General features: G+C 39.3%; 1 protein-coding gene across 4 annotated transcripts; it reads right to left on the bottom strand.

Annotated features, from left to right (window-relative positions):
- Window positions 1-78524: 78524 nt before the first annotated feature.
- SREK1 (splicing regulatory glutamic acid and lysine rich protein 1) lies at window positions 78525-131520 on the bottom strand. Of its 4 annotated transcripts, none has more exons than XM_060092973.1 (12): window positions 131220-131520; window positions 123205-123338; window positions 117361-117476; window positions 105953-106117; window positions 105630-105808; window positions 104319-104449; window positions 103331-103445; window positions 97649-97768; window positions 96898-97278; window positions 92945-93040; window positions 80310-80454; window positions 78525-79219 (listed from the first exon to the last, which is right to left on the bottom strand). In XM_060092973.1, the coding sequence occupies exons 1-12, from the start codon at window positions 131375-131377 to the stop codon at window positions 79070-79072; spliced, it is 1890 nt and encodes a 629-aa protein (XP_059948956.1). In that variant the 5' UTR covers window positions 131378-131520; the 3' UTR covers window positions 78525-79069. The 4 variants fall into 4 exon arrangements, with proteins under 4 accessions (XP_059948956.1, XP_059948957.1, XP_059948958.1 ...); XM_060092974.1 differs by having other exon boundaries at window positions 80310-80451; XM_060092975.1 differs by lacking the exon at window positions 105953-106117.
- Window positions 131521-144179: the final 12659 nt, after the last annotated feature.

Genomic DNA, 144179 nt, shown 5'->3' with positions numbered 1-144179 from the left:
CAATCCCTATCAAGCTGGCATTTTTCACAGAACTAGAACAAAAAATTTCAAAATTTGTTTGGAAAAACAAAAGACTCCGAATAGCCAAAGCAATCTTGAGAACGAAAAATGGAGCTGGAGGAATCAGGCTCCCTGACTTCAGACTATACTACAAAGCTACAGTAGTCAAGACAGTGTGGTACTGGCACAAAAACAGAAAGATAGATCAATGGAACAGGATAGAAAGCCCAGAGATAAACCCACGCACATATGGTCAACTTATCTTTGATAAAGGAGGCAGGAATGTACAGTGGAGAAAGGACAGCCTCTTCAATAAATGGTGCTGGGAAAACTGGACAGGGACATGTAAAAGTATGAGATTAGATCATTCCCTAACACCATACACAAAAATAAGCTCAAAATGGATTAAAGACCTAAATGTAAGGCCAGAAACTATCAAACTCTTAGAGGAAAACATAGGCAGAACACTCTATGACATAAATCACAGCAAGATCCTTTTGGACCCACCTCCTAGAGAAATGGAAATAAAAACAAAGATAAACAAATGGGACCTAATGAAACTTCAAAGCTTTTGCACAGCAAAGGAAACCATAAAGAAGACCAAAAGACAACCCTCAGAATGGGAGAAAATATTTGTAAATGAAGCAACTGACAAAGGATTAATCTCCAAAATTTATAAACAGCTCAGGCAGCTCAATAGCAAAAAAACAAACAACCCAATCCAAAAATGGGCAGAAGACTTAAATAGGCATTTCTCCAAAGAATATATACAGACTGCCAACAAACACATGAAAGAATGCTCAACATCATTAATCATTAGAGAAATGCAAATCAAAACTACAATGAGATATCATCTCACACAAGTCAGAATGGCCATCATCAAGGAATCTAGAAACAATAAATGCTGGAGAGGGTGTGGAGAAAAGGGAACACTCTTGCACTGCTGGTGGGAATGTGAATTGGTACAGCCACTATGGAGAACAGTATGGAGGTTCCTTAAAAAACTAAAAATAGAACTACCATATGATCCAGCAATCCCACTACTAGGCATATACCCTGAGAAAACCATAATTCAAAAAGAGACATGCACCAAAATGTTCATTGCAGCTCTATTCACAATAGCCCGGAGCTGGAAACAACCTAAGTGTCCATCATCGGATGAATGGATAAAGAAGATGTGGCACATATATACAATGGAATATTACTCAGCCATAAAAAGAAACGAAACTGAGCTATTTGTAATGAGGTGGATAGACCTAGAGTCTGTCATACAGAGTGAAGTAAGTCAGAAAGAGAAAGACAAATACCGTATGCTAACACATATATATGGAATTTAAAAAAAAAGGTCATGAAGAACCTAGGGGTAAAACGGGAATAAAGACACAGACCTACTTGAGAATGGACTTGAGGATATGGGGAGGGGGAAGGGTAAGCTGTGACAAAGCGAAAGACAGGCATGGACATATATACACTACCAAACGTAAGGTAGATAGATAGTGGGAAGCAGCCGCAGAGCACAGGGAGATCAGCTCGGTGCTTTGTGACCGCCTGGAGGGGTGGGATAGGGAGGGTGGGAGGGAGGGAGATGCATGAGGGAAGGGATGTGGGAACAGATGTATATGTATGACTGATTCACTTTGTTATAAAGCAGAAACTAATAAAAAAAAAGAAAGCAAAACAAAAAGAAAGTAATAATTTCAATTTTAAGAATTGAACTTTGAAAATTAATTTTGTTTTCAAACACTAATAAAAATCAGTGTTTATTAAAAAGTAGCTATATATGGAAAAAATGAATACTTTGTTAATAAAGTTTAAATTATTGTAAAAAAATTTTTTTTAAATTTTAAAAAAATAAAAATGTAAATGAATTTTAAAAAAAAGAAAAAAGATTGAAAAGAAATGGAGACAGCCTAACAGACCTCTGGAACAACATTAAACGGAACATCATTCACATTATAAGGGTCCCAGAAGGAGAAGAGAGAGAGGAAAGACCCAAGAAAAAATTTGAAGAGATTATAGTCGAAAACTTCCCTAACATGGGAAAGGAAATAACCACCCAAGTCCAGAAAGCACAGAGAGTCCCAGGCAGGATAAACCCAAGGAGAAACATGCCGAGACACATAGTAATCAAACTGGCAAAAATTAAAGACAAAGAAAAATTAGTGAAATCAACAAGGGAAAAACGAAAAATAACACACAAGGGAATCCCCATAAGATTAACAGCTGATTTCTCAGCAGAAACTCTACAAGCCAGAAGGGAGTATCATGACATACTTAAAGTTGTTAGAGGAAAAAAACTACAACCAAGATTACCCTACCCAGCAAGGATCTCACTCAGATTTGACGGAGAAATCAAAAGCTTTACAGACAAGCAAAAGGTAAGAGAATTCAGCACCACCAAACCAGCACTACGACAAATGCTAAAGGAACTTCTCTAAGTGGGAAACACAAGAGAAGAAAAGAACCTACAAAAACAAACCTATAACAATTAAGAAAATGGTAATAGGAACATACATATTGATAATTACCATAAACATAAATGGATTAAATGCTCCAACCAAAACACACAGGCTCACTGAATGGATACAAAAACAAGACCCATATATATGCTGCCTACAAGAGACCCCCTTCAGACCTAGGGACACATACAGACTGAAAGTGAGGGGATGGAAAAAGATATTCCATGCAAATGGAAATCAAAACAAAGCTGGAGTAGCAATACTCATATCAGATAAAATAGACTTTAAAATAAAGAATGTTACAAGAGAAAAGGAAGGACACTACATAATGATCAAGGCATCAATCCAAGAAGAAGATATAACAATTATAAATATATATGCACCCAACATAGGAGCACCTCAATACATAAGGCAACTGCTAACAGCTATAAAAGAGGAAATCGACAGTAACACAATAATAGTGGGGGACTTTAACACCTCACTTACACCAATGGACAGATCATCCAAACAGAAAATTAATAAGGAAACACAAGCTTTAAATGACACAATAGACCAGAGAGATTTAATTGATATTTATAGGACATTCCATCCAAAAACAGCAGATTACACTGTCTTCTCAAGTGAACATGGAACATTCTCCAATACATCACATCTTGGGTCACAAATCAAGCCCCAGTAAATTTAAGAAAATTGAAATCATATCAAGCATCTTTTCTGACCACAACACTATGAGATTAGAGATCAATTACAGGGAAAAAAACACAAACACATGGTGGAGGCTAAACAATATATTACTAAATAACCAAGAATTCACTGAAGAAATCAAAGAGGAAATCAAAAAATACCTAGAAACAAATGACAATGAATACACAATGACCCAAGACCTATGGGATGCAGCAAAAGCAGTTCTAAGAGGGAAGTTTATAGCAATACAATCCTACCTCAGGAAACATGAAAAATCTCAAATAAACAATCTAACCTGACACCTAAAGGCACTACAGAAAGAACAAACAAAACCCAAAGTTAGCAGAAGGAAAGAAATCATAAAGATCAGAGCAGAAGTAAATGAAATAGAATCAAAGAAAACAAGAGCAAAGATCAATAAAACTAAAAGCTGATTCTTTGAGAAGATAAACAAAATTGATAAACCATTAGCCAGACTCATCAAGAAAATGAGGGAGAGGACTCATCAATAAAATTAGAAATGAAAAAGGAGAAGTTACAACAGACACCGCAGAAATACAAAGTATTCTAAGAGACTACTACAAGCAACTCTGTCCCCAAAAATGGACAGCCTGAAGGAATGGACAAATTCTTAGAAAGGTATAACCTTCCAAGACTGAACCAGGAAGAAATAGAAAATATGATCAGACCAATCACAAGTAATGAAATTGAAACTGTGATTAAAATTCTTCCAACAAACAAAAGTCCAGGACCAAATGGCTTCACAGGTGAGTTCTATCAAACATTTAGAGAAGAGCTAACATCCATCCTTCTCAAACTTTTCCAAAAAATTGCAGAGGAAGGAACACTCCCAAACTCACTCTATGAGGTCAACATCACCCTGATACCAAAACCAGACAAAGATACTACAAAAAAAGAAAATTACAGACCAATATCACTCATGTATATAAATGCAAAAATTCTCAACAAAATACTAGCAGACAGAATCCAACAGCACTTTAAAAGGATCATACACAATGATCAAGTGGGATTTAACCCAGGGATGCAAGGATTCTTCAATATAGGCAAATCAATCAATGTGATACACCATATTAACAAATTGAAGAATAAAAACCATATGATCATCTCAATAGATGCAGAAAAAGCTTTTGACAAAATTCAACACCCATTTATGATAAAAACTCCCCAGAAAGTAGGCATAGAGGGAACCTAATAAACATAATAAAGGCCATATATGACAAACCTAGAGCAAACATTCTCAATGGTGAAAAACTGAAAGCATTTCCTCTAAGATCAGGAACAAGACAAGGATGTCCGCTCTCGCCACTATTATTCAACATAGTTTTGGAAGTCCTAGCCATGACAATCAGAGAAGGAAAAGAAATAAAAGGAATACAAACTGGAAAAGAAGAAGTAAAACTGTCACTGTTTGCAGATTACATGATACTATACATAGAGAATCCTAAAGATGCTACCAGAAAACTACTAGTGCTAATCAATGAATTTGGTAAAGTTGCAGGATACAAAATTAATGCACAGAAATCTCTTGCATTCCTATACACTAATGATGAAAAATCTGAAAGAGAAATTAAGGAAACACTCCTGTCTACCATTGCAACAAAAAGAATAAAATATCTAGGAATAAACCTACCTAAGGAGACAAAAGACCTGTATGCAGAAAACTATAAGACACTGATGAAAGAAATTAAAGATGATACCAACAGATGGAGAGATATACCATGTTCTTGGATTGGAAGAATCAATATTGTGAAAATGACTCTACTACCCAAAGCAATCTACAGATTCAGTGCAATCCCTATCAAATTACCAATGGCAATTTTTACAGAACTAGAACAAAAAAATCTTAAAATTTGTATGGAGACAAAAAAGACCCTGAATAGCCAAAGGAATCTTGAGGGAAGAAAACGGAGCTGAAGGAATCAGACTCCCTGACTTCAGACTATACTACAAAGCTACAGTAATCAAGACAGTATGGTACCGGCACAAAAACAGAAACATAGATCAATGGAACAGGATAGAAACCCCAGAGATAAACCCATGTACCTATGGTCAACTAATCTATGACAAAAGAGGCAAGGATATACAATGGAGAAAAGAAAGGCTCTTCAATAAGTGGTGCTGGGAAAACTGGACAGCTACATGTAAAAGAATGAAATTAGATCACTCCCTAAAACCGTACACAAAAATAAACTCAAAATGGATTAGAGACCTAAATGTAAGACTGGACACTCTAAAACTCTTAGAGGAAAACATAGGAAGAACACTCTTTGACATAAATCACAGCAAGATCTTTTTTGATCCACACCCTAGAGTAATGGAAATAAAAACAAAAATAAACAAATGGGACCTAATGAAACTTCAAAGCTTTTGCAGAGCAAAGGAAACCATAAACAAGATGAAAAGACAACCCTCAGAATGGGAGAAAATATTTACAAATGAATCAATGGACAAAGGATTAATCTCCAAAATATATAAACTGCTCATGCAGCTCAATATTAAAAAAACAAACAACCCAATCCAAAAATGGGCAGAAGACCTAAATAGACATTTCTCCAAAGAAGACATACAGATGGCCAAGAAGCAGATGAAAAGCTGCTCAACATCACTAATTATTAGAGAAATGCAAATCAAAGCTACAATGAGGTTATCACCTCACACCATTTAGAATGGGCATCATCAGAAAATCTACAAACAACAAATGCTGGAGAGGGTGTGGAGAAAAGGGAACCCTCTTGCACTGCTTGTGGGAATGTAAATTGATACAGCCACTATGGAGAACAGTATGCAGGTTCCTTAAAAAACTAAAAATAGAATTACCATATGACCCAGCAATCCCACTACTGGGCATATACCCAGAGAAAACCATAATTCAAAAAGACACATGCACCCCAATGTTCACTGCAGCACTATTTACAACAGTCAATTCATGGAAGCAACCTAAATGCCCATTGACAGACGAATGGATAAAGAAGAAGTGGTACATATATATAATGGAATATTACTCAATCATTAAAAGGAACCAAATTGGGTCATTTGTAGAGACGTGGATGGATCTAGAGACTGTCATACAGAGTGAAGTAAGTCAGAAAGAGAAAAACAAATATCGTATATTAATGCATATATGTGGAACCAGAAAAACGGTATAGATGAACCAGTTTGCAAGGCAGAAATAGAGAGACCAATGTAGAGAACAAATGTATGGACACCAAGGGGGGAACATGGTGGGGGTGGGGGGCTGGTGTGATGAATTGGGAGATTGGGATTGATATATATACACTAATATGTATAAAATTGATAACTAATAAGAACCTGCTGGGCTTCCCTGGTGGCGCAGTGGTTGAGAGTCCGCCTGCCGATGCAGGGGACACGGGTTCATGCCCCGGACCGGGAAGATCCTGCATGCCACGGAGCAGCTAGGCCTGTGAGCCATGGCTGCTGAGCCTGCGCGTCCGGAGCCTGTGCTCCGCAACGGGAGAGGCTACAACAGTGAGAGGCCTGCGTACTGCAAAAAAAAAAAAAAAAAAAAGAACCTGCTGTATAGAAAAATAAATAAAATTCAAAAAAGAAAATTGGTAAGGGAGGCACCTGTGAAAAAGTACATACTCCTCTGGCCTCAAAGAGGGGGACCCAAAAAGTGTAACTGATCATTTTCAAATTATATAGGACTCAAGTTCTTGTATTGAGAGGACAAGTGGTGGTAAGATATGCAATATTGCTTGACTCTTTTTTTCAGGCAGTCTGCTTTGGAAACAAATCTAAAGCTTGAGTAGTTTTCCTAGTCCAACTCCACCTGCCTCATAACTGTCAGTCCCTCCCAGATTCTGTTACTGGGTCGTCTACTTTGGGGTGGCAATATGAATGGTCATCTCATGCTGGATCTTTGTGGATATTTTAGTAAGAAATAAACCAGAATTCTCTTTAACTATTCATACACCTCGCCCCAACCTCTGTGCCTGAAAGGTTGTAGGGCTGTCTTCCTCTCAATATCAAGATCCAAGGCTTTTCACACACACTCACACATGCACGCACATGCACACACACATCATGGCTGCCAGGCTATTTAAGATTCCCTTCCATCTAATTTTGATGTCAATGATGCAAAAAATCTCTGGAAATCAATCAAAGAAGCTCCTGCCAAAAAAAAACCCAACTCTGGAAGTCACTCAAAGACGTATCTGCCATCCAGTGCTTAAATTTACTCCTATTTCACAGCCGTCATCCATATGTTGGGAAGTTCACAGAGTGATGCCTAACTTTTGAACTCAGTCTATAGGCCAAGGAAGTAAAACTGCTGAAGCTTGTCTTCTATGTATCACTCTGCTCCTTCCCTCTGCACAGGAAATGGATGTTGGCAGATGTCTTTCCCACAGGCCAAGTCATGGTCTTGGTGTATTAAAAACTCATCCCTTCTCCCCCCTTGAGGATAGTAGGCTGCCATCAGATGCTGTGTGCTCCAGAACACGACACCATATGATTGCCACCATAGCAGAGGCGGCTTAGTAAATGTTGCTAAAACGCAGACAGTTGAAAGAGATGCCTCTGCTTGCTGCTGAGGGCTTCGTTTTGCCAAAAATCACTACCTCCCCTAGGAAGCCCAGAGAAAGATGGCAAATCCGGCGGGGGAGTACAGCATCTGCCCTATCGATAGCCGAGGGAAAGGGTGATCTGAGGAGCCATCAGAGTCAAACCCCACCTAAGCCATAGGCTGTAGAGATTCAAATTACCCTGAGGTCCACGAAGGCTCAGTGGGGGGAAGGGGAAAGCACAGGAAAAATCCAATTGAAAGCCCCAGAGCCAGCTAACCTCAGCATCCTCCCAGTAACTTACCTAAGGTCTCCTGAGCCCTTCACTCAGGGGTGTGTGGTCAGTGGCCAAGGCTCATGGACAGCATCTCCTCTGCAGTTCTTCTCTGGGCCCACATTCCCCTGCCTTCCCCTCAAGCAGCAGGCAGTAACTCAGCCTGGACCAGTGTTTTAGACAGCCTCTGTCACAGACTCGACTAATTTTCTCATCCGTTCTTCCCTCCTTCCTTCCACTCTCCCCTTCCTTCTTTTCCGTTATTTTATTTAATTTGGGGGATGGGGAAGGGAAAGAGATGTCAAGCTGTTTGGCCAACTGAGCAATCTGAGTTGTGGCAGATTTTTAAATACTGCTAATAAAACAGAATCCAAAGAATTATAGCCTCTGTTATGACAGGTATGATTAAACTGCCTGGGCATGATTCATCTCTATTATATTAGAGCATGAGAAAAAAAGATTAAACCATGATCTTTATCACCATTGGGGGAAAAAAAGCCTTTCCCTGCATACTGAAGACTGCACCTCTGCTCAGAGAGAATTTTTTTTTAATTGGGTTATAGTTGCTTTACAATGTTGTGTTAGTTTCTGCTGTATGGCAAAAAGACAACCCTCAGATTGGGAGAAAATATTTGCAAATGAAGCAACTGACAAGGGATTAATCACCAAAATATACAAACAACTCAAGCAGCCCAATATCAAAAAAACAAACAACCCAATCAAAAAATGGGTGGAAGATCTAAATAGACATTTCTCCAAAGAAGACATACAGATGACCAAGAGGCATATGAAAAGATGCTTAACATCATTAATTATTAGAGAAATGCAAATCAAAAGTACAATGAGGTATCACCTCACACCGGTTAGAATGGCCATCATCAAAAAATCTACAAACAGGGCTTCCCTGGTGGCGCAGTGGTTGAGAGTCCGCCTGCCGATGCAGGGGACACGGGTTCGTGCCCCGATCCCGGAAGATCCCACATGCCGCGGAGCGGCTGGGCCCGCGAGCCATGGCCGCGGAGCCTGTGTGTCCAGAGCCTGTGCTCCGCAACGGGAGAGGCCACAGCAGTGAGAGGCCCGCTTACAGCAAAAAAAAAAAAAAAAAAAAAATCTACAAACAATAAATACTGGAGAAGGTGTGGAGAAAAGAGGACCCTCTTGCACTGTTGGTGGGAATGTAAATTGATACAGCCACTGTGGAGAACAGTATGGAGTTTTTTTTTCCTTAAAAAACTAAAGATAGAACTACGATATGATCCAGAAATCCCATTCCTGGGCATATATCTGGAGAAAACCATAATTTGAAAAGATACATGCACCCCAGTGTTCATTGCAACACTATTTACAATAGCCAGGATGCAGAAGCAACCTAAACGTTCATTGACAGATGAATGGATAAAGAAGATGTGGCACATATATACAATGGAATACTACTCAGCCATAAAAAGGAATGAAATTGGGTCATTTGTAGAGACATGGATGGACCTAGAGACTGTCATACAGAGTGAAGTAAGTCAGAAAGAGAAAAACAAATATCATATATTAATGCATATATGTGGAATCTAAAAAAATGGTACAAATAAACTTATTTGTAGAGAGAAATTTAAAATCCATTCATGGTTATGAACAATCAATGAGCTGGCCATGTTCAGAGCATTTGGAAAGGAGCTGTTATTTGTGTGTGAAAAGATGATCATTTACATTAATGTGGACAAGGAACTAGAAATCTCTACCACCTATCAAAACAGCTAAAATGAAACATGGAGCTGGGATAAAAGATCCTTCTGAGGACAAGCAGCCCACAGCAGGGCTCATGGGTTTGGTGTCAGTGCTGAGTGTTGTAGGGGAGGGGATATGAGTAGTGCTATGGAAACACTGTCTTCTTTCATCTTAGTTTACATAGGGCGTTAGTGTCTGCAGGCTTTTTGAAAGAGTGCTCCAGGGCATGGTGGTTCTTGCAGTGAAGTCCAGCACCCTATGGCTTCATACTCAGTTCTTGGGGGTGTTGCAATCCTCCCTACCAATATGCTTTCTTGAATCAGGGAGAAGGCGGCAGCAGAGCTGATACTCCAGACATTTTAAATATTCTGGGTTCTCCCTAGGGAGGATGCCCCCATCATCCATTACAAGTTAGGAAGAAAACTGACTTGCTAATTTGGAAGTTCTCACTATTCTTTCTCTCCCTTCCCCCACCCCACTCCCCGGAAACAAGTGACTTACCCTCTCCCCACTTCCTCTCACTCTCTCTGCCTCCTTCCCTCTTTTACTTTGTCTTCAGGTATATATGATATCAAACATACTCAGAGTGTGTGACATTTTATATAAAACGACTTAGAACACTTGGAATGTAGAGAGTATTTTGGTTTGAGTTGGCTGATAAGTTGTTTTAATCAATCTGATTTTATTAGTAATTTATTTCTAACTCCTTAGCCATCCATGGAATACAGCTTTAAGAAGACATAACAACTGTACATCAACAACTCCATAAAAATTGAAACTAAGCCCGCTTTCTTAGTGTAGCAGAAAAAGCCTTGTACTAGAAGCCAGAGACCTAGTTTCTACTCCTGGTTCTGCCACTACATAGTTACATGATCCTGGATGAGTCATTTTGACATCTTGGCCATTGTTTTTCTTATCAGTGATACCTATTTAACCTTTGGGGTCATGGACTCTTCTGAGAATTTGATGAAGATATAGACCCTCTTCCCAGGGAAGTGCATATGAACACAGAGCTTTGAACAGAATTTCAAGGTTTTTGGGCTCTCCACAATAGCCCACCTAGGACTTCACCTGTGTAAGTGAACCCCAGGTCAGGAACTGGTGGATGGGAGAATAGCTACAACCTCTTCCAGTTCTAATGGGCTCAACTTTGTGAATCTGTGAGCAGGAGACATTGCTCAGGAACTTATTTGAGAAAAAAAGAGGAAGAAGGAAGAAGCGGAGCAAAAGGAAAGGAAAATAGAAAAAGGAGGAAAAAGAGAAGTTCTATTTCTAGTAACTCAAAAAATATTTTAAAATCCAGTTCTTAGATGAACACTTACATGAATTAAATGCAATATAATTAAATTTCATGTTATAAAGGAAAATGTAATGTAACATGTTAACTCATTTTAAAGTTATAACCTCTTGGGAACAATAAAATAACTCATAGTGAATAAAATAAAGAAAGGAAAATGGAAGCAAAAAGCATTTACCATAACTAAATGATTACCTCAAAATGTGATTAAATACTTCGAATTCTATGATAACTGAAATTATCTTTACATTTTTGTTAACTATCTAGTTTCTGTGACTTGACTCGTAAATCTTTTGGGAAAATAAACCTAAACTACAGGTTTTTAGTTCTATAAGAACACATCACTAACCCCATTTTTTAAAATGCAATTTTAGCAACTCAGCGTAGGTATTCAATCTAAGAGATTTAATTAACTTTAGATGAATGTCTTGAGCCAATGCCCAAGCAGAATACGGTCTCTTACAAACATTACATCAACACTAAGCCAGAGAAGCCATGGGCTCAGGAGAGGAAGTGCTACACTGCAGTCCTGGAGATGGGGCTCTAGGCGAGTCCCTTGCTCTATCTGGTGCTCAGATGTTCCCTCTGCAAAGGGAACATGTTCCCTCTCCTGTGCTACTTTTACAATGAGTCTCTCTTCATCACAACACCCAAGGTACTATCATAAATCAACCAAGGGACTAAAACCAGTTTCCTTCCTAATATAGGTAGCTGTACATTTGTGGCTATAAATATATAAAAGTCCAAACTGAGCAGGGAAAGTAAACATAAAGTAAAATCTAACCTTATGACAATTCCCCAACATGCTTTCTAACTGCTATAGGTTTTCCCAGAAAGTAGAGAAACAAGGAGAGGGAAGAGGGTCTATGTTTGTATACTTGAATATTATCAACTAGTAATTATTAACTACTAATTTGCCCTGAACATCCTGCTAGAAGGAAAAAGTTAATTTGTTTCCTATCTCTAAGAACTTGTAACCTAATGTGGCCAACAAACTAAGCAAACATGAATGTACTTATTTTACCAAGATTTATAGCAGAGATTGCACACCTAGAGGGGCCAGGCTGGTGATGTAAAACTGCGAAGCAAGTTGTTTCTGATGCAATAGGGAGCAGTGGGAACTGTGAAAAACTGAAATATTGTGTTAACCAAAATCAGTGTGTCTGCAGGTGAAACTGATGCACTGGACATATCTAGCTTGAAATTTGGACTGAAGGCTAAAAGAAGTGCCTCTTGAGGTCATCCAGCTAGTTAAAGGCAGAACAGGAATTCAAAATTAGGCCTTTTAATTTTCAGACCAGTGTTTTCTCCACTTACACCAAAACTTCCTTTTGTCAAAGGTCAGAGCAAATTCCCTTCATAATAGATGTTGGCATCATTCTCTTCCATCACTTCCACTGCTGTCCCTCGGACGATGCTCCATACTCACCATCATCAGACTCTTCCTCCAAAATACCACTTTTATAATGTCCCTTCTCTGCTCAAGAAGCAACCAGGCCCCACCTGTCTCTTCATGCCACCAAGGACCTCTCTAATCAGGCCGTGCTTAACCCAAATCAAGGTGACTTAGACCAGGGTAGGTAGACTCTTGGTGCTTACTTAGCCTCATCATTCATACCTTGACCCTTTATTCACCACATTTCCCCCTTATGGAAAGTTCTCCCCACTCATTAACCAAATTCTTTGCAAACAAATAATGAATAAGTCTCAGTTCTTCACTCTAAGATGATGGACACACAAAGGGGCTCCCTCAAATCCTTCCCACTTTCTCTTCTTGACCTGAGACGATGCTAACTTTGAGGAGACTCTTCCTTTCAGAAGCCAGTAGTTCTTACATTTGCCTAAAGGGCTCAGTGACAGAATAACCAGGGAATCCACAAGAGGGGTAGGTGCTCAGCTGCCGAGACATGTTGTTCACAAACAGGGAGAGATTGCCCCTGTAGGGCATGAACCCATTTTTCTGACTTATATCAATGTTCTCTGGAGGATAGTGATATCAGCCACATATCATTTCCAGAGAAAGAAAAAGCAAGTAACTTGGTTGATGGATGGAGCACCCTCCCACCATCCAAATCTGGCAATTTTTTGTGTGTACAGAGAGAATGGACTGGAAGAGAATCCAAGGATGTTGAAAGAGAAGTGGCATTTGAGGGTCATTGTTTTCAAAACCACTGAAGCACACTGGACATCATGCTTCGTGCTTTAACATGCAGAAGGTCACATAACTGTTAACTCTCAAGGTTTATTCTCCTTTTTACTACTTATATTTTATGGTATTTCACTTCTCTAATTTTAAGGCTGACTCCAGTGCAATAATGAAATTCTAGGTCAGGGATAATTTTTACACATGATTAACAAGCTAAAATAACAGTGCCTTTCCAAAAAATGAATTGTTCACCTGAGGTAATTAGCCGGTGGTTCCTAGTTTCTAAATATTCTCATTATAACCTATCTCTTCCTGCCAAAATAGGACTTGCTGTGGAATTTGGACCTTCACGCGGGCACCATTCCCGTTTGTGGGTTTTGGAATGAGCAGAGGTGCTGATGCCTTTCATCTGCCATGAATGACACTCAGTCATCGGACTGAGGCTTTAATCAGCCAGCCCTGCTGGAAACCTTTCTGTGTAAGCAGCAGCCTGCCAGACATTCATATCAAAAATCCAGAGGCTTTATTTAACTCTCCCTGGAAGGAGGTATAAAGGTTACAAATAATGAGGAAGAGCTCTGTTGAGCAGGAACCCAAGAGTCAAAACCTCTTTGTTAAAACTGACAAAAGAGGTGGGAGATAAACTCTATGAGGAACAGAACCTGGGCTATTTAACCCGCCACAGGGGAAGCTGGAAGGGAACAAAATCGCAGGATTCATGCATATAAAGGGATATTATAATAGGGGATACTGAGCAGCTGTTCCTGATTCCCCTGAGGACAGGTAAGAAATGGGCTTTAATAGCAGCAAAAGGCTTTGCAAGTATTTAAGCATATTAGAAAGAATATATATGAAGACAGAAAACCTGAGTTCTAAACCATTTCTCCCTTAGGCAGTTAACTAGCTTCGGTACCTCTGCTTTCTAGGAAATTAGAATGGGGTAGCCACCTCCCCACCTAGAGCTAGAGGGTTATTGTGAGAATAAAAAGAAATGATGAGCATTTAAATGCACAAAATTGCACTTTAAAAGTGAAGAGTGTAAGCAAAATCTAAGGAATTGTTATCTCAGCTTCAGCAAAAAAGAGGTGAGGGGTTTGATGTTATTTTACCAGTCCTGCACTCACTTACCTGGTAACCTTATCAGGTAGAATATAGTCAGCCCTGTATGTACGTTTATTTCTCAAGAGCAAAACAGATGGAGTATGTATGTATGTGAGTGTGTACATATGTGTGTTTGTAGACACAAAGGGTCCTGATAATGTCACTTTTTAAATTCTCTTTTAGAGGCTGATTTAGGCCTAAAATCAAAGTAACATCATAAGAAATACTGAGGTATATGAGAAAACAACTTGGTTTATGGGTCTTATTACTGAATACTGATGTCCAGGACTTTGTTATCATGTGGCTTTTGCAGGTTTTGCTAAAACCACCAAAATACAATATCCCAGGAGCTGATATTATTTTATATCTAGAAAACTCACAAGAACCCATGGAAAAACTACTACAGATAATAATAAAATAGCAGGTTATACAATTAATGTACAAAAATTAATAGGTTGTTATATGTACAAACAAAAACCAGTTTGAATGGAATAGAATGTCCCATTTGTGACATCAAAACATGAAATAAAATTTCTAGGTGCAAACTTAATAAGATATGCCGAAAATCTATATGAGAAAAACTACAAAGCACTTTTTTAAGTCCCAAAATTAGACTTGAAAGAAAAAATAGATATACCATGTTCTGACATATCAGTTATCATGAAGATAATATACAAACTTAATACAATCCCAATATAAAATTTCATCAGAATTTTTTTTCTGGCACAAAGCAAGTTTACTACAAAGTTCATCTGAAGAACAAATAAGCAATAATAGCCAGGAAAAAAAATCTTAAAAAAAGAAAAACAATATGGGGAGTATAGGGAACTAGCTTATATAAAATAAAATCTCTACAATTAAAAACACTGCGGCATTGGCACATGACTAGAGAACCAATGAAACAGAATAGGAAATTCAGAAATAGACCTAATGGCACATGGAAATTAGTATACAGTAAAGGAGGCTTCTCAAATTGGTAAGAAAAGATAATAAGTGCTGAGAGTATAACTGGCTAGCTATATGAAAAAAATAAAATTAGATCCATTTCTCATACCATACACTATATTAAAATCCAAATGGATTAGAGATTTAAATGTAAAACATAAAGCTCTACAAATACCATATGAAAATATAGATAAATTGCTCTAGAATTAGAGAGAGGGAAAATTTTTGTCAGTATGACTCAAAACCCAGAAGAAAGAGAAAATATTAATAAATTTGATAACAATCAAAAACATTTGAATAAGTCAAAGTACCATGAACAAAGTAAAATACCAAATGATGAACTGGGCAAAACTATTTGCAGCTAATCACAAAGTGTTAATATCTCTGATATGTAAAGAACTTCTAAGAATGCAAGAATAGGGACTTTCCTGCTGGCACAGTGGTTAAGAATCTGCCTGCCAATGCAGGGGACACGGGTTCGAGCCCTGGTCCGGGAAGATCTCACATGCCGCGGAGCAACTAAGCCTGTGTGCCACAACTACTGAGCCTGCTCTCTAGAGCCCACAAGCCACAACTACTGAAGCCCGTGTGCCACAACTACTGAAGCCCACACACCTAGAGCCCATGCTCCACAACAAAGAGAAGCCACCACAATGAGGAGCCCATGAACTGCAATGAAAAGTAGCCCCCATTCGCCACGACTAGAGAAAGCCCGTGCACAGCAATGAAGACCCAATGCAGCCAAAAATAAAAAAATTTTTTAAAAAAAGAATGCAAGAATAAAAGTCCAAGACCCCTGTAAGAAAAATAGGCAAGGTGATGTCAGTAAAAAGGTCGGAGTAAGAAACTGCAGAAGTCCACCCCTCCATAAAAGCAACTAAAACTCTGGCAAAAACTCAGAATCAAACTTTTTTAGAACACTAGAGACAAACCAAAAGCTTGTTGAAACTTTGGGAGCACTGAATCAGCAAAAAGGGCTGAATCTCAGTAAGAACAGTGAGCTTTGTGGCATTTTAGCCCCATCACCTGTTGCTCAGCTTAACAGTAGCCTTGAAAGAAACAGCCCACATTCCAAGTACTGTTACTGATACCCGAGGGAGCAGAACAGACCTCATCTGGAAAGTGTTGTCCTTAATTGATCTGTCCAGTGACTCCATGGAAGACTAGCTCAAAAGGTATGTTTTATCTCACCTACCTGGAACTTAGCCAGCACTATGACCACTACTCAAGGGCCATTTGTCAAAAATATTTACAGGCAAATGTTTTAATTGATGCTGTATGCAGCAATGGGTAACAGTTGGAAAAAACAATAGATTAACTAAAAATCTTGGAGGAAAGGCTAGGAAATGATACACACTGGCAAATAAGAGCTTTGAAAGGCTCCAACATATTCCTGACAATCTAGAAGGCCTTACACATAAACAGGACTGTGCACATGTTCAGGAAAGACCTTAGAAGGTCTTACCTTCTCAGTTCTGACTGACCTTGACTCTCTGCACAAACAGGAAATGAAGGCTAGGGCAGAGTTGTAAACTGCCTGGCTTATTACTGAAAGTGTGCCCCAACATAAGAGAGCCCATGTGCAAAAACAGGGAGTTATTTTGTTTCTAAACATTCAAGGAAATCTGTATCCAACCATTAACTGACCACTAGGCTAATAGAACAGAAACTTCAGTGGTCACAAATGACAAAAAGACACACTTTAAAAAACTGGTTCAGAAAAGTCACTAAAAAACCAACAACTAAAACAAGTAGAAACAACAAACCCTAAGGAGGATGGGGAATCTTATTTCTAGAGTCACCACATTATAGTATTCAAAATGCTCAGTTTTCATTTAAAAATTATGAGACATGGAAAGAAACAATAAAATATGGTCCATACACAGGGTTAAAGAAACAATCAATAGAAACTGTCCCTGAGGTAACCCAGACATTGGAGTTATTAGAAAAAGATTTTGAATCAGCTATTTTAAATATGTTCAAAGATCTAAAGGAAATCATGCCTAAAGAACTAAAAGAAATAATGAGAATAATCTCCTACCAAACAGAGAATATCAATAAAGAGAGAAATTATTAAAAGGAACCAGATAGAAAATCTGGAGTTGAAAAGTACAATAAGTGAAATTAAAATTTTACTACAGGAGCTCAACAGCAAATTATTGCAGACAAAAGAAAGAATCAGCAACCCTAAAGATAGGTCAGTTGAGATTATCCAATCAGAGAAACAGAAAGAAAAAGAAAGAATGAAGGAAAATGAAAGAATCTAAGAAACCTGTTGGGCTCCAATCACACCAACATACACGTAATGGGAGTCTCAAAAGGAAGAAAGAAATGGAAAGGAAAAGAAAGACTATTCGAAGAAATAATGGCAAAAAATAATTGGCAAAGCCCTCCAAAATCTCTTAGTATCAAGCAAAATATTTTCATTAAATGCCCTATGTTACTTAAAAAGATTGACTGTAACTATTTCCTCACAATCAGGAAAGGTATGGTTAGGAAGAAGTCAACAAAGACTTATTACTTTGCAAAACCACATTGGAACCTGAGCCTTTTCTTCTAGAGATAAGTATAGAATCACTGTCAATAGCTCATTAAGCTGCTTCTTTTTGGAATCATCTTCTGTTCTTGCTGACAGAAAAACTCCAGTCATGCCCCAAACTGGTGTGGAAAAATATCACCAGGCGAATTCAGCTCTCAGAGTGAGTGGTCTTAGCTGATCACCAAAGCAGAAAATCCACAGAAAGACAGAGATGAAACCATGGGCTGTTTCTACATGACAACAAAATGAATGGCTGAAATACATCAGTCTAAGGACTTCTCTCAATGTCATGAAACCTAGGGGAATTTGCACTATATTGATTTCTTTTTCTTCTCTGAACTGATAGAGCTGATGACGGATTTGGTATCATGTGGCTATAGCCAGAGTGTGCATTTATTAAGCATCTCAAACAGTTGGTCATATAATTCAGGTTCAAATGCTTTCTTTCAGTTCTTAAAAATTCACCTCAAGGAGACCTGGCATCGATTCACATTCAAAGAGCTGCCAGAGTTAGCACAATGGTGGAAGGTGAAATTCAGCAGATACCACAGTGTGAAGAACAGCTTTGCTGGTTCCAGTCTCTCCTTTCTGTGTCTGCAGAAGTCCTTCCAGATGTAAGGAAACTGGCTCCATATGTCCTGTCTTTTCTATTTTAAATAGGTTTCCTGAGACTTCTGCAATCACAAATCTTTCTGATCCTTTCTAATTCATCACTGGGGAGATCAGTTCTCCAAAAACAGGGTTGAGTTTTGCCAGAAGCACTGAAGACATACGTAAATTAAAAATCACGCTAACCCTAAAACTGAACTTTTTTCTGTTTAGGATGAACACTTCTTTGTTTTATTGTTACTATGTTCCTCTTAGTTTCTCTTAAAAAACGTTTTTAAAACTTTATGATGCCTGGAAAATCCTAGAATTAGGTGGGTGTGCAAGTATGTAACCAGGTTAGGTTTCAATCACACCTGAGTCCTTAGTGTACTCCCTGCACATGGGGCTTCCCTGCATCACTGGGTTACTACATGAAACGCTAATTGTCTATTTACCTGTCTAGCTGTGTGAACATGAGCAACTAAACCTCTCCATGTCTTTATTTTCTCACCTGTAAAGTAGGAAGGAATAAAAATATTTACCTCATGATATTGAGGAATGGCACACACTAAGCATTCAGTAAGTATTTTCTGCTATTATTATTACTATTATTATTATCATTATTATTAGACTGTGAGCACCTTGAACAGGAGCATTTGGTCTAATTGTCCATGCCATGGTGCCTGGCACATACTAGGTGCTCAATAAGTATTGGGTGCGTGATTGAATGAATGAATAAATGGACAACTATTTAAATGAGCAAGCAGCTGTGAGAACAAGAAGGCAATGCACAGCCCCACTGAATTTGGGTTTGGGACTTGCTAGATCTTTCTGACAAGATATCCATTGGTGTTTCTATGTCCAATGGAAAAGGAGTGTGTGAATAGAACTGGGGGTGATGCTGGGACTCCATGCTTTATTTGTTGATGTAGTTATTAAAAGAATGTGCTCATTTGTATATTTGATACTGAAAGAGTGATGATGGCTGCCCAGCCAGAGAGACCTAGCACCTGGAGCCACAGGAGGTATCCCAAGAACCTGAAGAGGATTCTGGAAGCGATAGCTATTGAGAGCTGCAGGTTCTGTAACGGAAGCTACTACTGATCATGTTGCCATGAGGGGGTTTCCTCAGAAAGATGTCGAAAACCAGTGGGGACCAGGGAAGAAACTGTGCTGGGACATGCTTTCATTGGGAGAGCCTTGCCAAGAGACACTGTGGGTTCCACATTGGGAACCACACAACCAGAGACAGGAGACCACTGTGCTTCTGGTTCCAGGCCTCTCTGCCTTGCAACCCTTGACTTTCTGGTAGTGGGTGAAGATTATGAGTGTTTCAGTGTCTTCCTCCTAGAAGAGAGAATGGTGTGGATCTGGGCCATCCAATCACAGAGAGCTCAGATGCTTGGTGAGGGATATGGGTCCCTGCCCCCCTTTTGTACTCCATTGTAGGTGAGGGAAATTTCCTAATTACCAATCACTACTTAATCGCTTACTTGTTTGTTTATTTTTCTCCTTAAGGATTCAAATGATGGTAATATTTTAAAGCACAAATCATGAAAGTTCATCATAAGATATTTATTCATTTTTTGCTAGAAGCTTACTCAGTAAGCCTGGTCAAGTTATTGAACTTGGTCTTCTTCCAATGTGGTTTTCCCATCTATGAACTCAGACTCCCTTTCCATTAAATATGGATAGTGTTAATCTCTACCTGCTGACTCTCCCCTTTGGGCTGGTGTTTTATATTCATGGAAGCTCAGCAAGGAACAAAGTATAGAATTCAGTGTAGAGCTTCTGTCCATTGGGTTTTCATTCAAAATTCCACAGGTAGACAGAACTCCCTGCATAAGAAAAGGATGAGGTGACTCAGGGAAGGCAAGTAATGATGCTTAAATGTGGGTTGCCAGAGCTCTGAGGGCTAAAGAATGATCTTTTCAAAGAAAGTGAGTCTGGAGATGTGAACAGTGTTTGTCAAGGTCACGCTGAGTGAGTTTTGCAACCCCCAAAGTCAGCAGAGTTTTAGCTATGCAAACACAATAAACTCCCATTTGCCTGGAATCAGACTTGTATTTTTGTGCTCATTTTTATGAGACGGGGACAGATGGGTATTATACAAACCGTATATGGGTAATTTATCCAAAACACAACTAACCCAACAGCGTAATATCTACTACCTTATGTGTGAAGATGATGCTAATAACGTCAGAAACTGCAAACAAAGGTTACTAAGCAAGCTCACTGCCCTCACAGAACTGACCATATTGTTGGCGAAACAGATCAGCTAAAAACAAAAGACAAAATTGAGCGGTAGTATAAGATAGATTTTAAGGACTAGTCTCAACTAAAAAGATTGAAGGATTTAAGGAAAGGAAGATGTGATTTGTACTTGGAAGGTTTTGTAGCATGTTGGAGTTTTGGCTGGACCTGGAAGATTGGGTTGGATTTGGGTCAGTGGAGAGGAAAAGGATAAGCAGTGGCCTGCAGGAGACAGCTCCCACTGTCTCGTGAGAAGTGGTTGTTACATTTTTTAGGAATGATGTTTGCCAGTTGCTAAAAGCAGCCATTATTAAAAATTAAATTACAAAAACATAGTTAAATCAATTATATTTTATTTATAAATTAATTTTTATGTATAATATATAATTTAGTATTATACAGTATTATCTAAATAAATACTCAGAACTCATTAGTTCCTAATTATTTTACTGCATTTTACTGTTATCTATGCTCTTGTGGTTATTTACACTATTGTATGTGTAAGGTAGCAATGTTGTATAATAATGTGCTCCTGAGCACCCCTTCCTAACTCCTTGCTGGGAGCACTTACAAAGCAGAAGTCTGCAAATGCTACAAATCAGGGCTTGATCTATTGTTTTATTGGTTGTTTAGACTTAAGATAATAATAGAAGGGCTTCCCTGGTGGCGCAGTGCTTGGGAGTCCGCCTGCCGATGTGGGGGACGCGGGTTCATGCCCCGGTCCGGGAGGATCCCACATGCCGTGGAGCGGCTGGGCCCATGAGCCATGGCCGCTGAGCCTGCGCGTCCGGAGCCTGTGTTCCGCAACAGGAGAGGCCACAACAGTGAGAGGCCCGCATACCGCAAAAAAAATAAAAATTATAAATAAATAAATAAATAAATAAAAAGAAAAGAATAGAAAAATATTAATAGTGCAGATTAAACTTTTTTAAATAAAAAAAAAATTTTTTTTTGGCTGCCTTGGGTCTTCGTTCCTGTGCGCCGGCTTTCTCTAGTTGCGGCGAGCAGGGGCTACTCTTCATTGCAGTGCGCAGGCTTCTCATTGCAGTGGCTTCTCTCGTTGCGGAGCACAGGCTCTAGGCACGCAGGCTTCAGTAGCTGTGGCACGTGGACTCAGTAGTTGTGGCTCGCAGGCTCTAGAGTGCAGGCTCAGTAGTTGTGGCACACGGGCTTAGTTGCTCCGCAGCATGTGGGATTTTCCCGGACCAGGGCTCGAACCTGCGTCCCCTGCGTTGGCAGGCAGATTCTTAACCACAGCGCCACAAGGGAAGTCCCTAAACTTTAAAATATATCATGTTGGTATATGTTATATTGTGAATGAAACCATAAAAATTGAAGAAATCTTCCAGCACTGGAAAATTATTATCTGATTGAGAAAAGAAGTCCCTCACATCATTGATGAACAGTGAAGTTCCAACATGCTTATTCATGTAAATAAAAATATCACCCACCATTCATGAAAGAACTACAATGAGAAAGCTGGTTATTAAACATTTACCAGTGCACCACTGGAGGAAGACCACGTCATAAAGAAATAACAGCATGTGCAAAATGGCAGAAGCTGAAATGCTCATAGTGAAGGGGATAGTGTGGTGGGAATAATGTGGGCTGTAGTCATGGGTTCACACCCCAGTTCTGCTATTTATTAGCTGTGCAAACTTTAGAGAGGCACATAATGTTACTGACCCCAAGTTTCCTCATATGTAACATAGACAACAAAGTCAATCATACAGTGTTCTTAGAAGAACTAGAAAGAATATAGTGTTCAGTGCCTCAAACAGTGCTTGATGATGTCACACACCCAGTACTGATACTAATTATTATAGTCAAATATTCTAAAATCTATATAAAATCGTTTGACTGAGCAGTGGGTTTATTTAAGGGGTGGGTGGAAGTACTGGGTTTTGAATTTCAGGTAAGAAGAAATGTGGAATTTATTGTGTAAGAATTGGTGGGTCCCTAAGGGTTTCTGAACAGGACACTAATGTGAGTGAAATGTGTCCTAGGGATGTGGTGATGGCATGAGTCTGTGGTCCAACCCCTTCTTCTACATGTGGACATCTAGTATAGTGCTGAACAATAAACTTAATGTCCTAGAGACACTGGCAGATCCTTAATTGCCTTCCAAATGAAAGAAAGATTAAGTCATGTTTAATATAATTTTGGTGTAAAGTATACCTCAGAACATTCTAAATCTTTAGAAATGTATAATGTACCCCTGGTAGCTATAATAATGTGCAATTAAGCAAGAACTCCAGACTCATCCTCAATATTTTTCCTACCCATCACTCTCACTGAACTGATCACCAAGACCTGTGGTTCTACCTCCTTAATATCTCTTGCCCTACCTGCCATTGACCATACACAGTGCCTTGCCTTAGTTACTGGTTAACAACCTTGACTTCACATTGGAATCACTTGGGGATTTTAATAAAAATGTGCCAGTGTCTGTGTCCTACCTCCAGAGATTGTAGCTGAATTGGTCTGAGGTGGGGCTTGAGCATGGGTATTTTTCAAACTTCAGGATGTTCTACTATTCATCCAAGCCTTAGATCATGCTCACATTGCTGCTCACCTGAATCACTGCATGAGTCATCTGCCTGGGCCAGTTTTGATTTCTTCAAATCCCTTCTTCATCCTGCTTCCAGATCAATCTTTTAGAAACACTAATCTTACCACACCACTCTTGCCTTACAACTCTTCAGCACCTCCTCAGTAACCGTCTAATAAAACCCAAGCTCATTGACACCAACCTTCTTTAACACACACACACACACACACACACACACACAACTTTAATAAAAGGGTTATGACAAATCCAAGAGGTAAAAATTGAACCAAAGAGTGACCTAGCCTTGGAAATATGCTGCAAATTCAGACGTTTAAAGACAGTGTTAAATCATCTGTCGATGGACACTGAGGTTGCTTCTACACCCTGACTATTGTAAATAGTGCTGCAATGAACATTGGGATGCATATGATTTTTGAATTATGGTTTTCTCAGGGTATATGCCCAGTAGTGGGATTGCTGGACCATATGGTAGTTCTATTTTTAGTTTTTTAAGGAACCTCCATACTGTTCTCCACAGTGGCTGTAACAATTTACACTCCCACCAACAGTGCAAGAGGGTTCCCTTTTCTCTACACCCTCTCCAGCATTTATTGTTTGTAGACTTTTTTTGTGGTACATATATATAGTGGAATATTACTCAGCCATAAAAAAATGAAATTGGGTCATTTGTAGAGATGTGGTTGAACCTAGAGTCTGTCATACAGAGTGAAGTAAGTCAGAAAGAGAAAAACAAATATTGTGTATTAACACATATATGTGGAATCCAGAAAAATGGTACAGATGAACCTAGTTGCAGGGCAGGAATAGAAATGCAGACATAGAGAATGGACATGTGGACACAGAAGGTAAGGGGAGGGTGGAACGAATTGGGAGATTAGGATATATACACTACCATGTGTAAAACAGATAGCTAGTGGGAACCTGCTGCATAGCACAGGGAGCTCAGCACAGTGCTCTGTGATGACCTAGATGGGTGGGATGGGGCAGGGAGGGAGTTCTAAGAGGAGGGGTGATATGTATACATATAGCTGATTCACGTCATTGTACAGCAGAAACTAACACAACATTGTAGAGCAATTATACTCCAATAAAAAAATAAAATAGGTAAACAAGGTCCTACTGTGTAGCACAGGGAACTATATTCAATAACCTGTAATAAACCATAATGGAAAAGAATATGAAAAAGAATATATATATGTATGTATAACTGAATCACTTTTTTGTATACCAGAAACTAACACAACTTTGTAAATCAACTATCTTCAATAAAAAAAAATTTTTTAAGTATAAAAAAAAAAAGATAGTGTTGAAATATACACCCCCAAGTAACTTCTGTGCAATGCTGAATGCAATTGAGAGCTTTGGGAGGGAAACAAGTCTAAGAGGAGGAAGCAGCTCTCAGCCCCTGTGGCCCAGTGCAAAGTGTGAGGAGATAGGGAGAAATGATAGCCTAGCAGCACCCAGTAGAGACTGCTCAGTTCAGCTTCCGACTCCCAACACATTCTCTGATTTCCCTCCTGTTATGGGTTGAATTGTGCCCCCCAAAATGCGTATGTTGAAGCCTTAACCCCTAGGACCTCAGAATATAACCTTATTTTTGAGATAGGGTCTCTACCTATGAAATCATCAGGTTAAAATAAGGTCATTACGTTGAGTGCCAATCTAATATGACAACTGACTTTATGAAAAGGAGAAATTTGGAGATAGGCACACACACAGGAGAATGCCATGTAAAAATGGAGACAGAGACTGGGGTGATGATTCTACAAGTCAAGGAATGCCAAGACATTGCAGGCAACTACTCTGTACTAGGAAAGAGTCACGTATCAGATGTTTTCTCATCCCTTGGAAGGTACCAATCCTGCCCATACCTCAATCTTGGACTTCTAGCCTCCAGAGCTCTGAAACAATAAAATTCTGTTGTTCAAGCCACCCAGTTTGTGACTTTTATTGTGGCAGCCCTAGCAAACTAATACACCTCCCAAGTCAGCTTCTTGATCTGACCCCTGCCTACCTCTTTAGCCACATCCCTCCTCCCCCGCCCCAGGTTTTACAATCCAGCCATATCCATCTACTTCAAATTCCCCAAATGTGCTATGTTCCTTCATGCCTCTGGGCTTGTGCCCAGGCCGCTCTGTCTACCTGGAATACCTACTCCCCTGCCCACTTCCACCTGGAGGTACCAGTGAGCCCTAGAAGATTCAGCTCAACCCTCCCTTCTTCTGTTTCCCTACGCCCTTCTCCCTCCCAACCAAACTTCCACAGAATCAACCATTTCTCCTTAGATATACCTCAACTGTTGTTTGTCTCAGTCCTGTCACTTACTCAGCCACTGCCCCAGCAACTAGTCCCAGGCCCACTGCAACCAGCTTTGTACACGTGTGACATGACAGCCCCTCTCCTCAGCCCACGCTGCTTGCCTCTCACTTCCTAGCCCAAGTCTTCTCTGATGCCAAGATTGGAACATCCACAGAAACCCAATGGACACATGCATTGGCCAACCCAAAGACATGCAGGGAATGTAACCCCTCTGGGGCCACTCATGGATAAAGTTTCCCCTTTTGTCCCCTGTGCAGACAGTTGTGACTCACATTTCCTAAAGCTCCTCAGAAGTTCCAGCGGATTGACCACCGGTCATTTGGGCAGTGGCCAACTCCAAAAGCATCCCATGTGTTGTTCTTTCCTCCTTCCCCGTTTCACTCCCCTAGTCCCTCCCTGACTTCTGATCCCTGGAATCATTTCCAGATAAATACATACAGGTGTTTGTCTCAAGTTCCATTTTCAGGGAAAGTCAAGTAAGACATTGTGTTTATTTTGTATTGGATTGGATTAAACTACGTGAAATTGCCAACATTTGACCATCCTTGACCTACAAAAATGCCAATGTCATATGATCTGACTAATGATTATTTGTTTGCATTTAGCTCTTTCCAACAGAATGTAAGCTTCTTTTTTCCCCCCTTTTATTTATTTATTTTTTAAATTGAAGTATAGTTGATAGACTGTAAGCTTCTTGAGGTCAGGAGCAGTATCATTCATTTCTCATCCCCGGCATCAACTACTAAGGCTGGTACTTAGCAGTCCTTAGCAGTCCCTCAATAAATGGTGAATGAGTATAGGGTGATCTTCTCAGGGTAGGTAAGGAAAAGGGTAAGGGAAGAATTCTTCGGTAAATATTAGGACAATAAACTGAGATCCCTATCTTACACTCTACACAAAAATAAAGTCAATATGAATTAAAGATTTAAATATAACAAAGAAATAATTTTTTAAAGTACTAAGAAAATAGTTTATAGCCTACTGTGGAGGGAGTTATACTAACCATATTTCCAATGCAGAGTGGAAAGGGCTCCACTAGCAGAAGTGTGGGTGTTAGAGAAGCATCCAAGGCAGGCCTGGGGGCTCCTGGGGACGTGACCTCTAAGCTAAGTTCTGAGAGACAAGTAGAAATTAGGCAGGAGAAGTGTTAGTGAGAGTGTGTTCTGGGCAGAGGGAAGAGCCTGTGCAAAGGCACGGAGGTGAGAGAGTTAACTGGAGGAAATGAAAGCAATTGTCTTGAAGCTCTCCATGTAGATACTAACTAATCCATGGGGATTAAAATACCCTGGCTTTGGGGAAGGCATGTCAAGTCTCACACAGACGGCAGCTGTGTTTTGGGGCAGGAGCTCAGAGTTAGATTTGGAGTCCATGCTGTCTTCTTGGGGGTGAACTGGGATCTCTGTGTAGGGCCAAATTGTTGCTGAATCCCTGGGGTAATTGCAGCTTTAGTCTGCATGCTGGCACCAGCTTTGACAAGTATATATGAAAATCAACCTGGCCCACTTGTTCACATAAATGTATATTTGTTGGATTCTGCAACAAATATACATTTATAAACACTATCCATTCTCTTTTAAAGCTTGTGAGAAAGGACCCTAGTAAGTCACCCCACTATGGCCCTGGAGCTGTTTGAATCGCCATCACCCAGCGTGGCTGAGAACCAGAATCCAACAGAGGGCCAGAGAACAGGGCATAAAGTAGGCTGGCTCTTTATTTTTCAGTCTAGACTTAATTGGAGACTATGGGTGCTACATTTCATGGTCTGTAACAATCAAAATCTTTTCCCCTACACAAAGTCCCATGCTTATATCACGCTTCCCCTAAGGAATTGCTCTACACAATAAGAAGATGGTTCTTTGCAGTTCAAATTGATAACTTAAGGTAACTTTTAAAATTGTCCTGTTCCAAGAATTGGGCAAATTGAACCAACATACTTCATTTTACAGTAACCATGCAATACTTCACAAAGTGTCTTTAAATCCACTTAAAGTAGTAAGGTATGTGTTTTGCCTTGAAATCCTTTAAAACAAGAGAGTGAAGTAACAAAACACCATGATATTCCAGTATATTCCATGCCCCTTCAAGAGCAGTGGTGACTGAACACGGGTCCTAATAAGGGCTTTTATGGTAGGCTCATCGTTTGTCATTTATAATCATGAAGAAAAGTCACGTGGCTTCAAAAACTTGGTCTGTCAGTAGAGGGTAGGCATAAAAAATTCTAACATTTTAAAAATAATCTATTTTAAAACACCTGTCTTCAGCCACTTATCTACTTTTTTCAGACATCTGATAGGATAAATTGGAAACTGATCAAATAATATCATGGGTAATATACCCAAAGAATTTCTATAGTCATATATTTCCCAAGTTACAACTGTGTGTTATTTATGACTCATGTCAAAAATGCCTTAGGGCTTCTGCTCCTCAATTCCATAACAGTTTATTTCCCCAAAACTGTGCCCATGTTTTACAGCAAGGTCCACAGCAATAAAGCAAGAAAGCAGAAAAGTCAGCATTTGATATCCACAGTTTAGCATTTTCTGCTACCTGGGACAATCCAGAGGAGATCACAGAATGGGTCTTGGTGACCTTGCAGCAGCTGCAAATCACTGTGATCTGAATTATAATAGGGTCCTCTTCAATAATACATTACAGACTCAGTAAACTTAGGCATCCTCGGGATTTCTCAGTAGGAACCAAAATTATTACAGCACACACCACATTTTTCTTATCACACAGCTTCCATCAATACGTTTATGATCTCTTTAAAGCACACAATAGAGGGCACACCTATGCATCGTGACTACATTTATCCACAAGTGCTCAGATAGACACATAAGTCAATAAATTCTAAATAAAATAACTAACTAAAATTCTTATCCAAGGGGCGAAAGCATGGCTGCTCACGTTCAAGATTTTTCCTAATAGAAACTGTGTTAGAAACCAGACAAAAGCAAGCCAGTGGAGGTCAGCTGGGAAGGTCAAGGAGATGAAGGGGCTGCCATACCAGGCAGCGTCAAAAGAAGACGGAGCAAGACCCTTGGCATTAGCTGAGAATGAGTCCCCAGACTGTCGGGTGTCCCCATATTCAAGCAAGTCTGTATAGGATAGGATTCCACAATAAAAAGCAACAAAATACAAATAGAAATGCAATGTCTCTTCAGACCCAAGTAAAGAACAACAAAGCCACACTGAAATGTCAATGCCCATTGCTGGGAGTCCAGGTGGGGACCCAGCCAGACCCCAGTGCTCCCGTCCTATCCAGCAAACACATGCCTCCTCCTGTCAGCTTCCTCATGAGCTTAGTGATTCACACACAACAGGAACAATTCAAGTTTGTCCCTCTGTATGATGACAAATTACTGGATGCCATGATTATAAAAATAGCTAATATGTATGGAGAGTCAACTGGATAACAGACACTATGCTAAATGCTGTCTATCTATGACCTCATAAAATATTCATCTCAACTGAATGAGGCAAATATTATTACAATCCCTCATTTAATACATGAGAATCTTCAGTTTAGTGAATTAGACATCTCAGCAAGGGTCTGTCCAGTTCACAATCATTTTTCCCATCTCTTTGATCTCCCCTATCTTCATCCCACAATCCAGAGAGGTGGTTCCCCAGGATACATGTCTGTACCACCTGATTCTATAGGTTGAGCCATTCAAAATCCCAAATTTGAATGGAGAGCAAGAGAGACTGGAAGTTGGTTGATGAGTCTTAGCAGCAGAACTGAAAAGAGGAGCTGTGAATTCCAGCTGCTGATATCCAGGCAGCCCTTGGGACCCATGAGAGACCCTCCAGCAAGCGCCCTTTTTCCTAAGCTAGATTGAGTTCTTTCTGTTCCTTGCTGTGGCTGCCATGCCTCTGATGGCAGGAGAAAAGAGGGACCCCCCCCCGCCCCACTGGAGGAACGGAGAGGGGGCTCCACACCTCAGGAAGACCTTATTCTCCCCAGTCTTGGCACTTCCATTAGCAGGAGTCAAGAGGGAGCCCCAGAACTCTCATGGCCTGGCAAGACCCCCTGCCCTCCCTCCCTCCACTACTCACATCTTGGCCACCACTGTCTGCCTTGTGGCCACCAGCTCTTTTATTCCTACTACATCAGCCACCGCAAGAAGCCCAGGGCTCCAAAGCATCTGGACGTCTCCTTTTCAGACCCTTGTCTTCTGCCATCATCCAACCCCAGCTCCTGAACCTGCAGGATCTACTGTACCTGCAGGATCCCACAACCAATCCTCAGCAAAATCTCTGCTACCCTCAGCCTCCCCTGGGATCATGCCCTTCGCCTCTTGCTGTAACTGAATCTGAGGATACCGCTTCTCTGGCAGCCCTTTCAAATGGTGGTCATTTTCCCCTTAAACAACTGGACTGGAGATGGGATAACTGTCCTCTCCTCCTCAGTGCCTTTTCTAGACCTTTCTTCATCCCAAACCCCCACCCCAGAGCTCTGTATCTTATGTCATCATGCTGTCCCCCCACTACCCCTCCTCATCACAATCATCCCCACTGAGGCCCCAGTGTTAACATCACTACCCTCATTCCTCCAAGATCTTTGCTATTGGCTCACCGCTACTCCCTCTAACAGTATCCTTATCAAAATTCTTGGTGATTTTAATATCCACCTGGATGATATTGCCAATATTCTGTTGTTTCAGGTCCTAAAGATCTTGCCTTCCACCCTACCTCAGCCACCCACTCCCATGGTCACACCCTGGACTTTGTCATTTATCAATAATGGCCATTACAAGGATTTCACTCCTATATCCAACTGCCTATTTAATATCCCCATTGTCTTGTGGCCATCTCAGACTCAGAACATCCAAAACCAAACTCCTGATGGTCCCCCCAGACCTGCTCCAACTGCTGTTTGCCCATCTCAGTTAAGATCCTTAACTGAGCCCCATCCTTCCAAGCCGGTGGACCAACAACTTTAATTTTTCTCACAGCCTATAGGATAGGATTTGAATCTACTTTCAAAATATTTCCAGAATCCAACCACGTCTCACCAACTCACTACAACCACCCTGATCTGAACCACCATCATCTCTTACTTGGATTATTGCAGTAGCCTCCTAAATGGTGCCACTACTGCTACCCTTGGTCACTCTCCCACCTCCAGGCTCTTCCCAATCCAGTACCCAAAGCGGACCATCTAAAACATAAATCAAGTCATGTCCTTCAGTGTTTGCAAGCTCTCCATTGGCTTTCCACCACATCAAAAGTAAAAGCCAAACTTTATTATAACTTATAAGACCTTAGATGTGCTAATCCCAGCACCTCTTGGACCTCCTCTCCTGCTGCATCACTTTGTTTATTCTGCTCCAGTCCCTCTGGCCCTCTTGCCATTCCTTCAACATGCTAGATGTGCTTCTGCCTTAGGGCCTTGCTCTTTCTCTTACCTCAGCCTGGAGCGTTCTTTCTTGCAGACTTTTTCTACCTTACTCTCTTCCCTCCTTCTGGTCTTTACTCAGATATTACCTTCCCATTGAGGGCTCCCCTGACCACCCAACCTGAAACTGCAGCCTCTCTATACTCTTTCTTCCTGTGCTGAAACTTCCTGTCCCCCTTTCTTGCTTTATTTTTCTTCATGACACTTAATTGTCATCTTCACGCTGTAAACATTTACTTCTTTTCTTAGTGTCTGCCTCCACCTGGTGGAATGCCAACTCCACCAGGGCAGGGGTTTTTGTGTTTTGTTCACAGCTACATCCTCAACAAATAGAGCAGTGCCTGGCACATAGTAGGCACTCAATAAATATTTTTGAATGCATGAATGAATAAATTAGAATGCATAGATTTAAGAAGATTAAGAAATTTCTCAAAGACCACAGAGCTAGTGAGTGGTACAAACAGGACTCCAGCACACAGTTATCTGAGGCCATACTGTGCCTTCCACTCACAGACTTCCCTGCTTCACGTGACCATGTATGCTTGGGCTAGCTCACAAATAGACACAATCGGAAATGTTAACTTCTCAAGTGATGAATTTGTTATACCCTTATTTGAAAGATGAAGGATAAAAAAGAGTCTGCGTGGAAGTGTTTAAATCAGGGCAAATTCTGTAAAAGGCCAGTTGGTCAATAGTTTATGCTTTGCAGGCTGTTTGGTCTCTGTATCAACTACTTAACTCTGCTATTATAGCACAAAAGCAGCCGTAGACAATATGGAAACAAATAGGCATGGCTATGCTCCAATAAAACTGTATGTACAAAAAACAGATGATGGACTAGATTCGACCCACAGGCCATAATTTTCTAACTCCTGGTTTAAATCTGTAACATTGCAGTTAGGAGGACTGTGTTCTTATGTTTCCATTTTTAGGCAATTATAGGGAGCAGTAAGATAAAATGAAAAGAGCATCGACTTGGACTGGAAACAGTTCTGGGTTCAAATTCCAGCCCTACCATGTGCTAGCTGTGACATTACTTAGGAAAATTACCCAGCCCTTTGAAATTCAGTTTGCTCATTCGTCAAAAGGGATAAATAATCCTTGTTTGGCAGGGCTGTTCTGAGGCATAAATGAGATGGTGTGTGTACAGCAGCTGCTGAATTGTACATAACAGTTTCTCTGGTCTGATGATGGTGACAATGATGATGATGTTGATGCTATAGTATTATTAGGTGGCTCTGATGAGACCCCACTAGACTATGAATTCCTTGGGTCCAGATCTCTCTCTTTTTTTCATTCTGAGGTCCCCTTAGCAGGTTCTGGCCTGGAGATTTGGGTACCAAGCATTTTGTAAAAGACAAGTGAAAGGACACATCACTTTACATAATGCCTGCTAAACTACTGAACCCAAGATGTAACATAGACTTAAAAAAAAAAAAAAGAGTTCTAGAAGAGTTCAAGCCCATGAGGATTAAGGACATGGTAGCCGTGAATTATGATGATAGCAGCATCAGGGGAAATATTAAACCAACGCAGTTTCACCCTTGCGTTATCTAGTCCTCAGCTGTTCTGTGCTAGACGTTGCAGATTGTCTCAGGCATTTCCATTCCACCCCCTCCCCGTAGCCTTGCCACACACACTAGAGTCAGGAAAACAAGACTGCACTTCCGTGATGCCTTTAAATCTCAGGCTCCTCTGTCACCTGGCTTCCACCAAGCAGACACCCCCCCAGGAGATCTGGAAATCCTCAGTGAGGTGGCTTTTCCACTGGTGGAACACCCAGCACATATTTTGCTGGCTTGGATGCTGGCTGAGGCTGAGTAGCCCTGCTGTGGAGACAGAGGTTTCCCTTGCTGATTTCCCAGCAGAGGTAGCAGCCTCCTTGGTGGGCTAATCCTGCAGCGTTGTCCTGAGGGTCACTCCTGGGAGCTCAGCCCAGAGCCGCCTCCCCTAGCCTGTCCAACAAAACGTTTTCAATCTGTTTGTATTAAAACTAACTAGTGACTGCTGCCAGCTGGAGCTGAACCCAGACTGATACTGCTCCTTTTTTAAGAGCCCAGCTGGCCAATTCAGATTGTCAAGTTTCTTTTGTAGTGTAGAATTCACTCAAGATATGACCTCAGACTGGTTCCTTAAACAGGAAGAAGGAGAGACAGACCTGCCCTTTCTCACCCAGTGGGGTGTGGGGAGAAGGACAGAGAGAGAAGACGCAGGCAGTGAGGCACATGCATCTAACCTCTCTTCTCTGGGGCAACATCCAGAGGGAGAAGGTGTATCAAGCAGAGTGCAGCCAGCCAAAGCCAAAGGGGCTTCATGCCCTGCTCCCCACTGGGAGCACACCATGGGCAGAGCCCTGGCAGGGTACCCGCACATCAGCACGGGGTGATCACACAGCTGGCTCCCCTATGGCCTTGAGGTTTTAGAAATTTCCACATACCTGTGGAAGAGGGTGAGCTGCAATGAACAAATTGGAAAACAATGTGCAAGACACTATAATTTTTGTTTTTAAAAATGGGCTCTCGGGGCTTCCCTGGTGGCGCAGTGGTTGAGAGTCCGCCTGCCGATGCAGGAGACGGGTTCGTGCCCCAGTCCGGGAAGATCCCACATGCCGCGGAGCGGCTAGGCCCGTGCGCCATGGCCGCTGAGCCTGCGCGTCCGGAGCCTGTGCTCCACAACGGGAGAGGCCACAACAGTGAGAGGCCCGCATACCGCAAAATAAAATAAAATAAAATAAAATAAAATAAAATAAAAATGGGCTCTCTACAGTGTATTTGTGTACAAACATTTTGCCAAAACAATCTGATGTTCTGTGTTAAATTGTGAGCCATGGATACTTCCCACAGAAAGTGGGAAAGAGTCAGGGGGAGGGGAGAATCTTCACTTTTTCCGTTATAATGGTCAATATTGTGTGAATTTTTTAAGTTAATGTGGAAAATGGAAACAGCCAGGTGTGCGAAGCTATGTCAGGAGCTGTTAAACATGATCTGCTCGAGGAAATTTCTATTCAGACTTGGCTGTTAACACAGACATTCATATTCTAAAAGTTCCCCCTCTGTCATTTTTGAGAAAATGTAAATTGATGACATCAAAATGGTAGTGGGTCTGTACCCTAGACCCGTGGTTCTCAAACTTGAGTTTCTGTTTCAGTGCATCTGGGTTGAGCCCAAGAATCTGCATTTCCAGCCTGTTCCCAGGGGTGCTGTTGCTGCTGTTGGGTGGACCACACTTGGAGGCTCTCTGATCTAGACCCCCACTGCCCTAACTGTAGTCCCAGACCAGCAGCTGGAGCATCACCCGGGAGCTTATTAAACATGCAGAATGTTGGGCCTGAGCCCAGGCCTCCTGAAGCAGAAGCTGCATTCTAGCAAGGCCCCCAGGGGGTTCACAGGCATGTGGCAGCTGGAGACCTGCTCTAGACATCCAGAGCCCTTAGCCCCACACTTTGAGATGCTTCCACTAAGCAAAATAGCCGTCCATGAGCTCTCCCTCCATGTCCTGGCCCTGTGGTGCTGAGGCAGGACAGTGCCCCCTCAGTGGCCTTGGGGACAGGGGATAGGAGGAAGGAGATCCCATCCACGTTAGGAGAGACCTCAGCCACAGCCTCCAAGTGTCATGTAGCAGGGATGCTCCTTCTCTCCTTGGGCACATTTCTACTGCCCAGATGGAGCTGTCTTTTCAATAGTGCTGCTTGGTTACATCCTCCTGAGCTCACAGAGAGGCAGAGGCTAGACCCCATTCTGGACAGAGCTTCCCAGCAGCACCAGCTGGAGACACCATCCAAGGTCCTCCACCTCAGTCAGGCCGTCTCAGAAATGTGCAGTCTGCAAAGCTACCACTCAAACAGAATACAACCCAGACAAACCAAAGGCCCTCTGGACATTTCAGAGACAAAACAAGCATGATTTCCACCACTTAATTCATCCTGGAGCCCCCATGATGAGACGGATTATGCAGGCCACATGCCAAACCCAGTTTCACTACCATATGGTGGTCAAGCTGGCTACGTCTAGATCTTTAATACCGTCTGATTAGGCCAACCAGCCTCCTGACATATACACTTTGTTCCTACAGCCCAGGGGGACTCAGAGGAGAGTACCTGCTGCCCGCCCCCTTCCTGCCAGACTTGCCTCTGACCCCTTCCTGCTTCAGGGATTATCCACATATAGGATCCCATGCAACCCCACAGGAGACAATCACATCAAGTCAGAGCTCTCTCCCTAGAAGCCGAACCAGGAGGAAAATAGAAATTGTGAACAAACAAACAAAAAGCCTTTCAGATGATTACATAGGCTGTTTTTCTCTATTCATCCACAAAGATGTGTTTCTCCATAACTCACTGCAAAGTCCCAATGCCTCCCACAGAGGAACAGAGTTGTGATGACTGGTCTCCAAACCACAGGGTCAAGGATTGGATGGTGTGCTGAATATCTGAACAAAAAATCAACTTTAAAATTGGAGGAATTAAGTAAAACAATAATTCCCACATGAATAAACAGGTATAAGTTGTTCCATAAATTGTTCTAGTTGTGGTTTAAAAAAAAAAATCCTAACCCTTCTCAACACTACTACTTGAGGTTTACTGAAGGCTGGCACCAATACTAGACCTTTCAGGATTACCTTACTTATTTTCACAACAATTCTCTGTGGTGGAAGGAGCTGTCTTTACTCACAGCACCTCAGACACCAAATGTGTGGGCTTTTTTTCACACCAACAACCAGTTCTTCAAACCTCCAACATCATCTGGGTGTCCTACAATTCAACTCATGTCTGATACTAATGACCTGGAGTTAGCGTCAGACCCCACAGGTTAAAGGGCTCAGTCCCACAACGCTGCCCTCACTGCAGAGGGCAGTTGCAAGCACTGGGTTCCCAGGGGACCCACACTTCTGTCTGACTTGGCTACAAAGTCAGGGGTTCCCACAACCCCCCTTTCAGCTTTGATAATTTGCTAAGTGGTTCACAGAACTCAGGAAGACACTTCACTTAGTATCACCAGTTTATTATAGAGGATACAAGTGAAGAGCTAGATGAAGAGGTACATAGGGAAAGGTCCAGAAGGATCCAAAGCACAGGATCTTCTGTCCCTGTAGCACTGGGTTTCACCACCATCCCAGCACGTAGATGTGTTCACCAACTCCAAAGCTCTCTGAACCCCATTGTTTAGAGTTTGAATGGATGTTTGATTACATAGGCATAATTAAATCCTATGTATGACCATGGATGACTGAACTCAACCTGCAGCCCCTCTCCCCTTCCTAGAGGCTGAGGCGTGAGGATGAGATTTCCAAGCCTCTAATCAAGCCTTGGTCTTTCTGGAGACTGGTCCCCATCCTGAAGCTATCAGGGAACCCATTAAGAATTACCTCCTTAAAATAAAAGACACTCCAGTGCCCTCATCCCTCAGGAAGTTGCAAGGGTTTTTAAAGCTCTGGGCCAGGAAACTTGGTCAAAGATCAAATAGCTTCCTATGAGAGCCAAGTGGGTACTGTTCTCTCTTTTTACAGGTGGGAACACTGAAAGTTAAAGAGGCTAATTAACTTGCACAGGGTCATAGAGCTAGGAACCTGGATAGGCTGATTAGAGCCTCTATGCTTCATCATTAGACTATATTGCCTTCCAATCTTACGGTCTAAAGGGGAAACTCCCTTAAGAAAAAAATAAACACAATAATAAAAGGAACATCCAAACACTTCGGGAAATATTGGAGGGGCCAACCTGGCTTTGTGTCAAGGTAACCCCTGAGTAACATCATTACATATGTCTATGATGTGGCACGTTTGGGGGTATGTTTAGGAGGCCCAGATGGCTCATGTACTCTTTTGATAAACGGGGAGCAGTCACTCCCATCATTGGCAGGGAAAGCAAAATTATGCCTCCCCTCCAGGCGGGCTCATCACGGTACCAGCTGCAGAAACACTTCATCTGGGCATGACCCAAGCATTAGTGCTGACTGCTTTGACGCGCACAGAGGCCCCGGGTCAGCAGCCCAGATTGACAGCACAAGGAGACTTCCTGCTCCTCAGTCCTCCTGTCTATGAGCCTCATTCCTCATTGCCAGGATGACAGATTGCCTTGTGTCACGCTGGGGGAAAACACACACACGAGCACACACACAAACCGGTGATGCCTGAAGGGAGTTCAGCATCACTAGCTAAGCATGAGGTAACAGAAATTAAAGAACTCTGCCTACGTTCGTTGCAAATGGAAACAGGCAGTTGGTTTTTATTATTAAACCAAAGGATGATTTAACACGCTTAGGAGAGCTGGCTACTTCCTCATAGCCTCATAGGAATCATCTTTGTGTAAATGCTAGCCTCATAAGTCAGACATAATTCAAGGTGGGGAGGGCAATGCCATTCATCTATAAAGTGCATCAAACACCTAAACTCATAAGCATAAAAGAGAAATAGAAGGCGAGGGCAAATGGGAGTGTTATGGAAAGAAAAGCCAGGTCGGTGTTTGAAACTTGCTGCACAGCAAATAATATATAGCACAGTAAATCACTCAAATTGACTCAAATGTCTTGTTGAGACAAAATAGAGCTAAGGAAACTGGAATTATGAGCTGATTTATAGTGGTCATAATGATAAATACCAGTTATTGAGGATCTCCTATGTATCAAACAACATAGATATTATTCTCATTTTACAGATGGGGAAAGTAATGCTTAAAGGGGTTAAATAACCTACAGCAGATGCCACAAATGATAAAAAGCAGAGCCTGGATCCAAATCAAGGTTGAGCTGAATCCAAAGCCCAAATTTTTTTAGAATACATGGGAAATGGCTATGAATTTTTTTAAGACTACGTATTAGAAAATGGCATCCAATTTGAGATGTGCCTAGAAGGGCCTAGGGTGACCACCAAAGGTGACCTGTCCACCATCCTTTCCCCCTTTCTTCTTTTTTGTCCAAACCTCAGTTATGCTGTATAATCGTCCAATTTCCAACTCCCAAAGGAGAGTCCTGATTGAACTAAGAGAATCCGTGACTGGCATTCTCCTAGTCACTGTTATTGATCTAGTGGTGGGCACATGACCTTAATGGCAGTTACACTAAAGAGAGGAACACTTATTCAAAACTTGGAAGATACTCTTGTCTTTCCTCTGGATAGAACAAGGAAGCATGTTACCCTTTGGCTAGTTGGCAGCCATATTGTGACCAGGAGGAGAACCATGTGAAGACAAAGCCAACACCCCAACAGTGGCATTGTGGCAAGATGGAAAAAAAACAGGTCTGTAAGAAAAAAACCCACTGAGCTGCTCACTTAACCAATTTTTGAAACTGTCATACTTCTGAATTTCTTGTTTTGGAAAATAAAATGTATATTTTTAACTAGTTTGAGGCAGAGTTTGTCACTGATATATAAAAGCAACCTAATTTATATGTGTTCCCTGCCCAAATTATCTCCTTTAATAGTCTAATAAGTCCCCATGTTCTACAATTAGATTTAGTCCTTTTAATATTTGTGTTCTCTAAAAGGTAATAGGTAAATAATTACATAAACTTAGAGAGGGGACAATTTTTCTTAGTATTGCACAAAAGGAAATGATTTATAAAGGAAAATATTAATACATTTAACTACATAAAAAGTCAAAACTTTTTAATGTAGAAATACCATTAATAAACTTTAAAGGTAAACAATAAACTGGAGAACAATTTTTCTGCATACAATACCAAGAGTTAATAATCACTTCTGTATAAAAAGCTCTGAAAATAGATGAATACCTTAAGAGAAAAATATGCAAAGAATACAAACAAGCAGTGGCCATTAAATATATTTTTTAATGTTTACTTTTACTACTAATCAAAGAAATACAAGTTAAAATATAAATAATATGTTCATCTACCACATTTGAATTGGTTAATTTTTCCTTAAAGGAATAAAGACTACCTTATTAAAGAAAGGACTGCCTTATTAACTCAGCTACAACTGAGGTTCCTCAACCCTCCCATTCTTCATCAGACCAGCCCAGGCTTGCTTTCACGACAGAGGCAGGGGTTACAAGAGAGAGGGTGAAAACACACAGGCCTCTTGAGGCCTGGGCTCAAAACTGGCAAACCATCACGTCCACTGCATTCTAATAGCCAAAACATGTCACAAGACCAGCATAGACTGAGGGGAAATGGACTCTGCCTCTCGATGGGGGGATTTGCAAAATCATATTGCAAAGTTTCTGAATCAAGGAAGAGGTGGAGAATTGGGTCCATTTTCAAGCCATCTGTCACAAGAATGTACTCCATTATTCCAATTATACTTTAAAAAATCATGTGTATCTATCTAAAATATATATGCATAAATATATGTGGTATGTGGATAGATAGAACATCCATAGAAATCTACTCTCAGCTGAGCAGGCTCTACACAGAAGAGAACACCCAAATAGCCAATGAGTCTATGCAAAGATGTTCAATAGCGTTAGTCACTATGGAAATGCAAATTAAAGCTATAATGAGACACCATTGCCTACCACCAGAAAGGCTAAATGTAAAACAAACAAATTTTTTAAAACTGACAACACCACATATTGGTGAGATAGGGAGTTACTGGAACTCAGATACTGCTGGTGGGAATGCAAATTGGTAGAACCATTATGAAACTTGTCTGTATCTACTCAGTTGAACATATGTACACTCTATCACCCAGCAATTCCATTCCTAGGTATATACCCAAAAGAAATTCACATACGTGCATAAAAAGACATGATTAAGAATATTCATAGATGTATATTCATGATAGCCAAAATCAACCAAAATGTTTGTCAACAATAGAATGGATAAAATGTGAGATTTTTCTCAAAGTGGAATACTACACAGCAATGAAAAAGAACAAATACTGCTACTAGCAACAACGTTGGTAACTCTAACAGACCCGATGTTGAGCAAACAAAACCAGAGCCCAAAAAAGTATATACATCCACTGCATGCTATTAGCCATTGCACATGCGTAAAACTAACTTGTGATCGTAGAAATCAGAATAGCAGTTACCTTTGACGACAGAGTGGTCCAGGCATGGCACAAGAACCCATCACAGAGCTCCCCAGAAGAGGGACTGGCTGGGGCAGGCTGAGGGACAGGTAAGAGCCTGCAGGACTGTCCAGTGGGAGAGGCTTAGCCTCCATGGGGGCGTGGAGGGGGAGGGGACTCTGAAGGCACTCAGCAAATGACAATAAGCCCCACTACTTGACAGTGACTGCAGAGGACCCCAGCGCATATGTGTGCAAACAGCAGGCCCTGGCTTACAGCAAAACCAGCCTCGGTGCCCATGGCTCTGGCAGCTCTTTGTTACCAGCTCCTTCCTGCCTTGCTCCCACCGCCCCGCCCCACTCCCCCAGCCCCGCGCTCTCGTTGAGCGCCGTGTTCTGCTCCATTCTGTGTCCTTCCTGACCCTTTAAATCATCAGCACACAGCACAGCAAAATCCAGAATGCCTGCTTTAATGAGTGTGGAGAAGCAACAGCGAGTTTGAAGGGACCCAGATGTCCCCAGCTGAAAGAGCTCTTTCTCACGGCTCACTTCCATTTCCCTCTCCTCTTCAACTTCAATTTTCTCCATCTAATCCCTCACTGTCAACACGTTTAGGATTTTCTCATTGATAAAAATGAGATCTGTGTTCCCGAGGTTTGGGGCTGCCTAACGGATGTTCGGGACAGGCTGCCAGGAAGGATAAGTAAAAGGACAGAGCTCACTCAGGAGCACTCTGCAAACAGATGACCATCTCAAGAGGAACGCATGCAAAGAATAGGAACAAGCAATGACCATTAAATATATTTTTAAGGCTCAATTTTACTAGTAATCAAAGAAATACAAGTTAGAAGATAATACTGTATCTACCAAATTTGGTTATTTTTTCCTTTAAGGAGTAAAGACTACGTTATTAAGGAAAGGGCTGCCTTATTAAGTCGCTACCAGCTGAGGTTCCTCAGCCCTCCTTGTTCTTCATCAGACCCGCCTGGGCTTGTTATCGTGGTCGGGGTGAGAGGGGAGGGAGAGGAAGAACACAGGCCTGTTGAGGCCTGGGCTCAGACCTGGCGAACCATCACGCCCGCTGCATTCTATTAGCCAGAACAAGTCACAAGGCCGGCATACATTAGGGGTAATGGACTCTGCCTCTTGATGGGAGGATTTGCAAAATCATATTGTAAAGGTTCTAAATACAGGGAGACGTGGAGAATTGGGGCCCATTTTCAATCAATCTGTCACAAGCATATACTACATTATCCCAATTATACTTTTAAAACTTGTGTGTATCTATCTAAAATATATAATACATAAATATAAAAATATATTTTATATACAAGTATTATATTTTATATAAATATATACTATACACACATATATGTGATATGTGAATAGATAGACCAGACAGATAGATGGATTAGGCAGATTATTAATACAAATCGTGGCATTTCCATAACAGCTAGGGACATTTATGATGCTGTTTATCGAGATGTTGTTCAAGAATTTTAAAATGTGCCACCGTTTTGCCCCATAGGGGTTTTAAAATACATATGAATTTAACCAGGGTAATGTTTGAGCGTGTCTGGCCTCTACCAAGACAGGTCAATAACAAATCTGACTTACTAAATACAGCACTGTTGTCTGCAAAAATCACTTACAATAATCAAATGAACACAGAGAGAAAATGATGGGAAACAGTCATTTTCAAGGTGGAAAATCAAATACTGTACCTTTTCTGGACAGATGCAACCCGCTGCAGAAGCACAACTTTGCTTTTCAACCACAGGGACCCATTCTTCCTTACAGCCGTACATAACAAAGTCCTAGGATAATGTAAATAAAAACATAAACCTTTTGCAAGTAGAATCTTGGGAGATGATTTTGACCTCGTTGCATCCCACACCATGTAAGCCAACCAGTGCCCCAGCTAAACCCTAACCCAAATAGACAGGGATTGCACACATTTTTTACAGGCCAAACTCACAGTAGCTTCCAAGTACCCTGCTAGCTGGCCTGCCTGCCTCCTGAACAACACCATGACTACCCACATAACAAAGGAAAGACCATTGTTAAGAGGTCCTGCTACCCTCAACTATAATCCTCTTGAGAGATCTGACGTTCCAAACAGCATGATCAACCTCTTTAGCGCCCAGCTGACCTCAAAGATACTAAACTCTAGCTTTTATATACCAGTTAAAGGAAAACATATATTCTTCTTCTGTCCAACTATAGCTATGTTTACCAAGGGCTGTAACTCGGCCTGAGTCTAAACTGAGCAGGTTTATTTACTGGAGATATTCTATGCAACAACTGGACATGAAAAGAAAACAGGAAAGAAACAGAAAAGCCAGAATGCAGATGTCTGAGGAATCCAATCCTATTTAATTTTCATAAGATTATTAAGTCCCAATAGTACATAGCAGTTACAAACCCTTCATTCATTTACCAAATCAATGTGCCCTGATCATCAGCTGTGAGCTAGAAACTGTGCCGGGGCTTGGGGTTTGGGGGGACAGGGGGAGGAGCAGTGATTATTAATAAGATATAATCCCTCGCTTTGAGAAGCTCAGTTTAGAGGGAGGACCTGTGTGAGGTCGTTATGAGCCAGCGTGCAAGTACTCCGAGAGAGACTGATCACTGTGCTAGAACACACATCTCCCATGGCCTCTAACAAGCATAGTAGGCTGCTTAATGGCCACCCAAAGATATCAGGTCCTAATCCCTGGAACCTGTTACCTTATAAAGAAAAAGGATCTTTGCAGATATGATTAAGGATCTTGACATCGGGAAATTATTCTGGATTACACTAGTGGGCCTGGCTAATCTGATCACAAGCATCCTTAAAAGAGAAAGACAGAGAGAGACGTGACACAGACACACAGAAGAGGAGGTGATGTGAAGACAGAGGCAGAGACTGGAGTGATGCAGCCACAAGCCGAGGAATACCAGAAGCCACCAGAAGCAGGGGAAGGTCAAGGAACATATTCTCCCACAGAACCTCTGGAAATGCAGCCCTGACGACCCCTTGATTCGGACCCTTGATTCCAGAATTGTGAGAGAATAAGCCTTTGCGGCTTTGAGCTACCAGGTTTATGGCAATTTGTTCAGCATGCGCAGGAAAATAGCCTACTACGAATTGGAAAAGACTTTCAAGAAACAAAAGAATGCATGAGCTGAGTGTAGAAAGGGTGTGGGGATGGAAGGCGAGAAGTCAACGCTGATTATGGCTCGTGTGTAAAATGCAAAAGGGTGAGAGATGAAACTAGCCATGAGAGCCCAGTATGTTTTTGTTAAAGCTGTATTTCACTTGACGTTTTTTCATAGTGAATGAGGGAGAGCTAGGGTTTAAGTCATTTACATCTTAGAAGCTTCTCTCTATCCGCACTGTGGAACCTTTCTCTCACCACCCATCCCCAGATCCAGTCTGTCAGAAATTCCTATTGGTTCTATATTCCAAGTGCATCTAAATTCTTACTTCCAGCAGTTCCCTGGCGGTTCAGGGGTTAGGACTCCAGGCTTTCACTGCCATGGGCCCTGGTTCGATGCCTGGTGGAGGGAGCTAAGATACCTCAAGCTATGTGGCACAGCCAAAAAAAAAAAAAAAAATTCTTACTTCCCTTCCTATAACCACCGCTACCATTCTGATCCAAGCCACCACCATCTAGATTTGAAATAGTCTCCCACCCAGTCCTCTGCTTTTCTTCTTGCCAGCCTACACCTACTCTCCACATGGTGGTCAGCACAGCCCTTATAAAACTTCAGTCAGATCATGACTCCTCCTCTTCCCGTTCACTCCTGTTCTTCATTGTAGTCCTGCCTCACACCCCCGCCCACCCTGCTGCAGCCATTGTGGCCTCCTTGCCTTCAACACACCAACCTTCAACACAGCCTTCGACACACCAACACAGGCCTGCCTCAGGGCTCCTCCCGGCCATTCCCTCTGTCTGCAGTGATCCGTCCCCCAGACATCCTTACCTCCTTCTTTGCCTAATTGTCTCGCTCTCCATGAGGCTTATACCCTGACCACTGTGTTTCAAATGGCAACCCTCCCAAGGCACTTCCTATTCCTCTTTCTTTTTAATTAACTTTCATTGAAGTATAGTTACTTTACAATGTTGTCTTAGTTTCTTTTTTTTTTTTTAATTTATTTGGCTGCATTGGGTCTTAGTTGCGGCACGCGGGATCTTCACTGCAGCATGAGGGATCTTTCCTTGCAGCGTGTGGGCTCTTCGTTGTGGCGCACAGGCTTCTCTCTAGTTGTGGCACTTGGATTGCAGAGCTCGCGGGCTCGGTAGTTGCAGCGCACAGGCTTAGTTGCCACGTGGCATGTGGGATCTTAGTTCCCTAACCAGGGATCAACCCTGCGTCCCCTGCATTGGAGGGCGGATTCTTAACCACTGGACCACCAGGGAAGTCCCAGTGTTGTGTTAGTTTCTACTGTACAGCAAAATGAATCAGCTATACATATACATATATCCGCTGTTTTTTGGATTTCCTTCCCATTTAGGTCACCACAGTGCATTAAGTAGAGTTCCCTGTGCTATACAGTATGTTCTCTTCCTACTCCTCTCACCCTGCTTTTCTTTGTCTTTTTTCCATATCTTCTAACATAGCTATAATTTATTATTGTGTTTATTGTTTAATGTCTATCTCCCCCACTAAATATAAGATCCATGGGGAAAGAAATCTTTGTTTTGTTCTTTGCCATAACCCAAACATTAGCACACAGTAGATTTTGACACATAGTAGGTGCTGGATAAATATCTGATGAATGACTAAGTGAACAAATGAATGGGGAAAGGACTGGAGCAGAAGTCAACCTGAGTCTGAGAAGCCAGATGAACTCAGAACACTGAAGAATAGTCTTGACTCTGAAATGATGTGTCATAAAATTATGAGATCAATGACAAGACTTTGAAAGATGACTTAGAAGGATTGGCAAAAGAAATCTATTGGTCTGAAAGTAAACTAACCCAAGTAGGATTTGCTAATGCAGAACCAAATTGTGTCAAAGTTCAAATAAATTTTGGTAAATATTCTGAGAATTGGGCTTAGAAGTCATTCAACAAATATTTATCAGGTTATTATGGTGTTCAAGGGCATTCAAACATTAAATCTCAAAACTTTATAATTTGATAAGGGAAATAAGATGTCTAACAGGTTGTAACATAGCCTAGAAGGTTTTTTTTACAGTAGGCTGTTACAAGAATATTCATAAGAATACAGTAACTACAAACAAACAATGCAAAGAAAGCCATTCTCATATACTGATTGCTTGAGTATAAATTAAACCAAGATTTCTGTAAAGCTTTTTGGTAGTACATACCAATTGCCTTAAAAAATATTCATTCCCTGATCTAAACTAAAGAGAAAAAATGCGTAGGAAAAAGAAAAAACACACCAAAATGTTAACAAGGATTATTTCTGAAGAATAAATCACCAAATTTCAGTGTCTTAACCTAACAGCGTATCCTATCCATGTAAGACTATAACCCAGTGTTCCTAGTCCACAGGTGGCTCTCCTCCATGCAGTGATTAAGGGATCCAGACTCTTTCCATCCTGTGGTTCTTCATATCCCTTAGGGCCTCATGAACAGTTGCATCCTTTCAGCAAAAGGGGAAAAGATATGAAGAAAGCACACCTACTTCTTCAGTCTTGGCCCAAAAGTGAGATATATATATATATATTTGCAAAAGGAAGAAAGTTAATAATCTTTGACCCAGTCACCCCATCTACAAATCTATAGTAAAGAAATAGAGTTGTGGGAAAAATTATGCTAGATAGATGATTAATAGTTATATAGACAGATACATAGATAGATGCATAGATACCTACAGAGATATATGGCAGTAGATAGAAAAAGATAGAGGCATAGATTGTGGCAGAATTATGAAAAAAAAACAACAAAAGAGTTCCACCAATAAAGGAGTGCTCCATCCACATTGTGAAGTATTATTCAATCATAAAATATTTTCAGCAGTATACATAAAATAGTAATTAAATGGAATTTTTACTGGCCTGTGTTAATCTATCCAATTAGAATTTATATTTTAAATGATGACATCTAATTTGGCCTAAGTGCAGGGTTACGTTAACAGTCTAAATAGGTAATCATTTTCAAAGGCAATTGGGAATAAGTATAAAATGTCTTTGTCCCAGCAATTGTATGCTAGGATTTATCATAAGAATAAAAGTACAGGGATTCCCTGGTGGCGCAGTGGTTGAGAGTCCGCCTGCCGGTGCAGGGGACACGGGTTCGTGCCCCGGTCCGGGAAGACCCCACATGCTGCGGAGCGGCTGGGCCCGTGAGCCATGGCCGCTGAGCCTGTGCGTCCAGAACCTGTGCTCTGCAACGGGAGAGGCCGCGGCAGTGAGGGGCCTGCGTACCGCAAAAAAAAAAAAAAGAATAAAAGTACAGATGTACAAAAAAAGTCACTTCTATGAATGCTAAAAATGTTGATTAAATTTTCCCTGCAAGAAGAAAAATTATGAGCAACTTAAATTTACAACAATTTCTGATTCTTTAAATATATTCTGATATATTCTGGTACATTCATGTGATTGATTACAATGTAGCCTTTTTAAATGTGCTGTAGAAGATTATTAAATAGTATAGAAAATATTCCAATGTGTCAAGTTAAAAAAACAAGTTTCAAAATAGTATGCACAGGGCTTCCCTGGTGGCGCAGTGGTTGAGAGTCCGCCTACCGATGCAGGGGACGCGGGTTCGTGCCCTGGTCCCGGAAGATCCCACATGCCGCGGAGCGGCTGGGCCTGTGAGCCATGGCCGCTGAGCCTGCGCGTCCAGAGCCTGTGCTTTGCAACGAGAGAGGCCACAGCAGTGAGAGGCCCGCGTACTGCAAAAAAAAAAAAAAAAAAAACTAGTATGCACAGTAATTTATATGCATAAAATATTTAGAAGACTGGAAATGTATACATCAAAATGTTGAGTTATTTCTGAGTGGTGGGACTACACATCCTTTTTGTTTTATTGCTTATGATTTCTCTCCCTTTTTCAACATTTCAACAATAAACATATAACACTTTAAAATCAGGTTTTAAATATTGTACTTGTATTTTAATAATATTGGGGGAAATTCTCATAATGATACTGAACAAAGTAAACTGCCAAACTGTACACAGGGTGTGATTCCAGTTATATGTGTTCCCAAAACATATATACTGGAAGAGGAGACATCAAAATGTTAACAATGTTTATTTCTGAGTAGTAGGGTTGCAGTTCAGGGGAAAATGGAGTCAGCAAGTCCACCCCTATCTCTCCCCTACTAAATGCAGTTGTAAAATGTGAACAGAATACAAGGAGCAGTGATTTAAGGATTCTAAAAATAAAGTAGCAGGAGGATTAAGGAAGATCAGCATTTGAAGTGCCCCTGAACCAATTTACCATTTTTCAAACTCCAGTGTACTCTTGCCTGGGCTCAGGGGTTACAGGGGAGAGTAGGCAGGGAGGAGCCACAAGCAGCCTTCCACGCAGACCGACAGCTGTGGGAGAAACCCTCCAGCTCTGGCTCCAGGAGCGGTAAACAGGTCTCCTGGTAGTGACAGTACTAGCAAAAGGGGCCCACAGATGCGTGAAACACTGAGGGAGGGAAACCTCCTCCTCTGATCAGAAGAGCTGTATTCCCAAAAGAATGGAACAAATCCCATTGTTTTTTTCTCTCTGTGTCCTCCCAGTACTTGGTCCTGAAGGCAAACACAAATGTGGGAGAGCACAGCAGAGCAGGGTAAATAAAGCCACAGCTTTCTGGGGTAAGAAGACTCCCAGGGACTTGTATATGTAAAGAAATCACAGAGAGAAAGGAGCTTGGAAAATCAGTCCCATAACATTGTTGATAAACCCCTGGGCTCACTGCCAAGCTGCATATGCATAGACATAATCCTAACCAGCATAACAACTTTGAGAGCTGTACTAAGAGATAAACCACCACCCAAGTGTCAGCCTGGTGGCACACACGGGACAGGTCTGAATAGCATTGCAAAGGCTTTGAAAAAGAACTGACATTGAAACCACAGCCCACAAAAAGCTGGTTAAGAACTTGCAGCCTGAACCCAAATGGACGAGTTGCTTTCTAAAAGAAAGTACCAACATACTCCACAGAATTTAAACAACACCCAAAGGGCAGAAGGCCTAAATAGACATTTCTCCAAAGAAGATATACAGACTGCCAACAAACACATGAAAGAATGCTCAACATCATTAATCATTAGAGAAATGCAAATCAAAACTACAATGAGATATCATCTCACACCAGTCAGAATGGCCATCATCAAAAAATCTAGAAACAATAAATGCTGGAGAGGGTGTGGAAAAAAAGGGAACAATCTTGCACTGCTGGTGGGAATGTGAATTGGTATAGCCACTATGGAGAACAGTATGGAGGTTCCTTAAAAAACTACAAATAGAACTACCATATGACCCAGCAATCCCACTACTGGGCATATACCCTGAAAGAACCATAATTCAAAGAGTCATGTACCAAAATGTTCATTGCAGCTCTATTTACAATAGCCCAGAGATGGAAACAACCTAAGTGTCCATCATCGGATGAATGGATAAAGAAGATGTGGCACATATATACAATGGAATATTACTCAGCCATAAAAAGAAAGGAAATTGAGCTATTTGTAATGAGGTGGATAGACCTAGAGTCTGTCATACAGAGTGAAGTAAGTCAGAAAGAGAAAGACAAATACCATATGCTAACACGTATATATGGAATTTAAGAAAAAAAAATGTCATGAAGAACCTAGGGGTAAGACAGGAATAAAGACACCTACTAAAGAATGGACTTGAGGATATGGGGAGGGGGAAGGGTAAGCTGTGACAAAGCAAGAGAGTGGCATGGACATATACACTACCAAACGTAAAATAGATAGCTAGTGGGAAGCAGCCGCATAGCACAGGGAGATCAGCTCGGTGCTATGTGACAGCCTGGAGGGGTGGGATAGGGAGGGTGGGAGGGAGGGAGATGCAAGAGGGAAGAGATATGGGAACATATGTATATGTATAACTGATTCACTTTGTTATAAAGCAGAAACTAACACACCATTGTAAAGCAATTATACTCCAATAAAGATGTAAAAAAAAAAAACAAACACCCAAAGTCAAAAAACATAAAAGTCAAAATGTCTAATATGTAATCCAAAATCACTTGGAAGATGAACAACCAGGAAAATCTCAACTTCCCTGGGAAAAGATAAGGAACAGATGTTAACACAGAGATGACATAGATGTTGGAATTATCTGATTAAAACCTTAAGGCAGCTATTGCACCCCAATGTTCATAGCAGCATTATTTACAATAGCCAAGACATGGAAGCAACCTCAGTGTCCATCAACAGATGAATGAACAAAGAAGATGTGGTGCATATATGATGGAATACTACTCAGCCATTAAAAAATGAAATCTTGCCATTTGCAGCAACATAGATAGATTTTAGAAGGTATTATGCTGAGTGAAATAAGTCGGACAGAGAAAAACAAATACTGTATGATATCGCTTACATGTGGAATCTAAAAAATAAAACAAACTAGTGAATATAACAAAAAAGAAATAGACATACAGATACAGAGAACAAACTAGTGGTTGCCAGTGGGGAGAGGGAAGGGGGAAGTGGAAAGATTGGGGTAGAGGATTAAGAGGTACAAACTACTGTGTACAAAATAAATAAGCTACAAGGATTTATTGTACAGCACAGGGAATTATAGCCAATATTTTATAACAACTATAAATGGAATAAAACCTTTAAAAATTGAGAATCACTATGTTGTACATCTGAAACATATAATATTGTACATCATCTATACCTCAACTTTTTAAAAACAGACTTTAAAGCAGCTCTTATAAACTTCCTCCACCAAGTAAGCGTGAACATTCTTGAAATGAACAGAAAGACAGAAAGTGTCAGCAAAGGAACAGAAGATAGAAAGAAGAGCCAAATGGGAAATTTCAAACCAAAAAAAAAAACCCTCACTGAAGCAGCTGAATAGTAGAATGGAGATGACAGAAGAGTCAGTAAGCGTAAAGATATATCAATAAATATTATACAATTTGAGCAACAAAGAGAAAAAAAGATCAAAAAGAATGAATCTACGTACTACTTCAGATACCTGTGGGACAACACCAAAATGCCTAACATTCACATCATCAGAGTCCCAGGAGGAGAGGAAAAAGGAAGGGTGTGGTGTAGAAAAAGTATTTGAAGAACTAATGGCTGAAAACTTGCTGACTTTCGTGAAAGATACAAACCTAATTATTCAAGAAGCTCAGCAACTCCAATGGAATAAACTCAAAGAAATCCATGCCCAGACACACAGCATAATCAAACTCTGAAAAACTGAAGACAAAGAAAAAATCTTGAAAACTATAAGGAAAGAAATGATGCACTACTTGTAGGGAAAAGAAATTTGAATAACTACGGGTTTCCCCTCAGAAGCCCTAGAGGCAAAAAAAAAAAAAAAAGAGAGAGAGAGAGAGAGAGTGCAATATTTTTAAGGCTGAGAGGAAAGAACTATGAGAATTCTACATCCAGGATAATATCGCTCGAGATAAAAGACATTCTCAGATGAAGAAAAACTAAAAGAATTCATTTAGACCTGCTCTAAAGAAGTGCTAAAGGAAGTTCCTCAGTCAGCGGGGAAATAACATGAGAAGGAAACTTGGATCTTCAGGAACAAAAGAAGAGAAACAAAATGGTAAATATCTGGTAAATATAATACACTATTATTCTCCTCTTGAGTTCTTTAAAATATGCATGGCAGTTGAAAATAAAAATTACAACATTGTCTGACAGGGCTCTTGTGGTATGTAGATGTTGTGAGATCACTATAGCATAAACAGAAGAGAGTGAAGGGACCTATGTGCTGGTGACGTTAGAATAAGAACTTAATTAATGGGAATACATTAATGTTCTGGAATGAACGGGGAGCAGGGAGAATGTTCTCCAGACCAGAGCATGTCCTTAGCAACTACTAAGTTGTATCTAACCTGGAGCATTCTGGGTTCACAGAATCCAATCCTCCAATTGTACAGCTGGTAAAACTGGGCTGGATTCAGAGTCCAGAGAGCAAGACGTAGAGAATGGACTTGAGGACACGGGGAGGGGGAAGGGTAAGCTGGGACGAAGTGAGAGAGTGGCATGGATGTATATACACTACCAGATGTAAAATAGATAGCTAGTGGGAAGCAGCCGCATAGCACAGGGAGATCACCTCAGTGCTTTGTGACCACCTAGAGTGGCGAGATAGGGAGGGTGGGAGGGAGATGCAAGAGGGAGGAGATATGGGGATATATGTATATGTATAGCTGATTCACTTTGTTATACAGCAGAAACTAACACACCATTGTAAAGCAATTATACTCCAATAAAGATGTTAAAAAAACACCCAAAAAACTGGGCTGGTTTGGTTTGTTTTGAAATTGAGTTCAACCCATAATCCCCAAAGAAGGACAAGCCAATGAAAGGTCAGATCTGGTGGGTCTTGACTATGGCTCTTGAGCTTCCTCCCAAATAAAATGCAAGAAAAGGCTGAGATAGTTGGAGGGAGTTTTGTGCAAACTGCCGAGCCATTCTTGATCCTCACTGAGATCCAAATGAAACAATTTATGTTTCTGAGCATCAATACCTTCGACTGACCTTGGTGCTGAATGCTTATTGTGATTTTTTTGCTGCAGCACATTCCAAGTTCAAAGTAAGATGGATATATCTTAGTAATACATGCTGGAGAAAAATCAATTTCTATGATAAATGATGTGATGCTTGTCTTGACTCGGGGCTGTGCAGGCAGCCTCCTGAAAGGCCACAGCTCCCCCCTGAGCTCCACAAAGTTTTTGTTACCTTGGAATGTTTGGGGCTGAGCTGCAGTATGCAGGGAGAGAAATAGTATCTAACCATTTGATTATAACATCTGCTGAGGTCTGCATGTGTCCCTCCAAAATTCATATGTTGAAATCCTATCCCTTCCAAACATGATGGTATTAGGATGTCAGGCCTTTGGAGGGTGGAGTGCTCCTGAATGGGATTAGCGCCCTTATAAAAGAGGCCACAGAGAGCTCCCTCACCCCTTCCACCATGTGAGGATACAGTGAAGGGCACCAGCTATGAATCAGGACAAAGGCCTTCACCCAAATATGTTAGTACCTTGACCTTGGACTTCCCAGCCTCCAGAACTGGGAGTAATAAATTTCTGTTGTTTATAAGCTACCCAGTCTGGTATTTTGTTATAGCAGCCCACATGGACTAAGACAACATCAGAGGAAACTTCATGGAGGAGGTCCATTACATTGGGTGTTGAAGGAAAAGTGGAATTTGGACTTGTAGAAATGGGATTGGAAGGGATGGGGTACCTATGGTATTCCAAGCAGAGAAGGCAAGAGCAGGAAAGGGAACCAACTAGTAAGGAACAGAATTTGACTGGAGCACAGAATATATATTCAAAGGAGGAAAAAGCAACATAGGTTGGAAAGATGGATGGGGCCTACATTTGGCAGGATTCTTCCAATGGAAGTAATTGAAACCCAATTCAAATTAGCTGAGTGAAAAAAAGGGGGGGGGGAATTCAGTGGCTCTCAGTACTGGCACATCCAGAGATGGTGACAGCCTCAGGCATGGCTGGATCCAAGCACTAAAAAAATATCCTCCATTTCTCTCTCTCTCCCCTTCCCTCAGCTGCTCACCAATGGGTGCTAGCCTCACTTACTCCCTCTGCAAGCCCAATTCCTCCAGGTAGTCATGGGAATAACCATCAGCAGGTCAATCTCTGGCCTTGTCTAAGACACTGGCCTCTTACTGGGCCAATCACTGGGCCCTGGTAAATGGGGTGCAATGGTTGGCAAGGCCTGGTTTATATTCCCACCCTCTTTCCATAGAATAGGATATGAAATCAGAAGAAAGGGGATGGGAAAGGGGGAGATAAAATGCACAGTTAACACAATCCACCACAGGGCCACAAAGTCAGAGTACCAGGTTGGGACTGTCCCAGTGGAAGGGACAGTGGATGCTTTTAAGGTGAGAGGCGTAATCAGAGACGTGAGTTAGAAAGAGGAGTCTAGGGAATTCCCTGGCGGTCCAGTGGTTACGACTCAGCGCTTCCACTCCATGGGGCACGGGTTCAACGGCAAAAAAAAAAAAAAAAGAAAGAAAGAGGAGTCTAGTGGCAGTGTGCAGGGTGGACTGCAGTGGTCAGAGGGTGGGGCAGGTCCCCCCAGCCCCAAGGGCCCAGGTCTGATTCCAGAGGGCAGAGGACAGGTCCTTGCCATGGAAGAACGAGGGAGAGAAGAGCACGGGGAAGGAGCAGTTCTTACCTCTTTACCCTGCAAACCAACAGAGGACGGGGCCCTATAGGAACAATCAGGCTTCAGTGTTTTCTCTGCAAGCCTGTGACACCATCAGTCTCACAAAGCTTAACACTGGAGAAGAGGTGGGACGTGGAATGAGCTCTTCCCAATCCAGCAGATGGGGGCTCCAGAGGATAATTACATGAACTTTGCATGTATATGGAATAAGATCTAGAAGGATGCCTCCACACTATCAACAGTGGTTTACAAGAGGAGAGAGAGACTTTCACTTGATACGTTGAACACTTTGATGTTGTATAAGATAGTTTTATCTTTGTAATGAAAATATACGTATGCATTTTATATACATTGCACATGCATTACAAGTGTATGCATTGTAAAGGAAAGGAACTGTAACTTTTCGTACCTTGGTCTGGTGACTTGGGACACAGCAAGTTCGCTATGGTGGGGGGATGAGCTGGGTACAGTGGGGACACAAAAGGGAAGTGACTAGTTCTCTCTGGGGCCTTAGGAACGTTTCATTGAGAAGATGTTCCTCAAGCTGAAACTTAAAAGAAGAGTGAGTGTTGATCAGACCAACAAGACAGAGAAAGAAGATACATTCAAGGCTGCGGGCACAGCGCAGACAGATGTATGAGGCCAGCAGCAGCCCGGTGGGTCTGGATGGCCAAAGCGCAGGGAGCACAGCCAGCTGAGGCCCCCACTTACATGCCACACCCCGGGCTTTGCTCAGAGGGCGATAGGAAGCCACTGAAAGATTTGATGCTGGGTAGTGGCACGAGCAGCTTTGAGTTCAGAAAGTTCACTACAGGTAAAAGTTAGTGGGAGGAGAGAGACAGGAGGCTCCTGGAATAACCTGAACAAGAACCGCTGCGGGGCCTGAACCAAGGCAGTAGCTGTGAGGATTGGAGGCTTCTCACCTCCGTGAGGAACAGTCGCAAACAGAGCAGGGCGTGGCAGTACTGGGTCAGGGCTACTGGCTAAGGGTTCTGGTCTGAGCTGCCACTGGATGGTGGGCTGTAGCGGCAGAAGAGCTTTCTTTTTTTTTTTTTCTTTTTTTGCGGTACGCGGGCCTCTCACTGTTGTGGCCTCTCCCGTTGCGGAGCACAGGCTCCGGACGCGCAGGCTCAGTGGCCATGGCTCACGAGCGCAGCCGCTCTGCGGCATGTGGGATCCTCCCGGACCGGGGCACAAACCCGTGTCCCCTGCATTGGCAGGCGGACTCCCAACCACTCCGCCACCAGGGAAGTCCCAGGAGAGCTTTCTTAAGGTCAAGTCTGAAGTTCTATCATTATAAAGCAGCACTGGCTTCTCTCCCCTTCTCTTAGCTTAGTTACCTCCACTTTGTGGCTGCCATCCGGGGATTCTATCATCCCCGTTGATACTAAAGAGGCCAATGGTGGCGGCGTCCGGAACATGCCCGCCTCCTGCTGGCCAGTGCACTCCGGTCGCCTGGGTGAAGGGAGGTGCTCGGTTCTCTCGGGAGCACAGCCAGGCGGTAGGTTCTCAGGCCTCACCAAGTAAATCCATACTGACATGCCCGGTCCCTGAGCTCCACGCCCAGCCTCAGCACTCTGCCGGGTGGCTTTGTGCCACCACCCTCACCCTGTCTCAGAGGGCAAGCCAGCACCCCGTCAGGACCGGCCCGGACATCTTGGCCAGGAGGGCTCCAGCTTTAACAAATTCCCCGCTTCCCATCCTTGCATCCTCCCAGCCCCGGGCCCAAGCCCTCTGCATCCATCCACACGCTGCCACCCCACCCTGCGGTCACCTGTGCGTTCTTGCGACTCTCTCAGCATGAGCTCTGACTGGAGGCAAGATCTTAAGGAAGATGGATCCTCTGCGAGGCCAGGCCTGCCTGAGAGACTGGCGGGTCCCCAGAGGGCCCAGGGCCACGGTCCAGAGCAAGGGAGGCGGCCGTCACCAACAGGGCTTCGCTCCGCAATTTCAAGCCCAAGGCCCGATTGGAGATGGCTCAGGAGCGCTTTGGGAGGCAGCCATGATGTGTGAGCAGCTGCCCACGCCTCTCCCCTCCGCCTGCCGGGCCTCCCCTCCCACCTGAGGCTCCCTGCCTGCCCGGGGCCGCTTAGGCTGGAGCACGAAGCCGGGTAGGCTGGGCTCCGCAGAGCCTGAGAGCACACTCAGTCATTTTAAAAGCTGGTTATTTCTGAGGCCCCAAGCTCAAGAAAAGAATTCAGAGAGAAAATGAAAAACATAACAAGACGGATAGCGGGAGTGCGGCCTCCACTAACATGGGCCGTCAGCTGAGACCAATTTGGATAGCTCAGCTCAGTATCAGCTCATGAATTTCGCTCAGAAAAGCCCTTCAGCACGGGGACAAACACACACACACACGCACACACGCACACACGCACACACACAGGCACCATGCACACGCGACAGAACGCAGGCTGGGTTTCAGAGCTATTCAGCATGGAAAAAGCAAAGGATCCCGGCTTCCTTTTATTTAAATGAAAATCTCTGTGGTTTTGACCTCACTGGCTCAACGTCTTCTGAAGAGGTCTTAGATGGGACCAGCTGCTCAGTTATCCTGGGCCTGCAAGCTGGATTTCTAGGAGATACTTTGGGTTAGAGAACCTCAGGAGAAATGCAGAAAATTCCATAAGCAGCTCCTGCTGCCCTAGTTTACACTAGCCACTTACCCCTGCAATACCTCATCTCTCCACCCACCTTTATTTTTCAAACCCAGAAAGGAAGGGTTTGAAGTCCTAAAATAGGTAAAGTGCCCCAACCCAGAGCTCACCAGAGAAGGCCCGAATCTGAATCCCTGAAAAGTGGCTGGTCTGCTCCTTGGGAAGATCAAAGTTCTTCCCTTCCAGCTGTTCTCCATCATCTGGTCTCCATCACCGGGGGTGGGGGGCTGGGAAGAAGATAATGAAAGGCTTATCTCTCCCCAGTTCCTTTAAGACCCCAGCCAAGTCCCACCTTCTCCTTGGAACTTGCTGAAAACCAAGCCAGTCCTCTTGAATTTTAGAATCTCCGCACCTACGAGACCCCATCCTGACCTGTGACACAGCTCCTCTCACCCAGCCATTCCTGGTGTCCACCCAGCAGCTTGGATGCTTTCTGTACATGAGAAACATTCCCTCACCTTCAGGCCATAACAGAAATGGCATAGAGAAATGTTTCACTCTAATATTCAGTGAAAAAAAGCAAAGTTCAGAGCTCTGTGTATGGTAAGCTACTAATTGTATTAAAAGGGGAGAAAATGAATGCAAATTAATTTACTTGCATATAAATAAAATATCTCTGGAAGGATACATAAGAAGCTAATTACACTGTTTGCCTCTGAGGAAGGAAACTGTATGCTTTTGTCACCTTTGAATTTTGAAACATATGAATGTATTACCTATTCAAAAGGAAGTAATGAAACCACAATTTAAAATACACATATTTATTTTTTAAATATTTTTATTCACCAGAGCGTCAAGGTTGACTAAGGAAGGTAGGCCTAACAGAAGTGTACTCGTGAGGTAGAGTAGTGGTCTGCATACTGCAGCAGAGGAAGGGTCAAATGTCAGGGTCGTGGACTTCTGGGCTACAGTGGAGCCAGATGGGAGGGGAAACCAGTGCGGTACTAAACGGTCATGGTACCAGTGTGTGGAACTACAACTCCTTCGATCTTTTTTGGGGGGCCGTGCCATGCAGTTTGTGGGATCTTAGTTCCCCAACCAGGGATTGAACCCGTGCCCTGGCAATGAAAGTACTGAGTTCTAACCACTGGACCACCAGGGAATCCCCACTCCTCAGACCTTTAGTAGCATTTCTGAACTCACAAAACCATGAGTGTAATTGGACTTTCTTGAACGAAATGGGGACAAGGACAAGGCTACTGAATTGGCTAGTACAGGGCCAAACTGAGGCTGCACACTTAGGCGGAGAAGCTGATTCCAGGCAACCTTGAGGAGGAAGGTCAGAGGTTCACTGAAGTCACCAGAAAGCAGGGGGTACACACAGACTGCGGATTTGAGCCAAGTCCCCGCAGAGAGCCTGCCAAACCCCAACAAAGAAGTTTCTCTGAGTTCCTGCTTCACCGAGACCAAGGCTGTCGTTGCAGGGAAGTGGCTCTGAGGCTCTGGTGGCAGAGGTCCATCGGGCGGCACCGCCGGCCCATACAGACACTTCACGAGACCCAGAAAAGGGCACCCTTCCTCAAGACACCTTCCTGGCCTCTGCCAGAAGATTGCTGACTGGCCTGTGAGTGGCACCCCCTAGGGTGGTGCAGTCCCCAACATGTTCAGCCGCCGCGGCTGCGGAGGACAGCCCTGAGGAGGTGTCAGGGAGCCAGTGGGACACATTGGTGGCTCAGGCGGAGGCAGGATTGCCTGTCTTCCAGAAAACCTTAGCAAAATACACACACACACACACACACACACACACGTCTGCCTTCACAAAACAAAACCCTTAATGGCTAATTCACACATTTCAAAAAACTATTTTATGAACAGATTTCTCTTAAATAAGCTCTGTTTTTAGGTCGAAAATGTAATTTGTTATTACTATATCTTCTTTCTATATATTACTATACCCTGAGATTTATTTGTGCCAATTTCTCATCGTTCAAAACATTTTAGAAACTCATGGTTGAAAGACTCAGAGTTGAAAGAGCAGAGGCAGTCCTTTTCCTCAGTAAGATCTGCTTCCCCTGGAACATGCTCCGCGCGTCAGCCTCACTTACCGGTAACAGGCGATTGAGTAAATTCTGGTTTTGGTGATCTAATATGAATAACAACCCTCTTTCTAGCATACAGAAATTGTTCTCAAATTCTAGTGTGCATAAGAGTCACCAGGGAAGTGTGTTAAAATCACATTCCCACCTCCTTCCCCGTACACCTCATTCCACCTCCTTCCCACCTACAGCCCCTCTTCCGACCCAGTGGATCCGAGTTTTGTTAAATACCCAAGCAAGGACTCAGTTACTATATGCACTTCCCTCTCTAATGGTAACTCAGTGGAGACCTGCCAAACAGGAACAATGACTGTGATCTACTTTATTACTGTTCGCTTTTAAATAAATATGCAAAAATCGTATGGTTCCATCAGGTACTTGAAGTAAATAAGGCTAGAGTCCAGGATATTCAGAATTGCCTTTGATGGCTCTTCCCAAAGGAAGATATTGGCTTGCATTTAGCAGCTTTCTTTTTTTTTTTTTAATTTTTTTAACATCGTTATTGGAGTATAATTGTTTTACATTTTTGTGTTAGTTTCTGCTGTATAACAAAGTGAATCAGCTATATGTATACATATATCCCCATATCCCCTCCCTCTCGCATGTCCCTCCCACCCTCCCTATCCCACCCCTCTAGGTGGACACAAAGCACCGAGCTGATCTCCCTGTGCTATGCAGCTGCTTCCCACTAGCTATCGATTTTACATTTGGTAGTGTATATATGTCCATGCCACTCTCTCACTTCGTCTCAGGTTACCCTGCCCCCTCTTGTCTCTGAGCTTTAGAGACGTATCCACTAGGAGACACATCCACTTGCATGACTTATAGGTGTCTGAAATTGAACATGTCAAACACTAAACTGTCTCTTTTCAGCCCCTCCACTCCATCAAAATCCTTTTCCTTCCCCAGGCTTCACCATTGCACTTACCAGCACTGCCTTTAACCCAACTGCTCGAGCCAAAATGCTGAGCATCGTTCCTTCACCCTCCCACATGTGATACCTTAGCATCGTGAGATGGTACCTCCAAACTGTAACTGAAACCTAACTACTGCCCACTATCTTCTGTTTTCTCCATCCAGGTGTGTATATATGCATCTCTGGACCCGTATTTCTTAGCTGTAGGGTTGTAGTCAGACAAGTTTGGAAGCCACTTATAACCCATCAGGTCATGGCTCCTGCCACCTCTTTGATTTCATCTTCTATCACCTTCCCCTCTTTTTCCCTTCAGTCCCTGGTAAGTGCTGAGCTCTTTTCCCACCTCGGAGTATTTGCTATTCCCTCCACCTGGAACATTCTTCTCCTTATCTTTCCCATGCCTGGCTCATTGTCATCCTTCAAGTCTCAGTATAAATATCACAACCTCAGAAAGGCCTCTTCTGACCACACTATGTAAAGCATGTTCTACACATAGTCATTTTTTCTAATGAATACCTATTAGTTGAATTGCTTATCATCATCTCAAGCTCTGAGAGGACAAGAATGGTTTGTGTAAATGATGATTCCCCGCACCCCACTTTCACCTAACTCAAAAAGCTCCCCAAAACGGTGGGGTAATTAATGAATGCCTGAAGTGTTTTGGTGTTCATAGAAGTAGTAGGGCTGCATGCTGTGGTGGGTAGAATTGTGTCCCCAAAAAGATATGTTCAACTCCTAACCCCTGGTACCTGTGAACATGACCTCAGTTAGAAATACGGTTGTTGCAGATGTAATTAGCTATGATGAGGTCATACTGGAATAGGAAGGGCCCTTAATCCAGTATAACTGATGTCCTTGTAAGAATAGGAGTGAAGTAAGTCAGAGAAAGAGAAATATCGTATAATATGGCTTATATGTGGAATCTAAAAAGAAATGATACAAATAAACTTATTTACAAAACAGAAACAGACTCACAGACTTAGAAAACGAACTTATGGTTACCAGGGGGGAAGGGTGGGGGGAAGGGATAGTTAGGGAGTTTGGGATTGACATGTACACACTGCTATATTTAAAACAGATAACCAACAAGGACCTACCGTATAACACAGGGAACTCTGCTCAGTATTATGTAACAAGCTAAATGGGAAAAGAATTTGAAAAAGAATAGTTACATGTATAACAGAATCACTTTGCTGTACACCTGAAACTATCACAATGCTGTTAATCAACTATGTTCCAATATAAACTAAAAAGTTTAAAAAAAAATAGGAGAGACACAGGGATACATACAGGGAGAATGTCATGGGACAATGGAGGCAGAGACTGACTGATTTCTATGAGCCAAGGAACACCAAAGATTGCCAGCAGCACCAGAGCTAAAAGATAGGCATGGAACAGATTCTCCGCAGAGATTTCAGAGGGCACAGCCCTGCCAAACCCTTGATTTCAGATATCTAGCCTCCAGAACTGTGAGAGAATGAATTTCTATTGTTTTAAGCTGCCCCGTTTGTGGTACTTTGTTAGAGCAGCCCTGTTATCCGCCACTTGAGTAAAATGAGAATATGATAATAAAGAATTTCTAAAATGAAATCTATCTCTAAAGTTTGTGGATATTATGATAAGTAATTAATAAGAGAGTGAAGTTAGGTACAATATAGGATTTGGAGGACCTGGAGATGTACCTAAGGTAGGTTTTATTCCTTAAAGGTAAAATACCCTAATCAAAACTCTAATAGTTCATCTGAATCAATGTTACCCCAACGCTTGGAGCCAAAAATGAGACATACTTGATTCATCAAGCAATTAAATTGCTCATTAAACTTTTGCCGCCTGACCTGGAAGAAAAGAAAATCATATTAATGTTAGAAGATGTGCTCATTATTTGTTTTCCTAGATAAAATACTTTTTAAAGTCATGTACTGATAATGAAGTTACATTGGCCTTTTAGGACATCTTTGAACACAAATTACATTAATGTGGATGTCTTGGTTGTTTCATCAAGAGTAATGAAATTATGACTGCCAGAAGCCATGATTCCATGGAAATGAAAATTGTATTTTTTCAAGTACTATAAATGATGATGCTTGGAAGTCCTGTAATTATTGAATAATAGAAGTCATATTTTTATCGGTATTTTCAAGATGGATTGTAAGCAGCACTGGAAGGAAAAAAATCTACCCAAATTTTAATTTATAAAAATGGTAGTTAAATATTGAAAGGAAATGGCTCATGGTCGGGCAGTGGGTCATGGAAGGAACACAGCATGGAATCACAGCATTCAAGCCTTGTTCAGACTCTGTTACTTAGTAGTGGTGAGACCTGGGGCTACTGGCTTCCCCTTTGAACCCTGGGATTCTTCAACTGTTAAAAGAGCAGGAAGGCAAGAACTAAATCGTTTCCAAAATCCTTCCAGGCTCTAAAATAGCCTTGTCCAGAGACATTTTATTCTCCTTCCTCTGCAGCATGTGTATATTGGCTCACGATCTCATGGTTAGGCTTTCATCCTTTTTTAAGCCAATAAACGTCTCACTCATCTCTCAGTCCCTCCCCGTGCCGAACAGGTCGGCCAGAGGCTGGGGCTGGAGGGGGCAGATTATTGAAGCTGCCTCCTGCTACCAGTGCCCCACAGACAACTGTGTAGTGTGTTTATTGCACAAAGATGCCCAGTCCAGGAGACAAGGGAGCCTGAAATTCAAACTGAACTCCATCTGCCAAGCCAAGCAGCCATGCAGTTGCATCACCCAAAGGAAGCATCTTTTCTTAACCCTCACCAAGGCACCAGAGGCTCACAGCTGCCCTGCTCCCACCTCCCTGGATTTCATACTTTCTTTGAAAAGCTGCCAGGTTCCTTTATTTCAGAGAAAACAGAGAGAATACTTTTATTATTGCTATTAATTTATTACTGTTTATCATCACTGCTCTTAAGAACTGATGAACAGCCTACATGCTCATGGACCCAGGGAGCAACAGACTAGCTAAATAATTTCCAAATTCTAGTTGTCCTTATATTACCCTACTCTACACCTGACAGCAATCTAAGCTGCTAGCTGTGGTTTAGTTAAGATGTTTAGTTTAAATTGTTAGTTTTGTGATTTGTCCTAGAATCACATTCTCCTAACTAGGGTGTATCTTAGTTTAACCTCTTCAAATTTCTGATATTAGCTTGCTCTCACACCATGTAATTAGTAGGAGCTTGAAGTTAGGACAACAAAGATAAGGGTATGCAACACAGATTCAACTTGTGTGGTACTGTACAGTGAGACTTCTCCCATGCAGGTGGGTAACCTGTTGGATGGAGGGCTCCTGAGACCAGGCTGCCTGATCTAGAGGTGGATCCATTGGATCCAAGTTACCGGCTGAGTGGCTTCCCTGAATCTTTAAGCAAATGAGTTTTAATAATCTATCAAGAAATCAGTCCTTGTAAACACTACCTCCTTCATTGGTTGTCATTGGCCATATTGCACTTGGCAAGAGTCTGATCAGGCTGGACCGAAGCCTCCATCCTGCTAAACCTTGTCCTTCCTCTTTTCTTAAGTAAGACCCAAAGATGGATTTACCATGAAGATAATAAAGGTTTTTTTAATTTATTATTTTTTTATAACAAAGTGAATCAGTTATACATATACATATGTTCCCATATCCCCTCCCTTTTGCGTCTCCCTCCCACCCTCCCTATCCCACCCCTCCAGGCGGTCACAAAGCACTGAGCTGATCTCCCTGTGCTATGCGGCTGCTTCCCCCTAGCTATCTACCTTACGTTTGGTAGTGTATATATGTCCATGCCGCTCTTTCACTTTGTCACAGCTTACCCTTCCCCCTCCCCATATCCTCAAGTCCATTCTCTTGTAGGTCTGTGTCTTTATTCCTGTCTTACCCCCATGTTCTTCATGACATTTTTTTTCTTAAATTCCATATATATGTGTCAGCATACAGTATTTGTCTTTCTCTTTCTGACTTACTTCACTCTGTATGACAGACTCTAGGTCTATCCACCTCATTACAAATAGCTCAATTTCATTTCTTTTTATGGCTGAGTAATATTCCATTGTATATATGTGCCACATCTTCTTTATCCATTCATCCGATGATGGACACTTACGTTGTTTCCATCTCTGGGCTCTTGTAAATAGGGCTGCTATGAACATTTTGGTACATGACTCTTTTTTTTTTTTTTTCTTTTTTTTTTTTTTGCGGTATGTGGGCCTCTCACTGTTGTGGCCTCTCCCGTTGCGGAGCACAGGCTCCGGATGCGCAGGCCCAGCGGCCATGGCTCATGGGCCCAGCCGCTCCGCGGCATATGGGATCCTCCCAGACCGGGGCACGAACCCGTATCCCCTGCATCGGCAGGCGGACTCTCAACCACTGCGCCACCAGGGAGGCCCCATGACTCTTTTTGAATTATGATTTTCTCAGGGTATATGCCCAGTAGTGGGATTGCTGGGTCATATGGTAGTTCTATTTGTAGTTTTTTAAGGAACCTCCATACCGTTCTCCATAGTGGCTGTACCAATTCACATTCCCACCAGCAGTGCAAGAGGGTTCCCTTTTCTCCACACCCTCTCCAGCATTTATTGTTTCTAGATTTCTTGATGATGACCATTCTGACTGGTGTGAGATGATATCTCATTGTAGTTTTGATTTGCATTTCTCTAATGAGTAAAGATGTTGAGCATCCTTTCATGTGTTTGTTGACAGTCTGTATATCTTCTGTGGAGAAATGTCTATTTAGGTCTTCTGCCCAGTTTTGGATTGGGTTGTTTGTTTTTTTGTTAGTGAGCTGCATGAGCTGCTTATAAATTTTGGAGATTAATCCTTTGTCAGTTGCTTCATTTGCAAATATTTTCTCCCATCTGAGGGTTGTCTTTTAGTCTTGTTTATGGTTTCCTTTGCTGTGCAAAAGCTTTTAAGTTTCATTAGGTCCCATGTGTTTATTTTTGCCTTTATTTCCATTTCTCTAGGAGGTGGGTCCAAAAGGATCTTGCTGTGATTTATGTCATAGAGTGTTCTGCCTATGTTTTCCTCTAAGAGTTTGATAGTGTCTGCCCTTACATTTAGGTCTTTAATCCGTTTTGAGCTTATTTTTGTGTATGGTGTTAGGGAATGATCTAATCTCATACTTTTACATGTCCATGTCCAGTTTTCCCAGCACCATTTATTGAAGAGACTGTCCTTTCTCCACTGTACATTCCTGCCTCCTTTATCAAAGATAAGGTGACCATATGTCCGTGGGTTTATCTCTGGGCTTTCTATCCTGTTCCATTGATCTATCTTTCTGTTTTTGTGCCAGTACCATACTGTCTTGATTATTGTAGCTTTGTAGTATAGTCTGAAGTCAGGGAGCCTGATTCCTCCATCTCCATTTTTCGTTCTCAAGATTGCTTTGGCTATTCGGGATCTTTTGTGTTTCCATACAAATTGTGAAATTTTTTGTTCTAGTTCTGTGAAAAATGCCAGTGGTAGTTTGAAAGGGATTGCATTGAATCTGTAGATTGCTTTGGGTAGTACAGTCATTTTCACAATGTTGATTCTTCCAATCCAAGAACATGGTGCATCTCTCCATCTATTTGTATCATCTTTAATTTCCTTCATCAGTGTCTTATAATTTTCTGCATACAGGTCTTTTGTCTCCTTAGGGAGGTTTATTCCTAGATATTTTATTCTTTTTGTTGCAGTGGTAAATGGGAGTGTTTCCTTGATTTCACTTTCAGATTTTTCATCATTAGTATATAGGAATGCCAGAGATTTCTGTGCATTAATTTTGTATCCTGCTACTTTACCAAATTCATTGATTAGCTCTAGTAGTTTTCTGGTAGCATCTTTAGGATTCTCTATGTATAGTATCATGTCATCTGCAAACAGTGACAGCTTTACTTCTTCTTTTCCGATTTGGATTCCTTTTATTTCCTTTTCTTCTCTGATTGCTGTGGCTAAAACTTCCAAAATTATCTTGAATAAGAGTGGTGAGAGTGGGCAACCTTGTCTTGTTCCTTATCTTAGTAGAAATGGTTTCAGTTTTTCACCATTGAGAACGATGCTGGCTGTGGGTTTGTCATATATGGCCTTTATTATGTTGAGGAAAGTTCCCTCTATGCCTACTTTCTGCAGGGTTTTTATCATAAATGGGTGTTGAATTTTGTCAAAAGCTTTCTCTGCATCTATTGAGATTATCATATGGTTTTTCTCCTTCAATTTGTTAATATGGTGTATCACGTTGATTGATTTGCATATATTGAAGAATCCTTGCATTCCTGGAATAAACCCCACTTGATCATGGTGTATGATCCTTTTAATGTGCTGTTGGATTCTGTTTGCTAGTATTTTGTTGAGGATTTTTGCATCTATGTTCATCAGTGATATTGGCCTGTAGTTTTCTTTCTTTGTGACATCCTTGTCTGGTTTTGGTATCAAGGTGATGGTGGCCTCGTAGAATGAGTTTGGGAGTGTTCCTTCCTCTGCTATATTTTGGAAGAGTTTGAGAAGGATAGGTGTTAGCTCTTCTCTAAATGCTTGATACAATTCGCCTGTGAAGCCATCTGGTCCTGGGCTTTTGTCTGTTGGAAGATTTTTTATCACAGTTTCAATTTCAGTGCTTGTGATTGGTCTGTTCATATTTTCTATTTCTTCCTGATTCAGTCTTGGCAGGTTGTGCATTTCTAAGAATTTGTCCATTTCTTCCAGGTTGTCCATTTTATTGGCATAGAGTTGCTTGTAGTAATCTCTCATGATCTTTTGTATTTCTGCAGTGTCAGTTGTTACTTCTCCTTTTTCATTTCTAATTCTATTGATTTGAGTCTTCCCCCTTTTTTTCTTGATGAGTCTGGCTAATGGTTTATCAATTTTGTTTATGTTCTCAAAGAACCAGCTTTTAGTTTTATTGATCTTTGTTATCATTTCCTTCATTTCTTTTTCACTTATTTCTGATCTGATATTTATGATTTCTTTCCTTCTGCTAACTTTGGGATGTTTTCGTTCTTCTTTCTCTAATTGCTTTAGGTGCAAGGTTAGGTTGTTTATTCGAGATGTTTCCTGTTTCTTAAGGTAGGATTGTATTGCTATAAACTTCCCTCTTAGAACTGCTTTTGCTGCATCCCATAGGTTTTGGGTCATCGTGTCTCCATTGTCATTTGTTTCTAGGTATTTTTTAATTTCCTTTTTGATTTCTTCAGTGATCACTTTGTTATTAAGTAGTGTATTGTTTAGCTTCCATGTGTTTGTATTTTTTACAGCTCTTTTCTTGTAATTGATATCTAGTCTCATAGCATTGTGGTCAGAAAAGATACTTGATACAATTTCAATTTTCTTAAATTTACCAAGGCTTGATTTGTGACCCAAGATATGATCTATCCTGGAGAATGTTCCATGAGCACTTGAGAAAAATGTGTATTCTGTTGGTTTTGGATGGAATGTCCTATAAATATCAATTAAGTCCATCTTGTTTAAAGTGTCATTTAAAGCTTGTGTTTCCTTATTTATTTTCATTTTGGATGATCTGTCCATTGGTGAAAGTGGGGTGTTAAAGTCCCCTACTATGAGTGTGTTACTGTCGATTTCCCCTTTTATGGCTGTTAGTATTTGCCTTATGTATTGAGGTGCTCCTATGTTGGGTGCATAAATATTTACAATTGTTATATCTTCTTCTTGGATCGATCCCTTGATCATTATGTAGTGTCCTTCTTTGTCTCTTCTAGTAGTCTTTATTTTAAAGTCTATTTTGTCTGATATGAGAATTGCTACTCCAGCTTTCTTTTGATTTCCATTTGCATGGAATATCTTTTTCCATCCCCTTACTTTCAGTCTGTATGTGTCTCTAGGTCTCAAGTGGGTCTCTTGTAGACAGCATATATATGGGTCTTGTTTTAGTATCCATTCAGCCAATCTGTGTCTTTTGGTGGGAGCATTTAGTCCATTTACATTTAAGGTAATTATTGATATGTATGTTCCTATTCCCATTTTCTTAATTGTTTTGGGTTCGTTATTGTAGGTCTTTTCCTTCTGTTGTGTTTCTTGCCTAGAGAAGTTCCTTTAGCATTTGTTGTAAAGCTGATTTGGTGGTGCTGAATTCTCTCAGCTTTTGCTTGTCTGTAAAGGTTTTAATTTCTCCATCAAATCTGAATGAGATCCTTGCTGGGTAGAGTAATCTTGGTTGCAGGTTTTTCTCCTTCATCACTTTAATTATGTCCTGCCACTCCCTTCTGGCTTGTAGAGTTTCTGCTGAGAGATCAGCTGTTATCCTGATGGGGATTCCCTTGTGTGTTACCTGTTGTTATTCCCTTGCTGCTTTCAATATGATCTCTGTGTTTAATTTTGACAGTTTGATTAATATGTGTCTTGGCGTATTTCTCCTTGGATTTATTCTGTATGGGCCTCTCTGTGCCTCCTGGACTTGATTAACTATTTCCTTTCCCATATTAGGGAAGTTTTCAACTATAATCTCTTCAAATATTTTCTCAGTCCCTTTCTTTTTCTCTTCTTCTTCTGGAACCCCTATAATTCGAATGTTGGTGCGTTTAATGTTGTCCCAGAGGCTCTGAGACTGTCCTCTGTTCTTTTCATTCTTTTTTCTTTATTTTGCTCTGCAGCAGTTATTTCCACTATTTTATCTTCCACCTCACTTATCCGTTCTTCTGCCTCAGTTATTCTGCTATTGATCCCATCTAGAGTATTTTTCATTTCATGTATTGTGTTTTTAATCGTTGCTTGATTCATCTTTAGTTCTTCTAGGTCCTTGTTAACTGTTTCTTGCATTTTGTCTGTTCTATTTCCAAGATTTTGCATCTTGGAAATAGAATCTTGGATCATCTTTACTATCATTATTCTGAATTCTTTTTCAGGTAGACTGCCTATTTCCTCTTCATTTGTTAGGTCTGGTGGGTTTTTATCTTATTCCTTCTCCTGCTGTGTGTTTTTCTGTCTTCTCATTTTGCTTATGTTACTGTGTTTGGGGTCTCCTTTTTGCAGGCTGCAGGTTCGTAGTTCCCGTTGTTTTTGGTGTCTGTCCCCAGTGGCTAAGGTTGGTTCAGTGGGTTGTGTAGGCTTCCTGGTGGAGGGGACTAGTGCCTGTGTTCTGGTGGATGGGGCTGGATCTTGTCTTTCTGGTGGGCAGGTCCACGTCTGGTGGTGTGTTTTGGGGTGTCTGCGGACTTTTTATGATTTTAGGCAGCCTCTGTGCTAATGGGTGGCATTGTGTTCCTGTCTTGCTAGTTGTTTGGCATAGGGTGTCCAGCACTGTAGCTTGCTGGTCGTTGAGTGAAGCTGGGTGCTGGTGTTGAGATCGAGATCTCTGGAAGATTTTTGCCGTTTGATATTATGTGGAGCTGGGAGGTCTCTTGTGGACCAGTGTCCTGAAGTTGGCTCTCCCACCTCAGAGGCACAGCAGTGACTCCTGGCTCCTCAATTTGGGATGATTCATTGTCTATTCATGTATTCCACAGATGCAGGGTACATCAAGTTGACTGTGGAGCTTCAATCCGCTGCTTCTGAGGCTGCTGGGAGAGATTTCCCTTTCTCTTCTTTTTTCTCACAGCTCCCAGGTCTCAGCTTTGGATTTGGCCCCGCCTCTGCATGTAGGTCGCCGGAGGGCATCTGTTCTTCGCTCAGACAGGACAGGGTTAAAGGAGCAGCCGCTTCGGGGACTCTGGCTCACTCAGGCTGGGGGGGAGGGAGGGGCACGGAGTGCGGGGCGAACCTGCAGCAGCAGAGGCCGGCGTGACGTTGCACCAGCCCGAGGTGCACCGTCCGTTCTCCCAGGGCAGCCGTCCCTGGATCCCGGGACCCCAGCAGTGATGGGCTGCACAGGCTCCCCAGAAAGGGGGCGTGGACAGTGACCTGCGCTCGCACACAGGCCTCTTGGCGGCGGCAGCAGCAGCCCCAGCGTCCCACGCCCGTCTCTGGGCTCCGCGCTTTCAGCCGTGGCTCGCGCCCGTATGTGGAGCTCCTTTAAGCAGCGCTCTTAATCCCCTCTCCTCGCACACCAGGAAACCAAGAGGGAAGAAAAAGTCTCTTGCCTCTTCAGCAGCTCCAGAGTTTTCCTGGACTCCCTCCCGGCTAGCTGTGGTGCATTAGCCCCTTCAGGCTGAGTTCTCATCGCCAGCCCCAGTCCTCTCCCTGCGCTCTGACCGAAGCCCAAGCCTCAGCTCCCAGCGCCGCCCGTCCCAGCGGGCGAGCAGACAAGCCTCTCGGGCTGGTGAGTGCCGGTTGGCACCGATCCTCTGTGCGGGAATCTCTCCGCTTTGCCCTACCCAGGTACGTGGGGGAGTTTCTTGTCTTTTGGGAAGTCTGAGGTCTTCTGCCAGCGTTCAGTAGGTGTTCTGTAGGAGTTGTTCCACGTGTAGCTGTATTTCCGGTGTATCTGTAGGGAGCAATAATAAAGTTTAAGCTTCAGGAGCCATCACTTGCACCAGTCCTAAGACTCTGGTCATTTCTCTCTCTCTGTGTGTGTGTGTGTGTGTGTTTGTGTGTGTGTGTAGAGTAATATAATATAGATTATCAGCAAAAAGTATGTAGCCAAAAAATGTAGGTTGAAAACTATTACAGCAGACGTCCACTTTTGGCCAAGATGGAATAACAGAAATGTGTTTACCATCTCACTTGAAACACGAGAAAAACAAATATACATTACCATGGTTTTCAGATATTGGACATCAGACAACAATCAGATCAGGCCGGTGGTCTCTGATCAACAAATGAGGTGAGCCCTATGATTTCCCCCAGCTTACTGCCTGAGGGAAGTCTACAGGCTGAAGCAAAATAAGGGGAAACCAAGGCAAAACCCAGTGGTCTGAGTTGAGGAGATGCTGGGAGCCCACTGAGGACAAGATAGCCGCAGATCACAATAGCAGAGTATGGATTAAAGAGCTGCACAGAGGAAAAGCTCTGAAGATCTGCACACTGGGATGTTTGTGTCTTTAGTTGAGTAATGGTCAGCATATGCATGGGAAGAAACTACCGGAGGCCCAGGAATCAACACCAGAAAGGATCAAAGGGGAAAATCCCCAAAGCTTAAACAGATTGTAAACTGTTGGTGTTCCCATGGGCCAGGATGGGGGTTGGAGTAGAGCATAATTCATAGAGCATCAAGTACACAGAAGAGTATCACTTCAGTAGTAGGGTAAATTAGCCCTAGATAAATGGCTAATCTGATCCTTACAAACAGTTCCTAAGTAACTTAAAAGCATCTCAGAACAAAGCTAAAGAATATCAATAGGATATTCAGAACCAAAAACATTCAGAACCAAAAAAAGGTAATATTCACAAGTTATATTTTATATGCTTGAATTACATTTACATTTTAACATGTAAAATAGACATGGAGGATACAAAAATGACTTAAATTGAACTCCTAGATTTGCAAAACATCTTAGACCTTTTTAAAAAAGATACACTGGATAAGATGAACAGATTAGATTCTACAGAAGAAAATATTAATAAACTCAGATATAGCAATAGAACTATCCAACATGAAACAAAGAAGGTTGAAAAAATGAACACAGCATAAGTCAGTGAGCGGTGGGACTCCAAGTGGCAATATAAATGTAATTGAAGACTATAAAGTGTCGAAGAGAAAGAAAACATATTTGAAGAAATAATGGTTGGAAATTTTCCAAATTTAAAAGAAACTCAAAATATACAGGCCCAAGAAGCTCAAGGAAACAGAAGCACATAAAACAAAAATAAAACAACACCAAGGCACATCATAATCAAATGGATTAAAACCAGTGAATGAAGAGAAAATCTTGAGAGTGGCCACAAGAGAAAGTCTGCATTCTGTATATTGTTGGAACAATGATCAGAATGATAGCAGGCATCTTGATGGAAACAAAGTAAACCAAAGGACAGTGGAGCCACATTTTTAAAGCACTTAGAAAAAAAAAAGTCAACGTAGAAGTCTATATCCAGCAAAAATATCTTTAAAATATTAAGTTGAAATAAAATTCAGCATGCAAAAGGTGAAAGATTCCACCACTGACAGGCCTGAACTATTAGAAATGTTAAAGGATGCCTCAGTCAGAATGAAAATAGTACCAAGTAGAAGTATGAGGACTTCCCTGGTGGTACAGTTGTTAAGAATCCACCTGCCAATGCAGGGGACACGGGTTCGATCCCTGATCCAGGAAGGTCCCACATGCCGCAGAGCAACTAAGCCCACAGGCCACAACTACTGAGCCCGCGTGCTGCAACTACTGAAGCCCACAAACGCACAGCCTGTGTTCCACAACAAGAGAAACCACCGCAATGAGAAGCCCGGGCACTGCAACAAAGAGTAGCCCCTGCTCACCACAACTATACAAAGCCCATGCGCAGCAACAAAGACCCAAAGCATCCAAAAAATTTTAAAAAGAAATATGAATATACACAAAGGAATGAAAAGCACCATAAACTGTAAATCTGTAGGGAAACAGAAGAGATTTTTTTCTTCTTCTTTAAAATCTCTTTAAAATTGACTGTTTAAAGAAAAAAAAATTACACCATATTGTGGACATTTTGACACGTTTTAAGTAAAATGCATGACAAAAACAGCACAAACCTGAGAGTGGGAAAATGAAAGAATATTATTGCAAAGTTCTTATACTATACATGAAATGGTATATTAACTTACACATACACTGTGATAAATGAAAATACACACAGAGTAAACCCTAAAGCCACTCAAAAATTAAAGAATTATAGCTAATAAGCCAACAGAGATGATGAAATGGAATAATCAGTACTGAGTCCAAAAGAAGGCAGATCAAGAGGAAAATACAAACAAAAACAGAGGATAAACAGCAAGATGACAGATTTAAACCCAATGAAATCCATAACCACATTCAATGTAACTGGTCTAAACATTCCCAACTAAAGCGGAGGTCGTCAGACTGGATTTTAAAAAAGCAAGACCAAACTACATGAGGTCCACAAGAAGTACTCTTTAAATATAAAAACAGTGAAAGGATGAAGAAAGATAACACCATGCTAATGGTTTTTTTAAAATTTTTAAACTAGACTGCTAGCATTAATATAAGAAAAATATTTCAAAGCAAAGAATATTACCAGGAATAAAAAGAGTAATATTAATAATGATAAAAAGGTCAATATGAGAACATAACAACCCCATTTATGAGCCTAATAACAGCTTCAAAATACATAAGAGCCAGATAGAACTGAAATGAGAAATAAACATATCCACAATCTAGTTGGGGATTCCAAGACCTCTTACTAATTAATTGACAGATAATGAGTGATGACAGGCAATGGCAGACAGAGAATCAGTAAGAATATAGAAGACCTGAACACCCCCATCAACAAACATGACCTAATTGGCATTATAGATGTTCACCAAACAACTGCCAGAAGATACATTCTTCTCAAGTGCACATGGAACATTTATGAAGCTGTATCACTTGTGGGCCATAAAGCAAGTTTTAGACAATTTAAAAGGAATCAAACCATATGAACTATTTCCTAACCACAATGGAATTAAGTTAGAAATCAGTAACAAAGATCTTGGAAATTCCCAAATATTTGGATACCAAGTAACACACATTTAAAACAACCTGTGGATCAAAGACAATGCCAAATGGAAAATCATGAAGTGTCTTGAACTGAATGAAAATGAAGACACAACCTATCAAAATTTGTTGGAATGCAGCAAAAGCAATGCATAGAGGGAAGTTTATAGCACTAAAATACCTCTATTAGGGAAGAAGGTCTCTCAATGTCTTGTAATAACCTAAATGGAAAAGAATCTAAAAAAGATATGTTTATATATATATAATGAATCACTCTGCTGTGTCTGAAACTAGTGCATTGTAAATTAACTGTACTTCAATTTTTAAATGGTTAAAAAAAAAAAGGTCTCAAGTCAGTGATGCCAGCTCACACTTTAAACTAAGAAGAAGAAGAAAAAAGAGCAAACTAAGTGGAAATAAGCAGAAGAAAGAAATGAGTAGAAATCAGTGAAATAAAAAGCAGAAAAAAAGAGAAAATCTGATGAAAACAAAATCTGATTACTGGAGAAAATAAAGCTGATAAATCTCTAGCCAAACTCATCAGGATAAAGAGAGAAAGACGTTAAGTTAACAATATTAGGAATGAGAGAGGCTATCACTATAGATCTCACATATATTGAAATAATAAGAGAATGTCATAAACAACTTTGTTGACAAATTCAACAACTTAGATAAAATGGACACATTCCTTAGAAGACAAAGGACACCAAAACTCACTCAAGAATAATAGCCCTAAATCTATTTTTAATGTTGAGTTTGTATCGTGAAAAGGAAATTCCAGGCTCAGGTTGGTTTTCCTGGGGAATTCTACCTAGTATTTCTGAAAGAAACAGTGAACATGACACAAATTTCTTCAGAAAATTCAAGAGGGAACAATGTCCAACTCATTCTCTCAGGCCAGCATGACCTGTATACTAAAACAAGAAAGACATTCCAAAATTACAGACCAATGGAAAGGAAATTAATCAAGTAACAAGTTTATGTTGAATAGAATTTGGAAAAAAGCCTGAAGTGAAAAGATGTCAGCTCTGGCGAAAAACAATAAGGAGCAGAGGCATAGATAGACCTGGTATTGGAAATTGAATGTTTTGTTTGGAACAGGATAAATGGTGCTAGTAAGGTATCCAGTAATGTAACAGCTAATAATCAGTGACTTCTTTGTGTCAGGTGCTACACTAATCAGAAGGACTGGAGCTCAGTAGAAGGAAAAACAGTACTAGAAGTCATGCCAGTATAACTGATTCCATTTACCACCTCTGATTTTCATACTGTGGCTATTACTACATTAAACAGAGTGGCATACTTTTTTTTTTTTTTTTTTTTTTTGCAGTACGCGGGCCTCTCACTGTTGTGGCCTCTCCCGTTGCGGAGCACAGGCTCCGGACGCGCAGGCTCAGCGGCCATGGCTCACGGTCCCAGCTGCTCCGTGGCATGTGGTATCTTCCTAGACCGGGGCACGAACCCGCATCCCCTGCATCGGCAGGCGGACCCTCAACCACTGCGCCACCAGGGAAGTCCCAGAGTGGCATACTTTTTAAGAGACTTTATTTTTCAGTGAATCTTATTTTTCCCAAGGTAAGAAAATCATCATTATAAAAACTAAATGTACTCTAATTATACTCCTTAATTACTATTTAGAAATCATTCATAACAAAAATAGTACAACATGAGACATTTTGTCTGGAAGTCTACTGTCAAATGTGACTGCCACTCCAATCTGGCATTCCTTTAGGAAGTCCTGTGGAGGTCACACCTGGAGAAGTTCAAACTCATTATTGGCAAGGATCTCTCCTCTCTCACCCCCAACTCATCCGGAAACCAAAATGGCTCATGGTTTAACCACAGAAGGCAGCTAAAACAGGGGGCCTACACAGAGAAATCAGTGTGTACAGCCTCACCATCTCTGCACCAGCTAAACTACCAGGTCATACAGGGTTCTAAATTTACATATCTGATAGCCAATGTTGTTTTTTTTTTGAGACACTTTGAATAGGCTGTCTCACTTAAAATGACCACCCCAAATACACAGCTCATTCACCAAATGGAGAGTTATACTTTTGATATACTGGAGAAGGCATTCCACTTGCTGTTAAAAGACAAGTAGTGGCAATTTTCATTGTGCAAATACCATAGTAGGAAGTTGATTCTGAAAACAAAAGGGAGATTTAAAGGGCTGCTATCACTTACTGGAACACTACAGAATGCTGGAGATGCAAAGCTCTGACTAGAGTTATTGCCACAACATGAAGTACGCCCAATGATGAAAAACCTCTATTTTGGTGGTAATTTTGAACCCTAAAAGAGGCTGTTACCAAACCTTTCAGTTATAAAAATAAGCTGTAAATATGCAAATACATGTCTTAGAATTTGGTGAAATTACTACTCAACAGTGGAAAGATTTTAAGATTTTCATTTTATTAAAAATATAGCAACACAATAGCAGCAGCATCTGATGTTTACTAGTACCATATGGAAGTAGTCCTACTCACATAATATACACCACCTATGCAGCACCTTTTTGTTTACATTTTGAACCCTTCCCTTGATAATCCATTGCATTATGTAAAGAATAGCACTACTGTATTAACCTAATTAAGATGGAGAGTAATATTTAACTATTAAATTGAACTACCTATACAACTACACAGTACACCCAAATGTAACCTTCTGTGGAAATCAGAGAATTCTGTAGCGTGTTTCCTAACAGTATTTTGCCTACCAGTAACCTTAAACTGGTGGAACTCAATCTCTTCAACTCTAATTCAGCATGAATTTCATGAGTTTGAACTTACATATACAGTTAAGAAATTATCTATCTAGCAAATAAAAGTTAATCAAGAATGGAGAGAACTATTATTCTACTCCAATCCTTGGAAAATAAATCTTAATGGTAAAATTTGTGAAGTTTTACAAAAGTTGGCAATTCTCAAAATTAAAATGTTAGCTAGATACAAAGTAAATTTAAAAATCAGGCGACAGGCTAAAAATCTGCTTTTAAGAACAGTATGTTAAGAAATGTATTATATATAAACTAACAACTGTAATAAATTAATTGCTAGAAACTGTAAAAGTGCCTTAAATGGAATAGAAAGAAATCTAGTTATTAGTTACTAAATCCAACCTAGCTTCAGCTTTAGTTTTTATTTTTAAAATAATGTACCACTCTTTGGCAGAATCACCAATAAAAGTGTATTTAAGAAAAACAAATTCACCCACAAACCCAAGTTTAAGTAGGGAAGTGAATTTTATTTTAAAAGATTATTTTATTACATTTATGCTCGACTCCTGCTTCCAGAAATATCATTTAGCCCTTTGAGAGCACTAACTTCTGAAATTTGAAAATAAACAATTTAATTTTAAATGACTATTACAATAGTAAATAAACATGAGAACATCTAAGTATATAGGTAGTGAAATTTTTTTAAAAAATATTTAAAACACATAAGGAACATAATTACTTTGTGGAAACAGCTCTACTTCATAACTTACCCAGTTAAAACCAGATACTATCTTTCAGTGAAAATATAAGAAATGTCCCACTGAAGTGTTACTTAATGCATCCCTCAAAAAGAATTCATTTTAACTGCTAATTAACTACTAAAGATTTAAATCAAATCATACTATTTCAAATAGGTTTTAAAAAAACTTTTAAAAGCCGTTAGTATATATTATAATCCTTAAATTTGAATATCTTCAGTTGAGACCAGATTTGGCTCAAGGTTTTTTTTTTCCTTAATTTCAAAGGTAGCAACCCATATATAGGAATGAACGAGAATCCTGAAGATGACTAATACCACAAAAGAAATTATTTTGACCAAAAAAAAAAAAAAATTGATTCTAAGTGCCGGTTTTTACTTTTAATTGAGGCATGTCAAAATTTAAGTCTCTATGATACTTCTGAAGATCAACATAGCATATACTGAACCCCTTGGAAAAAAAGATTCTAAACAGAAAAATCGCAAGCTGACTAGTGTGTTCGTAACTATAAGTTAATTAGATTCAATGGAAAATAATAAGGAGATAGCTGTGGAAGTTAAGGGTTTTATACTTGTTTCCTCACATGAAACTGGCTAGCTTATGAAGGACCATCTTTTATTACCAGTTAAGTGCACACTGCTGAAAAGCAAGAACAAGAGGACCAAGAGAATTTGTCCAGAATGATGAATAGCAACTACAATTTAAGGAACAGAATGTACTCGCTATATAATCAAGATGAAAAAGATAATTTACAGAAGGTATTAAGTGTAAAATGGTTGTCTTCTTGGCCTTACCTCAAGTTTTCCTGACAATATCTACCTGGGATGAAAAAGACCGTTTTAAAGAAATAAAAAAATACCTTACAAGAAAAAAATAAATGAAAACATATCAGCTCTTAAAAGTGAACAAAAAGCTCTCTCTCTGTCTCACACACAACACACACACACACTCACACACTCCCTCCTTCCCTCCAGTACCTCTAGACCCTAGAAAGCTTTGCTTCCATAAGCCTGTTTAAGAAAATGATTTCACTTTCTCCGGACCTCTTGTATTCCTATTCATGCCCAATTTTTATAAATCAGTGTCTGTCAAGATTAGTATGGTTGTTTTAAAGATGAATAAACCTCATCAAGAAAAATAACTGGCAGCAGGAACCAAATAACTATGTTAATTACCAACATAAAAAACATTTAATAGAGTCCAGAGTACAAGAAAATACTCAAACTTTAAATGATGGCTTTAGACACCACACAAACATGCACTCTCCATATGAAAACAATTTCTATGCCAGCTAAAACAAGAACAGGACAAACCTAAGATGCTGTTTTGAAATGCATGAACAAATACTTTCCTCTAAAATACTTAGCTTTATTAGAGAAATAGCACTAAAAATAAAGATTCAAACAACATTTGCTCTATTCTACTTACATATCATAAATAAGAAGCTTTGATGCAAGACACACACACTCCTTCACAATCTTTCCATATACACCCAAGCATTCTTATATCAAAATAAGCTGTTTACCAGCCAACCGTATGTGGTTGAATGATTAAAATGACCATCTATACTTTACATAGTAAAGCATTTTCAAAAATTTTAATGTACACAGTGAAAAAAAGGAAAAAAAACCCACAGTAATTCTGAACACATGAGGAGTAATTAAGCAGCTTCATAATCAAACCAGGCTTCATTACTTGCAATAAGGGCAATTCTTTCCATTCTTCACCAAATACTTAAATTTCAATAGTATTAACATTAAAAGAAAACTCAAGTTGAAACCAAGTAACTGATGTGTTACTCAGCTTTTTAAATCTATAAGTAACTCTTCCCATGAGGTAAGGCAACTGAGTAATTTGATTGTATTAGACTGCATTAAACTAATTATACTTGATTTTTTTAATAACATGCTAATTAAAAGGTATAACTTTTGGAAATACAACAATGAAAAGAGTTCTGAAACTATGAGTTGTGGTCTAGGGGAAAATATTAGCAATGTTGTCATTTTACTACTTGCATACTTTCTGCAAAAAGTGTGCCTAACAATGTCGGATGACCTATATTTTAAGCTTAAGTAAACATATCCTTACACATAAGACAAACTCATATGTTCTCCTTTAAGTACAATTTCTGCACATCATTTATGAGAAGATGATTGAGAGGTAATAATTAAGGCCATCCAATGTAGACAACTAAAGCGTTTTGCCTTAAGTAAAATAAGAACATGCTGCTTCATTTTCAATTATCACAGTATGAAACTGATGGTCCCAAAACTGCATTGCTGTTTTAAGCTCTAAAGTCATTCTTGAAAACAGACTTCCCTCTCATATTAAGTGAACCAAGTAAGAAGCTCTTCTGACATACCACTTTCACACTTCTCTATGGGAGGGAATGGAATATCCATCTAAATTCCATATGAATTGAGAATGACTAGTCCGTATAAAATTCTAGAAAACAGTATACCACATTGTAGAAGGCACTAAAGCTTCAGCTTGTGCTCCCATAGCCCATTTTGAAAACCCAGTTTTCTTATTATAAATGGCACCTTTGCCACCTACAACTGACAACACACACTGCGATACTGTTCATAATAAGCTTGGAAGTGTCAAGAGAGTTCAAAAAGAAATGCTTACTTTGTGGGGAGACCCAATGATTCTGAACACTGAATACTAATATATTACTAGTATTCAACACAGTTGTTCTTCCTTTTGAAAAAGAACAGTAGCATGCATTGTCAGTTGGTTTTTAATCCACTTATTTAAGCAACTTTAATCTGTAAAACTATTTTAAAGAAAAACTGCTGTCCTAAACAGTGAGCAAAAGAAAACACAATAGTGAGAATTTAACACAATCACTGTAAATCCTGTGAAGTCAATGTTAAAACTTCTTACATACTCCGCACTTACAAGGGTGTGTATATATTTGCACCAATTTCAAGCAAATCATCAATCTGTAATATACTGAAATTTAAAAAAAAAGTAAAACAATACAAAATCAGTTACTAGCATTTTTTAAAAGAGCCTCCAATGCTTATCTCCAGTCTTTAATGGATAGTACAAATTTAGATCTTTAATGTCCCATTTATTTTAATGGTTCTTCGCAAACACTTAACAAACCACATGACAAGTGTGTCAGCCACCATGGAAATGCACAGCTTTTAGAAGATGAGGAGTTTGGGTAACACCTGTTATTTTCACGATGTCCATGCTTTATTTTCTTACTCAGTAACAAGATGGCCACAAAGTCACCTAACAACTAAAAAAGCTGTTAGCTCATATCTTTATGCTCTACTGGATTTCTTCACTGTTTAACATCTTGTTGAGAGAATTAAAAGCTTTGGATTCCATTCCAGCGTGTGTTTAGAGGTGCATTTGTAGGTCCTATACTGCTTCTGTTTTGGTAGAGAGGTTTTCTTCATTTGGTTGACAATTCCCATTTTGCTGTACTTTGTTTTCCTCAGTCCTTTGTGCATCCTTGTCATCTACTTCTTTTCCCACACTTGAATCTGGTTCTTTATTGTGCTCCTTCTCCTACAATTAATATTTAGGTATACATTTAATATTTTTCTCAAGAGTTGTCTGCTATTACATCTAGTTCTGGCTAAAACTTTATCTTTTGTGAATTAGTCAAACTGGGTATTATCTCCCATTACATTTTCATATAAATAGTATATACGAACATGTATCAATATGCCCTTTGTACTTCTAATAAAAGATAGGACAATCTATGGAGATTAAGTTAGAACAAAATAGGTAAATAGAAACTCTTGGGAAGAATTCAACAAACGTTGCTGACTGACTTGAAAGGTGGAACTGATCGGCTGAAAGTAAAATAGTTCCCATAGATGTCAGGATAGATTTGTAATCTGGACACCAAAGAAGCAAAAACAAGGGAATGTAGAAAAGGAAATCACGATTCCTCCTACCAACGACTGTTTAAGAACAGTCCAAATTCAGCTCTCAACTTAACGGAGAATTAAATGAGAACATGTGGAACAGTGCCTGGAATGTATTAAGTGCTCAGGAGATATTATCAATGTTACTGACAATGATGATAAACCTCTATCAGTATGGGAATAAATAAGACTGTAAGATAAAAGCTTCAGAACTCATAATTGATTTCTAAACACAAATATACTTACCAGTATAATAAGGGAATTAACCTAATTCACAAGTACTTAAAATATTTTATCAAAAAAAAAATGAAGGAAAACAAAACAAAAACCCTTACCTGGCGGAATCTGGTTTTCCATTAATTATTCTAATTCAACAAACCTAACTTTGGTATATATTACAAAACCAGTGATAACATCACCTGTCAAATTTGCTAAAACAAATATAGTGAGGAAAATGGCAACAAGTAAAAATATTCCAATACAGTTAAAATTTTTATTGTATGCCATTCTGTGATTCTCTAAAATAAGGAATGCAATTGTTTATACTAGTAAACATTACATTAATTAGTTCTTATCTTCAAAAATTAGGTTAAAAAACTACCAATTTAACAAATAGTACCAAAAACACACAAGGCACTGATAGTATAAAATTACCTCTATGCAATAAAGAAGAACAATCTCAAACATTAATTATTCAAACCCTAAACACTGAACGACTTTCTTACTTTAAGTGAAGTATTGTTCTTCTCTACCTTTTCCTTCCCATCTCTGTCATTAGAACTCTTTCTTGTAGAGGCTGAACGTTCTCTCTCTCTTCTTTCACTGATGTGGTCCCTTTCTTTTTCTCTCTTTTTATCCTTCTTATTTCTGCTATAAGAATATTAATAACATGTCATTAACTTCTAAAAAAGTAAACACCCACTATATTGTTGACAAAATATTCTTACCTAACATTAATGCACTGTAAACAAGCGTATCAGTAACCTGGTGGACCAAATAACATAAATGAGCCCTGTAGCCCACCTAACTCCACCCCACACCCAGTTAATTTTTTAAAGACACACAAGTCATTACCGCAGAGGCCACCAAGTGTTCACATAAAACACAATTCTGTATTATCAATTTCTTAGTTTTGAAACATTCAAGGTTTATTTATCTACTGTAATCAGGATAAAACAAAACCAAATATATAATTTTTTTTACCCACCTTTTCAAAGTAAAAAATGAATAAGCAGAAAAGAATAAAAACGATAAAGAATCAGATATGGCTCTCAGGTAAGGCTGAATGACTTCTAGGAAAATGTGGAACTTCAAATAACCAATTATGCCATGTGCCCTCCCCTCTCATTCACAATTACAAAAAAGTCCCATCCACCAATTCAAGAGCAAACATTAAGCAGAAGATGGAATGAACAAGTTCCATTTGTAAAAATTACATATCCTTAAAATTAGAGGGAAAAAAATGACGCATTTCCTATCAGAAGCATAACAGACACCTTCTATTCAAAATAATTAGCCTTAATATGGAATTCTAAACTTTTTTGTCTTAATTATGAATATTTTAAAAATAAACACAAAGACCAGGGGGACAAATAACACTTAGGAAACAGACCCAAGTACCTAAGTAAATTCAATAAAACAAAGGGGTGGCATCTCAAATCACTGGGGCAAAGTTCGTCTTTTATAAATAAAAGACTTGGGGACAACTGGATTATTATTTGGAAAGAGACAAAACTGGGTCCATATCTCATTCACATAAATAAATAAATCCAAATGGATTAGAGACCTAAATTTTTTACATGAAACAATACAAGTACTAGAAGAAAACATAAATAAGTTTTTTTCTAACTTAAGTGAAGGGAAAGATTTTTTTAACAATAAATAAAATTCCAGGTACGATAAAATAAAAGATTCATTAGTATGTCTACATAAACTTTTGCAAAGCAAAAAAAACAAAACAAAAACCACTACTAGGGCTTCCCTGGTGGCGCAGTGGTTGAGAGTCCGCCTGCTGATGCAGGGGACACAGGTTCGTGCCCCAGTCCGGGAAGATCCCACATGCCGTGGAGCGGCTGGGCCCGTGAGCCATGGCCTCTGGGCCTGTGGGTCCGGAGCCTGTGCTCCACAACGGGAGAGGCCACAACAGTGAGAGGCCCGCGTACCGCAAAAAAAAAAAAAAAAAAAAAAAAAACCACTACTAGCATATTCAAAAGAAAAACGACAAAGAAAAATACATTTGCAACATTATTTATGTATGTATATCTTTATATACAACTCTTAAAGCCAAGGAAACAACTACATCAAAAAGAATGAGATTCTTGAGACCTTCCTAGTGGTACAGTGGTTAAGAATCCACCTGCCAATGCAGGGGTCACAGGTTCAAGCCCTGGTCTGAAAAGATCCCACATGCCACAGAGCAACTAAGCCCATGCACCACAACTACTGAGCCTGAGCTCTAGAACCCGTGCTCCACAACAGGAGAAGCCACCGCAATGAAAAGCTTGCACACCACAACAAAGCGTACCCCCCCACTCGCCACAACTAGAGAAAGCCCACGTGCAGCAACGAAGACCCAAAGCAGCCAAAAATAAATAAATAAATTTATTAAAAAAAAAAAAAAAGAATGAGATTCTTAGGAATAAGTTTAACCAAAAAGGCAAAAAATTTGCTGAAAAGAAATAAAGACATAAATAAATGGAAAAACATCCCATGTTCTTGGATCAGAAGACTTAGAGTTAAGATAACAATAGTATCCAAAGTGATCTACAAATTCAATGCAATCCCATTGGCACTGTTGGCAGAAAAAGCAAAACCCATCCTAAAAATCACAGGATCTCCAGGGACATCAAAATAGCCAAAACAATCTTTAAAATAACAACAAAATTGGAAGACACACCATCCCTGGTTTTAAAACTTCCTACAAAACTACAGTAATCAGAACAGAGTAGTACTGGCATAAGGAGAGACTTACAGACCAATGGAAAAGACAGAAATATATGGTCACATGTATGGTCAAATGATTTTGGATAAGGGTGCCAAGACTCATTCAATAGGGAAAGGACAAGCTTTTCAACAAATGTTGCTAGGAAAACTGGACATCCACATGCAAAAGAATGAAGTTTTAGACTCTTACCTTACACCATATGTAAAAATTATCTCATAATGGATCAAAGACCTAAATATATAAACTAAAACTGTAAAACCCTTAGAAGAAAACACAGGGGAAAATCTTCATGACACTGGTTTTGGCAATGATTTCTTGGATATGACAGCAAAAAGCAATGAAAGGAAAAAAACAGATAAATTTGAATTCATCAAAATTAAAAAACTTTTGTGCATCAAAGGATACTTACTCAAAGAAAGTAAAAACACAACCCACAGTATAGGAAAAAAATACATGGAAATCATATTATCTGGTAAGGGATTAACAACCACAATATAAAGAACTACAACTTAAAAAACCAAATTATCTAATTCAAAATGGGCAAAAGACTAGAATAGACATTTCTCCAAAGTAGATACACAAAAGGTCAATAAGCACATGAAAAGATGCCCAACATCACTAATCATTAGAGAAATGCAAATCAAAACCTTAACAAGATACCATTACACACTTACTAGAATGGCTATAATCAGAGAGAGACAATAACAAGTGTCAGTGAGCATGTGGAGAAATTGGAACACTTGTACATTGCCGATGGGAATATAGAATAGTGCAACCACTTCAGAAAAGTTTGGCAGTTTCTCAAGAAGATAGAGGATTACTATATGACTCAGCAATTACAACTCCTAGGTATAGAAACAAAAACATGTCCACATCAAAACCTGTACACAAATGTTCATAGCAGCGTTATTTATAACAGCAAAAAAATGGAAACAATACTAAATGTCCATCAAGTAATGAATGGCTAAACAACAAAACCTGGTTTTATCCATAGTGGAATATTATTTACCCCTAAAAAGGAATGAAGTACTGATTAATGCTACAATATGCACGAACCTTGAAAATGTTACAATTAGTCAAAGAAGTCAGATACAAAAGACCGCACAGGGACTGCCCTGGTGGCGCAGTGGATAAGACTCCATGCTCCCAATGCAGGGGCCCTGGGTTTGATCCCTGGTCAGGGAACTAGATCCCACATGCATGCTGCAACTAAGAGTTCACATGCCACAACTAAGGAGCTGGTGAGCTAAAACTAAGGAACCCTGGAGCCGCAATTATGGAGCCCACCTCCCGCAACTAAGACCTAGTACAACCAAATAAATAAATAAGTAAATATTAGGGGGGAAAAAAAAAGGCCACACATATTATATGACTCTATATGAAATGTCCATAACAGGCAAATTCAGAGAGACAGTAAGTAGATTAGTAGCTGTAAGGAGCCATGGGGAGTAACTGCTAATGGGTACAGGCTTTCTTTCAAAGTGACAAAAAATGTTCTGGAACTAAGTAGCAGCAATGGTTGCACAAAACTGTGAACTCTTAAGAAAAATGCAATGAAAATTACTAAAAATCACTGAAATGCACTAAGGGTGAATTTTATTTTACATAAACTACTTCTCAACTTAAAAAATAACCCAGAGGGCACCTGCCAGCCACTGGTGGGGGACTCTGACGCCCAAGAAGACGGGAGGAACCCCAAAGTGAACCGGTAGGATGTAGGGGGACTTAGGGGAGAGGAGAAGAGAAGGGCAGACAGGATCGACACCCCTGAGGCCAGGGAGATGAGGAGAGGCAGCGGGGAGGGACCCTCCAGAAAGAGCAGAAGAGGACGGAGGGCGATTGCCTGGCCCACTTGGGCCGCAGAGCCTGCGGAGCTCCCAGGCTGGTGCCTCCCCTCCAAACTGTGTGGGTCCTGGGGGCACAGGAGGGAGGCCAGGAGATCAGGAGAGGCAGCCAGGAGGAGCCCCCTGGGAGCAGCAGGTGACTACCACGCCCACTCAGGCCTAGGGAGCCTACTGAGCTCCCAGGCCAATCCCATCCTCCAAACCCCCCTCCAGGATGCATGGGTCCTTGGGGGCACAGGAGGGAAGCTGAGGACATAAGGAGAGGCAGGCGGGAGGGGCCCTCCCAGACCGTAGGAGCGGGAAAGGAGAGGAGGGTGTTTGCCCTGCCCACTCGAGCCCAGGAAGCCTGCTGGGCTCCCAGGTGAAGTTCCCTGCCCTCTGAGACCAGGGGTGGGGGGCACTCCTGGGCCCCTTCAGTTCCTTGAGCCTAAACGCCAGCTCCCCACAGTCCCCAGGGCCTCTTCCAGCCCTGGGGGTCCTGAGCATTGGTCCTGCCCACCACCCAAACCTCGCCTTTGCTTAGGCCCCGCCCTCCACAGCCAAGACCTCTCCCCCTGCCTTTTTTTCTTTTTCTTTTCCCTCCTCCTCTTTTTTACTATTGTGGTACTGATGTACCTTCCGGTTGTTGATTCATCTGTATTTTTATTTTTATATTCTTCCGAACATATCTGTTAGTTTCCTAGTCTAATTTTATTTTTTCCTTTGTTATTTTTATTCTTATTTTTTGGGCCCCACAGGCAGCTTGTGGGATCTTGGTCCATGAGCCTGGTGTCAGGCCAAAGCTCCTGTGGTGGGAGCTCCGAGTCCAAACCACTGCACTAACAGAATCTCAGACCCCAGGGAATATTCATCAGAGTGAGGTCTCATGGGGTTCCTCATCTCAGCACCAAGACCCAGCTCTACCCAATAGCCTACGAACTCGAGTGTTGGAAGCCTCAGGCCAAGCAACCAGTAAGACAGGAATACAATCCCACTCATAAAAAAAAAAAAAAAAAAAGAGACAGCAAAAAAATATGTCACAGATGAAGGACCAAAGTAAAAACCTACAAGACAAAATAAATGAAGAGGAAATAGGCAATATACCTGAAAAAGAATTCAGAGTAATGAGAGTAAAGATGATCCAGAATCTTGGAAATAGAATGGAGGCACGGACTGAGAAAATACAAAAAATGTTTAACAAAGACCTAGAAGAAATAAAGAACAAACAAACAGAGATGAACAACAGTAATTGAAACGAAAAATACACTAGAAGGAATCAATAACAGAATAACTGAGGCAGAAGAATGAATAGAGCAGGAAGACAAAATGGTGGAAATAACTGCTGAGGAGGAAAATAAAGAAAAAAGAATGAAAAGAAGTGAAGACAATCTCAGAGACCTCTGGGACAACACGAAACACATCAACATTTGAATTATAGGGGTCCCAGAAGAAGAAGAAAAAAAGAAAGGGTCTGAGAAAATATTTTAAGAGATTATAGTGGAAAACTTCCCTAACATGGGAATGGAAATAGTCACCCAAGTCCAGGAAGCACAGAGTCCCATACAGGATAAACCCTAGGAAAAACACACCAAGACACATATTACTCAAACTAACAAAAATTAAATTCAAAGAAAAAATATTAAAAGCAGCAAGGGAAAAACAAAAAATAACATACAAAGGAATCCCCATAAGGTTATCAGCTGATTCTGCAGTGGAAACTGTGCAGGCCAAAGGGAGTGGCAGGATATACTTAAAGTGATGAAAGAGAAAAACCTACAACCAAGATTACTCTACCCAGCAAGGATCTCATTCAGATTCGATGGAGAAATTAAAACCTTTACAGACAAGCAAAAGCTAAGAGAATTCAGAACCACCAAACCAGCTTTACATCAAATGCTAAAGAAACTTCTCTAAGTGGGAAACATAAAAGAAAAAGACCCACAAAAACAAACCCAAAACAATTAAGAAAACGGTAAAAGGAACATACATATCGATTATAACCTTGAATATAAATGGATTAAATGACCTAACCAAAAGACACAGACTGGCTGAATGGATGCAAAAACAAGACCCGTATATATGCTGTCTATAAGAGACCCACTTTAGACCTAGGGACACATACAGAATGAAAGTGAAGGGATGAAAACAGATATTCCATGCAAATGGAAATCAAAAGAAAGCCGGAGTAGCAATACTCACACCAGATAAAATAGACTTTAAAACAAAGATTATTACAGAGATAAGGAGGGACACTACATAATGATCAAAGGATCAATCCAAGAAGACATAACAATTATAAATGTTCATGCACCCAACAGAGGAGCACCTCAACACATGGGGCAAATGCTAACAACCATGAAAGGAGAAATTGACATGAACACAATAACAGTAGGGGACTTTAACACACACTTACACCAATGGACAGATCATCCAAACAGAAAACAAACAAGGAAACACAAGCTTTAAATGACACAATAAACCACATAGATCTAATTGATATTTATAGAACATTCCACCCCAAAGTGGCAGAATACACTTTCTTCTCAATTGCACATGGAACATTCTCCAGGAGAGAACACATTTTGGGTCACAAATCAAGCCTCAGAAAATTTAAGAAAATTGAAATCCTACCAAGCATCTCTTCTGATCACAACGCTATGAGATCAGAAATCAATTACAGGAAAAAAAAACTGTAAAAAACACAAAAACATGGAGGCTAAACAGTGTGCTACTAAATAACCAAGAGATCACTGAAGAAATCAAAGAAGAAATAAAAAAATACATAGAAACAAATGACAACGAAAACACGACGACCCAAAACCTGTGGGACGCAGCAAAAGCAATTTTAAGAGGGAAGTATATAGCAATACAATCTCACCTCAAGAAACAAGAAAAATCTCAAACAATCTAACCCTACACTTAAAACAACTAGAGAAAGTAGAAGAAAGAAAACCCGAAGTCAGTAGAAGGAAAGAAATCATAAGAAAAGTGCAGAAATAAATGAAATAGAAACGAAGAAAACAATAGCAAAGATCAATGAAACTAAAAGCTGGTTCTTTGAGAAGATAAAGAAAATTGATAAACCCTTAGCGAGATTCATCAAGAAAAAAGGAGAGGACGCAAATCAATGAAATTTGAAAAAGGAGAAACACAATGATGCTGCAGAAATACAAAGGATTATAAAAGACTACTACAAACAACTGTATGCCAATAAAATGGACAACCATGAAGAAATGGACAAATTTTTGGAAAGGAACAATTTACCAAGACTGAACCAGGAAAATTTAGAAAATATAAACAGACCTATCACAAGTAATGAAATTGAAACTGTAATTAAAAATCTTCCAACAAAAGTACAGGTCCAGATGGCTTCACAGGCGAATTCTAACAAACACTTAGAGAATAGTTAACACTGATCCTTCTCAAACTCTTCCAAAAAGCTGCAGAGGGAGAAACACTCCCAAATTCATTCTACAAAGCCATCATCACCCTGATACCAAAACCAGAAAAAGATATCACAAAAAAATAAAATTATAGACCAATATCACTGATGAACATACATGCAAAAAACCTGAACAAAATACTAGCAAACAGAATCCAACAGCACATTAAAAGGATCATACACCATGATCAAGTGGGATTTATCCCAGGGATGCAAGGATCCTTCAATATACGTGAATCAATCAATATGATACACCACATTAACAAATTAAGGAATAAAAACTGTATGATCATCTCAGTAGATGCAGAAAAAGCTTCTGACAAAATTCAACACCTATTTATGATAAAAACTCTCCAGAAAATGGACACAGAGGGAACCTGCCTCAACATAATAAAGGCCACCTATGACAAACCCACAGCAAGCATCATACTCAATGGTGAAAAACTGAAAGCATTTCCACTAAGACCAGGAACAAGACAAGGATGTACACTCTCGCCACTCTTATTCGACATAGTTTTGGAAGTCTTAGCCATGGCAATCAGAGAAGAAAAAGAAATAAAAGGAATACAAATTGGAAAAGAAGTAAGACTGTCACTGTTTGTTGATGACATGACACTATACACAGAAAATCCTAAAGATGCCCCCAGAAAACTACTAGAACTCATCAATGAATTTGGTAAGGTTGCAGGATACAAAATTAATGCACAGAAATCTCTGGCATTCCTATACAGCAACAATGAAAAATCAGAAAGAGAAATTAAAGAAACACTCCCATTTACCATTGCAACAAAAAAAAATAAAATACCTAGGAATAAACCTGCCTAAGGAGGCAAAAGACTTGTACTCATAAAACTGTAAAACACTGGTGAAAGAAATCAAAGATGACAAACACATGGAGAAATACACCCTGTTCCTGGATTGGAAGAATCAATACTGTGAAAATGACTATACTACCCAAAGCAATCTACAGATTCAATGCAATCCCTATCAAACTACCAATGGCATTTTTCACAGAACTAGAACAAAAAATTTCACAATTCGTATGGAAACACAAGAGACCCTAAACAGCCAAAGCAATCTTGAGAAAGAAAAACGCAGTTGTAGAAATCAGGCTCCATGACTTGAAACTATACCACAAAGCCACAGTAATCAAGACAGTATGGTACTGGCACAAAAACAGAAATACAGATCAATGGTACAGGATAGAATGCCCATAGATAAACCCACGCACATATGGGCATGTAATTTACAACAAAGGAGGCAAGAACATATACAGTGGAGAAAAGACAGCCTCTTCAGTAAGTGGTGCTGGGAAAATTGGACAGCTACACGTAAAAGAATGAAATTAGAACACTCCCTAACACCATACACAAAAATAAACTCCAAATGGATCAAAGACTTAAATGTAAGGCCAGACACTATAAAACTCTTAGAGGAAAACATAGGAAAAACACTCTTTGACATAAACCACAGCAAGATCTTTTTTGACCCACCTCCTAGAGTAATAAACAAATGGGATTCAATTAAACTTAAAAGCTTTTGCACAGCAGAGGAAACCATAAACAAGATAACCCTCAGATTGGGGGAAAATATTTGCAAACGAAACAACAGACAAAGGATTAATCTCCAAAATATACAAATAGCTCATGGAGTTCAATAGCAAAAAAATAAACAACCCAATTAAAAAATGGGCGGAAGACCTAAATAGACATTTCACCAAGGAAGACATACAGATGGCCAACAGGCACATGAAAAGCTGCTCAACATCACTAATTACTAGAGAAATGCAAATCAAAACTACAACGAGGTATCACCTCATGCTGGTCAGAATGGCCATTATCAAAAAATCTAGAAACAATAAATGCTGGAAAGGGTGTGGTGAAAAGGGAACCCTCCTGCACCGTTGGTGGGAATGTAAATTGATACAGCCACTATGGAGGTTTCTTAAAAAACTAAAAATAGAACTACCATATGACCCAGCAATCCCACTACTGGGCAGATATCCTGAGAAAACCATAATTCAAAAAGACACATGTACCACAATGTTCACTGCAGCACTATTTACAATAGCCAGGACATGGAACCAACCTAAATGTCCATCAATAGGTGAATGGATAAAGAAGATGTGGCAAATATATACAATGGAATATTACTCAGCCATAAAATGAAATGAAATTGAATTATTTGTAGTGAGGTGGATAGACCTAGTCTGTCATACAGAGTGAAGTCAGTCAGAAAGAGAAAAACAAATACCGTATGCTAACACATATATACGGAATCTAAAAAAAAAAAAAAAAAAAAAAAAAATGGTACTGATGGGCAGGAATAAAGAGGTAGGCATAGAAAATGGACTTGAGGACATGGGGTGGGAAGGCAAAGCTAGGGCGAAGTGAGAGTAGCATCAACATATATACACTACCGAATGTAAAACAGTTGGCTGCTGGGAAGCAGCAGCGTAGCACAGGGAGATCGGCTCGGTGCTTTGCAATAACCTAGAGGGGTGGGATAGAGAGGATGGGAGGGAGGCTCAAGAGGGAGGGAATATTGGGACATGTGTATGCATATGGCTGATTCACTTTGTTGTGCAACAGAAACTAACATAGTATTGTGAAGGAATTATACTCCAATAAAGATCTATTTTAAAAAATTAAATTAAATTAAATTAAAAGAATAAAATAAAATAAAAAATAACTCAGGATAGAAGTGGGGCTGGGTATAGTCATTGACCATACACAGACACACACACACACACACACACACACACACACACACACACACACAGTGTATATAGTGATAGTGAATGCTATCTTTTGTGACGAAAAGGAGAAATTCAAATACATGTATCTGCTTAATTTTGCAAAAAGAAACACAAGGAAAGATAAACAATTGATCACTTACAGAGGGTGGATGCAGACTAAAGTAAAAGGAATGGGGAAGGAAGTGACACTTTGCAAATATAAATACACCTTTTTGTCTATTTTGAGTTCACAACTGAGAAAAGTTTTGACCTTCATGAGCAAGGTATTAAAAAAAAAAATTGGCCTACCTCCTAAATATCCTATGCCTTCCTTTATTCTCACCTAAAAATAATAACCCACAACGAATAAACAAAAGAGCCTTGCTGGGAAACATACTCCTTCTACCCTGGGAAAGCTTTGTAAAAGTTTCTCTTCTATACCTAGAAAACCACAGAAAACCAACTGAAAACTTAGGACCCATCAGTTAGATAGTGGGATGAAAATATATACATACAGAAATCAATATCCTTCCTATGTACAAACCCAATCTCCAATTACATAATGAAAGAAAAGACCTCATTTACAAGAACAAAGAAGTAAAACATACCTAAAAATAAACTGAAAATGCATAAAATCTGTATGAAATAAACACTGAAACATTCATGAAAAAACACTAAGGATGGCCTGAATAAGTAGGCCATCCATGTTCCTGGAAAGAAAGACTCACCTTTGTAAAGCTTTATTTTTTAATAATCTGTTCATCAATTTCCCTAATTAATAAATGTAATGCAACTATAATACAAATTATCAGTAGGTTTTATTCCTAGAGCCTAGACAACTAACTCAAGTTCAAATAGAAAAACAAACACACGAGAATGGTCAAGAAAGCTCATAGAAAGAGCAATGAGGAGTATGGGGAAGAACGGGCCTTACTCAGTATTTAAAAACGCTCTACAATCTGAATCATTAAAAGCATGGGGCACTACTGGTACACAAATCATCAGTCAAACCAATCCAACAGCGGAGAAGCGCCAGAAACAGACTCCAACACAGACAGAAAAATTTAGTATATGACAAAGGAAATATATCACATTAGTGTTAGGAAAATTTAGTTTTTAATAACGATATTGGAAGAACAAAGGAGCATTTAGAAAGATAAAATAAGATTGAATCAATGTACCATATGGCAAACAAGGACAAACTCCTAATGGATCAAAGGCGTAAATGCAAAAATTAAAAGCATAAAGTACAAGAAGCAGCAATGGGGGAATTTTATTATAACCTTGGAATAAGAAATACTTTTATACCTTTAAGACTCATAATGTAGAAGTCACAAAAGAAAAAACTTGAGGAATTAAACTATATAAAAATCAAAAATCTGTTTAATATCAAGTCTCATAAACAATTTCTAAGAAGAAATGACAAAGTAGGAATGATACTTGAAACCAAATCACTAAAGAATAATCTCCCTAATACAAAAAGAACTCCTGGAAATAGGAAAAAATAAACCAAAAAAACCCCCCACAAAAACAGACTCCATGAAAAATCGGCAACGTATACAACTCACAGAAAAGGAAATACAAATGGCCTTCAAATATATGAAGAGATGGTCACCTTCACTCTTAAGAAAAATGCAAGGGTAATTACTATATACTGGTACCACTTCTCATCTATCAGATGGACAAAAATACACAACTTTGGTAACAATCTGCAGTAGCTATAGAGAAAAAGGCATTCTCATACAAAGCTGGTTAAAGTACAAGCTGCTGCCAATCTTTATGAAGGACAATAGGGAAGGAAATCTCTCAAAACTACAAACACACTCACCCTCTGACCCAACAATAAATACCATTTATGAAAATTTTCTCTGCATACTTGCACATTACAAAATTATGTACGTACAAAGCTGTTCATTACAGACTTATATAATTTATAAAAGGAAAATTAAGAAAACCCATTCTACTGCAGGCTGGTTACATAAACCAGGTACTGCCAGATAATGGAAGTTCATGAAGTTGTAAAAAGGAATGAAGCAGTACTTTCTGATGAATACAGAAAGTTCTCCTGGTAGTTAAGTGACAGAAGCAAATTGTACAACCGTGTATATTTTGTTTTACCTTTTGTAGAAGATGAAAATAAAAATTATACATTTTCCTCTGTACCTATATGCAAAACTGGAAGGATATACCAAAAAAACCTAATAAAGTCATTACTCGTGGGAACAGGGTAGATGGACACCTGGGTGGAAGTTAAGACCTATCATTATATCACTTTTTATACTCTCTGGATTTCTAAACCATGTAAATACATTACATATTACTCATTCAAAATATAAAGTTAAAAAAAATAAGACTGGAAAGAGAACATTTCCCCCCTGCTTCCTCCTCAGTTTTAGCACATGCTTTCAACCTACCTCCTAGGGGATGGAGACCTAGAAGATTTCCGTTTTATGGTTTTTGATGTCCTTGGCGATCTGGAAGAACTCCTGCTCCTCCTCCTACGCCTTTCCCTGGAAGTCAAAAATATGTCATTGTAAAAAACAGTAATTTAAATAAAAGATAATACAAATACACAAAATCAAAAGGGTCCTTAATGCTCTCAAGTGAATAGTATTCTTTACAGGCCAGTTTTAAACTAATGTCTTTCATGAAAATGTTCTGTTATCTAATTCTAGTACAGGTCAAATTATGAACTGTAAATTTTACAGACCAATGAAAACATCTTCTAAGATTTCATATCAGAAAGGGTAGACGACCTCCTCTTCACCTGATCTCTTGAGTAGAAAAAATAGTAATGGATGTTTCTTTCACATTCTCTCTCAAGTCAAACATGTTCTTCCTCAGCACCTAAAGCACGTGTTGCTTATCAGATCCTTTGTCATGCATCTAGCTCCTTGCTGCCCCACTGTGGATTATTTTTTAACAAGGTAACAGGCCCTTTTCAAGAAGTGAAAGGTAAATGGGCTTGCAAAATGTGAACTTTTTAAACCCAAGTATGTAGAATGTCTCTAAACATTAATTCATTTGACAGGGAAATTGCTTTTACCCCCTTAACCTACCATTTCATTATTGTTCTATTCATTTAAAATTGAGCACACAAGTTGCTTAGATGTAAGGAAATTACTTAAAACCTGAGATTTAAATATGATGAAGTAAAAAATAATTATTAAATAGATTAACAGTTTTATTATTATTAAAAACTATTTTGCTTAACACATTACCAAATGATGCATACTCTAATAAAACTACTTCATTTGTAAGGGTGGTCAACTTAGAAACAATGAATTTCAAGATGTCTATTATTCAGGTGATGAGGTATAAGGGTACATATATTTATTAAATGATTAATGTAACCAATGACCTATCTCACAAGAAGCTCTGATAATTAGTGGCCACATAGCTGAAACAACCAAATCCTCTAGAATTCAAGTTCTCCTTATCACTTCAGTAAGCTGATTCTAGGCTAATGAAACATTTTGTGTACATTTTTCATCTGTAAAATAAAAAACTAGACAATGCTCCTATGTGGTATACACAGTAGATGTTACGACCAAAAGAGCTCAAGAACTTTGAGAACACAGATAAATCAATTCCAACTCTACCTAAGGCTCTCTCCTCCTTTACCCAATTTTATTTCCAAGTCACCCCAAAATTATACTTCCTAATATGGAAATTAGATGACGTTATTCCATTTAAACAATGCCATTCTGTAACAGCATCTCCCTACCCCACACAAGAACCAGAAGTACTTTTTTCATAGCATGAGAGTATCAGTGTATTCCAGACTTTAAGTTTACACAAAATGGCTCCATCTTCGTCAGTGTAACTCTTTACCTGTATGTTCAGGGAGCACTATGTACAGGTGGACATCTAATAATTACCAGTTAGTGATAATGAGAGCTAAGGCTGGACAGACAGGAAGCTAGAATGTCAGTAAGTCGAGAAAGAAGCTGTCAGCTCTAGTATGCAAAATTGGAGTTGATTAGGCTTCCACTTAAATTTTAGTTCCACATCTTAACCAACTGCACGACTGGGGTCATATTACTTTATCTGAGTCTCAGTTTTTCCAATTGAAAAATGGAGATAATAACTCAAGCCTTGTAGTTTTGAGGATCAGGATAATACCTGTGAAGTACCAAGCCTAGTGTCTGGTGCACAGCAGGTGCTCAGTAAATATGTTCTCCTTCACTTTGATGGTCTCATCCTTATTAATTGTAATTCCAAGCATTAAAAGTTTTTAAATATCAAAATTTTTCCTTAAAAATGTAGCTCAGAAGACAATGTTGGAAATAAAAACATTAAGTAGACTATTATTCTGGGCAGTTAAGAGGTTTCCCATTCACTAAACAAATCAGAGCACCTTAAAGGAAGAAAAATGCTAAAAGACAAGAAATGGTAACTCTTCAGCAAGCTCTTCTGAAAGCATGAAACATTCCAACCTGCTGAACCTTTAGGAACTAACATTAGTCAGCATTTATTCTCCAGGCCCCAGAGGTTATCTAAGAACTGAATGTGAACATCTACACTTCTTAAAACATCAAGTGACTTAAAATGACCCATGTAAAAATTATAAACATTTCAAAGTCATCAGAAAAAATAAATTCAACTGAATTTAAAAGGAATCGAGGGGACTTCCCTGGTGGCGCAGCGGTTAAGAATCCGCCTGCCAATGCAGGGGACATGGGTTCGATCCCTGGCCCGGAAAGATGCCGCAGGGCAACTACCTATGTGCCACAACTACTGAGCCTGCATTCTAGAGCCCACATGCCACAACTACTGAAGCCCGTGGTGCCAAAACTACTGAAGCCCGCTCACCTACAGCCCATACTCCACAACAAGAGAAGCCACCGCAATGAGAAGTCCACGCACCGCAACAAAGAGTAGCCCCCACTATCCACAACTAGAGAAAGCTCACCTGTAGCAATGGAGACCCAAGGCAGCCAAAAATAAAAATTAATTAATTTTTTAAAAAGGAATCGAAATATTATTTGGTGTTGTGAAGGGCAATGTCTAAACAATCACACAAAGGAATGTGTGAAACACAACCAATAAAATAACTGCAATAAAGATGCAGTCTTCAAGGCTCAACTGATACCCACAGCAAATGAGTTAATTTCTTCAGGTTTTGGTTCAATGTGTTGAAATATGGCAATGACCTACTGATTTGAAGTCACATTTTAACATATACTGTTGTTTTCAACTGTATACTTCTGACGCATTTTTTAAAAACCAGTACTAAGTACTGGTTAGAGTCCTCAATTAAACAATCTCTAAAAAGAGGAGAAAGAGCTACTATACTACCATACTTCTAACTAAAGTGCAGAGCAGATGGAAAATTTCCTCTGAGCTTTGGTTTCCTCATGTTTTAAAACCATGATAACAGTCTTCTCACAGGCTTACGGTGAGGATTAAGTAAGATCAGTCATGAAAAACTCTGCTGAGACACAAAACCTGGTATATGGTAAAGCACTCAATAAATGCTTGCAATTATCTACTATTAACTAGCCAAAGACTAGTATTAAGAATAAGCTGTTAAAACACAAAGTTAAAAAATTAGGAAATATATAGTCCATTGACTCAGAAATTATGTTCTATGAAAAAACATTTTAAAATATCTTTAAAACTTGCAAGAATATATTTTTAAGTATTTTTAAGATATAGTTTAACACAACTTAGGAACTTCCATTTATTTATAGTCACAATATCATCTGGAGCAATGGATGTAGGTTAAGATAATCTTGAATTAAGGAAGGTCCTATTTTGCTGATGTTACTATGGCAACCTGCTGCCACCTGGTGGCAGTGTACCTATCAATAAACAGTCCTAAGAAAAAAGCAAATCCTTAACAACAAATTAATAAATGAAAACCAAAATTTAAACGTCATGTATTCAACAAAGTAGAGCAGTAAAAATGAACTTAGATGACGAAAAGGACTAATACTGTATAACTTTAGAAATAATTTTATATATTAAAATTTACCACATCATTCCAAAGAAATACAGACACCTAAGTCAATTTCTCTACATTAAAAAAAAAAAAACCTGCCCCTGCCATCCCACCCTCCAAGAAAATAATAAGCAGCAGCAACAGCAGCCACTGACACCACTGCCAAGTTAAAACAGTGGATTATAAAGGACAGTTAACTTTTCAAGTAATTCTGGCCAATATTCTCTCTTCCTCCTCAGAGATTCAATACTGTAGCAATCCCTCTGCTAGAGAAATGTTTACTCTGCTATCAGAGGGAAATGTTCTGATATTATTGTACTGATTCCACTTGTGCACAATTATCTTTTCCCCCCAGTTAAAATTTATGTTTTCATTTGTCATCAGTAAGCCCTTTGGTAAAAACTTTAAGCATTATCAAACCTGCTGGAACTACGAGATCTTCTTGATGCATTGTAACTTCTGGGTGGTGTTCTGGACTTTTTATCCTTCTTTCTTTTCTCATCTATCTCTTTGGATCTGTCCTTTTCTCGTTCCTTTTCTTTGTCCTGTTCCTTCTCCTTCTCTTTGTCTCGTTCCTTTTCATGCTCTTTTTCCCGCTCTCTCTCTCTGTCCTTCTCCTTGTCTTTATCTCGGTCCTTTTCCCGTTCTTTATCCCGGTCTTTATCTTTGTTTTTACCCCGTTCCTTTTCTTTTTCACGTTCCTTTTCCCTGTCTCTCTCTTTTTCCCTTTCCTTTTCTCTATCTTTTTCTTTCACTCTTTCCTTTTCCTTGATTTTTTCTCGGTTGTCTTTTCTTTTGTCCCTTTAAAAACAAAAGTAAATAAATAAATTCACAACTAAAATAATTCTACTCCCCAACAAGGACCTCATTCTCTTTCCTCAACAATTATCAACACAAAACAATGTATGATAGCTGTAAGACATTACATATAAATTTCTAAATAATTTATGTGTACATGAAGCTGCTAAATGAAATAATTATCAGGCTGAATTTAGTCTGGAAATCTCGAGTCATACTAACTAACCATCAGATTCAAATCAATGACAATCAATATTAAATCATTACTGAAACAATCAGAAAAAAGTTTAATTTCTTTCATTAAAAATTTAAACAACAGATTTTTAACATATGACATCATGAGAAAACTACCCTTAATTTCCAAAAAACTCACCGTGAACGCGAACGACTCCTTGACTTCCGCCTCTCCCTTGATTTAGAGCGTTTTTTATGAGGGCTCTTAGATCTACGTCTATCTTTTTGTCTTGAACGTGATCTATTATGGGATCTACTCCTAAAGAAAAACAAATTGTTAGAATATCAAAACTTATTCTTAGAATTTCAATTTATAAATATTTAAGATCTTTCAAATAAGAGAATTTTAAAACCAATCCTGACAGTATTTATCAATATTTTTAAATTCTCTATTACATAATGCTTCAAAATTACATTATCTGCATAAATTTATTTATTGGAAACTTCACCAGTTCATTGTCCAGAACACAAAGACAGAAACAGAAAAAGAATTTAAGTTATTTCCTATGTCAGACTTAGGTTGGCAGTTTCAGGTGTGGCTTTCTTTTGCTAAATATTACATGGCTCAATTAGAACAGACAACTTCTCCCATGGTCCAAGTTTTCATACCAAAAATTGTCAGCAACTCTTGACTTGCATGTAATACTACTGCTTGTGGCTATAACTTACCTTTGACAGGGAGTAGTGGTTATATGGTTCAATGGTTTCTATAAATGACTGTGTGCTATTTGTCATAACACATACTAAGAAGAATGCATAGGGAAGCACAGTACTAATGATGGTGCTAGTGTGACAGGAAACCAAACATCTTACTCATGAGTTAAAGCTAAATATAATCAAATGTTGAATTTGCAAAGCCTTGATTTTATTACATAAACAAAGCTATTAAAAGAAACCTTTATTACTGGAATTCCTGGAGGAAAAATAACTGTTTTTTAAATTCTGAAATTCTCTAGGCTCCCTTCCCAACTGAAATAATAGCTTATATAATGTGACATTTTTCATAATGAGGTATCCTAGGAACTATTTATTTAAATGTAACCAAATTGAAGGCATACAACTTAAACAACAAAGTGATGGGACTCACCGGCTTTGGAGTTAAACAATCTGGCTCTGACACTCAGTTCTGCCACACAATAGCTGTGAGAACTCTGGCTAATCACTTAACCTCTCTAAGCCTGAGTTTCTTCATCTAAAAAGTGGAGTAAGAATCATACCTATACCTCCTAGAACTGTCATGAGAATTAAAACAGAGGATATATGGAAAACTGCCTAACAGTTTTGAGTGCAGAGTAAATGATTAAAAATCCTATCTCAATATCTGCATCATCATCATTATTAACAATTAACATAAATGAAAACTTTAAATTATATCTCTATTTATTCCAAGGGGTCACTTGAATGTCTACAAGTATGCCTTATATAATTAAAACTCATCTTGATAATAATATCTTCATGAATTAAGTTAAAACAAATATCTATAAAAGAAATACATATAGTTAAATGCTTATGCTATTCCATGAAACCAGAAAAGTCTCCAGACAATCCTCAATTAATGATCTTGTTCTTAAAACACATTTTTCAGTTAGTTAAAATTTGTTTTCCAACAGCTAATTTTCAACTGAACCACTCATCTATTATACACTTATCTTCATACCTCATTTTTAATATATGAAGATAATTCGTAGTTTGTTGAAACCTTTATCACTAATAACCTAAGAGACACAAGGGCCAAGCAGTAGCTATTAGGGGAAAACTTAAAAACTTATAACATTTTTAGTCCATTTACAGACATCCACATGAGTGTAATAATGTTTTAAAGGGCCTTTGCTTCTATGTACTTAATAAGTCTTAAGATTTCTATTCTAGTCAACCTTGCTAAAAAAATAAATAATAATTTTGTTTTCTTCAAATAGCACTTTCCAATCTTAATAAACTCCTTTAAGAAAATTAACCATAGCCATAACAAATAAAAGTTAATAATAAAAAAAGCACTGACCACTTGGCTTCCCACCTTATCCTGTGGGTCCTCAGAGTTTGAAAGTCACTGCTCAAGAGTAATTATTGTATTTCAATTTTGACATTAAATATTTCATGTCTGTCTCATCCACTAGTTGCCTACAAGTTTTCTATTAGGAAAGCTAAAAGCTTCAAGTCAAGAGCAAATCTAATCCAACCAAAGATAAAGATTTGAGCTATCATTAGCAGCTGTCATTTTAACATGATGTACAAAATTGCACTGATAAGTTAAATTGTAAATAAAGGGCAACTTACCATTATGTTGCATCAAAGTTCATTTGTAAGTCAGTTGTTTCCCAGTAAAATATTATAAAATGTCTTATAGTTCCTATGCTGATCTGTAAAGGTTACTTAACTTTAAAATATAATAGAGTACTACTACCCACCTTTTCTAACACTGTCCCTATGAAAAAAACACATATAAAAATTTGGACAGAGTGGAAACACATCTTCCCAGTTCTAGCCAAGGTCATAGTAACAAATAACTATTTCCTCCCTCCTACAGAAAGAAGAAGGAACAGGGAAAGAGTCAGGGGAAAGTTCTAGAAGTATCAGAACACTAAGAAGGTAGAAGAAGGTGGGGCTTCAAGAACAAGGGCTCCTGCAACCCACACTCCTGCTAGGTCTAGTGGGTCAGAGCCAGAGCTGAGGGTATCCAAACCCACTAGAAGGGGAGGGGAAACCGAGAAATGCTTGCCATCCCCTACCGGTGGAGAGGGGGAGGGAGTTCCATAAGTCAAATGTTTTTGGGTGACGAATTTCTTTTCTTTTCAACAAAACTCATCCTCTTTTTTATTTCTTTATGACCTTAGTAAAAGCTTCTTGTGTTTATATACACCATGTATAAAAACAGTATATGCTGACAAAAAAGATATACAGGCATACCTCAGAGTTATTGTGGGTTTGGTTCCAGACCACCGCAAAAAAGGGAATATCACAATAAAGCGAGTCAGGAATTTTTTGGCTTCCCAGTGCATATACAATTTATATTTACTCTATACTGTAGTGTATTAAGTGTGCAACAGCATTATGTCTTAAATAAAAACAATGTACATACCTTAATTAAAAATACTTTATTGCTAAAAAATGCTAATTGTCATCTGACAATGCAGGGCTGCCACAAACTTTCAATTTGTTAAAAAAACCACAATATCTGTGAAGCACAATAAAGCAGAGTAAAATAAAACGAGGTGTGCCTGTGTGTATGTGTGTGTTTGGGTGTGCATGCCAGCCAAGAACAATTAATTTCTAATGCTACATAATTAGATAGACCTCCATGAAATCACTCCCATGAATAAGAATAATTAACAAATTTCATTTTAGACAGAATAACCCTTCCTCCACTAACCCTTGGAAAGGGAAAATATCCCAATATACTGAAAATGGTAAGAGTAAAAACCTTAGTTAAATTATTTGTCCCAACAGAGAAAGCTTCACAGAAATTATCAAGGAAAAAATATTAATAATCAAATTTTGCTTTTTTTCGCCTTAGAAAACCACTAAGATATTAGATTTGGAGCATGGCTCTTATAACACAAAGTAAGATTTAAGTCATTGCTCTTTTTCTTCCTCAGAAAAGTTATTACTCTTCAGCTCAATTCCGTATTTTCTTGATCTCCTTTACCTTCACCACCCTGTTGACCTATAGAAATATCCATAATCTAGAACCACTGATTCTATAACACTTTCCTTCTCCAATTCTGGCTTTGCTACACTGTCTTATTCCTTGTACATGAAACAACTTCCTTCTCTTGGACATGAATTTGCCTTACTGTAAGGCCTTGGATAGAGACAGAGATTAAAACCATATTCCAAAAGGAATTCTGCAAGCTAATAGTAGAGAAGTATATACCAGTAGAGAGCTGAAAGTATAGTTTGCTAGAATCTAATTAAGAATATCTGCGGGGCCTCCCTGGTGGCGCAAGTGGTTAAGAGTCCGCCTGCCGATGCAGGGGATACGGGTTCGTGCCCCGGTCTGGGAGGATCCCATGTGCCGCGGAGCGGCTGGGCCCGTGAGCCATGGCCGCTGGGCCTGCGCATCCGGAGCCTGTGCTCCGCAACGGGAGAGGCCACAACAGTGAGAGGCCCACATACCGCAAAAAGAAAAAAAAAAAAAAAAAAAAAAAGAATATCTGCAACTAGGGATTATCATACTAAGTGAAGTCAGTCAGAAAGAGATGACGAATACCATATGGTATCACATGTGGAATCTAAAATATGATACAAATGAACCTATCTATGAAACAGAAACAAAATCAAGGACATAGAGAATAGACTGCTGGTTGCCAAGGGGGAGAGGGATGGGAGAGGGGAGACGTGAGAGTTTGGGATTAGCAGATGCAAACTGGTATACATAGAATGGATAAACAAGGTCCTACTGTATAGCACAGGGAACTACATTCAGTATCCTGTGATAAATCATAATGGAAAAGAATATGAAAAAGAACATATATATATATGTGTGTGTGTGTATATATATATGTGTGTGTGTAACTGAGCCACTCTGCTGTACAACATTGTAATTCAAGTATACTTCAATAAAAAATAAATTAAAAAAAAGAAGATCATATTTTCCTATCTCACTGCCTCAATCTCCTTGATTAGCACAGAAAATCAAGACTAAACTGAGCTTGCTGGTGAGGTTCAACATAGAGCATACTGGTTGCTTTTTTCCCTCCCCTCAAATCCTCCTCCTTCTCTAATACTGCCAACAAACATGCACACTCACACGCACACACACTTTTCTCTGCCTCTTCTCTTTAGAGAGTATGCGTACGTATGTACATGTAACATGCAATTAAGATCCACTGCATACATGTTCACATTTCAGTAACAGCCCCCTCCACATCTTAAAGAAGACAATAAAACTTATTTTAGACATGACTCTTAGGTTACTTCCAATCAAGATGGTGTTGCAAGTTTATATCTTGAGATCCCCTTTGCACCAAACACAAAAGATTTTAAAAGAACTTCAAAATGACAAAGCCACGCTCAAAAATAAGATAAACAGAACAGAAATAGAGCTTAAGCACAACAGTTGCAATTAAAGCTGCAAGTTACTCCTATGTTTCAGGTCCCAAAGTGGGTGGAAGAGGCTCTTATCACCAAGAGTACAAAGACTTAAAGTACCCCACTTGACGCACAGTATTTGAGAAAGGTAACTACTTGAAATCAAGATCTGGGGTGGTGCTCCCCAGACCTTGAGGGAGGTGGGGGAAGAAAAAAACAAAAAAGCTGCAACAACTTCAGCAATATTTTCAGCATCAGATGTTCCTTTTTCCAAATATGAAGAATGAAAAATTTCTGCCAGTTCTGTATAAAGACTAGTTTACTCTTAGAAAAGTCAGGAATAGAACATCTTTTTTTTTTTTTTTTTTTTTGCTGTACGCGGGCCTCTCACTGCCGTGGCCTCTCCCGTTGCGGAGCACAGGCTCCGCGGCCATGGCTCGCGGGCCCAGCCGCTCCGCGGCATGTGGGATCCTCCGGGACCGGGGCACGAACCCGCGTCTCCCGCATCGGCAGGCGGACTCTCAACCACTGCGCCACCAGGGAAGCCCAGGAATAGAACATCTTAAGATAGAAAACCAACTTCTAAAACTAAAAATTAGTTGAAATTATATATTAATTACATAAAACTTCATTCTTTAGCATTACAATTAAAGCAATATCTACTGATAACCATACTTCCTGGTGAACACCAGTGAAATTTCTACACTCTGATACTTGGACAAAAACTCAGAAAATCTTAACCACTGTAAATACAAAACCGAAAAAATTTAAATATGACAGTAGAAATTCTCACCTGTGTTTTGACTGTGATCTTTTCCTTCTAGAACGGGATTTTGAGCTAGACCTGGATTTTGAACGAGTGTGGGAACGAGATCGACCGCCTTTTCTTTCATTGTTCTTTCCAGACTCTGGGAGGAAAAAACCACTTTGCAGTGTAAGCTCAGAACAATTAAAGATCCCAGTTAATAATCAGGCACAAGTGGAATGTACCACATATAGTGCAAGGGGCCTACTCTCTGTACATCCTCCTCCTGTGCAATTATCCTTCAGAAACATCCAAGAAAGTCATTGCATAAACTCGTTGAGTGCAGCCACCCTGCAGCAGTACATATAAACCAGATGATTATAAACAGCTGTTCGTAGTATTTTGTTGCTGCCATAATGTACGATTATAACATGTCTGTAATTCCTATGACAGTGATTTTAAATCCTTTTTCCATTTATTTTCCTAGAATTGAAGCTTAAATTCTAATTTAGAAAATTTGCTCAAATGTAAAAAACCATCTAGACATTTTTAGGTTGGATTTCTAATTTTAGTTAGCAACACAAAAGTTTGAAAGGGTGTTCCTTTACCATGCTAAAACAGACTCTAGTTTTCCTAACTCATGGGCTCTCTTTTCTATTTTTAAAATTAAAACTTTGAAGGAAAAGTGAATCTGCTTAATCATAACATTTCAAATATATTTATTCTTGTCTTTAGCCTCACAATAATATTTACACTTTGCTTTAAGCAAATCAGTTCTGCATACTGATTTTGATATTAAAATATAAAGAACTGATTAACTCAAGCTAATGTACCTCAATTCAGTATCATGGAAAAAGATATTTGTGCTAAATAGTTCTTCAACCTTTAACACTAGTTAAGTCACTTACTCTTTCTTGAGTTTCAGTCTTCTTGTTTGTAAAATGAAGGGACTGAACAGATAATTTCTAAAATGCCTTCCAGTTCTAAGATTCTATGATCTTCAACTATGACCTATGTAACAACACTATGGCCTTACCTGGTTCGATAGCTGCTGAGATAAAGGACTGAGCCTCTCGCACTCGCTTCATTACTTCTTCTAACTCCTTAGCTGCAGCCTGAGGTGTCATCTCAGGGGGTTTTACTATTGCATTGTTGGAGTGATTTATTCTAAATTAAAAATATTAGCATATCACAAATACACACCATATTTTACAAAACATGAAACAACTAATTGTTTATATGACACATATTTACAAATCTGAGGACATCTCAAAAGCACATTTAAAATAATATAGCTAAACAAAGAATAACCAAAACCAACCTCAAAACCATGATTTATCTCATTCCCATCTGCCATCATCTCTTGCTAACCAAGGCAAAAAGGGAAAAAAAGAAAAACTGAACCCTAGCTAACTTCTTTAACAACCTAAACAGGCCAGGACAACGGCTTCTCCTCACAGCTTAGAGTTATAATAAATTAAAATGGTAACACCAATATTAAAATGAATCACTTCTATTCTTAGATTATAAAATTTTGTTCATAACCTCTGCACCTCGGAAGGATGAAAGGGAACCTATATATCATGTGCACCATTTTAATCGACCCTGGCCTAGTCATACAGCTTCAAATATGGGAGGAATCTGATAAAACTCTTCCTTTATGGGTAACAGTGGTTTCTCTGATGCACATAAATGAATTTGGTGTGTCTCACTTTACCATGGTGAAAACACAGCATTCACTAAGAACAGTTTCTTATCCCTTAATAGCAGACTCCTGATCAAACTGTATAATAAAGGCAATTATCTACAGAATTCAGATAAAATTGGTGCCTCAATAATGTGCATGAAATAGTATTTCTGGTCTTGAGTACCTGAAAGGCTACATCAATTTTTCATTTTGCAAACAAGGATGTGAGCAAACCTTAAAATGTATCATTTAAAACATTTCTGGGTACTTTCTTCCTGAAATTTTGGATTTACCAAAATTCTTATTACTATATTACTGTAAGTTCTACCCATATGTTAAACTGCCCATTAGTCTAGTGTAATAATGCAAAACCAACCTAACTTGTTAAAGCTTATGGAAAAAGACCTACAATCAATATGTACGGTATAAAAATGTTAACATTAAATTAGACCTTTGAAATAGAAAATAAGATGTCTTCAAATGTAACTTTAATTTAAAGGCTAAAATGGTAAATATCTCATGTGTTTCATTTATACTTAACACAAAGTCTTCCTTTCCACAAATTGCCAATTACTATTAAAAAGAAAAAAAAACTGCATTACATCAAAACCACAATATTTTTTCAAAATCATTAAAATTTCTTTGTTTAGTGTTTCTTACTTCAGTGGCCTGTCTCCAAACATAACTCCATTAAAAGCAAGGGCCCTTGGTACAGAATTTTGGTCTGCAAATTCCACAAAAGCAAACCGAGTTGGCTGAGTCTCATCACCTGCCATCCGCACAAACTTCACTTCTCCAACTTGTTTAAAAAATTCAAGTAGCTGATCAGCTGTTGTTGTCTGAAGAAACAAAGTAACACTTTAATAAAGTATATTCTTCTTTTAAAAAAATCAGGTAAATACTACTTTATCAATTGATACGATTTTTAAGAAAGGGAAAGGAATAAGAGGTCCCACCACTCAATTTCTTCTTATATTAGTTACCTGGGAATTCAAATTGCCAACATAGACTGTTCTCCTAATTTCATCAATTTTGGAAGGATCCACATTTCCCATAAGTGGTGGCTGTGGTATCTCTCCAAGTGTTGCAATATTGGGGTCTAGTGCTGCTGCTGGTATAGCTCCCAAACTGCTAAGGGAAACACCCAGCTATAAAAAAATTAAAAAAAAAAAACAGAGCAGATATTTTCTATTAGTGTCAAAAATTACCATTCTCTAATCTTGAAGAATATTGATCAACTCAGTAAGAATGGAAAGAGACTAGGGACTCCTAATTTAAGCCAGGTATATATCTGAATTATTCAGAGTAAGGTCACAGTAGTTTTCAATGTAATTAGAAATACAACATATTTCTTAACTATCTGGGTACTTTAATTACTTCTAAACTAGACACTAAAAGCAAACAGTCCATTCTCATTATCTGTAGTACTTATGTCCAATAAAGTTTGCCATGAAGACTGAATTATTAAATACTGAAATCGCTGCTCCTAGGGAAAAAACACAGGGCTAGGTTCCTATGAGCCTCTGGTCATAACACTTTCATCAAGTGATAAATATATGACCTTGTTTTATGTGTGCTTCTGTTTAAAAATACCTTAGTTAGTATATATTATTGATTCATTAACATTAAACTCATGACCAGCAGCATGATCAACTCATGCCTGAATGAACCTTATCTTACGTAAGAATTTTCTCTGTAAGGTACATCACAGGCTTACAACACTTAGGAACACTAGACAGAACTTTAGCACTATGCTGGGGACCAATTTAAAGAGCAAAACCACCAACATAAAGCACAAAAATGCAAAAAACATGACACTCGACACACCACACACAAAAAAGGTATTTACACCATTAGAGCTGAAATAAGAAGGCAGAGTGTTGCTCTGTTTGAACTCATCTGGGAATGAACATATCAAGCAACTCAATTTTTTCCTCATTCTATTTGTGTTGATGAATAACCACAAAAGCACCACAAGTACTGATTTTGAGATTTCAAATAAATTTTAGCTAGTATGTGAATTCACAAATACAGAATTCACAAATAATGAGAATCAACTGTACCTCGGGCATTCAACAACACTGTGAATTCCTAATGCTTAACAATAATCAAAGCACCTAATTTTTGCTAGGTTATTAACTCAATTCTCAGAACAGCCCTAAGAGATAGATATTACTATTACACCAATTTCACAGATAAAGACAAAGTCTTACAGAAAATAATTTTCCCAAAGATACTCAGCTAACAAGTGGTAAAACCAGGGTACCACCATGCACAGACTAAAATTAAAACAGGGACAAAGTTTACCTAAGAAAAGAAACCTAAAATATTAAACCCTTACTTACACTATGGTAGGAAAAATATAAAAACCTTTGAATGATCTTTCAGAACGTTACTAAAATCAGTTTTTAGTTCAAGCATTAAGAAACACATTTTTAATGTGAATTTAAACTTGAAAAGATAGATCTCAGAATTTAAAAATGGAAAATTTTGCAGGATTCATATGACTTTTCAAGGAAAAAAAAAACTGCAACTTTCATTTCCACTTTTGCAATTTAAGGCAAATAAGTTAACTGACTATATATTGTTATATTGTTGCAAAACTACTAAAATTTAACAAATGTTAAGTAATAACACTTCCTAAAGGTGAAAATACTAGTTTATGAAATGAGTACCACTTATGCTTATCATAGCAACCCATGTGTGATCTTTTCAAAACATGTCAAATCAAGTTTTACCCCCGCTTAAAACCCTTTAGAATAAAATTCAAACTTCCTTCTGTGGCCTAAATAGCCCTACATCATCAGTGCCCTATCTATCCCTTCAATCTCAAAACACCTACTACCCTGCCACCCCCCCACCCCGCCACCCTGCCTTCACAACTATTCTGCACCTGGAACACACAAGTCTTTCTCACTTTAGGGTTTCTCACTTGGCATTCCTTCTGCCCTAGAAAGCTCTTCCCCTAGCTTCTGCTGGCTGAATCCTTCAACCGCCAGGTCAATCACCCTCTCCAGGAGGCTTTCCCTCACCTTATGTAGAGCCTCATTTACTCTCTACTACATCACTCTGTTTTTTTTCTTCATAGTATTTATTACCATCTGTGGTATCTTGCTACTGACAGATCTTACATTTTTTGCTGTCACCATTTCAAGTTATCATAATGTTGTAGAAAATACCTTAGTTCAAAACAGGTGAATGACCTAGCCTCTCTCCACATGTTGCGTCTAATCACACTCCTTTTTCCCCTACCATGTCTTTGATAGTCTAACATTCACAGATGATTGAGGGTCATACCTTAAATTTTTTTCTACTGTGCAAGAGAATTATTATATACAATTAAGCTATATCACAAATATGAGTATTATTATTTGTCAGTTTTGCATGGATTTAAAACAGGCCTCTCCTGGTATTCCCAGCTGTCAATCCCTTTGACCTACAAATTTCTCCACTGGGACATACAATTATAGATCTCTAATGGGCCTTTCCAAATCATCTAATCCAACTCCTTTGTTTCTCAGATTTAAAGATCATTCAGTCCTGTTTTTAGAAACTTTTCCTGTCTCTCTCTCTCTCTCTTCTTTGCACTATACCATTCTTCGACACTTGTGTCATTTAACATGGTAATCACCAATCACATATGGCTATTTGAATTTTAATTAAAATTCAGTGCCTCAGTCACACTAGCCACATTTCAAGTGCTCAAGAACCACATATTGCTAGTAGCTTCTATACTAGATAGTAGATATACAGACATCTCCATCATAGCACAAAGTTCTACTGGATGTGGCTGCACTATAACAATACAACTACCCCTTCTTTAGATTAGCCTATTTTCTTTTTTTTTTTTTAATTTTTTATGGCAATTTTCAATACCTATCTTTTTTTTTTGTTTTTGTTGGTAGGAGTTTATTAATTAATTTATTTATTTTTGCTGTGTTGGGTCTTCGTTTCTGTGCGAGGTCTTTCTCTAGTTGTGGCAAGTGGGGGCCACTCCTCATCGCGGTGCGCAGGCCTCTCACCATCGCGGCCTCTCTCGCTGCAGGAGCACAGGCTCCAGATGCGCAGGCTCAGCAGCCGTGGCTCACGGGCCTAGTTGCTCCGCGGCATGTGGGATCCTCCCAGACCAGGGCTCGAACCTGTGTCCCCTGCATTAGCAGGCAGATGCTCAACCACTGTGCCACCAGGGAAGCCCCAGATTAGCCTATTTTCTAGCCCTGGTCTAAAGGACCTAAATACTTAAGTTGCCCTTTCAGTCTTTGAGGAGGTAAAGATGACCTGACTCCCGATATAAAACTTTTGCCTTCTGACATAGAAACCTTGGCCTCCCTGGAGATGTGATTTTTAAATAGAAAGAAACCTCATGAAAGGTTTCACTCTTATGAAAGAGTAAACCTTTTCAATGTCTGGAAAAGAAATGTTCTAGGCAGAGGATAAATAAGTACAACAGCCCTAAGACAGAAATATGTTTGGCATATCCAAAGATCAACAAAGCCAATAAGACTGAAATAGAGGGGAGCCAGGAAAACAAGTAGGAAAAAAAAGGTCAGAGAGGTAGCTAGGAGCCAAATCACGGGCCACCTTTCCCCTGTTTTCTACCTAAAATTATTCCTCATGAATTAAGTTTTATAAAAATACAGGGCCTCCCTGGTGGCGCAGTGGTTGAGAGTCCGCCTGCCGATGCAGGGGATACGGGTTCGTGCCCCGATCTGGGAGGATCCCATGTGCCGCGGAGCGGCTGGGCCCGTGAGCCATGGCCTCTGGGCCTGCGCATCCGGAGCCTGTGCTCCGCAACGGGAGAGGCCACAGCAGTGAGAGGCCTGCATACCGCAAAAAGAAAAAAAAAAAAAAAAACATAACTACAGCTGAATTAAAAGGAATCATTTCCCCTCACAGCAACAAATTAAATAATAAAAACTTTCTATTCTTGATGAATAAAACCTAAAAATTTTCAAGATAGCAAGACAATATTTTCTGAGGAGGGGGAAAAAAAAGATGATGATCCAGGAATTAATCTTAAAATATACCAAAACATACCCAAAATAAAATTTTTAGAAAGCCCAATTCAAATGATCAGATGTTAAATTAAAAACCATTTACAGGGCCTCCCTGGTGGCGCAGTGGTTAAGAGTCCGCCTGCCAATGCAGGGGATACGGGTTCGTGCCCCAGTCTGGGAGGATCCCATATGCCGCGGAGCGGCTGGGCCCGTGAGCCATGGCCGCTGGGCCTGCGCATCCGGAACCTGTGCTCCGCAACGGGAGAGGCCACAACAGTGAGAGGCCCGCATACCGCAAAAAGAAAAAAGAAAAAAAAAAAAAAAAACCATTTACAGATCAGGACCTTCCAGATGGTGGAGGAGTAAGCCCTGGAGATCATCTTCCTACCCACAAATACATCAAAAATAAATTTACATGTGGAACAACTCCTACAGAACACCTACTGAACACTGGGAGAAGACCTCACACTTCGCAAAAGACAAGAGACTCCACACATACCAGGCCACGTGGCTGACAGGGTGCTCTGACCAGGTATCAGGCCTGAGCCTCTGAGATGGGAGAGCCGCGCTCAGGACACTGGACCACTTTCACCTCCCAGCCCTATTTAACATCAATCGGTGAGAGCTCTCCCAGAGATCTCTGTCTCAACGCTAAGACCCAGCTCCACTTAACTACGAGGAAACTCCAGTTCTGGACATCCTATGCAAAACAACTAGCAAGACAGGAACACAACCCCACTCATTAGCAGAAAGGCTGCCTAAAATCATAAGTTCATAGACACCCCAAAACACACCACTGGATACACTCCTGCCCACCAGAAAGAAAAGATCCAGCCTCATCCTCCAGAACACAGGCACCACTCCCCTCCACCAGGAAGCCTACACAACCCACTGAACCAACCTTACCCACTGGGGGCAGACACCAAAAACAACAGGAACTACAAACCTGCAGCCTGCAAAAAGGAGACCTCAAACACAGTAAGTTAAGCAAAATGAGAAGACAGAGAAATACACAGATGAAGGAGCAAGGTAAAAACCCATCAGACTAAACAAATGAAGAAGAAATAGGCAATCTACCTGAAAAAGAATTCAGAGTAATGATAGTAAAGATGATCCAAAATCTTGGAAACAGAATGGAGAAAATACAAGAAACGTTTAAAAAGAACCTAGAACAAACAAACAAACAATGATGAACAACTCAATAAGTGAAATTAAAAACTCTCTAGGAGTCAACAGCAGAATAATTGAGGCAGAAGAACAGATAAGTGACCTGGAGAATAAAATAGTGGAAATAACTACCACACAGCAGAATAAAGAAAAAAGAATGAAAAGAATTGAGGACAGTCTCAGAGACCTCTGGGACAACATTAAACACACGAACATTTTAATTATAGGGGTCCCAGAAGAAGAAGAGAAAAAGAAAGGGACTGAGAAAATATTTGAAGAGATTATAGTCAAAAACTTCCCTAATATGGGAAAGGAAAGAGTCAATCAAGTTGAGGAAGCGCAGAGTCCCATACAAGAAAACCCAAGGAGAAACACATCAAGACACATATTAATCAAACTATCAAAAATTAAATACAAGGAAAAAATATTAAAAGTAGCAAGGGAAAATCAACAATTAACATACAAAGGAATCCCCATAAGGTTAACAGCTGATCTTTTAGCAGAAACTCTGCTAGCCAGAAGGGAGTGGCAGGACATATTTAAAGTGACGAAAGGGAAAAACCTACAACCAAGATTACTCTACCCAGCAAGGATCTCGTTCAGATTTGACAGAGAAATTAAAAACTTTACAGACAAGCAAAAGCTAAGAGAATTCAACACCACCAAACCAGCTTTACAACAAATGCTAAAGGAACTTCTCTAGGCAGGAAACACAAGAGAAGGAAAAGCCCTAAAATAAAAAACCCAAAACAATTAAGAAAATGGTAACAAGAACATACATATTGAAAATTACCTTGAATGTAAAATGGATCAAATACTCCAACCAAAAGACACACACTGGCTGAATGGGTACAAAAACAAGACCCGTATATATGCTGTCTACAAGAGACCCACTTCAGACCTAGGGACACATACAGACTGAAAGTGAGGGGATAGAAAAAGATATTCCATGCAAATGGAAATCAAAACAAAGCTGGAGTAGCAATTCTCATATCAGACAAAATAGACTTTAAAATGAAGGCTATTACAAGAGACAAAGAAGGACACCACATGATGATCAAAGGATCAATCCAAGATGATGATATAACAATTGTAAATATTTATGCATCCAACATAGGAGGACCTCAAAACATAAGACAAATGCTAACAGCCATAAAAGGGGCAATCTACAGTAACACAATCATAGTAGGGGACTTCAACACCCCACTTTCACCAATGGACAGATCATCCAAAATGAAAATAAATAAGGAAACACAAGCTTTAAATGACACATTAAACAAGATGGACTTAATTGATATTTATAGGACATTCCATCCAAAAACAACAGAATACACCTTCTTCTCAAGTGCTCATGGAACATCCTCCAAGATAGACCATATCTTAGGTCACAAATCAAGCCTTGGTAAATTTAAGGAAATTGAAATCATATCAAGCATCTTTTCCAACCACAACGCTATGAGACTAGATATCAATTACAGGAAAAAACAACTGTAAAAACTGCAAACACATGGAGCCTAAACAATACACTACTAAATAACCAAGAGATCACTGAAGAAATCAAAGAGGAAATTTTTAAAAACCTAGAAACACGGCTACCCTGGTTGCGCAGTGGTTGAGAGTCTGCCTGCCGATGCAGGGGACAAGGGTGCGTGCCCCAGTCCGATAGGATCCCACATGCCGCTGAGCGGCTGGGCCCGTGAGCCATGGCCGCTGAGCCTGCGCGTCCAGGGCCTGTGCTTCGCAACGGGAGAGGCCACGGCGGTGAGAGGCCCGCGTACCGCAAAAAAAAAAAAAAAAAAAACCTAGAAACAAATGACAATGAAAACAAGACAGCCCAAAACTTATGGGATGTAGCAAATGCAGTTCTAAGAGGGAAGTTTATAGCAATACAATCCTACCTCAAGAAACAAGAAAAATCTCAAATAAACAACTTTACCTAACACCTAAAGCAATTAGAGAAAGAAGAACAGAAAAAAACACAAAGTTAGCAGAAGGAAAGAAATCATAAAGATCAGATCAGAAATAAATGAAAAAGAAATGAAGGAAACAATAGCAAATATCAATAAAACTAAAAGCTGGTTCTTTAAGAAGATAAACAAAATTGATAAACCATTAGCAAGGCTCATCAAGAAAAAAAGGGAGAAGACTCAAATCAACAGAATTAGAAAAGAAAAAGGAGAAATAACAACTGACACTACAGAAATACAAAGGATCATGAGAGATTACTACAAGCAGCTATACGCCAATAAAGTGGACAACATGGAAGAAATGGACATATTCTTAGAAAAACACAACCTTCCGAGACTGAACCAGGAATAGAAAATACAAACAGACCAATCACAAGCGCTGAAATTGAAACTGTGATTAAAAATCTTCCAACAAACAAAAGCACAGGACCAGATGGCTTCACAGGCAAATTCTACCAAATATTTAGAGACACGCCAACACCTATCCTTCTCAAACTCTTCCAAAATAGAAGAGGGAAGAACACTCCCAAACTCATTCTACGAGGCCACCATCACCCTGATACCAAAACCAGACTAAAATGTCACAAAAAAAGAGAAATACAGGCCAATATCACTGATGACCATAGTTGCAAAAATCCTCAACAAAATACTAGCAAAAAGAAGCCAACAGCACATTAAAAGGATCATACGCCATGATCAAGTGGGGTTTATCCCAGGAATGCAAGGATTCTTCGATATACACAAATCAATCAATGTGATAAACCATATAAACAAATTGAAGGATAAAAACCATATGATCATCTCAACAGGTGCAGAAAAAGCTTTCAACATAATTCAACACCCTTTAGGATAAAAACCCTCCAGAAAGTAGGCATAGAGGGAACTCACCTCAGTATAATAAAGGCCATATACAACAAACTCACAGCCAACATCACTCTCAATGGTGAAAAACTGAAACCATTTCCACTAAGATCAGGAACAAGACAAGGTTGCCCACTCTAACCACTATTATTCAACATAGTTTTGGAAGTTATAGCCACGTCAATCAGAGAAGAAAACGAAATAAAAGGAATCCAAATTGGAAAAGAAGTAAAACTGTCACTGTTTGCAGATGACATGATACTATACATAGAGAATCCTAAAGATGCTACCAGGAAACTACTAGAGCTAATCAATGAATTTGGTAAGTAGCAGAGTACAAAATTAATGCACAGAAATCTCTTGCATTCTTATACACTAATGATGAAAAATCTGAAAGAGAAATTAAGGGAATACTCCCACTTACCATTGCAACAAAAAGAATAAAATACCTAGGAATAAACCTACCTAAGGAGACAAAAGACCTGTATGCAGAAAACTATAAGACACTGATAAAAGAAATTAAAGATGATACAAACAGATGGAGAGATATACCATGTTCTTAGATTGGAAGAATCAACATTGTGAAAATGACTATACTACCCAAAGCAATCTATAGATTCAATGCAATCCCTATCAAACTACCAATGGCATTTTTCACAAAACTAGAACAAAAAATTTCACAGTTTGTATGGAAACAGAAAAGACCCCGAAAAGTAAAAGCAATCTTGAGAAAGAAAAATGGAGCTGGAGGAATCGGGCTCCCTGACTTCAGGCTATACTACAAAGCTACAGTAATCAAGACAGTATAGTACTGGCACAAAAACAGAAATATAGATCAACGGAACAGGAAGGAAGTGCAGAGCTAAACCCACACACATATGGTCACCTTATCTTTCATAAAAGAGGCAAGAGTATATAGTGGAGAAAACACAGCCTCTTCAATAAGTGGTGCTGGGAAAACTGGACAGGGACATGTAAAAGAATGAAATTAGAACACTCCCCTAACACCATACACAAAAATGAACTCAAAACGGATTAAACACCTAAATGTAAGGCCAGTCACTATAGAACTCTTAGAGGAAAACATAGGCAGACACTATGACATAAATCACAGCAAGATCCTTTTTGACACACCTCCTAGAGAGATGGAAATAAAAACAAAAATAAACGGGACCTAATGAAATTTAAAAGCTTTTGCATAGCAAAGGAAACCAAAACAAGACGACAAGACAACACTCAAACTGGGAGAAAATATTTGCAAATGAAGCAACTGACAAAGGATTAACCTCCAAAATATCCAAGCAGCTCATGCAGCTCAATATCAAAAAAACAAACAACCCAAAACAAAAATGGGCAGAAGACCTAAATAGACATTTCTCCAAAGAAGATACACAGATTGCCAACAAACACATGAAAGGATGCTCTACACCACTAATCATCAAAGAAATGCAAATCTAAACTACAATGAGGTATCACCCCACACCCGTTAGAATGGCCATCGTCAAAAAATCTACAAACAGGGCTTCCCTGGTGGCGCAGTGGTTGAGAGTCTGCCTGCCGATGCAGGGGATGCGGGTTCGTGCCCCGGTCCAGGAAGATCCCACATGCCGCGGAGCGGCTGGGCCCGTGAGCCATGGCCGCTGAGCCTGCGTGTCTGGAGCCTGTGCTCCGCAAAGGGAGAGGCCACAACAGTGAGAAGCCCACGTACCGCAAAAAAAAAAAAAAAAAAAAATCTACAAACAATAAATGCTGGAGAGGGTGTGGAGAAAAGGGAACCCTTTTGCACTGTTGGTCGGAATGTAAATTGATACAACCACTATGGAGTACAGTATGGAGGTTCCTTAAAAAACTAAAAACAGAGCTACCATACGACCCAGCAATCCTACTACTGAGCATATACCCTGAGAAAACCGTAATTTAAAAAGAGTCATGTACAAAATGTTCACTGCAGCACTATTTACAATAGCCAGGACATGGAAGTAACCTAAGTGTCCATCAACAGATGAATGGATAAAGAAGATGTGGCGCATATATACAATGGAATATTACTCAGCCATAAAAAGAAATGAAATTGAGTTATTTGTAGTGAGGTGGATGGACCCAGAGTCTGTCATACAGAGTGAAGTAAATCAGAAACTGAAAAACAAATACCGTATGCTAACACGTATATATGGAATGTAAAAAAGCAAAAAAATGGTTCTGAAGAACCTAGGGGCAGGACAGGAATAAAGATGCAGACGTAGAGAATGGACTTAAGGACACGGGGAGGGGGAAGGGTAAGCTGGGACGAAGTGAGAGAGTGGCATTGACATATATAACACTACCAAATGTAAAACAGATAGCTAGTGGGAAGCAGACGCATAGCACAGGGAGATCAGCTCCGTGCTTTGTGACCACCTAGAGGGGTAGGATAGGGAAGGTGGAAGGGAGATGCAAGAGGGAGGGGATATGGGGATATATGTATACGTATAGCTAATTCAGCAGAAACTAACACAACTTTGTTATATGGCAGAAACAGAACATTGTAAAGCAATTATACTCCAATAAAGATATTAAAATAAAATAAAAAATAAAAGGCATTTTCCTCCCATGGATCACAATACAGGTCTCCAGCAGAACAGTGCCGTGTGAAAATCCTAATATTTTGCACTTCCAAGTTTCAAAAACCACTTTTATAACTTGGATAAACTATAATCATAAAGTTTACTGGTTCACTCCCTAAGAACCCAGTACCACAAAGTAAAACACAGCTTTCAATTAATGTGAGTTCTGTATTTGTCCTGGGTTTATTTTTGAAGAAAAATAACTCTTATTTAAAATAAATGACCAGAATCTTTTATATAAACCAAGAACCCAATAACAGCAAATCTTTTTTTGACACCACTTGGAAATCACAAATGAGGCATTAAATTACTATTTAATTCTGCTAATGAAAAATATTTTTGCCATGTTTTTACCATGTTACGTTTTCTCAGTATCAGACAAATGCTTCTCTGAGATATTTTTCCCATTACCAATGGTGTAAATTATTTCAAATTTTTCAAATGGATTTAGTCCTCCTGAACTGGGAAATATAGTTACCTAGATTCTCCAATTCCCTATGCTATCTAAAATGCTGAATTTCGATAACTGATTTTCTAATGAATAATATATTTCAGTTCTCAAATTTAAATGAATCCCCAATTACTTCATAAGCAATTCCAAAAAGCAGTTCAAGTCAGTAACATGGGGAAAAAATTAAGCAGACATTTCGAATCCTCTCCATTTAAAAACACAAATACTTAAAATAGAAATAGCTTTCTAAGCTCTTAAAAAAAAAAAAAACTTTCTAAGCTCTTTATTCAACCAATTACACAGTTAAATGATCACTCCCTTTAGAAGAGGGTGTATCATACTTACTGTAGTTAAGGGATTTGGAGTTGGTATGGGAAGCAAGCCTGCACCAGGCATCAGACTTGTCATGGTTGGAGCAGGAGCCAATAGAGAGAGAGCTTTGGCTTCCTCTGGGATTTTACCTGCAGAGGCAAGTTCCAAACATTACAGAAAGCAGAAACACCACACAAACTTTATACTATGATTTTACAATTACCCTTGCACTTAAAAAATAATAATAATAAATGAATCTATCTATCAGATCCGTATAAAGAAATAAATAAGAACTTAAGTCTTTCCTTTTACCCTGCTCTACTAGGAAAAATAAAAGTGAGCAAAACTTCAAAGACTAACAATCTCATTAATGGAATATTATTTTAAAAATTGAATAATGTAGACAATTATTTAACACTTTGAGCTATGGGTCACCTGTACTGGAAACTTAATGTTCATGAACCAAACGATATCAAGCATGGACGCTTTCCCAGGACGGTGTTTTCGCGGTGATCGAAAGTTGTGTTACACATGACAACCGTTCGTGTTGGCTGCATCACTAATAGCACACAGAACATCAGATACAGAAAAGAAGAACATTTTTTAAAGTTTAATCCCCAGAAATGGCAAATAACCAAATTAGTCAAAAAAAAGAAAAAGAAAAAAACAAATATGTGCGAATTGAAATCTGTTCCTGAGTGTCCCTATCCTGTTAATTGAAACTACCTACTTGTGATGCAAACAATTTTGATAACCTTCCAAAAGATCCCATTTAATTTCAAGTAGACAGAAAAAAACAAAAGCCTACCACATGTAATCAGCTTCAGTTGGAAAGGAAGCCTACACCCATTCAGTTAATAAGGCATCTCACCAACAATGACAGAGATGACTAAAAGAATCCAGTTCCACAAAGAATATGCCTTGGGAAACTGCTAACATTTTTGAAAATGACTAACAAAAAAAAGTTCCCTAGTCTCAGGAAACTTCTTAAATTACTGACTTTTAGAACCGATTTATGTATACTTATCTGAAGAGGGGTGGTTAATGCCTAAATGTCTTGCTTGTAAGCGTCCTAAGTGCCTAATAATAACAACAATAACATTAAAATAACCCTAGACACTAAGAAAAAGAAATCCCTATGACTAAAAAAATGAAAATTTACTCTGAATTAAGTCTATCAATTTGCCACATTTAATTACTGAATTCTAATCAATTAATTTTGATAAGGACTGTGACTTTCACACATTTTTTCTGGTCCTTTCTCTCAACTTTCCCAAAAAGAAAATTTCTAAAAAGTTGACTACATATAGCAATTTCAGAACTACTCATAATTATGTGGTATTTGGCTACACGTTTCCATTATGAATTCTTCAAAAGTAATTTAAAGTACAAAGTCACGCCAAATTGATAATAGCATATGGAGTAAATTTTCAAAAAAGCACCACGTGGGGTTTCAGTGGTAAAAATTCTACTTAACACAACCACATGTGCAGGGATAAATCTCTAAAAAAATTATCTGAATATATTTCTAAACATGGATGGAATTCAAGACGAATTTTAAAACTTGCTTTAAGTAGTGGTTACACCTTATTTATACAAATACAGAAATCACATTTTATTAGCTGTAGCAAATGCCTACTTATTTCTAAGCTTTGCAACATCTAAGTCTATATTACCTTAATTTACTAATTTCAAAAACAAAGTCATTTTATTATTTCAGTAAATTCTGCATAAGCACTGATTTTAACATGCATAAAGATTAAAAGGTGGGAAGGCCTTACTGAAGACATCAAATAACAATAATTTATTTTGTATTTATTAGTTATTAGCATTAAGACATTTATCTGTATACTCACATATACTATTTACATCACTATCAGACCTGCTTTATCTGTTAAAAATAAGTATTACTTTTTTAATATTTGTAAAACCTGTACACATCTTGATAAGTCAACTGAGGTCCTAAGGTACAAACCCTATGCTTCACTACCCTAATTTATGTACCTAAAAAACAAATAAAGAGTTCCAATCTAGTAATGTCCCCAATTTAATATTACCTGTCCATTAAATAAGCAAAACTATCCACATGAAAGACCACATAAACAAAACAGGTATTCAATACAGGCCAAAAGTTGATTACTTAACATAATAAAGTCATTCAGTGTTGGCTTAAAAATAGTATCAGGAGGTTGTCTGCCTCTCACTGTCTCTCACAGTATAATAAACTATTACAAGTATTAAGTCTAACTAAAAGCACAATATTTTTTACTTATTCTAATTACCATTAAAGATACTTTAAGAAAAAAGTTCCATTGCTTAATTTCCAAGATAGAATTCTACCAAATATACCCTCCAAATACTATGAGTGTATAAAAGTATAAAACAAATAAGCATTTAGCATTTTTCCCAAACTGTACTCATCAAAGACAACTGAGAGAAAAAACAATGTCTCTCACTCATCCTAATCTCAGAATCCATTTAGAAACGAGTAATCTCTGAACATTTTTCAACAAAAAAATTCAAGCAAAAAAATACACACACAAGTGTAAGTATTCAACAGTTTCTCAAATATCCATTCCCCACGTAGGCAATTAAAAGTGTTTTCAAATCAAAGAAATGTTATTTTCTATTAAAAATATCATAAAAGTGAAAAGTCTCCTCTTGTCCTCTACCCCCAGAATGTTATAAGAAATTTACTTATTTTCCTTGATGATTTTGTATGCCTAAAATTCTAAGGGAGGAGGACGAAAATTTGAAGCTATCAGTTGGTCTTTATGAGAGATGCAGACTTGGGAGAAAACTGCAAAAATGTTACACTGAGATCAAAACGTGTTCCTAAGAATCTCATCAGTGTTTTAGTGTTTTGGGAACAAAATGTACCTAATCAGTTTATAAACACCAATTAAGACTAGCATTGAGCTTCAGGAAACCATATCCTAATTTACTGTGAAAATTTATTTTATGTTAAGGATGAGCTCTACTAATCATCTCCCAATATAATTTGCAATGCAATGTTATGAACCCTTAATGGAATACCATTTACAAAGAACTGGAAAACCAGCTCACAAGTTAAAGTGAAAGAGATTTAACAAAACAAAAACAAAAACAAAAACAAAAAAAAGGGACAAAATAAAGAAAAAGAAATGAAATTAAAGTAAAACAATAAAAAACAGAGACAGGGCGTCCATCTTCTGCGGTTCAGACTCCGATCTCATTTCCCCAATGAAGGTTTCACTTGACGGCAGGTTTAGTGGCATGGCAAACAATGCCTAACTCAGGCAAGTGTAACAGGTCTGCCTTGGCCAGTCTAGTCATCTAATAATGCACAAATATCACATAGAGAAAACATACAAAACCAAATTAATAGTCAAAATCCATCTACCAGAAAATGTGGACATAAACTTATGACTGATGATTAGGCTGACACCCTTATTATGTTTGACCTTATCTTTTTCTAAGTGTTAACATTTATAAAAAGAAATCTGAGATGCACGCAACAACAAAAAGAGGTCATATTTGGACGAGTATAATGAAAGTATATTTTATTTTGAAGTGGCATGTTTTATCAACAATAGCTAATGCTTAATATGTACGAAACTATTACACATCAAACATTACTTAAACGGCTTAGGATCTCACAGTACTACTGTCTGCATTTAAAAAGAAACAGCAAATTGAAAGAAACTGAAAAAAACTTCTTACAATTTTTTTCTATGGTTTTCTCACTTCTTTCATAATGCTGTTTCTATAACATCAAGGAAAGAATACAATCAGTGAAGTAAACAGAAGACTGCTTACAGCACCACAGCACATCTCCTCTTACAGAACTTACTCCACTGGAACTCTTTCCTTTGATTTATTTCAAAGTCACTTTGCTATCTTTTTTAACACAACAATACATTATTACTTTGCTTGCAGTGCATAATCAGATCTTTTAACAGCTCACTGTGACATTCTTCAGGTTCTATAAATTCATTTTTGTTGTATTTAATGAAAAATGTGTATCTGAATGTTTTTCCAATACAAATTATTTTATAGGTTAGTGTTCTAAAATACTTACAACTAAACTGGAATAAAAATATGCTTGAATTTTCGCGTTCAAAAATAGCGAAATTTTGTCTGTTTGTTAATACTAAAAATATTCAAAAGCCATTATAATAAATGTGCATTTATTTATTTCTATCAAGTAAAACAAACAAACAAAAAGGAACCTCTACATGCCCATAATCTTGAACATTTATGACAAACCATGGTCACTTCTCAATATATGAAAAATTTTATGGGAATATAGCAAGGTTCCAACAGAGCAACACTAACAAAATTTTTCCTTCCAGTTCAATAATAAGCTAAACTCACACAAGATACTGTGCTGCTGGTGGCATAATTTTTTGATACAATTAACACTCCCATTTAGTAAAACTTCTACCTGATTTATTTTTTCCCATGCAGTTTACTTGGTATGAAATTGGTATGAACTTGGTATACAGAACTAAATCATTACCAGCTCTTTTCTCACCTTGTTCTCCAATTTTGGGGTCACTGTCCCCTTACAGATTAGTAGATAAAGACAGATTGAGCAAATAATTAACTTTAATTCATTTTTTATTTATTCTACTATATTATTATTTATTTTATTCTCCCTACCCCACTCTAACCCCTAGACATGGGAAAAATACTTTCAAATTTATCTGAAAAAATCCAGAATGTCCTATTCTGGGACATCAAAAATAACAGAGTAATACTCACTGTATCTGACTAATGTTTTTGACATCCCAGAACAGGCATTCTGAAATATGCATAAAACCTTGAACGTGCAGCAAACTGTTTATTATACAGTATTTTAATGTGAGCCTGGTTTCTAAAAAAAGTTTTAAAACATGACGTATGAAAGCTCCTTAAATTGTTTTAGGTAAAATTTTTATGTTGTAAAACAGTTACCACCAGCCACCAGTGAAAATATATTTTAAAGACATTTATATTATAATAACCCAATTCTAAAATCCATGTACACATGTCATAGTCAGTGCTCTGAATAAAAGTTAATTACACACCAGAACTGTCAAATTCAGCACAGCCTAGTATAATGAATGTGAATGGCTCTGCAAATAGAAGTTACTAAAAAAATAGGCATTAATAATAATTAGCTCTTAAAGCAGGTTATGTCATAAAATTTAATGAATTACTATAAGGCCTTTGGCCTTGTTTCCACCTTCAACAACTATTTCCTCGATGGAGGCTTTGGAAATTGCTTTCCATGATTTTTCTTCAATTAATCACCACCACCACCACCCCTCCCTCCCCCGCAAAAAAAGCCAGCAAAATTAAAAGTAAATTCTAGTTGCACAGCAAATTACACTGAATGTAAAATAATGGTCTCAGTAACAATTAAGGTAAATTACCTTAAGAAGATACTTTAAAGCTTAAATTATGAACATTTTTCTTAAACATAATTACTACCTAACCCCCATTTGGCGAACTGTGTACACTGTTTTTATTTATGTAATATCATTAATAGGTATACACAGGGGCAAATGCTTATTTATTTACACATTTTAAATAATGTCCTCTACCAATTTAATATTTTAATTTCAAAAAGCTTTCTTTACAACTTGCAAACTGAATACAGAAAGTCAAAGCAAACCAAAGAAGCCAAGTAATTTATAAATTTTTAAATGTTTAGCTATAAAATCTCAAATATACATAAGTAATAAATTAACCATTTTAATATATTTTATTATTACGTAAAATCCTTTCCACCTCCAAATTTCATTCTTACACACACACACCATATCTACTTGCCGATTTCTAGGAAAACCAATGGTAGTAACAGACAGGACAGAGATTAAAATAACTGAAAAAAACATGTGAGATACTAACCTTCTGCACAAGGAACAACTATCAGAGCTCTGTCAATAAAAACCGTGTTAGTTAGATGCTGGGCCACGCCAACACTTGATGGATCACGAAACTTAACATAACATACTTTGGAAGAAAAAGCAAGAGGTGCGTTGCTGCAAGATAAAAAGAAAAACAATTGGACTAATTAACATTTAGTTGGTTTTGTCATTTTCATTTAAATTTCTTACTTATATCTTTACATAATCTTACAATCAAGACAGGAATTTTTGTTGCTAAGGATCATTAGGACATGAAATAGCAGAACTTAAGTCTTTTAATGGTGATTTGCTGCAACGACTGAAGGCAAATCTAGGCAGGCCTATATAGCCTTATTTGTTAAAAACCTGAAATTTAAATTAATGCCTTCTTAATCTGAGTGAAATGTGAAAATAGCTGACTTAACCCAAGGATGTCCAATCAGTGCATCATCATCAATAGGCAAAATCCCATTTCATAAAAAAGCCCCAATCCTCAAGACTTCAAATTTTCTAACTACTTCCAACCCTCCCTAATGTGATTCCTGGCATTTAAATCACTAAAAACTTCACAACGGTCTTAGAAACAATCAGATAACCTGGAATTAAAATTAAGGTCTTTTGCATATACTGGCCTACTTCAGGCTACGCAGCATTGTGATTTTCCAGACAAAAAATTTTACGAACAAAATTTTACATATTTTATATGCAAAAGAGCAAAGACTCTTATAAGTCCTACTAGATTTAATCTAGGCAGGACTATAGGAAAAAGAAGCCAGACACAGCACAGATGAAAGCAATTTTTCCACAATATGAATCCATTGTGTTAGATTCCAAAATACACTATCCTCCTTGGGCCTCCCTGGTGGCGCAGTGGTTGAGAGTCCGCCTGCCGATGCAGGGGATACGGGTTCGTGCCCCGGTCTGGGAGGATCCCATATGCCGCGGAGCGGCTGGGGCCGTGAGCCATGGCCGCTGGGCCTGCGCGTCCGGAGCCTGTGCTCCGCAGCGGGAGAGGCCACAACAGTGAGAGGCCCGCATACTGCAAAAAAAAAAAAAGAAAAAAAAATACACTATCCTCATAAAGGATCATTTTGTCAACCTGCCCATAGTTATGTTCAATTAAAGTCTGTAATTGTCTTTAGCAAGTAAAAAAAGACACTAAATATACAGCTAATGTTTAACATAAATGTACAATCCTTTAAAATATTAAATTTTTCACACTAAAAAAAGATCATTTGAAAAATACTAAATATGCATTGTGCAGCAACAATAATTTACTTTAGTTTACAAAACAGGTCAAGGAAGTTCACCATAATCCTAGACCTAGTAAGTGGCAAAGATGAGACTTAATGTCTACTCATCTAATTCCAAATCTCATGCAACCTTAATTATTCAATTAATCAAGAATTTTAAAGCCACTTTAATGTACTACTTAATTTGTAATTCCATAAATATTCATTTTTTAATTAAAAAATTACATACAGCAACAAATCCAGCTTGCTAACGGCTAAATATATTTATATTAACCAAACACTAAGATAATAAAATATATTTGCATTTAGAACTTGAAACTATATATATTATTATTAACATAACTAGTCAGGCTAATTAAAGTAGCAAAAATAAAAGTAAAACTCTACCTCTTTCTCACCCAACCCAACTCAATTCTTTCCTGCCTAAGGCCATCTGATTCAGGCTTCAAGCCAGTCCTCTCCGACAACCTCCCCCTACTCAACACGTAAGTCAAGCACTTGTACTTGCCATGAGGTAAACACATCTGCATCCAGACTTAACTCACCTATACATTACCAAGTCACCAATTTAGGCCTCTCCAGAGCTCTAGATTCCCAGATCCAAGTGCCTGCTGGCATACTGCACGGTGATAGTCAGTCACAGGACCCACCCCTGAACTTATTCTTAAATTCATTACCCTCCTTCTGCACCAATCCTGCTCTTTGTCCTAATTTCATATCTCATTACCCTCCTTCTGCACCAATCCTGCCCTTTGTCCTAATTTCATATCTCAGTTAAAGATACTACCACATTATCTAAGTCAGAAATCTGGAAGTCGTTAATGTGACCATCATTAGTGCTGTTCACCAAATATTTCCAAATCTCCTTCGGGCTACGTAATAAAATTCTATTTCTTTTTTCCTTGAAGTTAGGTGTGGCCGTGCAATTTGCTTTGGCCAATTAAATGTGAGCATAATTGACATGTGTTCCTATTCAGTAGCCTTAAGGGCCACTGCTCCGTCTTTTTCTCTGCCACAGTGACCAGCAACATCAAAGAGTTGGGTGGCTGATATATCAGCTTCATCCCAGAATGAGTGATTACAACGAGTAGAGTCCCTAACCCCACCAGTTTAGTATAAGAAATAAACTTGGTTTTGTCAAACTACTGAGATTTGTGGGTTGTTTCCATCCGTGACCCTTCCTTCTTTTTCATCCTATTGATCTTTAAATCCTCTGAAGACTGCCTCCTAAATAGTTGTCACACTAATTCTTTCAACACTCTCAGCATCAATGCCTTCATTCAGGCCCTTATCATTTCTCACCTGGATTACTACAATGGCTCCTAACTAATCACACTGCCTCCAATCTCAACTCCTCCTTATTAACAATCTTCCACAAAAGCTGTTACAGAGTAATCTTTCTAAACCCTAAATCTCTTCATGTCATGCAACTGCTTATAAATTTCCTCAGACACCCTTCTCTTCTTGCTTCCATTTAAAAAATCCAGGCATAAAAATACTTGTGGTTCCCAGAACACATCCTGAACCATCTGGGCCATCTTTGTACATGTTGTTTCATTTGGCTATGATGAGCTCTCTTACTCCCTTTTTGAACAGTAACTCCACTTTTCTTCAAGGCTCAAGTTTCGAAGTCTTCTGGAAAGCCATTTTAAAATATCAAAGTGACTAGGTCCCCCCTCCTGTATGTGCTACCAATACATCCTATATACTTTCAGCACAGTTTCCTTATGTGAAACCCTCAACAGATCTTGCAAGCTCTCAGACACAACTGATCAGCTACATGACACAAGAGCTTATTTCACTGGCCAACCTGAAACCTGTCATTTGGGTGGCCTGACCAAATGAACTTGAAAGTCACTTAGAGTAAGGGCTTGGGCCAGAAGCCACATGAGTACAGAATAGGTCTGAACAGAAATTGAGCAGATACACAGAAACAAACTGAGCTGACAATAAAGCCTGACAGGAAGAGGCAGATAGTCGCCTTGGATGTTGATACCCTTCTGGTTCCCAGTCCCAGTTCCCACGAGGCCTAGTCTTTATTCTTCTACTCAGGGAAATCTCTTCCTTTTAATAATGTCTCTTCTTGAGCTAGATTAGGTAACACTGTTTCTGTCCTTTGCAACAACAACAAAAAAACTATGATTACAACTAAAGCTACTAAAGCCCTAGCAATTTCAACAAGAATACTCTCTTTTAGCACTTGAAGAACCTGACAAGCCACCACTGAAACTGTATTTCCTAAATTGACAGATCCTTTTGTGAAAGGATGGAAACCTAAATCATCACTGTTGAAAACTACAAACATTTCCAAATATCCCTACTTGAAAACCACATCATTTCAAAGTTAAAACATCCACAGGAATAAGAAATGTGAGCCTGGTTAGTAAACCACACACTACTTAGATTTGAGCAGCCCAAAAACTGGTTAAAAGATGCTGATCTGTTCTGAACAGCATTATAGTAAGAGCATGGATCCTAGTGCTATAAGCAATTTTTTTCACCTTCATCTCCAATTACCTTCCTTAAAATAGACAGTAAAAGCAACACAGTATTTACTTTATAAAAAATGTAAACATATGACCTTTTCAGGAGAGGCAGTAACACTTTTATTTTGAATATTATAGGCTAAAATAATACAGTGGCAAGCCTGAATACAGATATCTCAGCAAACAAATGTGTATTTACAGATTTATAAATCAGTATATTACTAAATCTTATATTTAGATCTTCCTCTCTAGTTTATCTAGGCTATTAAATAACATTTACTTTTTAAAAAATTAAATAGGATTATCATGTTCAAATTTAACTCTGACCTACACTTTTAATTTTTAAAAGGGGTTACATATTCCATTTGTTCTAAATGTATGCTGCTAAAGAAAGTAACAGTACTCAAACATAGCAGATTTTACTTTGACCTCATTTGTTAATTCAAGTTTTGTTTTGTTTCTTTAAATATAAAACCTTCTACAATCACTTTCCAAACAAATCAGAATTTCTCACTGGGAGTTTAATGGAGAAATCACAGAACCAACTTTTTGAGCACCAGTTAAATTTCTTAGACCCTAACTGGTTATCTTATTTTTCATTAAACATGGTGATGGCACTGTACAATCTTTTAAAAAATCAATGTGGTAATACTATGTCCAATACTTTATTATATTAATATACATCTCTTGAGGATCTATCAAAAAAGATACAATGCAAAACATGGACAAAGCTTTATGTATGAAAATATTAACTGACACAATGTATAACAGGGTTTCTCAGTAGGGCTCCAGTGATTGTCTGGATGCCACAATTCTCCTTTCTGTAAGACTTCCTTATGAATTATTGACACTTACCCACCAATGCCAGAGGCCCTCCAATCACTGTGGACAATCAAAAATACACATTTTTCAAATACTTCTAGCTAAAATTCAATGACAGAATGTCAAACACACATACACACTTGAGACATCAGCCTTTAAATATTACAATAAATAAAACACAACAATATGAAAAATGCTTACCACAGGCTGAGTGAAAAAAGTTTACAGTAACAGTGTATAAATCCTTTGATTACACTATATTAAAATAAATGCATGTAAAAAGGACTGGAGAGAGGTTTTGATAGGGTGGTAGGATCACTGACAGTGTACCTTTTTCTCTATTTCTCCTGATGTGACTATATAGGTTATATTAATTTTAGCTAGTTGACAGCTTTTACCTTATTAGTACTTTTAAAGACCAGAGAAGTGAAGAAAACCAGCAAGCAAAAAAACACAAAACAAAAAAACCCCACAGGTGTCGATGTTAGAAATCAGGCCAGGATTACCCTAGGGGTATTATGCACTTGAGAGGGGAGAGGACAACTCCTGGGGCACAGAGAATCCTATCCGGGTGCTGGATGTGTTCACTTTGTGAAAATTCAACAAGCTGTATACACTTATCCCTGCACTTTTCTGCTCCTTATACCTCCATGAAAAGCTTACTGAAAAAACAACAAAGACTTCTTACCATTGTAAAAAGGTTTTCATGATGTATGAGATTTCCTTACTGAGTAAAAAGTTAAAACAGAAATTCTGGATATTTATCATCTGGCAGCACTAATAAGAATTTTTAATATTTACAGTGAATGTTTACACCAATTCTTAATGTTTAAAAAGAAACTGAATCATGGCCTCATGCCAAAAAAAATTAAATTTAAAAATCTGAATTTTCATATTAGCAACCAAATTCTTAAAATGTTAATGAGAAACTATTCTCACATTCTATTAAAGAAATATCGTTCCAAATTTAAAACAAATGAGTTGCTACTCAGCTTCCAAAGATTAATCATAAAATACTGTCTCCACACACTGCAAAATAGAATTATCTGTCTTCAATACAACTACCACTATTGCATTTTTATGCATTTCGGCCCAAATCTGCAAACACATCTTTAATATAAGGACCAGGTTATGACAACTTCATTACAGAGCAAGCAGAAAACATGCTATTAGAAAAGCATGTCAATACTTATGAAAAACAGGAATAGGGACTGACTGCCTTTAAGAAAAACTGGTCAAGGGTTTTGCCTGGCCTATATGTGTTATATTTATGTTACAATTTTGCAAAATGTATTACAGTTTGTGACACAATAATTCTATATTAATGCACTGTTTAAGTAAAGAGCTTTTTTATTCTCTGACTTTTAAACTCCAAGCAACTAACACTTGATTTCAAAAAACAGCCCATTACTAAATGTCAGATGATAACTGGCAGCATATTGCCACCCAAGTGCATTTTTCAACTATGTAAGTGGTGTTATGTTGGCAATGAAGAATATTCTGTGATATACTTCGTCTGCCCATGAGACACCTTATTATGACAACCTTGAAAGCAAGGTTAGTTTACAATCATGTACAAAATATTTTACTATTTGATTCCAATTCCTTCAGAATACAGCACTCCTCCAAACAGTTCTCAATTATTAAGAAATGTTCTGAGCGCTTAAATGAAGAGATAGCTGAAAGCACTTTCAAAGTTATAAGATATTCAAAGCTATACATGAGATGCCTAGTCAGTAAAGATACACGTGCATGCCCTTATGAAGCATCTCTGACAAAACTGTATTACCGAATCTATTCATGTAAAACCAATTTATATAAACCCAGATGAGTCATTCTACAACACAAACTACAAGACAAAATATTAATGTCATGAAAAACTTTTAAAAAGGTGACTGGGAAAAAAAAAAAAAGGTGACAGGGAGGGTGGAGGGGTGGCTGTCCTAGATTGGAGATAACCAAATGCATTGAGTGATCTGATTATATTCTAGATCAGAAAAAGAAAATGGAAAAAAGGCATTATCAGTATAACTGAAGAAATTCAGATGTTATATTTTAATCAATGTTAAACTTCTTGGATGTGTTCATAGTATTGTGGTAATGCAGGAGAATGTACTTCTTAAGAAGAGATTCACATTTAAGTGTTGAGGAATGAATAGTCATGGTGTCTGCAACTACTTTTAAAAGCATGGGAGAGGGGAGGGTTGTAGGGGTGTCTGTGTGTGTAGGTGGGGAGAGGGAGAGGGAGATACAAAGACAGAAATCAACTGTGGCAAACTATAAATGCAGATGAAGGGAACATGGGAGTTATTCTTTAGCTTTTCTGTATACATGAAATATTTCAAAAGAAAAATGAGAAGAAAAAAGTAAAATTTAAAAATCCAAACACCAACTTTTATCAGTATCTATGCAGTAGCAATGCAATATACTTACAGAGAGAAAACCGAAGAAAAATAGGTCTACATGCATCACTATGAAACAAACCAAAAAGTCAAATACAAATTTTTTTAAAAAGGAGAAAAATCCTGGGGAACTACTATCCCTTCCTTCAAAGGATTTTGATAAAATGAACAAAATACGGAGAATTTTCATATTCTAAGCTCTAGCTTTAAAAAGTTTATGCCTGTAAGGAAGTAAACAACCTTCAAACCCCTTACAAGTTTTGTGAGTAGACGGTACTGTACAAGGGAAATGTTACTTCAAAATACACTACTTGGGAAGTGTCTGAGAACTGTGAATGCCAGTCCAGATCTGGACTTTTAAAAGTATACAGCAGGAGTAATCATGTACGGACTATTACTTTTTCTGAAAGGTTTAGGACGGTGTGACCTTCTAGGAAGAAATTTTAATCCGTTGCCAAAAGGGTGAACAGACGTGATCTTTAACAACATGGATGGGCTCGGTTAAATGAACCAAGAAGATGCTAAATTTGTGAACACAGGCCTAGGGACAAATATAGGCCTAATTCCATCTGTCATCAGCTGCACACTTCCCCGTCAGCAACAACGGTCCGACACTGAGGCACTAAGAACTGGACAGTTTATCAGGCGCAGTCTCCGCGATTTGCCATTGCAAAAACGCTATCAGGAGCTTGCCATGAGGACTACCCCGGGCTCACCTGCGGCCATCTTAAGTTCGGGAAAAAAAGAAGGGGAGGAAGGGCACTGAATTCGAGGACCCGGCGGCGACCATAGCCCGGAAAGAACGAAAAAGGCAACCTCTCTAACTCCTCTGTAAGGGTTCTGCGCAGAGGTTAACCCACCAAATACGACTAACATGGAAAGCAGAAGCGTGGGGTCCGGGCCGCAGTGCCCTAATCAAACATGGGCACCAAGGTAAACCCAGCGGTCACGTGACTGACACCGCGCGCCCCCGTCCGCGCTCTCCCCCATGCCTCGGTTCCCGAGGTCTCTCTGGCGCCCGCGCCCCTCCCCCAGCCGAGCTTGAGCACTTACTCCGGTGGGTAGAGCCGCAGCTCCTCGATTTCTCCTAGGAAGGAAAAAAGCGTCCGCATCTGCTCGCTGGTCACCGCCGACGACAGATTCGTCACCTGAATCACCGCTGTAGGGGTGAGGCCGAAGCCTAAGCCCAACCCGAAGCCGCCGCTGTTCATCCCGATACCGCTGCAGCTGCCTGCCTCCCCAACGTCTACGACGCGTCAGCGAGGAAGCCGGGAAAGCGGAGAACGCGCGGCCGCGAGCGCGCTCCCGCTAGCGAATTCACGGCAGCGGGCAGGTCTAGCCGTCCATTTCACAACTCCCCTGCTCCCAGGGCTGCGCGCGTCAGCCGGAAGCGTCGCCCCGGCAACCCGGCGGATCTCGCGGGGCTTCGGCCTGGAGCTCCCGGGTACCTGAGGCTGTTTCTCCCCCTGCGCTTCCCCCTGGCAAGGTTTTGATCGAGTTTTTTCCCGGCCTCCACTCGATCAGTTTCTTGTGCTCCTGTAAACATGGGAGACCCACCTCTTTCCAGTCTTTACACTAGATAGGAATGGGGAACCAAGAGGCCTGGCCTGCTGGTGCGGAGCTGTGAAGAAGGAATGACTCGAGCATCGCAGATCAATACTTGACCGAATTATAACGTGTCATTATTATATACAGGCAGCTCCCTCGCCCCGACTATTTTAAAAAATTGGCCGGCGTCCTAACTGTGAAGCAACTTGGGAAATTTTACAAAACCTGTAAATTTTGACGGAATTAAGGAAGGAAGCAGTTAAGATGAAGGCTATGCCGTTGTCGTTTAAAACATTTATTCGCTCACTACGCAGGTATTAATATTTGAGTGTTATGTACCAGACACTGTTAGACAAGAGCACATAAAAGACAGTTACGGAAGGTCCACATAGACCTTGCAACCTAATGAGAGACAAGTAACAGTAGTATGGAAAACTAGGGCAGCTGTTCCCAAAATTCCATTCACAGAACCTGGAGGGTCCTCGAAGCCTTTTGAGTGATTATGCAAGGTCAAAACCGTTTCCATAATACTAAGACTCTTTGTTGACAATTGCACTGATGGTGTAAAAGCAATAGTGTGACTCCTGGCACCTCAGCAGGAATCAAGGAAGTGGTGTCAAACTGCGCTACTGGTATTTTGTATTCCTCACTTCCTGGCACTCATAGCATATAAAAATTATGATTTTTAAAATAAACTAGTTTAAGAATATCCTTGACAAAGGAGTAAAAATTATTAATTTTATTAAATCTTCACCCTAGCATACACCTCTTTTTAATGTGTGAAGAAACGGTAAGTACTTCTGCTGCATGCCCAAGTAGGAGGAACATCTCCAGAAAAATCACTTGTGTGATTGTTCGAGTTTTCACACAAAGATCCAAAATTTTTAAAATTTGTATCCACCACCTTGAGCGTGACAGCTTTCCAGTATTTAGACTTTTCTGCTAAAAACACCAGTGATATTAACAAACGTATTTTTTCACATTATATATTGAAATAAGTGACCATTTGAAAATCTCGACAACTCAATGAACCACTGTTTTCAAAATAATCAATGCATGCTATTACAGAATCAAAAAGAGTCATCAAAGTGGATGGACCCATGGATTTTAATCTAGCAGAATACAAAAAGTTAATTCATGTGGTTTCAGATTCAGTCCACATTGAAATTGCACTCTTAGAAACTATCACATGTCCAGTTTGGTATAGTATCAAACAAGAATATCTAGAATTATCTAGAAAGACTATGAAAATAGTTTCCCCTTTTCCAGCTCCTTATCTATGTAAGACCAGATTTTCTTCATATGTTTCAACAAAAACATATCACAACAGATTGAATGCACAGATAGGGAAATCCAGCTGTCCTCTATTTAAGCCAGACATCAAAGAGCTTTGAAAAATGTAACGCAATACCACTCTTCTCAAAATTCTTTTTTGGGAAATATCACTTTATCATAAAAATACATCATTTACCCCCCATAGCCATTGGGAGCAGGCTGAAAAAATGCATCATTTATATAAGTACATAACAGGTTTATAATTATTTTTACATGGGTTTTTTAAATCTTAAACTTCACAGATTTAATTTCTTTTTTTTTGATATATTTATTTATTATGTTGAGTCTTTGTCGCTGCACACGGGCTTTCTCTAGTTGCAGCAAGCGGGGACTACTCTTCCTTGCGGTGCAAGGGCTTCTCATTGTGGTGGCTTTCCTTGTTGCGGAGCACAGGCTCTAGGCGCGCGGGCTTCCGTGGTTGTGGCACACAGGCTTAGCTGCTCCACAGCATGTGGGATCTTCCTGGACCAGGGCTCAAACCCGTGTCCCCTGCATCGGCAGGGGGATTCTTAACCACTGCGCCACCAGGGAAGTCCCAGGTTTAACTTCTAATATGATAAATATAGATAGATATCCCATAAATCTCTTAGGATCCTTGATAATTTTTAAGAGTAAAAGGGTCCTAAGACCAAAATGTTTGAGAACTACTACCAGAGGGATAAGCACAGGGAGAATTGGGAGCATATAGGAAGGCCACTTAAACTTAGTGCCAGTGGAAGTCTTCCCAGGAGAGATGTTGCTTGCACTGAATCTTGAACAAAGAGGAATTAGCCAGACAAGGAGGGAGGGAGGAGCAATGAAGGGCATTCCAGACTGAGCTTGGAGAATATACAAAAGCAGAAAGGTTGAGAGCCCAAGTGAGGTCCAGAATATTCAAAGTTTAGTATTGCTAGACCAAAGGCTGAGAATGACTAGAGATACACACGAAAGAATAAGCCTTGATGAAAGATGCTGTTTGTCATGCTAAGAGGTTACTTCATCACAAATTGTTGGGAGCTGTTAAAGATGTTTGAGCAGGAGAGTGACTATGTCAAGATTCCTAGAATGACAGTTGTCACTGCAACATGGAGATACATTGAAAAGGGTGGAAACTAGAGGCAAAGGACTGGTTCGAAGGGTAAGTGGTGGTAGGAGTGGAAAGCAAGAAACAGTCCCAAATTTAGGGTCATTGAACCCATTTAAGAATAAAAGGAATAAAAACTATCCATTCGGGAAAATATATATGGACATACACTTTGTTTTAGATACAATTACAAGTGTTTTTCAGTCTTCCTCAAGCCCAACCATAGATCCCAGGATTAACTTCCACTTGTTTAGAACACTGGTCTTCAGACTTTTATGTGCATCAAAATCACCTGGAGGGCACATTAAAACAGATTGCTGGCTCCATCCCCAGATATTCTGATTCATTAGATCTGGAGGAGGAGCCTGAAATTTTCAATTTCTAACAAGTTCCCAGGTGATGGTGCTGCTGGTGATCCAAGAACTCCATTTTATTTAAATAAATAAATTTACTTATTTATTTTTGGCTGCGTTGGGTCTTCGTTGCTGCGCGTGGGCTTTCTTTGGTTGCGACGAGCGGGGGCTACTCTTCATTGTGGTGCGCGGGCTTCTCATTGCAGTGGCTTCTGTTGTTGCGGAGCACAGGCTCTAGGCGCACGGGCATCAGCAGTTGTGGCGCATGGGCACCAGCAGTTGTGGCGCACGGGCTTAGTTGCTCCGCGGCATGTGGAATCTTCCCCGACCAGGGTTCGAACCTGTGTCCCCTGCATTGGCAGGCAGATTCTTAACCGCTGTGCCACCAGGGAAGCCCCCAAGAACCCCAATTTGAGCACCACTGGTTAAGAAGGTTGTAAAGCGGTACTTAGTAGATTTAGTAATCTACTGTTGATGGTAAAGCAGAGGGAGGAATTTGTTTCTGGCCTGAGGGACCGTGTAATAGTGCCATAGTTTAGGACCAAAAATAAGAACAAAGAGCAAATTTGTAAAGAAGGAGCAAAAAATATTGAAATCCATTATGGACAAGTTCCTGAAATGAAATTTAAGGAAAATGTCCAGAACTAAGATAAAGTATGTGATTTAAGCTTCAAAGTAGATACAGTTATGCCAGGTACATGTGTAGCATGAGAAATGCGTTGGGTAACATTAAAGGGACAAATACAACAAACAGCCAAAAATAAAAACATAAATAAAACCAAGCCAGGAGGAAAATTAGGAGGGAGGTTAGTCACAAAAGTTGAGGGAGGAAAGGTTTTAATGGGAAAAAATGAAGAGTAGGGAGGAAAGAATGATAAAAAGTGTCAAAGTCTGCAAAGATGACAAAATCAGGAATAAAATGTACCCATTGGTAGATATACTGTGACTACTGAGACAAAAGCTACATGAACCCGTTTAGAGAGGCAAAGGTCACAGTGTCATTGTCACTTCCACTGATTCCTCTATGAATCCCTCACCCAAATTTCCCACCCCTTGGCATGTTCTAGCTCTGCCACTCTGACCAATCTCAGACTAATCCACCCTGGCCCTCTGAGATTCATTTTAGAATTCCAGCCTCCATGCTAGTATGTTCTGTCTCCAATCTCTGTAATCATTTTCATGGCCCCAATTTGCAGATATTTCTTCATCACGAGGCCCCTTGTTTTCATCTGCCTACTGACCCAACATCTTCTAAATAAGACAAGCAGAGACAAAGTTGCAGTGCAGGAAAAAAGGTCTCCTCATAAGTAAAACAGGCCCATAAGAGCAAGCCAGAAATCAAAAATAAGAATGACAAACTCTAGCAAGTAAATTAACAACAAAAAGAGAAAGGTATACATTAAAATTTTATGCATGTACAGTATTGGATTTAGAACCAAGAGGTGACTTTGGAGAGTACAGTGACAGGAAGAGAACGCTTGAGCTGGGAAGGGGCGCAGATGAGTGTGGACTGTACTTATAAGAATAGATCTTGGTGCCTTTGTTCAGTCTTGTTTTGCTTTTCAAACAAGCGAGATCTGCAGCAAACCTACTCTATGGAATTTTAAAGGAAATTTGACAGTAGAGAATAATTTAGAAGTAATTTTAGGTAAGGAAGGATCTGTAAGTAGCCCTATCTTTGAAGGAGGAGTGCAGATTGTAGTCCTAAGACAGCAAGAACACACTGGAAGGAAGGTTAATCAGTTGTACCAGAAAGAATCAGAAAAAGAGTGAGAACTGTGCACGCATGAGTGCCCCTGTGTGTGTACAGGAAGTTCCCTATATGTGAATGAGTTCCATTTGGAGAGCACATTCATGAGCCCAATTTGTTCATAAGTCCAACAAAGTTAGCCTAGGTACTCAACTAACACAATCAGCTATATAGTACTGTACTGTAATAGGTTTATAATACTTTTCACACAAATAATACGTACATAAAAAAACAAACACAAAAAAGAAGAAAACATTTTTAATCTTACAGTACAGTACCTTGAAAAGTAGAGTAGTACAGTACAACAGCTGACATACAGGGACTGGCACACATGTTCGCATCTTTGAAAGTTCGCAACTTGAAGTTTCATACGTAGGGGACTTACTGTATTGTGTGGGGTGTTTGTTTTTGTTTTTGTTTTTGTTTTTTGTGGTACACGGGCCTCTCACTGTTGTGGCCTCTCCTGTTGCGGAGCACAGGCTCCGGACGTGCCGGCTCAGCGGCCATGGCTCGCGGGCCCAGCCACTTCGCGGCATGTGGGATCCTCCCAGACCAGGGCACGAACCCGTGTCCCCTGCATCGGCAGGCGGACTCTCAACCACTGCGCCACCAGGGAAGCCCTGTGTGGGGTGTTTTGAAATAGAACTTTTTCAGAAATGAAGCAGAAACTTTTTTTTTTTGGCCATTCGGCTTGCAGGATCTAAGTTCCCCAACCAGGGATAGAACCAGGGCCCCCGGCAGTGGAAGCGCAGAGTCCTAACCACTGGACTGCCAGGTAATTCCCTTTTGGCTGTGTTGCACAGCTTGAGGGATCTCTAGGCCACCAGGGAACTCCCCAAAGCAGAAACTCTCTTAGTCTTTTTAGTCTTTTCCTGTGCTAAATCACACGACCCTCTTCTTTCAATACCCAGAAGTCTCAATTAGTTCATGATGTCTCTAGTGGGCTAGTTCTGGAACCCTATCATTGGCATAATTTTTTTAAATTACTAACAAATTATTCTTGCTAGCTTGAACAGAGAGGAAAGTGTAGACAGTAATAGAGTAGAAGAAATAATCACACAACCAAACTTGAGAAGGGATGTAAATAGGGCATATTTAGAACAGGCTTTGGCTACTCTAAATAAAGTAGAAAATATGTAAGAAGATGACTAAGGTATTTAATGGACTTGCAGGAAGAACAGAACAAATAAATCTTAGGAAGGGAAGTGACCAGGGCAGCTCTGAGAACTTTGACAGCAGATATTCATAGACCATCTCAAGAGTGTTGCCAATAAGGTAAATCAACTCCAATAATTCCCAGCTCCTGGCAACCACTGATCTGCTTTCTCTTTCTTTACATTTGCCTTTTTTGGAAATATATATAAATTTAGTTATACAATACATAGTCTTTAGTGTCTGGCTTCTACCATTGAGCATAATGTTTTTGAGGTTCATTCATGTTGGAAAGTGTTTCAGTAGTTTATTCCTTTTTAGTGCTGAACAGTAGACCATTGTATGAATTTTCAACATTGTGTTTACTTGTTCAACATTTGATGGACATTTGGATTGTTTCTAGTTTGGGGCTATTATGAGTAATGCTACTATGAGCATTCATGTAAAAGTGTAATTTCTCTTTAGTAGATACCTAAGAGTGGGATTGCTGGGTCATGTGGTAAGTTTGTTTAACTTCTTAAGAAATTGCCCAACTGTTTTCTAAAGAGGCCATACCATTTTACATTTCCACCAGCAATGATGAGAGTTATGTAAGTAATGATATATCATTAGAGTTTTAATTCCCATTTCCCTAATAGCTAATAATGTTGAGCAACTTTTCATGTACTCATTAGCCATTCATATATATTCTCTGATGGTATGTCTATTCAAATATTCAAATCTTTTGTCATTTTTTAATTGGGCTGTTTCTCTTTTCATACAATTGTAAGAGTTCTTTAATTCTGGATATGAATCTGTTATCAGATGTATGACTTGCAAATATTTCTTCCCAGACCATCACTTGTCTTTTCATTTTCTTTTGGACATGCATCAGTGTTTAGTCTTTTCATTTTTTAATAGTGTCTTTCAAAGAGTAAAGGTTTTTTATTTTGATAAAGTCCAAATTATCAATGTTTTGTGTTATGTACTGTGGGTGGTTTTTTTCTTTTTTTTTGGCTCTGACCAGGGATGGAACCCATGCCCTCTGCAGTGGAAACGTGGAGTCCTATCCACTGGACCACGCCAGGGAATTCCCAGAACTGTTTTTATTGTCACGTCTAAGAAATCTCTGCCTAACCCAAGGTTATAAAGATTTTTCTCCTGTGTTTTTGTAGACATTTTTAGTTTCAGCTCTTACATTTAGGTCTCTGACCCATTCTTAGTTAAATTTTATGTGTGGTGTGAGGTAAGGGTCATTGTTGTTGTTGTTGTTGTTGTTGTTGTTGTTATCATCCTTCTCCTTCTCCTTCTTTCTCCTCTTTTTCTTCTTTTTCTTCTTCCTCTTCCTCTCCTCTTCCTCCTCCTCCTTCTTCTTCATATGATATCAAATTGTTCTAGCACCATGTGTTGAAAAGACTGTACATTCTGCATTGAATTGTCTGAGCACCTTTGTCAAAATTCAATTGACCATAAGTTGAAGAATTTTATTTCTGGACTCTCAATTCTGTTCTACTAGTCTATATATCTATTCTTACACCAATACCACACTATCTTAATTACTGCATATTCATAATAATTTTTGAGATGACCATGTGATATTTCTAGGATAACTTCCACTTAGTCATGATGTGTAATCTTTTTTGTGTGTTGTTAGATTTGGCTAATATTTTTTAAAGAATTTTAATATTTATTTTCATGAGGGTTACTGGGACCTAATTACAAACAAAAATAAACAAATGGGACCGAATTAAACTTAAAAGCTTTTACACAGCAAAGGAAACCATGAACAAAATGAAAAGACAACCCACAGAATGGGAGAAAAAATATTTGCAAATGAAGCAACCAGGCAAGGGATTAATCTCCAAAATATACAAACAGCTCATGTGGGACTTCCCTGGCAGTCCAGTGGTTAAGACTGTGCTTCCACTGCAGGGGGCATGGGTTCAATCACTGGTCGGGGAACTAAGATCCTGCATACCACGTGGCATGGCCAAAAAATTAAAAAAAAAAAAAAAGATCATGCAGCTCAATATCAAAAAAACAAACCACCCAATCAAAAAATGGGTGGAAGAGGGACTTCCCTCATGGTCCAGTGGTTAAGACTCTGTGCTCCCAATGCAGGGGGCCCAGGTTTGATCCCTGGTCAGGGAACTAAAGATCCCACATGCTACAAAGGAGATCCCGTGTGCTGCAACTAAGCACAGTCAAATAAATAAATAAATATTTTTAAAAAATGGGCGGAAGATCTAAATACCCATTTCTCCAAAGAAGACATACAGGTGGCTAAAAAACATTTGAAAAGATGCTCAACATCATTAATTATTAGAGAAATGCAAATCAAAACTACAATGAGGTATCACCTCACACCAGTCAGAATGGCCATCATCAAAAAACCTACAAACAATAAATGCTGGAGAGGGTGTGGAGAAAAGGGAACCCTCTTGCACTGTTGGTGGGAATGTAAATTGGTACAACCATTACCGAGAATAGTATGGAGGTTCCTTAAAAAACTAAATATAGAACTAACATATGATCCAGCAATCCCTCTCCTGGGCATGTACCTGGAGAAAACCATAATTTGAAAAGATACATGCACCCCAATATTCATTGCAGCACTATTTGCAATAGTGAGGACATGGAAGCAACTTAAATGTTCCTCAACAGAGGAATGGATAAAGACAATGTGGTAATATATACAATGGAATATTACTCAGCCATAAAAAAGAACAAAATAATGCCATTTGCAACAACAACATAGATGGACCTAGAGATTGTCATACTGAGTGAAGTAAGTCAGAAAGAGAAAAACAAATATGATATCGCTTATATCTGGAATCTAAAAGAAAGGGTACAAATGAACTTACCTTCAAAATGAAAATAGAGTTATAGATGTAGAAAACAAACTTATGATTACCAGTGGGTAAAGTGGGCAGGGATAAATGGGGAGATTGGTACTGACATATACAAACTACTATATATAAAATAGATAACTAATAAGTACCTACAGTAAAGCACAGGGAACTCTATTCAATACTCTGTAATGGCCTATATGGGAAAATAATCTAAAAAAGAGTGGATATATGTATACGTATAACTGAGTCACTTTGCTGTTCACCTGAAACTAACACAACATTGTAAATCAACTATACTCCAATAAAAAATTTTTTTAAATCATAAAAAAGAATTTTAATATTTCTTTTCAGGCTTCCCTGGTGGCTCAGCAGTTAAGAATCTGACTGCCAATGCGGGGGACACGTTTTGAGCCCTGGTCCAGGAAGATCCCACATGCCGCAGAGCAACTAAGCCCGTGTGCCTCAACTACTGAGCCCACATGCCACAACTACTGAAGCCCACGTGCCTAGAGCCCGTGCTCCGCAACAAGAGAAGCCACCACAATGAGAAGCCTGCGCACTGCAAGGAAGAGGGAGCGGCCCGCGTACCGCAAAAAAAAAAAAAAAAAAAAAAAAAGAAACTTGCTCAAGATCACATAACCAGTGAGTGATGATTCCAGTCTGTTTGACTCCCAAGCTCTTCCCACTTCTCCACAGTGTCCCTTGCCTAAGTCTGTTGGGTTGCTATAACAAAGTACAATTGACTGAATGGCTTAAAAAAGAAAATTATTGGGCTTCCCTGGTGGCGCAGTGGTTGAGAGTCCGCCTGCCGATGCAGGGGACGTGGGTTCGTGCCCCGGTCCGGGAAGATCCCACATGCTGCGGAACGGCTGGGCCCGTGAGCCATGGCTGCTGAGCCTGCGTGTCCGGAGCCTGTGCTCCGCAACAGGAGAGGCCACAGCAGTGAGAGGCCCGTGGAGGCTGGGAAGTCCAAGATCAACGTACCAGCAGATTCAGTGTCATGATGAAGACTTCCTTCCTGGTTCACACATGACCATCTTCTCACTGTGTCCTCACACGGTGGAAGAGACATGGGAGCTCTCTAGGTTCACTTTTATAAGGGCACAAATCCCATTCATGAGGGCTCCACCTTCATGACCTAATCACATCCCAAATGCTCCACCCCCTAATACCATCACACTGAGAGTTAGTATTTCAATGTATGAATTTTGGGGGATATAAACATTCAGTCCTTAACACTCCTCAGCAATAACTTAGGTGTGAATAAATGCTTTTCAGCATAAAGTGAACTTTCAACAATTTTACCTTGTTAGATCGTCAAGGGAAACCTGTGATGTAGAAATTTTAATGAAGGTTAAACAGAAGCATAAAAGTAGTATTTAAAAAGAAAAGCATACCCAAGACTTAAACACAGGCTTTCTAATACCTAATTATTTCCTTAGTCATTAAAACATAATTTTTAGAGCAAAAACCTTATTTGATGAAAAAATATTATATAGGTAATACATGCATATAACTAAAAATTCAAAATCTACAAAAGGGTATATTATTCAGTTACTTAAGTAGGTACTCAAAAAGGGAAGATATAGTTTAAAAGTCTCTCCCAACCCCTGTTTCTCAGCCACCTAGTTTCCCTTTCTTGGGAGAATAAATTGCATTGCTTATTTAACATCCCTCTTGGCCAGACGCTCAACTAGGTGCCTAATAGGTCCGAACCAAAGTAACTCAAAGTAACCACATACACATAGTACAGTGTTAAGACCAATATAAAGAGAGTTGGGGTTTTTAAAATTAAAACAATGCATGTTTATTTCTCAGTCATGCTATCCATCGAATGTGCCAGGGAATTCTGCTCATTGTATCCCCAATGTATATGAATATAATCTGACATGCAAGATAGGAGAGGGACAATTTCTTAGCCTTTAGTATAGAATGTGGTCTTCTAATGAACTGAAACAAATTAAAGGAGAATATTTTCCTGACCTATTTCAATAAGCTTTGGAGGAAACATCAAAGAAACATTTATTAAAACCTCTAAGGAATAAACATTCTTATATAATTTATTCCCACAGAGATTCATAGGCATATTTGTAAATTTTAAGAGCAGAAATTTTATATTCTTACCCTGGTTGACTATTTAGATCTAGCTGTCCTTCTTGAAAACTTAACAGAATAATAAAAATTGAAGCAGAATTTTCCACTATGAAATGCTCAAAGCTCTTCACTCTGCTGTCAGGAAAGTGTTGCTAGAGATGCAACATGGAATGCAATATGTTAAGGAATGCAACATGTTAAGCAATGAAATTTTTAGTGCAATAAGCAGAAGAGTCAAAACATCCTTCTTTGGCAATGTTCTACTTGTGTTCACGGCTTGTCATGCTCCCCAAATCTCCACATGTTCACAACCCAGAAGCTCTTTGAACCCCATCCTTTTGGGTTTTTATGGAGGCTTCATTACACAGTCATGATTGATTGAATCATTGGTCATTGGCATTGATTCAACCTCCAGCCCCTCTCTCCTCCCCAGAGATGGGTGAGTGGGTGGCGGGGCACTGAAAGTCCAATTCTCTAATCTCATGGCTGGGTTGCCTGGCAACCATTAACATAACAAAAGATACCTTTATAAGCTCTTAAGAAATTCCAATGGTTTTGGAGCTCTGTGCCAGAAAACAAATAAATGTTTCTATTATAAATCGCAGTATCACACCTACTCTAACAAGAGATTTGTATATCTAACTGCCTCCTGGTCATCTCCCCTTGAACGTCCAAAAAGCTGTTCAAACTCAAAATGTCCAAAAGTGATCCATTTTTATTTCCTGATGCCCATATCAAACTTGCTGCTCTTTTGCACTTGTCAACCTCTCAACTTGTACATATCCCTTCCAACCCTTACCCACCATGCACCTTATACTTTAGCCTTGTTAGGCTACGTCTACTTCCTACAAGGTACCCTACTGTTATTCACATTTGTTGCAGAATGACTTTTGCACCACATAAGTGACTTAATGCAATTCACAGTTCATTGTCCCTAACCCATTCCTGTGAGTTAATTAATGCTTGGCACTTACTACTGCATGGACACAAAGGAAAAGATTGATGTCCTAAAGGCTCAATCCCCCACTCTCTCATTCTGGAATCCTGGCTAGTAGGCTATCTGGGTTCTGACAATCTTCCTTTGCAAGGGATGCCGCTTTCCAGAGTTAAAATGTTACCTGTGCCTCTGGACTCTGGCCTCTCAGATCCCAATCTCACTCATCCCTGTGAAAATTGGAGGATTAAGGTTGGCCCTTAGGGCACCATCCTACCAGGATGAATACTGTTCTAGCTGTAGCCACCCAGCTCTTGCTTATGAACTCTCTCCCCAAAGTTGATACAACAGAAATAGAAAAAAATAGCTCTCATATATTTCCTCATATGATCTATACAGGAAATTTGGGGGGGGGGGGTCTCATTAGCAATGGTATAACTACTTTATGTAGGGAGACAAGTTCAATAAACAAAAACTTTCTTCTGACTTATGAGGGCCAGTAAACATTTATTTTTTGATTCATGATACATTTTAACAGAAACATACTCCCAGTTTTGCTCCAAACATTATTACAGCCTTAGCTTTTGTTTTTCCGAGAGTAGAAAAACATTTATAAAAGAAATAGTTATACTCAGGCTGATGTTTGCTTTATTATTTTCCTTCTAAAATGCCGAGTTAGGTAACCACAAAACAGAACTTTAATAAATATCTTCCAAAAACTATTTGCCTTGCTTTCACAATACTGCTTCCTTGATCAGGAATGCTGCATCAGTTTGATGGGGCTGCTACAACAAAGTGCAGTGGCTCCCCCCTTATCTGTGGTTTCAGTTATCCACGGTCACTGCAGTCTAAAGTTATTTAATGGAAAATTCCAGAAATAAACAATTCATAATTTTTAAATTGCATGCCGTTCTGAGTAGCATGCAGGTGTCTCACACCATCCTGTTCCATCC

This window comes from Mesoplodon densirostris, chromosome 3, assembly GCF_025265405.1.
Source record: "Mesoplodon densirostris isolate mMesDen1 chromosome 3, mMesDen1 primary haplotype, whole genome shotgun sequence".
NCBI classification, from domain to species: domain Eukaryota; kingdom Metazoa; phylum Chordata; class Mammalia; order Artiodactyla; family Ziphiidae; genus Mesoplodon; species Mesoplodon densirostris.
Note: the sequence above shows the minus strand (reverse complement) of the source record. Positions and strands in the feature narration are given on the sequence as shown.

Excerpts from the sequence above, each read along its gene's own strand:
- SREK1 (XM_060092973.1), bottom strand. The coding sequence starts at position 131,377 with ATGAACAGCGGCGGCTTCGGGTTGGGCTTAGGCTTCGGCCTCACCCCT. Across the intron at positions 106,118-117,360 it reads CTCCAAATCCCTTAACTACA|CTGGGTGTTTCCCTTAGCAG; the intron begins GTAAGTATGATA and ends ATTTTTTTATAG. Across the intron at positions 97,769-103,330 it reads AGATCACAGTCAAAACACAG|GAGTAGATCCCATAATAGAT; the intron begins GTGAGAATTTCT and ends GTTTTTCTTTAG.